This window comes from Equus quagga, chromosome 7 (genome assembly GCF_021613505.1).
Source record: "Equus quagga isolate Etosha38 chromosome 7, UCLA_HA_Equagga_1.0, whole genome shotgun sequence".
Lineage (NCBI taxonomy): Eukaryota > Metazoa > Chordata > Mammalia > Perissodactyla > Equidae > Equus > Equus quagga.
Genome location: NC_060273.1, coordinates 119,030,722 through 119,174,900, shown reverse-complemented (window position 1 = coordinate 119,174,900; position 144,179 = coordinate 119,030,722). Strand labels below are relative to the sequence as shown.

General features: G+C 37.1%; 4 protein-coding genes across 5 annotated transcripts; 1 reads left to right on the top strand and 3 right to left on the bottom strand.

Annotated features, from left to right (window-relative positions):
* Nucleotides 1-10,364: 10,364 nt before the first annotated feature.
* On the bottom strand, nt 10,365-27,328 carry CETN3 (centrin 3). The gene is made up of 5 exons (XM_046668323.1): nt 27,200-27,328; nt 25,271-25,406; nt 23,559-23,673; nt 19,367-19,558; nt 10,365-12,845 (listed from the first exon to the last, which is right to left on the bottom strand). The coding sequence occupies exons 1-5, from the start codon at nt 27,214-27,216 to the stop codon at nt 12,802-12,804; spliced, it is 504 nt and encodes a 167-aa protein (XP_046524279.1). The 5' UTR covers nt 27,217-27,328; the 3' UTR covers nt 10,365-12,801.
* Nucleotides 27,329-64,459: 37,131 nt separating this feature from the next.
* MBLAC2 (metallo-beta-lactamase domain containing 2) lies at nt 64,460-78,860 on the bottom strand. The gene is made up of 2 exons (XM_046667897.1): nt 78,400-78,860; nt 64,460-67,835 (listed from the first exon to the last, which is right to left on the bottom strand). The coding sequence occupies exons 1-2, from the start codon at nt 78,851-78,853 to the stop codon at nt 67,450-67,452; spliced, it is 840 nt and encodes a 279-aa protein (XP_046523853.1). The 5' UTR covers nt 78,854-78,860; the 3' UTR covers nt 64,460-67,449.
* A 526-nt stretch (nt 78,861-79,386) lies between these two features.
* POLR3G (RNA polymerase III subunit G) lies at nt 79,387-120,477 on the top strand. Of its 2 annotated transcripts, none has more exons than XM_046667900.1 (8): nt 79,387-79,522; nt 88,432-88,582; nt 90,860-90,989; nt 98,217-98,273; nt 100,064-100,114; nt 108,110-108,189; nt 112,363-112,509; nt 118,067-120,477. In XM_046667900.1, exons 2-8 carry the CDS (start codon nt 88,466-88,468, stop codon nt 118,151-118,153), a joined length of 669 nt encoding a protein of 222 aa, XP_046523856.1. In that variant the 5' UTR covers nt 79,387-79,522; nt 88,432-88,465; the 3' UTR covers nt 118,154-120,477. The 2 variants fall into 2 exon arrangements, with proteins under 2 accessions (XP_046523856.1, XP_046523854.1); XM_046667898.1 differs by having other exon boundaries at nt 108,107-108,189.
* A 1,875-nt stretch (nt 120,478-122,352) lies between these two features.
* On the bottom strand, nt 122,353-134,700 carry LYSMD3 (LysM domain containing 3). The gene is made up of 3 exons (XM_046668175.1): nt 134,547-134,700; nt 131,010-131,275; nt 122,353-126,306 (listed from the first exon to the last, which is right to left on the bottom strand). The coding sequence occupies exons 2-3, from the start codon at nt 131,262-131,264 to the stop codon at nt 125,641-125,643; spliced, it is 921 nt and encodes a 306-aa protein (XP_046524131.1). The 5' UTR covers nt 131,265-131,275; nt 134,547-134,700; the 3' UTR covers nt 122,353-125,640.
* Nucleotides 134,701-144,179: the final 9,479 nt, after the last annotated feature.

Genomic DNA, 144,179 nt, shown 5'->3' with positions numbered 1-144,179 from the left:
TTACAGGCAAAGTTAAAAATCATTCCTCCTTTGCCTTTCAACAAATTTCAGTTCTCTCCTCTAACTGCGTGCATGTAAATTCTATTAATGCTAATGGAGGCAATGCACGTGCATACGGAGTGGAATATAGCTCTAAATCACACTTTAATCTTTAGCTACATAATTCTGGCGCCTGTTCAAATGATACATGTGCCTCAAATACAGACTGTATGTCTGTTGTTTCCTGTCTGGATATTAAAATTTATTCATGTATTTTTAGTAGCTATTACAACATTTTGGCCAACAAATTTTCTTATTATTGTTATACATGTGTTGAGTTTTAACTGGGTGCTAGATGTGACCGTAAACATTCCTGATTTATTATAATGCAATTAGAATGTAAATTCAATTCCTGACCAGGTTATATTTGTTTTAAAAAAATGGAAATTTTCTGTTGTTTTCCACCTGGTTAAACATATGTAGTAAAGAGAACACATAATGCAAACAAAATAAATATAAGTAACCTGATTGTTGTTTCTATAGTGAATCACGGTTATCTTCACATAATGAAAAACATTTTAATGCAGGCATTTTTAAAAAACCGAGTGAAATGACATCATGTTTGGTTTGGTGTTATCTGTGAGAAGGGCATGCTGTGTCCTTACATGGTCTTTTCTCTGCGCATCCCTTGTGTATCTCTCTGCATATCCTAATCTCCTCTTTTTATAAGGACACCATTCAGCTTAGATTGGGGCCCACCCAAATGGCCTCATTTTAACTTTATCACCTCTTTAAAGGCCTTATCTCCAAATACAGTCACATTCTAAGGTACGGCAGTTAGTGTTTCAACCTATGAATGGTGGGGGCTTGGTGGGACATAATTCAGTCCACAACATATAACATATATAGAAAACATTTACATAGCAGTTACTATACAGCAGTATGGTGGTGTTCTAAGTTCACATTTATATTATCTTCACAATAACCCTGTGTGATGTGTATTATCATCATCCCCATTTTACAGATGAGTACTGATGCACAGAGAAGTCAAGTAAATTGCCCAAGGTCCTACTGCTGGAAAGTAGCAGAGTTGTGATTCAAACCTAGGTGGTCTGGACGCAAAGTTCATGCTGTTAATACTAAAGTATACTCCATTCTTGAGTTGCTATTTCTTTCCGTAGAAGAGGACCATTTAGTTCTCTTTCTAACCCCAGCAAATACAACACATGCATGCATGCACACACACACTCTTCCCTCATCTCCCACTGTTATTATTTTATAAATTTTGGTTAGATCAATATTGAATATTTACCTTTTATGACTATGTATGTGTTTTTTACAATCAAGCAATAAAGAACATTATTATTACTTTTTCTTTCTTGCATAAATTTTCATTTCTCTCGAGTTAATAAGTCTTGTTCTTCCTTTTGCTTAGTTTTCTGTGTAGTTATTACCGATTTAACCCCAAACTCTTTGAAAATTGTTAAATCTCTTCTCAATTTTTTATTCACGTTAATGATTTCATCTTCTTCAATAATTTCTGTTGGAGCTGCCTGACCGGCTCCAATCTGGATTGGTCACCCACTAGGCCTAGAGCACAACCAACATCTTAGTATTGCCCTTTATCCACATCATAGAGATTTTGTTTTGCTTTTGTGTTAGATTCCTCTTTCATGGACACCATATCTTTAAGTTTCTTATACCCCCTCCTTTTAGGGGAGTATATCTTCCAGGAGCTTCCAGAGAAGACAAGCGAAGAGGCAAATTTTTTGAGAACTTGCAGGTCTGCAAATGTCTTTATTCTACCTCACACTTAATTAATAGTTAAGCTGGGTGTAGAGAATTAGGTTGAAAGTCATTTTTTTCACTATTTTGAATGTATTTTTCTACAGTCTTCAAACTTTCAGTGTGTTGTTAAGAAGTCATTCTGATTACCAATACTTTGTATGTGACCTATCTATTTTTTCTAGAAGCTTACAGAATCTTCGTTTTGCCTTTGGTATTCTGAAATTTTGCTATGACGTGCTCTATACTCATAATTGAGCCAAGCACTCAATCTGGAAACTCATATCCTTAAGTTCTGAGAAACGTTATTGAATTAATTTGCTGTTGATTCCTTTCCCTTTATCCTCCTCCATGACACCCATTTTCTCTGTTCTCTTTCTGAAACTTCTTATATTCAGATGCCAGATATTTAGACTGACCTTCAAAACACCTTTTCTTCCCTCTTTCTTTTTGCTCTACTGTCTGAGATTACCTCAACTTTATCTTCCAACTTATCCATTGAGGTTTTTCATTTCTGCCATCATATTTGTTAACCCCTAGAAGCTCTTTTATGTTCTTTCAATGTTTCTTCTATGACATTTGTATCACAGATGTAGTATCTTCTCTTGTTTATCTGAGATTACTAATCTCTGTCTTCCGACTTTTCTCTATTTATTTGTTTTGGATCTGTCATAGGTAGGGTTTCCTGAGACTAAGATTTAGGGGCATGTGGTTAATTGGGTAGTGCCTTCCGGGAACAATACCTTTGAGTGAGTGAGGGAGGCAGAATTGCGCCCACTGAGATGCTGAACTGTGATGCTGTTGCAATAGCCAGTCTCACAGGGAGCTCCAGAACTGCAACAGCTCTTTAGAGTTGTTCCCAATTCAGGCAAGAGAACCACATCTTTCTGCCCCCAGCTCACACCCTACATCTCAACCAGACTACAGGTGGGCTACTCTGGGGAGAGGATGTAAACCTGGCAAAGTGACACCTTTCAGCCACTCAGCTGTAAGCCCTCAGCAGTCAACATTACCAGCAACTGGAGGAGAGAATGCCTAAGTCCTTGAAGGGCAGATCTGAGCAGTGCAACACAGCATCCACTACAGTGTTTCCTTTTCATGTTAAAAGCTTTCCTCAGTTACATAGTGATCTTTGGTTTTTCATATCTAAGAGTGAGGTACTAAAAAGTTGTTTGAAAGCTCTGAGTTCATGCTAGCACTTGTCAACTGTGAGCTTCACTGTAGGGTGTTCTGTAGGGTGTTCCCCAGGTACCTTTTCTTTGGACTGGTCAGATTTCATAAAGAAGCATCTTCAGCCTAGAGTGGATTGTCAACACTCTGGGCACCAAGTGGGCAAAGAGAGATGAGGGAGAAGGTCTTGGTATTCAGTATGCAAATGCTCAATCACTTTGTTTTCAGCCACTTACTGCCCCCTCCCCAACCTCTTCCTGGTACATCTCAATCCAGAGATTTTTGTGGGGTTTTGGGTTTTTCGGGTTTTTTTTTTTTTTTTTACCCATTCCAGAGTCTAAACCTGAAGACTGGAGAAGGGGATTTGCCTGGCCATGCAGTTGGGGATTTAACTGCTTCTTAAGGAGGCTTTCAAACAATCCTATTTTTAGCCTCACCTTCAATCTTATTTCCAGAGGTACCTGGAGAAGCCAATTCCTGAATTTTTGGCTATTCTGCAATGAGAAAGCTTCTCAGCTTTTCCCACTGTCAGCAAAGAATTTGGATTTCTAGGTCTGCTGAGAGAGTACCATTCATTCATCTGCTTTCCAGCTTCCAAAAATTTGCTATTTCTTCCTCTTCCATTCTCTGTCCTTGTGGGTGTATGCCTTTTAAAAAATATCCCTTGACTGTCATTTTAGGGAGCAAAAGTATATGTGTCTACCTAATCTCTGACTTACATATTCTTTTTCTCTCTCTTCCCCTCTCTTTCTCACATACACATTTTTTTAGGTAGAAAATTCTCATGGTTCTAAAGAAAATACGTGTCTCTCAGCTACCCACTTGCCTCTTTTACTTCCAATCCCAAGCAGGTAATCACTTTTATTAGTCCTTTGTGTATCCTTCAAGACTTTCTTCATGTATGTCAAAGGAAATATAAATATATATTCTTATTCTTCCCTTTTTACACAAAAGGTAGCTTAAGATTATTCTGTACTTTGCAGTTTTTCATTTAATATTGCTTAAAGCTCTTTCCATATCAGTATAGAGCTTTCTCATTCTTTTTAACAGCTGTATAGTGTTCCATTTAATCAACCTCCTATCAAAGGACACTTGTTTATAATTTTTGCTATAACAAACCTATGAATAATCTTTAATATAAATTATTTTGCATATGTACAAGTATATCCAAAAGCTAAATACCAAGAAACATGTTGCTGAGCCAACTGGTATCTATTATACACAGTGTTGAGAGATAGTATCAATTGCCCTCCATGGCAGTTGTACCAATTTTTTTTTTATTAAGATTATGATAGTTAACAACCTTGTGAAATTACAGTTGTACATTAGTCATGTTGTAGGTGCACCACTTCACCATTTGTGCCCTCCCCCCACACTCCCTTTCCCCTGGCAACCACCGATCAGTTCTCTTTGTCTATATGTTAACTACCACCTATGAGTGGAGTCATACAGAGTTCGTCTTTCTCTGTCTGGCTTATTTCACTCAACATAATACCCTCAAGGTCCATCCATGTTGTTGTGAATGGGACGACTTTGTCCTTTTTTATGGCTGAGTAGTATTCCATTGTATATATATACCATATCTTCTTTATCCAATCATCAGTTGCTGGGCACTTAGGTTGGTTCCATGTCTTGGCTATTGTGAATAATGCTGCGATGAACATAGGGGTGCATGGGACTTTTGGAATTGCTGATTTCAGGTTCTTAGGATAGATACCCAGTAGTGGGATGGCTGGGTCATAAGGTATTTCTATTTTTAACTTTTTGAGAAATCTCCATACTGTTTTCCATAGTGGCTGCACCAGTTTGCATTCCCACCAACAGTGTATGAGGGTTCCTTTTTCTCCACAGCCTCTCCAACATTTGTCACTCTTGGTTTTGGAAATTTTTGCCATTCTAACAGGTATAAGGTGATATCTTAGTGTAGTTTGGATTTGCATTTCCCTGATGATTAGTGATGATGAGCATCTTTTCATGTGTCTATTGGTCATCCATATATCTTCTCTGGAGAAATGTCTGTTCACATCCCCTGCCCATTTTTTGATCGGGTTGTTTGATTTTTTGTTGTTGAGCTGTGTGAGTTGTATCAATTTTTAATCCAAACAGTGGAAGAATGTCTGGTTTGTTTATTTATTTTCCCCCACCTCCTAGCATTCGACAAAGTGTATTACAAAAATAATTGAATAGGTGAGAGTGGTATTCCAGTGTATTTTAATTCTGTATTTCTCTTAGTATGAGTAAAACTTTTCATATGTCTAAGACACTTTTCATTTCCTTTTGCTCGAATTGCATTCCATTCTTCATAACAGAAAGTTAAAACTTTTCTTTGGGGAGAAAAATGGTGCATGTGTGTGGGTGTGTGTGAGTAAGCAGAAGTTCAAAAGCATCATTACAACATTGTTTAGCCAAATGTACCATTACCATATCTACAAAAAGTATATCTTGCTACATCTAAAATACCAAGTATTGGTATTTATCAAGGACGATGGAAATCATCCAAATAGATTATCTACATCAAGGCATTTCTCATACAGAAGAACATATCTGGTCAGAAGACACACTAACTCAAATTATGAGTTCCTAGTCTAGGTTGAGGAAATATGCTTGGAACAATGGTTAGTCTATACCTGGGATATTTTAAAATCAGCTGTTGTACTTCGGAGAGAATATTGATCCTAGAATCAGAAGGCAGAGTACATTACACTAGTCAAGTAATATAATCACTCTCAGTCTCAATTTCCTGATCTGAAAAATGGGGATAGTACCATCTGCCCCACAGATTTGTAAACCCTGTTCACCACTGACAATTATTAATGCAAATTACTTCTAATCAATAAAATCAGAAGGTAATAATGCAAGTCAGGTAAAAATACCTAGAATATAGAAATAGAATTACTTGAACCACAAAAAATATTAAGGAATACTAAGAGATATAAGAGTATAAACAAATAGGATAGCAGCTGATACTAAGAAAGCATGTATAATCTGAAAGCACAAAACAGAATGTCCTTACAACTAGAAGTGAAGCAAAAAGATTTACCAATTTTGTGATTACAGAACTTACCCATTTCGTGATTATAAATATTACAGCATGAATGAAAATGTTTCATAGAAACTGTAAGCCTGTAAATCCCAGATAAAAGCCAGCAGAGTAGGGAATAAAATATACTGAACTGGTAAAATTTAGAAACATGTTTTGTGAAAAAGACTTTTTTTCTGCTTTATGTAGGTCATCCTATAGATATTTTAAATACAAATTATTATCAAATAAAGACTGAATTTATATTTTCATCTTATAGTCATTCGAAAAAACGTTAAATCAAGGAAACCTCATATCTTATTTCTCTATTTTTATATTTTAATTTTTACATATAATATGAAGTTATAACCTGAGAAATACCATAATGTGGATTATAAAAGCAATTTTTCAAATGTGTGTATGCTTTAAAAAAATTAAAACTAATATGTAACTGTCAGGTGAAATGTATGTGCTTCCTCAGATTCAATGTTTTAGTTGCAGCAATAGGTCCCCCTGGTGGAGGTCGAAAATATATTTTGTCTTACTTTTTTCTCTCTTCAAATTGCTATTCAAATTGGAACAGTCAGATTAAGTACACTGTTCCTTGAAGAAATGCATAGGGAAAGGTTTAAGAGAAGAACTGGCTGATTGAACAAGGTTAGAAGGCCTGTGGATTGACTATCATCCGCTCTACATGTAAATTTGTTCCTAATGCATTCCCAATTACAAGAATCAAAAGCCCTCCCCCTAAAAAAGAACATCCTCAAAACATGAAGATTTAGTTAATAGAGATTAACAAAATTGAATATGCAACTTAAGGAAGCTTTAAAAAATTAGATTCATAGATTACAAGAATCTAGCTAATGATTCCTGTTATTGGTCTATAATCTATTAACGTATACAAGGCAAATAGCTCCTTAAGATAGGAAAGTACAATCATTGTTCACTGAAAACTCACAAGAATATTACCAAATTGAAGTACCAAGAGATACACTTTTCATTGTTAGATTATATGAAATGATACCCTAATGAGTGATATATAATGGAAGAAATGTGTGCCAACTTCTTCTCTGCATGAATGAAACCGGTCTTGAAATGAAACCAGAACCAGGTGTTCCCATTCAATTCCATCAGTGGATGCTCACCCACAATCACCTTAGAACAGTATGGAACTCGGTCAGATTTCATTCTGTCCCCTTTTGAAAACTAAGGTCAACAGAGTCAGTCCCAGGGCAAAAACTGAAATTTAGATGATGTTGTCTTTCTTTAGCTGTTTCTCACACCCTTTAGGTCCTGGAGATCCCAGAACACCCGAGATCAGATTGTAAATCTGTAAATCACTTGAATGCACAAGCCAATAACTATTCACTGGTCCTTTACCATCAGTGTCTCCCTGCCATTCATAATTTCCTTATGACTCCTACCAGCTTCTCCCATACCACCCCTAAATCTCTGGTTTCCTTGAGGCTTCTTGAGCAACTACTGATATGCTTAGCCATCCATCAGGAATAGGCTGGCATCAGTAAGCTGCCAGAATTATGTTCTACAAAAGTACACATTTCTCTAGCTGTGAGGCTTATCAGGACCTTTTGGAAGACCTTGGGGATAGACAGTCTATGGTAATACCATACAGTGAAAATGATCGCTCTTTTCAGAAAACACAGTGGTGTGTTGGACAAATGTTACAAGCATATTAAAATTAGAAATGTCGGACTCTAGGGATTCTATCAAGTATCCCAATTTCTTTTATTATGGAATAAAGAAAACTCATTTAAAAGTATTTTTAATTAAGTACAAAATGGAAGTAGCCCTGCTGATCTTTGATTCTATAAAATGTCAGTAATCTTCCTAAATTATCATACAATGAAAAAATATTTTACATATTCTCAGAATAGCACAAGATATTCAGGTTTCCAGAGTTCTAAAGAAAAAAGATAATTTGGATTTTTGTAGACAATTAGATAATATTATTAATTACACTTAATATTTAGAGTATACGTCACAGAAGTAACTAACAAATATATTACCTCAAATAAAGCAGAGATTTAGTTTCACTAGTTTTAGATTTAACTTGGCAATCTTTCAGAGTCTTAGATGAAGTTTTCAAAGAACGCTTTAACTACAGGACGACAGATGAACGAACTCAGAATGAGGAAATGTAGACAAATTACCTACTTCAACTGAATGGGTGAGCCTAGGCTGTTTAACTGAGATCTCCAAAACCTAGCTAAGGTGTCATCCAGATGACTGCCATATTTCATTCCAAGAATTCCTGCTTGCAACCCAAACCCTGCACAATTCATCATTCTACTATTAAAGCGACCTTAACTGACGCCCTCTCTGACGAATGCATCTCCACTGAGACCTACAGGAGCCTTGATTTAGACTCTCAGGTCCAGGTCCATAAACCCTCCTCCTCTCCAGTTTGATGCCTCAAACACCCTCCCACACATCCTTTTACCAACCACTTCTAAACCCAAGGTTCCTTCCATTTCCTACTAAGGATTTAAGAGTTCTTTCTTCCTTCAAGCAATGCCAAAAATGAGATCTTCTCCACAAAGGTTACCTTAAAAAAAGTTTTTCTAAATTTTACTCTCAAAATAAAAACCTTCCATGAGTCTTAGTCACTACTCAATAATATGTGCTTTCTCAGTATTTGCTTAATATTGTATTTTTAATTAATATACTTCCTTCCCAAACATCTACTTTTTCAACGTGTCGCCTCCATGACTATAAAAATACAGACTAAGATTGTTAGCTTCCACAGGTCTGGCATCAAACACTAACTCACGTGCAATAACACATAATACAATGAATGCCATGCTAGATCAAGCATAAATATTTAATAAATACTTCTGCTGCCAAGCATCTGAATTCTAGATTCTCTCTCTATTAGTTTGGCAGTTTTAAAGGTCTGATCCTTCACACCTTGAGATAGCCTATAAACGTCATTGTAAGGAGACAGTACAATCTGGTGGTTCTGAGTGGGCTCTGGAGTCAGAAAGTTTAGGATCAAATTCCAATTCCTGTCATCTTGAGCAAGCTACTTAAGCCCTCTAAGCTTTTCTTGTGTGTAAAATAAAAGACAATCCAACATTATCTACTCCAGAAAGTTATTATTAAAATATATAATGTATGTAAATACCTGTGTGTGCCTGGAACACAGCAGCACTTAATGCTACTAAAGTTTAAAAAGACATTTCCTTTAAAAAACTTTGCTGCAGAATGCATGCAACATTCAAGAGGAAAAAATGTTCATTTCTATACTTTCATGTAAGTGCAAAGGAAACAGGTTGAAATAATCTTCTCTAAAATAACAATGGTTATTATTCCCAGAGATCAGGTAACCATACCTCCTGGTTTGCCTAGGATAGCTGATTTACACCTGTTATCTCAACACAAATAATAGTCTCCACCAAGCCCCTTCACTCTCAAATAACCTGGTTCAGATATAAAATATATGGTCGACTATGCTGGTTATTAAGCTATTTTTTTTTCCCACAACTCCAAACCACAATTCTATACTCAACTGTGTAATACTGGGGTTGGGACTGTGTAAACTACATTTCTCCTTTCCCAGCTGAATTTTTGTTAGGTTCAACTAATGGGAAGACTAGATGAGTGAAACAGGAAGGCAGGAGGTGGTAAGACTCTTGCTGTTTCCTGTTTATTGTTCCTGTGAGCATCCCCAGGGCAAAAGTTCATTTCAGCAGCTCCAGCGGCTTGGTTCCAGCCTCCAGCTTTTTCTCGGCATTCCCCATCAATACCAGCACCAGGGGCCCACCCCATGGTCAAGTGGTTAAGTTCACGTGCTCCGCTGCAGCAGCCAGGGTTTCACTGGTTCAGATCCTGGGCGTGGACATGGCACCACTTATTAGGTCACGTTGAGGCAGCATCCCACATGCCACAACCAGAAGAACCTACAACTAAGATATACAACTATGTACCAGGGGGGACTTGGGGGGATAAAGCAGAAAAAAATAAAAAAAGATTGGCCACAGTTATTAGCTCAGGTGCCAATCTTTAGGGAAAAAAAAAAGAAAAAAGGAAAAATACCAGCACCACCTACCAGTGCCCTCTCCTCAAACATCTCCGAGTCCCTGCTCTGCAGGACCTCTCCTCCAAGCTTCTAGTTTCTAGTAATCACAACCTCTACCTTCTGTTCCCTCAGCTCTAGAGGTGGTGGCTGCTTCCTGCAATTACCTATCTTAGTGTTCCCTTTCTGATTTTTTGGTTCTCCAGTACCATTTTAACCTGTTCCTGATATTACACTCTGTTAAAATATCCCACTGTGCTCTTCCTCCTTTCTGAAGCCTAACGGACACTGATACTATGCAGAGGAATGGAAATAGGATTGAGGGTGAAAAAAAAAAAAAAAAAGAATTCTTGCCTTTGCTTTATATAATGTCTTTATTTATTACTCACGTAATTTAAATTACATATTTTAAGTGATATTTGAAATCATTTTGCCTTCCTCACATTGCAATGTCTTCAAAACACTGTAAACAATCCTTTTCAAGAACACATCACTAGTAAATCCCTGAGAGAATTCACTTCCAGAGACTAGCATCAGATAGATGGCTTATGGAGCTGAGGCCATTAGTCACTCAACTGGATAGTCTACTCACCTTGCTGTTTGCTGATGTAAGGCCATTAACACCAGCACAGCAACTAAATTAGAAAGTCTTCCATTAGAAGTGCTGCATGAATTTCCGGCAATAAAGGATTAAATAAGTCTAGGACAGTACCTACAACACATTGAGTGCAGAACAAATAGCTTGCTTTCCTCCCCATCCCAACTACCTACCTCCAGACTCTAAATAAGAGCTGCTATTAGGCACATAGCTTCTTCAGAAAGTAGGCTTTGTTGGCTTATAACAAACGTGAAGGAAAAGGTCCTAGCTGACAAATCTCAAACTATCAAAGCTTACCAGGACACCAGAACAGCAATGCACTAGGCAAGTTTAGCAACTAACAGACATTTTCTTACATCATGAAATGCCACTGCATGATAAATATGACTTATCATGATAAATATGACTAATCATGATAAATATGACTAATAACCACCTCCACCTCCCTCTTTTTTAAAGCAAATTCTCTGCTTTCTTCTACTGCCACCTCTACTTGCAAATTTTATCTACTCTACAGTTTCTGATTAACTCTGGAAAGAACTTGAGAATAATTCACATCCGTCTGTAGGAGAAAGCTACCACAAACATAAAGAGCTGAGATGAGCACTCTTCCCTCTCACAGTAAGAACAGAAGAAACAAAACTGCTGATATCTCAAGGAGTAAGTATTCCTATTAAGAATAAAGAAGTTATCTCTATAAGTGACAAAAAGTAGCTTGAGTTATTTGTTCCAACAAAGTGGCAGAAGACTAGTAAGCCTAGATTTATATGTGTTTTATTCTTCACTTTCTTTACTCTTCAATTTCTCAGAAATCAACTTATTTTGTGATCAAGCCATAGAAGGCAATTCATCAGTAAGGGTGATAAAAATTTTTAAATTTCAAAGTCTATTTGTTGCCATGAATATTGTTACAACTGTGAACACTGATTTCATACTCAAAATTAAATTTTAATATGATGAACAATTAACTTTCTACCTAGATAACTGTTTGAAACATTACCACTATTATTCCCTACTGATTTTTTTGTTAAATCTCTAGTGGATAACTCTTTATGTAATACTCCATGAGGCTCACAACATTTAAAATGCCTCAAATTATTACTGTATTTTAAATTTAAACAAGAAATCTAAAAAAGATCACTGAAATAAGTCAACTTTCTTCCTGGAGAACCCCTACCACAGGAACCAGATTATTAGTCAAGGATCAGTATAGGTAACATTTCCCTATGATCTATCTCCCATAACCACTTGTTTCCCCCTAACACACACTTCTACAAGGCAGAAGAGCCCACCTGTAAAGTCTGTCTCTACTGTTTCCTGGTGAATCACACAATGTTCTTTATAGAGGTAAAACATAGCCTTAAGTGATTTCTATGGCTTACAGTTTTCCATTTTCATCACTGTGACGTTTAATTGAGTGATAATTATCTCAACAGATCAAAATTCCAAAATTTAAATCTTTCACTTTGTCAAGAAGTTAGATGATTCAAACTGTATTCAATTAGTTTAAGAAGGAAATACCCAGATTTAACTGTCATAACTTACGTTAAGATACCAAAAGTGTTATAGAACATAATGCACGAGGATAAATGGATTTATGTGCACAATACTTTTTCCCTGCAAACTAAAAGACGCGACTCTCAAAAAAGGAATTATGCCTATATTGAGTCATCAACTTGTACTGAAACATAAAATGTCAAATTTTTAATGGAAAAATGTGCTATTCTATTGCTATTTGTATTTCAATTTTTGTTTCTGAAACCAGTAGTGTAAGAGAAAAGATTTAAGAAAGATACTATTGAGGGTTAACAGATACTTGGAATCAAAATAAAACAGAAAATTTACCAAACTTTAAAATACTAAGAAAATAAACATTTTATTAATGAAAAGTCTGAAAAACATGTGCACCGAAACAAGTGACTACTAAAATGCTGAATAAAAAATCTTCAAAGAAATGTCTATCACGATTCAATTTTTCAAACTTTTTATATATAAAAGCTATATTATAAATACAAAGCTAAACTATTACAGTACTAACAATACTGTTTATACAAAGAAACTTAACAGTAGTAAAATATGAATACATAAGATGCTTATTTTTGGTCCTTTTGGAAAAAAGAACTAAGTTGGGTTTTTTTTTAACATGGCTCCAGGCACAAAAATAGAATTTAAGATGATAACTGCAACATTCTTAGTGTTTATCCTTGTAATTCTTTAAATGTCACCAGTCATAATAGCAATGAACTCCTCTTGATTTACTGTGGTAAGAAAGAAAATGTAAGTCAGAAAGAAATTGTAAAAATACAAGTTTTTTCAGAGAACAATACTTACTATTTTACAATAAATATCTTTAAATTTTATATTATACAAAATTCTTAACAAACCAAGGCATGGCTTTTTGCTTTTAATATTTTGCTAGGAAGTTGAATATATTTATTAAATAGAACTTTATGAATACAAAAATATATAAAATGTAAATAATATAAATTAGTATTCTATAATATTAACTAGGAAAAATACATAAGTTACAAAAAAGTCCATCTTAATCATAACATTTATACACACTTGTCAAAATAGTTCTAAAAGCTTGCCAATTTTCATTTCTTAGATGGTTAAACCCTCTTTATAATTTTTATTCTACTAGTTCATTCAGCAAACTCTTCCTTCACAAATAAGCTTAAATATATCATGCAAGTTAGAATTCTAAAGGACAAAAATATATTAGAAAAAAGGGCAAATTGCTGTTTTTTTAAACTTTTATTTATTTAAAAGCCTATTTTAAAGAAAAACTAATTGAAGCCAGGTCACCATACCTCAAAAGTATCCAGAGAAATAGTAACTTTAAAGGATATGGATTTAATCTTAATTACCAAGGTAATACAGCAACTATAAAATATAGATGTAATTGCAGAAAATAATCACCGATAAAGACTAATTGTTAGTTTACCGAAATTATGAATAAAATTCAGTAAGAACTTCCAGTTTGTAAACATAATGTTTAAGGAAGCAATCTAGAATAGGTGATAACCTTATTAAGTATAATTTTTAAAAACCAATATACACACATACAAATTATTAATAGAAATGTTCAGAAAAGAACGTTTCCTCTTTGTAAAACAGGTGAATTCATGGGCCCCAAGACTTAACAAAAACCTTAACAAGGGAGAAGTTATGAATGATCATTTTGATGATAACAATAACACTACAATGAGAAAAAGCAGACCTAAATTCCTAAATTTAGCAGAGCGAAAGTCATAGTTCTGACACAAACAGTTCTGCATCTCAATTTCTTCAGAAAATACTGAACTATGACAGGATCTTTTACGTTGTTGCTATGTCTTCAATACCCTAGCCAGTAATATACAAAGACTCTCCATTGAATCAAACATTGTTAAGTGCCTAATGAATACCAAACCATACTAGGAGTTCCGTAATATATCAAAACAGACACAAGGTTCCTATTCCAGAATATCCTGAAGTTGAATAAAATATTAGGTAATATTATAAAATTATTGTTAATTTTCTTAGGAGTAACAATGGTATCATAGTTATGAAAGATAATATCTTTATTCTTAGTAGATGCATGCTAAAATACTAGGGGGGTCAAGTTCATGATATATTTTTCAAATGATTCAGAAAAATATACATGTACTATAGATAAAGCAAATATAATAAAATGTTAATTATTGAATCTAGGCAGAAGATATAATGGTGTTCACTGTACTAGTCTAACATTTTTTCCTCTATGTCTCAGAAGATTCATAACGAAAAGTTAGAAAAAAATTAACCAAGCAAAAAATGTTGAGGACATAAAATATGTACCTCAGGAATGAAAAAGGTCTACTGGTTCCAGAAAACCAGTTTCCATAATTATGTTAGTCACATTTTATACCTGAGAACAACTGCTGTATAACACAAAACATGATCTATTATTAAAATAAAAATCATGGGGCCGGCCCTGTGGTGCAGCAGTTAAGTGCGCACATTCCGCTTTGGCAGCCTGGGGGCCACCGGTTGAGATCCCAGGTGGAGACATGGCACCGCTCATGAAGCCATGCTGTGACTTCCCACATACAAAGTAGAGGAAGATGGGCATGGACGTTAGCTCAGGGCCAGTCTTCCTCAGCAAAAAGAAGAGGATTGGCAGATCTTAGCTCAGGGCTGATCTTCCTCAAAAAAAAAAAAAAATAAATAAATAAAAATCACATACCAGTATTAAGAAAAATCCACAACAATGGGAAAAATCATTACTGATGAGAAAAACTTAGGGAAAAATAAATCTTGACCTGGGCTCGAAAATAAAAATATAGGATTTGGTTTGACAGGAGGTAGAAAGAAAGCTAAGGTAGGAGAACACCATCAGAAACATAAGTAAAGAAAATAATGCAAAAATAAGCTATAAGGAGTTAAGAAGATGAGCTGTCCAGAAGCTGATAAAGAACCATGAATCCATGCATCTAATATTAAACATCTACAAGACACTACAACAGACACAGTAGAACAGAATACAAAACCTAAACTACTCAAAATACTTTCAATGATCTTACAAATTGTAGTAGTGATCTTTAAACTTTGTAGTTAAATGAACATGTTTCAACATCTTATGAAAGCTATGATCCCTCTCTCTGCCCAGTTAAAAAAAATTAAAATACAAAAAAATTTTAAATAATTTCATTCTTATGCAATCCAAAAGAGTGGAGAGCTGAAGAGAAGAAAGTGGCTAAGGAAATCTAACTTCTTTATTACCAGTGAGTCTTTCAGACAATTAAGAGGATCTATGATGACCTTTGTACATTTGGCTTTATAACATTCTCTATCAACAATCTTATATCAAGTTTCTATATCTAATAAACCTAGCACAATGTTTACCTTAAAATAGGCATTTGATAAAATATTTATTGAAACAAACAAGTATGAAACTTCATTTTCTTCTACAGTACCTTTGTTAACAAAATTTTCATAAATCACTCATTTCATATGTTAAATCTTATTACATGTCATTAAAATAAAGAATTTTAGAGAAATTAAGTAAATTAAGTACCTTAGAGACCATCTGGCTTCGAAAGGGAAAAAACAAATTTTAGCGTCTGAAGTGCCAGTTGAATATTTTACTAATATATTGCTTCCTATAATAGTATGCAATTTTTAAAACTCCATAAACATAGAAATCTAATTAATATTTTACTGTATAGCACAAGAGGCAATACAGTGTTACGGTTAAAAGCAGGTTCTTTGTCGTTACAGACATCTGAGTTTGAGTTCTGGTTCTGCCATGTATTAGTTCCGTGACAACCTTAGGTTATTAACCTCTCAGAGCTTTAGCGTCCTCATCTATACATGCATCTACCCTATGTGCGAATAAGTACAATATTTTATTTACTTCACAAAAGCTATTAGGAAAATTAAGTGACAATCTACAACATAACGTGAAAGAATCTAACATATAGTAACTACTAAATATATGTTAACACTCATCAAAATTATTTAAAAGATGGTCTACTTTGGCTTTTTTAATGCTGCTTCCATTTTTCCAAAAAGATTTACTGTGTCTTATTTTATATATCTTGAGAGGAATGGTGGAGAAGGGATTCTTTCTATATCATTACCACAGCTTTATTTACATTTTGTATTGTATCTCTTCCTTTAACTCCTCATTCACCATGTTTATTATTCTATATACAGAACAAAAAGATAAAATATTTTCATTGTTCTTAAATACTGAAGTGTGAAAAATTCATAAAGATAGAAGATTTACTAAAGTTCACAAAAAAAGCAGCAAAGTATTATGATCTTTACCAGTTTATCATATACAAAGAAAGCAGGTTATATCTAAACAAACCTCTGCAGCTGAAAGAATCCAAATTAAGTGATTAGACTAACAAGTTAATATAAAATGTAACTTCCTACTTTTTCAAAAATGGGCAGATTTTCACATAGCTGCAGAGACCCATATAAGTTAAGGCAGAATCCCAAAGCCAGACTAAACAGATTAGAGTTGTGGTTCTCATTGTTTCTGAATGTGAAAATGCCTTTAGACAGTAATTTTCTGGACTTGCCACAATAGCAGGTATTCTTAGTTTGTCTTGTTTGAGAAATAGATAATATCAAAAAGCTACTATGAATTCTGCAAAATAAGTATATTTATGAATCACAATAGCATTGACAGATATAAATGAGAAATAGTAGTATATGTATCATGTGCAATACTATTATTCATATATACTACAGACAATATTTGATGCATGCAGTACATGAATTCCCAAACCCTGTGCAGTACCTTAGAAGGTCCCTACCCCTAGAGACCCACATCCCAGATTATAAACTACTAGATTAGACTACTTTAATATGATAAGACCACACTTCTCCAACCAAAAAGGGACAAATCTTAATACGAGACTATGCATCAGCTATATTTTATTTGTAATCAACCACTTGGGAAAAAAAGAAAAAAATATTATTTGCCTGTTAGTTATCTAAATAAATGTCAGTAGAATGCCCAAGCAACAGTTGTACAGTGACTTAAAGTGGAGTAATGCAAGCAGTGAAGACCAAAGAAATGTTTTAAGGATGCACTAAAATAAATCTTCAAGTAATGGAGCACAGGTGTGAACTCTGAGATTCAAAAGTAGCAGACAGAGAAGTCTAACAAGGGATGCAAGATACGGACACGTTTTTTAAGCAAAGTTTCATACCAAGTTTGAATTTAAGAGGCAGCTTTCTGATATTTTCTTCTAATGTGAAATGAAGCTAATAACTAAAATCTAATTTGCATGTGCCAACTACAGAAAAAAAATAGAACTCTGATCTTTAGACAGAGTAGCCGTTATTAAAGATTTATGAAATAGACACACCAAGATTCTCTGTGCCACTGAAGATAGCACCTTTACAGAACAGAGTTCTTTTACAGCTAATTTAGAGTAATAATCAACAGCTAGGGAAGCCACAAAAATCTTAAAAATATTTTTTTAATTTAATTTAAAGAACACAGTAGATTCTAAGTCCAAATATTAGAATGACAGCTTAAGAAATCATTTCATTTTCCTCAAGTTTTAATCATCTCTGTTTTAAAATATAAGTATATCAGTATACTTTCAAAGATCTAGTATTAAAAAACAGAAGTTTTATAATGCTTAAATAATATTCACATAAATATAAGGAGAAAGACAATACTGCACAACTCTAAAGGACAATCTACAAACCTGAACTAATAGCTAGTTGCTACTGTCTTACCTTTTTATTAAAGCATGCCAGTATTTCCGAGGCAATATATATATGAATATATTTATGTATATATGTATAGCTGGTACTGTATCTACTGTATATATCTATTGTAACACACACTCCTGCTCAGGGCTTTAAGTCAACATTAGAGCACTCAACATGTTCAAGAAAATGCAGGGAAATATAAAGATGAGCAAAGACCAAAAAAATAAAGGAAAATAAGCTTATATTTAATGCTAGGCACTTTCAATTATCTTCATTTAATACTCACAACTACCCTGGAAGGTATTATCATTCTCATTTTTATAAATGGGGAAACTGAGACTTGGAAAACATTGAAAACTTGCACAAAATTACATAGCAACTAAGTAAGTGGTAGAGATTCAATTCAAATCCAGGTCTGTATGATTCCAAAGCCTCAGGCCTTTCACACTGTATGATTCCATCCTGCTCTTAAGGGGCTTACAATACAGCTGGAGAGGTACGCATGTATATAACTAACAGAAGGCAGTATATAAAAGTGTCAAATAGTTTGCTGCCCTAAATGCTATGGGCCTTCAATGGAAGTCTCATAATTCATATAAACAGAGATCTTTGTGGGAGGCTCTTGAGAAAAAGATAGCATTTAAAACGTACCTGAGAGAATGACTAATATTTTAAGCAGACAGAAATTCACAATTAGAGCATTCTAGGATTAAGGAAGGGCATAATGAAAGGCACAGTGTAAAAAAGTGTTTTCAGGATAGAGTGTATTTTGTCAAACTGTGTATGCATGGGAGGCGAGGGTTAAAGGAGAAAAGTGGAAGACCACAATGAGAAAGAAAACTGGATACTTAAGGTAGGACAGCTCATAGAAGGCTCTGAATTTTGCAGAAGTTGAAGAATCATTCTAAGTTGCTGAATAGGGAAATGACATCATCAAACCTGTATTTTAGAAAAAGAATGCTATCAATAGACTCAATTAGGAAGAGAGTAGAGGCTGACAGGCATAGAGCACAATTAGGAGGCTATAAGAGACTATAAAGTCAATGAGGGCAGGGACCACATCTGCCTTTTTCATTGTGTAGGACCAGCCAGCACATAGGACACTGCATCCAGCTGGCATCCAAGGAAATAAGGAATGAGGCTATGATAACATTCCTGCAAAGAAATTAGGGCCTGAACTAGGACAGCAGCAGTAAACAAAGATATAAAACAGATTCAGAATGTCTGAACAGTAGGATCAACAGAAGTTAGTAACAGCTTAGAGGTGCACGCAGGTTGAGGAAGAAGGCATTAAAGGCTGAAATTTTAGCGATGTTTCATCCTCAAAGAAAAGTAAAGCACCTTCTTAAATTGTGGAACCTCATATTACAATATTTATAGTTGGTTTTAAAGATCTACTTCATTCTAAATTGAATATGTGAAATATTTATGCAGAATGTCCATTACAGATGACCAACAATTACAGTAAATGAAGACAGTTTGCAAAGGGTCTTGAAAATCATTTGGTTTTAGGAAAATTTACTGTATGTGTACATTAGGAACACTTGGAATATATGTTTTAATCAAAACTTACTTTCTCCATCACCATCTTTATCAAATTCTTCTATCATAGCCCGAAGTTCTTCATCACTCATGTTTTCACCCAATTCTCTGGCAACACGTCGCAAGTTTCTCAAGCTTATTTTACCTGAATCATCATCATCAAATAGTTTAAATGCCTTCAATATTTCTTCATGTGGATCTCTTTCCAATATCCAGTCTGTCACTACAGTTAAAAAAATAAAAGATAAAAAGTAAACCTTTATAATCACAAAAGCATTCACTTGTGAAATCAAGTATTAGATGAGAATTAAAACTGTGAATCTGTCAACATTTAGTTTGACAATAAAATACCAAATCAATGCCCAAAAACCCAAAGAGATAAACCTGAAATTAGAAAAACCAAGTCCATATTTTAAAATTTAACCTAAGGTTTAACAATTCACCCTATTATACAAGTAAGCAAAACTATATTACACAGAGGCAAAATAAAAAGGACTATATTTATACCATATTTATTTAAAGTCTACTATTACCAAGAATTGTACTAGGCTCCACTGACACGTCTAGGAGTTGGTAACCTAGTTATAGAGATAACATACCAACAAAACAATTAAAGCTAACTCAACAAAAGCTGTTTGCGGGCTAAACTTAACAGTAACACTGATTGTTCCTCAAATTTAAACCAACTTAAAAATAAGCAAAAAGACCCCGACAGGGGCTAGCCTGATGGCATAGCGGTTAAGTTTGCACATGCCACTTTGGTGGCCTGGGGTTTGCTGGTTCGGATCCCAGGTGTGGACCTACACACCGCTATCAAGTCACACTGTGGCAGGCATCCCACATATACAGTAGAGGAAGATGGGCATGGATGTTAGCTCAGGGCTAATCTTCCTCAAAAAAAAAAAAAAAAAAAAGACCCTGACAAATTAACAAAATGCATTGCCATCACTAATATAGACACAATCTCAGACAGAAGATGAAAATTCCACTGATATCTTCATGATCAGAAGAAACTCTTGGTTTTCCAAAATATGAAAAGTAGTTATTACAAGAACTGAATCTCATTGTAGTAAGAAAGTAAAAAAGAAGTCTGGAAAGGAGATCTCTCTAAAGTCACGTACATTTTGTTCAGCAAGCTAACTCTCAGACAATTAACCAAAATTAAACGTAATTGTACACTTCAATAGTGATGATATATTGTAATATACTAAATGCAATAACATATAACAATATAGTAAACTTAAATATTTTCAATATTACCACAATCTTTAATCAATAGCCACAATAACAAAAATTGAAATAAAAATCTGTGGTATAAAATTTTTTAAGTTACTAGACAAAATTCTGAAAATATCTAAGTAAACATCTCTAAAATAATTCTACATGCTAGTCTTCCACTACAACAAAAAGTATTTATCACTTTCACTGTCATTAAGAATAACTCAGTCCTGGTGAGGTTTACAGAATCATTAAGAACTTGCAAATGCTTGTAGATGGAAAGTAGTAGAATGCTAAATGCATCAAAAGGAAAAATACAATTCAAGTCCCCCATAAATTATTTTTGTTTTGCCACTGCTTCATCCTATTTGGTTGAACAAGCTTTAGAATAAGCACCTATTTGCGTTAATGTTAAATCATCTACATATATATTCAATAGTTTCCTTTTATCCATTAATTTTATCCAAAAAGTCTTCCAAGTAACTAATTGAAGTATATTACTATAAGTATGCAAATCATCAAAGCTCATAAATATTCAGTCAAAAAGGAGTTGGCATATATACAGCCCTAACACCAAAATAAAATACCACACTTAACTCTATGGCTCTTACTCAACTTATTTTGAATTTAGTCCCAACAAAAAAGCAGGACAAGGAAAAAAAAGTGTTAAGAAATTTTCTTCACCAATTAAATAATTTACATGACAGGTGAACCAAAAAAGCAGCTTGCTGAAAGTATTAATGTACTTAAAGAAGCAACAGGGTGATCTGGGGAACAGATGGGGCTCCAAGATGTATAAATTCTTATCCCACTGGTGCTTTAATTGTGTTAGTTACTTCAGACTTATGTGTCTATATAATCTTTTATCAATCCTTTGCCTTAGAATGCAACTTTTCTTGGAAACTATAAATACCCATCATTCTGGACAGCTAAAACATTATAACAAAAAAAAAAAATTATGACTTTATGGTGACTCTCCTCTCTGCTTTCATGCTCTACTCCTGTTCTACAAAGTAGAATTTAATTATAAGAAATACATCTTTTTTTCAATGAAAATAAGTCAACTGACTTACAGGCAGTGGAGGTGGGTTCAATCTATTTCACAAATTTCTGTCCCTGTAACTCTATTTCAAATAATTTAATTATACTATTAGAAATGTACTTCCTCAAAACAGTTAGACTTTACACCTTATAAAAATCACTTAAGGGGCCAGCCCGGTGGCACAGCGGTTACGTGCGCACGCTCCGCTTCTCGGCAGCCCAGGGTTCGCCAGTTTGGATCCCAGGTACAGACATGGCACCGCATGGCACACCGTGCTGTGGTAGGCATCCCACATATAAAGCAGAGGAAGATGGGCATGGATGTTAGTTCAGGGCCAGCCTTCCTCAGAAAAAAGCGGAGGATTGGCAGTAGTTAGCTCAGGGCTAATCTTCCTCAAAAAAAAAAAAATCACTTGAGAATACAGCAAATTAAAAAATACCACATTAAAATTTTATCAAAAATTATTCAAGGTAACTAGAAATATAGCTTTAACTATATTTCTCATTGCCTTTTCGAAGTTTCTAAACATAAAGTTACTTTAAACTTAACATTTTGGAATCCAAATTTCTCCCACTATCACCAAGATAACTGTCGATGCCCCGCCTCAAAAAAGATAACAGCACCATTAACAGATAGTTTCCCAAATTGTAAAAGTCTGAACATTTTCAATCTCATAAACCTAATCAGTGATTAGATCCTACAGTACCGAGGATACTACCTTTTTTACTCTTAAATGGACCCTTTTCTTTTCATTCTCACCACCCTCAGCATAAGAAGTTTATTATTTTCCACCTGCAGTCTCTCTCCCTCCAGCTCATCTTTAATACTCTCAAGAAAGTTACCTTTCTGAATCATATCATCACCTCTTCCTTAAAAATTGACAATGATCCTCTGGTAACTAAAGTCTAAACTCTACATGTTATGCAAGACCTTACCTATCTGGCCCAATCCTACCTTTCCAGTCATTTCCCTATCCTCTAGAGCAGGGACTACGTGAAGTTTCCCAGACATGCTATACTTCTGGTACCGCTTCTTTTGCGTAATCCAAAAATAACTATATATTATTCTTATATCATGATCCATATAAAGCAGTATCATTGACTTAGAAAATTAATTTAATAAAAACAAATCTGAATATATGTACATTCTATGTATAATACTCTAGGCAATATTATAACTTGTTATAATAGCAAAGTCCTTGCCTTCCAGAAACCTCTACTCTAAAAAAGTCTGATAGATATATACACACACTACAAATAATTCACTAAAATCAACCATACAAAAGTTCAACCATATTAAGCTCATGACACATTATCTTCAGTTGGTTGTTCTAAAATGTTTTCTCCTGCTTCCAGTCTGCCAATGCCTCCCTGACCACAATCCTCTCCCCACCAGCAACTTTAAACAGATGACTTTATTCACTGAGCCAAGGTCATCCAGGGTATGTAGGCCCTGGTAAGATCTGTCAACCTGAAGGCATGCACTTGAACCACAGCCAAAGACACCAACTGCTAAAGGTTTCCTCTTCTCCCACTTTGCCAACAAAAACCATCTATCAGAATGTTTTGGGAAATATTTTCCAAACGAAAGCATACCAATTTTTCTGTTTTACTGTGAGAAAATTTTTGATCACCCTTTTAATTTTATCGCATAATATAAACACATTACTTAGAAAGACATCTTTCCATAAAAAGCTATACAATAGTTTCTTCGTTAGAATCTTCAGGACAAAATAAAAGACAAAATGATAAATCCCACAGGAAAGCTGTAAATCTTGTTTTTTCTTTGAAAATCAGCAAAAAGGTTTTCTTTGAAAATCTCCCCAAAAAAACCAAGTAAGATCCACATTATACAGCAATGTTCAATAACAAAATTCCGTGACCCAAAGAATTTAAAAAAATACTGATATTAACTAGATAATTTCCTAACAACTGCTAATTACAAAGACTATTAAAATACACACCAACTTCATTAAAATCTTCAAAGGTGATTTTCCCTGTGGCTTCTCTGTCATAATCTTTAAGAATCTTCAGTACATCAGCTTTTTTCACATCAAATCCCAAGGCTCTCATTGCCACCTTTTGGATTAAAAGGGAAAAGCAAATTACAAAGCACTCTTTCAAAAGAAGTGATTTCCAATTTTTAAATAAATGTTTACAACTTAAGAGATGACAACACATTAACAAAACATAATTCTTTTGCATGTTTTATGTCTCTAAAATAACAAACTGATAGTTTTTCTTCACTATAGAAATTAAAGGGCAATTTCTTTCCTTTATATATCCCTTTTTTAAATATAACAAACCAATCAATGAGTGTTCATAGAATATACTATACAACGCACTGACTTAGTGCACAGATAATTTTAACAAGTTATTTGTTCTCAAAGGATTATCAACCAAAATGGAAAAAAGGCATAGCGTAAATATTAAAAAGTTATACAAGAGAAGAGATAAAAAAATTAAAGTAAAAATTATCATCAGACCCTACATAATTGGTTATCAAGTAGGTAGTGTAGGGGACAGAATTTAGAGAAAGAAGAGATCTTGTTACCAGTAACAAGAAAGGAGACACATGTTACTACTTAAAGAAGTCTTATTTGGAGAGAGTCAAGATGAGCTTCAATGTATGGATGAAGTAGAGTAGAAGGGCATTTAGAAAAGGATGATTAGTATTGAAACAGACACCAAAACAAGGATCAGGCTTGAGGACAGTGAACAGAGCAGCTTACCTTACCTGAATGGGAAGAGCTCAGGTGGAAGCAAGCGGTTAGCAAATGAGAAAAGTAGGTAGTAGTAAAAACATGGACAGCATACAGTAAAAATCAAAGGAATCTGAATTTCATGCAGTGTACAATGAGAAGCCACTAAAAGTTTATGAGCAATGAACAATACAGTGAAAGAATTTTAGAAAGATGAATCTAATAGAAGTGTACAGGGTGAACTAGAAATGGAGAAACCATTTAGGAAGCTCCAGGTATGAATTAAGATCCCAAACCAAAATAATAATGATGGCAACAAATGGAAGAGACATCAAGGAAGAATTGATCAAAGCTAGGTAACTAAAAAAAAAAAAGAAACAGAGTGAAAAAGCTACTAAAATGCTACCTTTTTCATTGTGCTAAGTGTGAGATCCCCAAACTACCCCAAGCACCAATTTTCCCTTGCATTTTTATAAACAATTCTAGATCTTAAAGTTGACATTTTTCCCTATTAGCATTGTGTCAACATCAGACATCACTTATGTTGTTTGCACCAGAGAAAATGGGTTGAGACTGTTACTAACATGTTCAAATTAAAAGACAACACTCCCCCAACGTGGAAAAAGAATGAGTCACCAGAAAAAAAAAAAAAAAAAAAACAGTGGGAAGAATACAGTAAGAACTGTTTAAATCCTATAGTTTGAAATCTTTTAATTATGTGAATGAAAACTAAGTCCCTCCATAGGAATGTATTTTTACATTTAAAATACTACTTACTTCACCATGCAAAAAGGAGTTTCTAAGAAGACAGAGGAGTACTATTCAATTTTATTATAGCACTTAACTGTGAATATTTAAAATGGGTCCATATTTCCAAAAACCGTTTAGTTAAAATACTTATTTAGAAATGTATTTTTAACCATCAAAAATGCAAATCATTTTAACAGAAAAAAAAATTTTAACTATACTAATACCTTTAATTCATGATAATCTATTGCTTCATCTTTGTCTGTGTCAAATAGTTCAAAAGCATCTTTAATTTCCTGTTTCTGTTCTTCAGAGAGTTCTCTTCTTTTTTTCCTCTTTGTTTTGTCTACTACAAGCTCATTTCTATGAAACGAAAAAAAATTATTTGGTCCACTTTAATCATATTTTCCTATGCTTCCAAATGATTAAAATAAGATTCCAAAAATGCAACAAAAAAATTAGTCAATGAATAATCTTCTAAAGTTCTAAAAAGGAAGTATTTTGGAGAAAGATAAATTTTCCTTATATGAGTCAAAGCCCTGCTCATTCCAGTCTAAACTGCTATAAATCTGCACTGCCCAAAACTGAAAAGTGTTATAGATTATTAAAGGAAATAAAGACCTAACCTTCCTTCCTCCTAGCTTTGTATTTATTCCCACTGTAGAAGAAACAAGAACTGAGAATAAGAAACATTATTTTTACGTCAGATACCTTAACAAAAAGCACCCATACTTATTATTTACATCATTCTACAATATAAAGTGTTAAAAAAAAGTAAAATAAATAATTGACCATCACTATATAGTTGGTTTACTTTTGATAGTGCTTATAATTAAGTTATCAAAATTGCTACAAAAAAACATATACTTTAAAAATTAACTTCCAAAGTATTCTGGCTTTGAAAGTTAAAAAAAGCTTTTAGATCACATGTTTCTAATAGTTTGGGACTTTATAATTTCTTCCGTTGATACTAATAAACCTGCCAAAATACTGACTCCAAAAATATCACGAATATTAAACACCAAAAAAAAGTACATAACATTTGTGCTAATTCTATATAATAATGTGACGAGTCAATGGTCTTGTAAATCTCACTTAACGTGGAAATGCAGATTTCTCATAAATTCTGGAAAAACTTAAAGGAAAAAAAGGAAATTTATTTTAAAAGCCAGAAATCTCTTCCTTAAGAGATGTCGACCTAAGTGTTCCAAATTTTCAAATGGGGCTGCAACATCTGTAACAAGAACAAATTCTGAAAGAAGAATTCTGTAAAACATTAAAATGTAAAACTCAGTTACTTGTATTAGAACAGGTTATCTATTTGCATTTGAAGTTTTGGTCTCTGAAATCTACAAAAAAACCAAAGGCAAGAGACGGCTAGAAATGGGCCAGAAGGGTTATGGTAAAGCTGAGGAAGATCTTTCTTCACATAAGCTTGGACATTCCCGCGGTCAGTCATTCTCTTCCCACAATTCCGGAAGGCCCAGTCCACAACCGACCGACAAATGACCCCATCCAAGGGTACCACGATTATCCCTTAGCAGAACATGGCACCTTTTTAGAGTGGCGTAACTACACAGATATTTTCAAGGTAAAATGTCTAGATGGGGCTGGGAGAGGAGCAGAGGCTGGAAGAGAACGAAAGGTAAAGAAACTCAGAAATTTAGGAAATCTAAGGGATTACCAATTAAAGTCACTAAATTATACCGTAAAGCAGGGGGAAGGGACCCCGGACGAAGAGCAAGGAGGGCTTTTATGTTATTTCCAAAATGTACAGGTAAGTACGTGAGCAGCACCGCAGCTGAGGTGGGGGCTATGGACCAGGAGCGAGGAACTGAAGGAAAGGATGCTCCATGGCCTGATTTCTCGCAGAAACACAGCAAGAAGAAACCTCGCGATATTTCGCTTCCTCCTTGCAACTAAAACAGCTCTTTTCGGCGGTCCAAAGCACAACGCGCTGATAGATATGACTACCTCAGCAGAAACGCACGGACCCCACACCTGCGGGACACCAGGGCCTCCAAGGTGAGGGGTCCGGGCCCGGGAAGGTTGGCCGAGGCTCCTTTCCCTGGTCCCAAACTGCCTCCCTTCCACACACACCCGCCCTGGGGCCCGCTGCGGGGTGTGGAGAGCATTGCCGCCTCCTCATTACCGACCTCAGAGTTAAACTCATTTTCTCTTCGGACAGAGACGTTTCTCTCAAGAACGACTTTAACCCCCTACCCAAGGCAGCACGACTTCCGCACCCGTTCAACAGACACCAACGACCTCGGCGGCCTCAAGGACCTCCCACAAGGTAGTCACTTCTGAGCTGGATTGGTTGAAATCGCTAATGCCCTGCCCATTGAGGCGGAAGCGTCACTATTTTCCTGCTTTCATTGGGCGCTTTTTACGTCAATCAAAGACACCGCTCGGCCGGCGTCTCCGGTTGCCGCTCCCGCCCCTTTGATTGGCCTGTTGCCTCTTCCCCGAATCCTTTGCGGAGCCTGGCTCTGTGGGTCAGAGTCTCTGCGTGGGGGTTCGGTCGGTGGGTGGCTGGCCCTCGCCTCGCGCGAGGAGGCCTGCTGCCTGTGGACGACGGTCCGGAGACAAGACGGGCCACTCCCAGGAAGGGAAGGGAGGGAAAAGAAGAGACACGCCGGGGCCATCTCTCGTAGTAGCAGGGAGTAGCAAATTTCGAGGTCTACGAAATTCGGCTGTACTGCAGTCTAAAACCTTGGATGGCCTAAGGACACGAGGAGTGTGTTTAAAACGCAGACTGAAATGCCTCTTTCTCCCATTCTGATTCTAGTAGGCCTGAATCTGCATTTTTCCCCCTTACAAACTGTTCCAGTGATGCTGAGGCAGGTGCTGTGGGTTACGTCTGGATAATCACAGAGGTGGATTATTAGGCTATTTACGGTGAAGCTGCGCCTAAGCCGCCCTTCGCTCGCTCTTCCTCCTTTGAACGGATTTGTTCGCTTATGTCTTTTATTTTCCAGTGCTATAAACTGCACGAATATAACACGATGTTATATTCACTACCAAAGCAAGTCTCTTGAAGCTCAGTCGGGTGTTTACTATGTTTACTTGTTCATGTCTTCTATAAGAATGAATTTCTTGAAGGCCAGGACTGTTTCATTTAACTCTGTTCCTCGTGCCTAATACAGTGTCTGATGCATAGGAGCTCAGTAGATGTTTGTCGCATTGAATGGAATGTTGCTGTGAAAACTCGCAAAGTACTGAGCTAAACTGCAAATCTCATAAAGGAAGAAAATAGCCTGCGGGTCGGGGTCGAGCAGGGGAAGGAGAAGATACATGAACACTATGGTATGTGTACAAAGAGATAGATATACAGGTTTAGAGAAGGGAGAGAACATAGCAGGGTAGAAGAAAGGCTTCTTGAAGGAGATGACGTGTGTTAGGCCTAAAGGATAAGCTAAATTTCAACTAGTGAAGGCAGGATGATGGAATAAAGCTAAAAATGAATAGCTAAAAGGTAGCCCCCCCCCAAGAAAAAACAAAAGTGGAAAAGGTAGTCTCATAATCTAATAAACTGGTTCTAGATAATACCAATAAAAGTGACAGCTTTTTGGAAGTGTAACAAGAAAAGGAATATTGCCACTAAGAAGGTTGGTATTATAAAAATTATTAAAATACTTTATTTAACTTCATGATGCCAATACATATTAATATCAAAATGAAATAGTCACTTCAAGGAAAACAAAGATAAGGACTTAAAAAAGATAGAAAAGTGAATTAAGTCAATAACTATAGATAGGACTGAAAAAAATGGTGCCAAAGTTCTGTACCACAAAATAAAAAGGCATCCAGCCCACTCAGATTCACGGGTGAGTTTTAAAAATTCTTGAAGAGCGTACTCTTGTGCTTTAAACTCAAAGCATGTTGGGGAGAGCTTTTTAGCTTAATCTTTGAAGCTAGCACAAAATCATTTAGAAAGCATTTAAAGTCACTGAATGTATGCTCCGTGATGAGAGTGTGTGCTTTGTATGTGCGTTGCTCACCATTGTGTGTGCCTGGCTTATATTTTATGTTGATTAGTGAACATAGGTACAATAATCCTAGATGTTGACAAAATCAATTTCGTATTATCTTAAGGGAATATTTCACTATAACCAAATAGAATTTATTTTTAAAGTGCAAAGATAGTTCAAAGTATAAATCTGTATTAATTAATTATGATTCCAGGTTTAAGAGATCATCTCAATGTCCAAAAAGGCACTGAAAATATTCAATACCCATTCCTAATAAAATATATATTAATAAACCAGATATAAAAGGTAATCTTTTTAACTTGAGCAACATACTTAAAATGCCAGTGTTTCTCAAACCTAGTCCCTGAAATGCTAGAATTTTGTGCTTTGTTTACTGTCATTTCACGAAGAATGGATGGGCAAGTATTTGCGGGCAAATAATTTGGGAAAATAGATTTTTAAATGTTAAACTGAAATGTTTTCAACAGGATATCTTGTTAAGGGAATGATAGGGAAGTTACATGCATCACTTCTGCTCATATTTTATTAGTGAGAATTAGTGACATGTCCACTCCTTGCTGCAAGTCAGGCTGGGAAAAGAAATCTCTAACCGGAAAATCATGCGCTCTGCTAAAACTTGGGGTCAGATCCTCTATTACTAAAGATAAGATGGGATTAGCAGTTCTGCTGCAGACACCATTAAAGCAGTTATCAACACTATCTTTAAAATTCTAATCAATGATGTAATAAAACAAGAAAAAAAGTGATATATAAAATTAACATTGTGTCTGTCTGGATGATATGATTACCTGGAGAAATCCAAGAATATCAAAGTATTGGAATCGATAAAAGAATTCAGTAAAGTAGCTGATTATCAGAGAAATTTGCAAAATCAGTAAGCATTTACAAAATAAAATTATAATAGCGATACGAAATTCCTTCGAATAAATTTAACAGGAAACCTATAGGTAGAAAATCGCAGAGTATTACTAAAGGACACGAGATTTGAATAAATTGACAAAGAACCTATACTCCTAGATAGGAAGATTCAGTATTGTAAAAATGTTGATTATATCCTAGATTAATCTGTAAATTTAATATAATCAGAATAAAAATTCTCACATTTTTTTCTTGAATTTAACAAAGTTATTCTAAAGATCATCTCAAGAATAATTGCATAAAAATAACTTAGAAAATTGTGAAAAAGAATAATAACACAAAAATCACACTACAGGATATCAAAATGTATTTGTTACTATGGTAATCAAAATACTAAGTCCAGAGCCAGAACCAAAAGAAGATAAAACTTCTCATTTAAGAAGGTAGTGGGATTAGTAGTTGGTTTAGACTTCCTCCTGAAACCTTAATGAAACAATAGTTGAGAAATTAATTTCTAATACTGATGTGACCTAGACGGCTACCATCAGCAGACAAGATGTTAGAAAAAATATCTGAAAGATCGAAAGAGATAGGTTCACATATCTTTCATCAAAACAGCTTGTTGACCAATGAAACAGATCATCAAAATGGAGTTTCAAAATTTGCAGGAAGTGAGTAAAGCTTCAGAAAGTGTTTATCTACCTGGCAGAGTCCCAAGAGAGACCCTAGATTTAGAGTTGTCTGGTACAAAAGAAGTGGAAATGAGAAGAGGGCTAAATACAAAAGCTCAATTTAAAAGCTCTTCGGGAGACCACTGCACTTCAGTTTCTCCAGATTCCCCTCCCCAGTATTCTCTCTCTTCATGTTTATCTTGAACCCCACTCTTAAAAATGAATGAAGGGGCTGGTCCCATTGCTGAGTGGTTAAGTTCAGCATGCTCCACTTCAGTGGCCCAGGGTTAGTTCTGGACACAGAGCTACACCACTTGTTCAGCAGCTATGATGCGGTGGCAACCCACATACAAAATAGGAGAAGATTGGCACAGATGTTAGCTCAGGGTGAATCTCCCTCAAGCAAAAAAAAAAAAAAAAAGAGAGAAAGATTGGCAACAGAAGTTAGCTCAGGGTGAATCTTCCTCAGCAGAAAAAAAAAAAAAAAGAATGAAGAATCAAAAATCATCAGAGAGGTCCTGGCCTCATGGCCAAATGGTTGGGTTTGTGTGCTCTGCTTCAGTGGCCCAGGGTTCACCGGTTCAGGTTCTGGGCACAGACCTAGCGCCACTCGTCAAGCCATGCTGTGGCAGCATCCCACATAGAACTGGAATGACCTACAACTAGGATATACAACTATGTACTGGGGCTTTGAGGAGGAAAAAGAAAAAAAAATAAAACTGTAAACAAAATATCATCAGAGATATAAAGAAAATCAAAAGCATGAAAAATAAAACAAAGAAAACAACTATCTAGGAAGACTCTGAGTCAACTTAGGAACCAAAAGAAATTCATAATAAATTAAGAATATTAAACTTCCAAAGAGGTCACCAAGAAAATATTAGAGAACAGGATACTCTGAAAAAGAACATTCTGAGAATAAGAAAAGACTGTTGAAAATAAACATATGATGGCAGAAATTAAAAATTTAATAGAATAGTGAGATAATTTAATTGAAGAAATATTGCAGAACATACAACATTCAGACAAAAACATGGAAAAATTGAGAAAACATAGAAGATTAATCCAATAGGTCCATGATATGACCAATAGGAATTCCAGAAGGAGAGAGCAACAAATGAGGGAGAGGCAGAAAAACATCAAAGAACTAAGTGAAGAAAAATTTTAAGGAACTGAAGAGTAACCAGTCTCCAGATTGATAGGACACACCGAGTACTGAACAAAATAAATGGTAAAAGAAATCACACCTAGCTACATCAACAAGACATTTCAGGACCTCAAAAGGAGAAAGGTTAGCTTCCACACGCAAGAATCTGATCTCCTATAAAAGAAATTAATTGAACTAGCATCAGATTTCTCATTTGAAACATTAGATACCAGAAGATAATACCTTCAAAATTGCAAGGAGAGATTATTTTGAACTTAGAATTCTATTCCCTTTCAAGGCAAAAAATCAAGTGTGAGGACATAAAGATTTCAGAAAATTCAATCATCATATACACTTTCTGAGAGGTGTACATGAGAAAAATAAGAATGAAATACAATATTGTATTTATATTAAGTATATAATTATAATCATTTATATTTTTACATAAATGAGTATAACATAAATATAACATCAATATTATTTTTTTACCACAATGAAAAAGAAGAACCCTCACTATGAAAACAAGTATAATAAAACCAATAAAGAACAAAAAATGTCAAGGTTAAAAAAATTAAAAGGCAGATAATGAAGCAGGAAAAATATTTACAAAATACATGAAGGACAAGGGGTTATTTTTCATAATATAACTGAAACCTGTTTACTATGCAGTCTGACCTTGACCTGTTCCAGACCAGAAAAAAGTTTATTTTGTTTTTTTCCAATCACTGCTTTCAAGTGTATTTTATCAAATCTCTCTTTCCTGTTGCTTTATTTCTAGGGCATATCTTGTAGCTTTCTTTTCAATGTTGATTATAAGAATAAGTCCCATTTTTATAATTACGATTCCCTTTGTAGTATTAAAAGATCCGATCTAGTCTATGGCAAAACTGCATCTAGTCCATTGCTTTTCCTATAATAGATAAGTCGTATTGGTACAAATTGGGTGGCCATATGGAAAAAAGATAAAGGTGGGTCCATATCACATACTTGACTCCAGGATAAATCCCAAATAGGTGAATGATTTATTTAAAAAATGAAGTCTGAAAAGTACTAGAGGAGAGTGTGAGGAAGTACTTTTATAATATTAGAGTATGAAGTCCTACATAAATTTAACACAAAAGCCAGATGCTATATAAGTATTATAGACTGAAATGTGTCTCCCCAAAATTCATATGTTGAAGCCCTAACCCCCAATGTGACTGCATTTGGAAATAAAGCCTTTAAAAGGTAATTAAGGTTAAATGACATCGTAAGTGTGAGGCCCTAATCCAACAGGACTGATGTCCTTATAAGAAGAGGTAGAAACACCTAGGGATGTGCTCACACAGAGTAAAGGCCATGTGAAGACACTGCAAGAAGGCCGCCATCTGCAAGCCAAGGAGAGAGGCCTCCAGAGAAACCAACTCTGCTGGCACCTTGATCTTGAACTTCCAGCCTCCAGAAGTGTGAGAACATAAATTCCTGTTGTTTAAGCCACCCAATCTGTGGTATTTTGTGATGGCAGCCCTAGAAGATACAATAAGAAAAGATCAACAGATTCTACCATATAAAAAGGAAACATTTCTGTATGGCAGAGACTACATTAAGCAAAGTAAACAAGCAAACAAATTAAATGCTTGGAATTCAAAGTAATAAAACCGCATTAAAAATGGTAAGATCATTGATTTGTGACGGAGAACTGTATTTTCAAATATTTCTGAAGTAACACCACACAGATGACTTTCTGTCCCAAGAGAGAAAAAGTTATTTTGTCTCAGGGTGTCACCAGTCTAATCTAGTGGCCTAAGTGAGCATTGCCAGTTGGAGTATTATCAGATATTATAAGTCCGCTGATTGAATTCAATATGAAGTACCCAACCTAACCTTTTACCTCTTTTGACCAAGAATGTTTAACTTGAATTTAATTAAACCTTAATACCTAATTTCCCATTTATAGGAAATGTAGGAGATAGAGAAACTACTTTCAAAAAAAAAATGGCACTGTGAGAAAACAATCAGATAGACTCAGAAAGTAACACATTCTATAGAACAATTGGCCATTCTCTTCAACAAGTCAGTGTATGATTAAAGTCCCTAGATTAAAGGGACTTAAAAGACATTACAACCGGATAGCATGCCTTGTCCAGGATTAGATACTGGTTTGGGCAAAGCAAATGTACAAGGCATTATGGAGGCAATAGAGGAAATTTGAATATGGACAGGGAATTAGATGGTATAAAGAAATTGCTACTAATTTTGTCAGGCATTCCAATAACATTTTGTCCATCTTTGAAAATGTTCTCTTTTTCAGACATGCAAATTAAAGTTTTAGACGGGAAATGTTCAGAATGTCTGTAATTTACTTTAAAATGGCATACAAAAAACAGTTTAAAAAAATTAAAAGAGACAGTGATAAATTCTAGAAGAAAATAAGACAGGAATGAGATAGGCACGGACCAGGGATTGAGTACTATAGAATTGAGAAGGTCTGTGAGAAAGTGACCTGTGACCTGAGATGTTAAATGATTGCCAGCTGTGTCACGTTAGGTCCTCTGAAGTCTAGGTGACGAGATAGGATTAGTCATGAAGGAGTTTAGGAAACATTTTTGAAGGATAAAGGTGTGGCAAGCAGAAGGCAAGAGAGTCTTCAAACTACAATACTGTTTTGACATCTGAGAGAGCAGAGCAGGAAGCAAGGACGACTGGGTCAGAAGAGCTTCAGAGTGCAATGCAGTTGTAGAGAAGTCTTAGGCCAGTGACTTGCCTCAGAAGAAAAACTGCCCTATAGAGGAGTCCTGTGTGAGCCATGGACGGCCAGCTCTAGTACCCCTGTTGTACTCGGTCATCGGCCGGGCGCAGCCCAGGGTAAGTGTGGCCTCAGTGTAAGTGGATCTGAGGGTATGGCAGCTGGAAGGTGTTAACTGTGCTCCTCACAGCAGGTTATCTTAAAGAGAGATCTGACCAGTTCGCCTTCATTGCTGTTGCACAAGCCTTGCAAAGGTCTGTAGGGAGAGAATGTCAAAAAGAGGACATGGCAAAGGCCCTAAGATAGGATCAAGGTTGGTATATTTGAGAACAAGAAAGAATTCACTAAGTTTGAAGCATAATGAGAGTCACAGAGTGGTACAAGAAGTCAGACAGATAAGCAGAGTCCTAATCATATAGAGCCTAATAGACCATGAGGAGGGGATGAATTTTATTTCAAGTGTAATGGAAATCCATCAGCAGGTTTTAAACAGTGAATTATTATGATCTGATTTAGATTTTAGAGCCAAACTTCCTGAAGCACTAATCTCTATTTACAGCATCCATTTCCTCATACCTCATTTTCTCCCAACCCACAGCAAATCTGACTAACATCCTTACCTCCCTACTGGAAGTGCTTTTCCTAGGTCACCATAGACTTCTTAATTGCTAAGTTCAATTGCTTCTTTTCAATTCCCATCCTAGTTGTCCCCTGGGTTGCATCTGTGTGTTGACCACTCACTCCTTAAAATTGCTCATGGCTACTTTTTACAACTCCTTCCTGGTTTCCTTTGGCAGCTTTTCTTCATCCACTCCCTAACTCTTACTTTTGGGTTTTGTTTTTTTGTTTTTTTTAGAATTATGTCCTTAATACGTCCATGCTATCCCTGGGCCCTTTTACTTCCTAAATTTCAACAATCACTTAACATGCTGATGACCCCAAAATTTCTCAGATTTTTCCCTCTAGCCCTCTATTCTCAGTGTTCAAGCCTAGATTTCCATTTGTGTATCGTGTATTTCCATCTTAATGGAAAATAATATACCCAAGCAAAAATCATTATTTTCTAAAAGACTTCTTATATATTCTCTATCTTGCATAATGGCATCATCAGTCACTCAGTTCACATAACTGCTTGGAATAATATTTACCTCCTCACTATTGTCAAAGTATAATTTTGAAGATTTAAAGATATGACTGTTATTCAAATCTGGAATGAATATTTTTCCAAAATCTATTTAACTCTTTAATGAGGAAACCACGAGATGATAAAGCTGATTCACAGAAAAATTAGAGAACCTGAGTATATATAGGCAGTCACAAAAGGCATGCTGAAATAAGTTTGCTGAGTTACAATATCCTACAGACTAAAATAAACTATAGCCTTTGGAGTTACATTCTCTACCAGATAAAAATCATTGCATCTCTATAGGGCAAAAATCTGCAAGTTATCATTTTACACAGTCTTAGTCCTAATCATTGGCAAATAACAAATCAAACAAAGGTATGCCTCCTAGAGAATTATGTAATCTTTGGATAGATCTATTAAGCAATATTCCGTAATGACATACAGCCATCCTTTGGCATTATTTCCAAGTTTTGGATATTTTTTCTTACACTTTCCCTTGATCCCACATCACCATCATGTGGTGATGGAGCTATATGTTAAAGACAAAGCTGCCTGACTCCAATGCCTGTGTTTTTCCCCATGAAAAATGTGAGTAGTTGGCAAATTCAAGTCGCACACAGAAGATGAGCAGGAGTAAGGATTGCGAAAAGGCTTCTAGTTTTCAAAATTAGTAAATCACAATAATTAAGAAAGTATGGCATTGGAGAAAGGACAGGAAAATATAACAATAGAGTAGACCTATTAATACAGTCAGTCGATTCACTACAAAGACACTAATACAATTCGACAGGAAAAAGAAGACCTTGCAATAAACGGTGCTGCAATAACTAGATATCACACACAAAATAAATGAACCTGATTCCTGCCTCTCACTATACAAAAAATTAACTTGAGATGGATCTTAGACTTAAATATGAAAGGAAAGTTTATAAAGTTTCTAAAAGAAAACATAGGAAAATATCTCCATGACTGTGGGGCATGTAAGATCTCTTAAACAGGACTTAAAAAGCATTAATCATAAAATTAAAAACTGATAAATTAGATATCATCAAAATTAAAAACTTTTCTCATCAAAGACACCCTTAGAAAAGTGAAAAGGCAAGCCACAGACTTGGAGAAAACAATTACAATGCATATATATCTGACAAAGCATTACAAGTCAATTATAAAAAGACTGAAAACCCAATAAGAACATTGGATAAAAGATATGAATAGGCACTTTGCAACAGTGGATATCTAAATGGCCAATGAGCATAGGAAAAGGTGTTTAACATCATTAGTCATTAGGAAAATACCAGTTAAAACCACAATGAACATGGTCATGCATGTACTAAAATGGCTAAAAGTAAAATTTTTTTTTTTTTTGAGGAATGTTAGCCCTGAGCTAACACTACTGCCAATCCTCCTTTTTTTGGCTGAGGAAGACTGGCCCTGAGCTAACATAATGTGCCCATCTTCCTCTACTTTATATGAGGGTCACCTGCCACAGCATGGCTTGACAAGCAGTGCATAGGTCCGCATCAGGGATCCGAACCTGCGAACCCCAAGCCGCCGATGTAGAACGTGCAAACTTAGCCACTTCGCCACTGGGCTGGCCCCTAAAATAAAGATTTTTGAAAGATTAATAATATGGAATGGTGGCAAGGATGTGGACCAACTCTCAAACATTGCTGATATAAGTGTAAAACAATACAACCACCTTGTAAAATTATCTTTCTCGACTAATGTTAAACATTCAATTACTTTATGACACAGCAGTTTCACTCCTGGGTAAATAGCCCAGAGAAGTAGTACGTCTCCCCAGAAAAACTTTCACAAGAATGTTCATTGCAGCTTTATTCATAATAATCCCAAACTGGAAACAACCCAAATTTTGATTAATAAGCAAAAGGACAAACAAATTGAGTTATATTCATACGCTGGACTAGTCTAAGTGATAAAAGAAAAAAAAAAGAATTATTGGATGAGTCAACAACAAGATGGATACTCATGGATATTGTTTTGAGTGAAATAAGTCAGATACAAAAGAATGCATACAAATGAGTATATAGTTCAGCATTCCATTTATATAAAGTTCAGCAGCAGGCAGAACTAATCAATGTTTATAGAAATCAGAATAGTATTACCTCTGGGCAGGCAGGGATGGAGCAGTAGTAGTGATATGTATGGAAAAGGAGCACAAAGGAACTTTATGGAATGTTGGAAATGTTCTGTATCTTGATCTATGTAGTGGTTACAAGAGTGTATGAACACGTAAAAATCATCTAAGTGCACACCTAAAGTTTGTGTTTTTATGCATTTTATTAGGTATGTTACTCATCAAAAAATAGTAGTTTCTTGGGGGCCAGCCCTGTAGCCTAGTGGTTAAGTTCACACACTCCACTTGGGTGGCCCAGGGTTTCTCCAGTTCAGATCCTGGGCGCAGACCTAGCACCACTTGTCAGGCCATGCTGAGGCAGCATCCAATGTAGCACAACCAGAAGGACCTACAACTAGAATACTCAACTATATACTGGGAGGCTTTGAGGGAAGAAGAGGAAAAAAAAAAAAAGATTGGCAACAGATGTTAGCTCAGATGCCAATCTTTAAAAAAAAAAAAATTAATTTCTCCTGGGGACTTTGGTTGCAATTTTTATAGAGTTAGGGGAAAGAGTCTACATGCTAAAGGGTAAAAAAAATGATGAAGCAGTGAGAATTAACTTCACTTTGAAGAAATTTGACTGTGAAGAGGAGAAAATTAAGAAATTAGTAAAGATATCAAGTCAAAGAAAATTGTTTTTACAATTCCTTTAGAATAGAGAATGCTTTATTAGGAGAGAAGAAGCCAGTGGAGAGGTACCGGTTGAAGATAGGGGTGAGGGAGAAGAAGAGAAAGTTGATAAGACTAGATGTCTTGGAGTAAAAAGTGGAGGATTATCTAAATAAAGAGAAGGAAGATGAGCAAAGAGAGGTAGAGTGAAGGAACTGAGAGACTGTGAGGTAGAAGATAATTTGGGGATTTTGTACCTGTTCTCAACCTTATTAGTAAAACGGAAAGTAAGGACATCTACTAAAAGTCAGCAGGTGGGGGGAAAGAGGACTGGAGGAAGACTAGAGGGTTTGATGAAGCCAGTTAGCTATTTCATTAGCTGCGAAATCCTGGGCAAGTTACTTTACTTTTTGAGTTTCCTCATCCTTATGATGAGTATTACACACCTCATGGATTTGCTGTGAAGGTTAAATAAGCTAACGTATATAAAGTATCCTATAAGACAGTTGGTAAATGCTAGTTCCCCTTGAGAAAGGAACAGAGTTGCTGAAAATTTTCCTCCATAAATAGCGTGAAAAACAAATTGAATAATCTGGAGTCAGGATAAAAGACCCAGTGGAGGACAAGGAACCTGGTCACGGGGCATTTCCTTAACAGATGTGGTTGCTAGTGAAAATGAGACCCTGAATACCTTATGTATAAATATTTAAAAGTCATAAATCAAGCTAGCAAGCTGGTAAATTAAATATGTTCTATCCTCCTACTTTGACAAATATAGATTCATAATGACCTGAAGTCCAGGATCAGAGTTAGAATTCTAATTCTTTGGTGTTCTACACTGAATCCTGGTAATGTGGGAAGAGCCACACTAACTCGCCCTTTTCTTCCTTCCACCTATGTCCCACACTGTGAGGGGCATCCCGTGTACATGTGTGGATCCTTCAGCCTGAAAAGGCAGGCTCCATTCTCACCCTTGGCTAATAGTAGCCATGTGGCCACTCCAATGGCATGGTCCTTGCCATGCAAAAGCCCTAGAGGCAGTCTCAGAGCCATTTGGGCAGGGAATTCTGGGGTCCCAGGTATCTGGAGCTTGGTCCTGTAGGGAATATATGGGTTTTAGATGGGTAGGGGAGGAAAAACAATTTTTCCTCTACCCTTCTGAGTTCTTGCCTGAGATCCCTGTAATAAAAGACAGATTAAACAGAGAAAAACAAGCAGAAGTTTATTAACATGTTTACCTCATGTATACATGAGAGATATCCAGGGAAAAATGAGTAACTTGACGTGGCTTAGAACTCCAGCTTATATAGTGTCTTCGACAGAGAAAAGTAGATTTGTAGAGAAGTAACAGGACAAAGGAAAGCAATTTTAGGCTTCCAAGGGTAGCAAATTGTGGGAAGGTGAATATATGGGAGGAAACTAATGGAATAAGGTAAGTTTGCAGATTCCTCTGGTACCATCTTTGTGCTAATGAGTCTGTCTCCAGTAAAAGGAGAATTTGTATCCTACATTTAGGCAGAAAAGGGGGAGGATAGAGAGAACTTTTCCTGCATTTGCTGCCTCGTAATTGCCTTCAACTCAAAATACCTTTTATGTCAAAGTGGCATATTTTCAGACAGTATATTCTGCTACCCTTCAGGTGGATACATCTTCTTTGGCCCCTGAGAGTTCTCACTTCATGTAGGGTGCAGGTGAAGAAGTGTGGGAGTTGGTTCCATAGCATGGGGCCCTGAGCAGGGGCCTCTTGTGCCCAGAGCTAAGTCACATTCAGCAGTGAATACAAGTAGATTCTAATAGATTCTAATAGTGAATACAAGTAGATTCAAATCTAACAAGTAGATTTGACTAGAAAGAGCAAAAGACAAGACCAAATTATGCTGAAAAATGTAGTGAAAATGAAGTACAACCTATAAATCCTTAAGAAGCTGCTTTTCACTTAAAAAGTAAGCCATCTAGCCTTTTGAGTTGTTTAGACGGATTGAATGCCTCCCTGTGAAGCACTGCATAAACCTGAAAATGATTTATTAATCTCAGATCTACTCTTCAAATCAGAATATTTAGTAGCCAGCAGTGGTCTGGTAACAAGCTTTTGTGAGCTTTGGTTAAAGAAGAAAAAATTTCATAATCTCTTTGTCTGGCTTTAGATTTCTTAAAACCAAACAAGTTGTATTTAGATATTCATGTTTGTAGATTCATAGGATGTCTTTGAAACTAAACGGTCTTCTTATCACAATAGTCAGAAACAAAGGATTTTGCATTTTTTTGTGATGAATTCTCATTAGCAGTGAGACACTAAACGTGCTGCTGAATACAGCATAGAGGAGAAGATTAATAGGATTATTTTTAGCTACCACCTACATACTATAGGCAGACAACATCAAGAGCAGGAGGGAAATAATGGTTCTTCTAGTTTAATAAATCGTAATGTTCGTGAAAAATTCTTCTCATTCCTCCCAAAGTTGGGGCATCTAATTATATAAAGTGATTACTGTGGCAACAGCTTAGATATGAAGAGAAAGAGAGAGAGAGAGAAAGGAAGGAGAGAAGGGTGAAAGAGGGAATGAGGGAAGGAGAATTAGGCTATTAAACAAGCAAAAAAATAGTTAAAAGAAAAAAGTATTTTGACTGAAGAATAAAATGTGGGAATCGTTAACTAGAAGAGAAAAGAAACACTGAAAAAAATTATGTTTAGAGCTTAAACCCATCAATATCTGAATGTTAAAGTAAAGATAAACTTTGTGACTATAGATGAAAGAAGTTGATAATCACAGCCTGCATAGCATAGGGTGGGAAATATATACATATTTCTAAGTTATGTAATAAACCCTGCAAGTAAAATTCAATAGAATATAAAATACTATGTGAAATAAGGTAAAAGATTACATGTTATATGATGTACATATATTATATATTGTTATATATGACATATAATATGTTTCTATATTATAATAGAACCTAAAATATGTGAGAAGACAGCTCACATGAAAAGATCTACAAATAACTTTTAAACATATGATTTGCTCAGCTTCTCTAAAAATAAGGTAAATTTTCAAATAAACTACAATGAGATACAAATCTTCACCTACTGGATTTGCGAAGATCTATGTTTAGAATTACAAACCTACCATGGAGAATTAGCAGGAAAAGTCTTCCTTAAGCATTGTTGGGGCCGGCCCATGGCTGAGTGGTTGAATTTGCGCGCTCCGCTTCAGCAGCCCAGGGTTTCGCCGGTTCAGATCCTGGGGGCAGACATAGCACCGCTCATCACACCACGCTGAGGCGGCGTCCCACATGCCACAACTAGAAGGACCCACAACTGGAAATACACAACTATGTACCGGGGGGCTTTGGGGAGAAAAAGGAAAAGTAAAAAATCTTTAAAAAAAAAACAAAACATTGTTGATTAGGTAATTTGGGGCAATCTCTTTGGAAAGTCTTGGAGTTCATATTTATAAAAATTTTAAATGTTCATACCCTTTGAACCAGCATTTATACTTCCCAGAAAGTATTCTGTAGATATACATGTACTTTTGTGTAAAGTATGTGCAAAGCTATTCATTACAGCTTATAAAAGAAAAAAATTGGAAAATTACTAAATGTCCACAAACAGAAGGCAAGTTAAACGTATTCATTTACTTCCATAGCATGGAGATTTTACATACCTGTTAAAAGGAATAAGGCAGATCTGTATGTACTAATATGTAACAAGTTTGAAATATATCAAGTGAAATAAAAGAAAGTACAGATCAGTGTATAAAACATACTATCATTTGAGTTGGAAAAAATAATAAAAATAAAGAGAGATTGACTTCACAAAGTCAATACTCTTTAGCCAAAGACTACCAGAAATACCTGTAGTTGAACAAGTTGAGATTATTATTATTATTTTATTTATTTGTTTTGCCGAGGAAGATTCACCCTGACCTAATATCTGTTGTCAATAGTCCTCTATTTTGTATGTGAGCTGCTGTCCCAGCATGGCCACTGATAGACGAGTGGTGTGGGTCCATGCCCGGGAACCAAACCCAGGCCACCAAAGCAGAGCAGGCCAAACTTAACCAAACTTAACTTACTCCACTGATACTAGAATTCTATCTGTTCCTGCATTATGCCCAGCTTGTCCCTACTTCAAGACTTTTGCATTTACTCTTCTGTTCTTCTTCAGTTCTTCACAGGACTGGCTTCTGATCCCTGCTCAAGTGTCAAACGAATACTTTTTCCTAAAGTACTAGAAGAAGGTTTGTAATTCTAAACTTGGCGAAATTGGTGACTTCAACCAGACCACATTTAATGAAACACTGGTGTTGGAAGCCAGATTGGATTAATTAAAAATAGTCATAGTAGGGGGCCAGCCCCGTGGCCAAGTGGCTAAGTTCGCATGCTCTGCTTCAGTGGCCCTAGCGTTGCACCGGTTTGGATCCTGGGTATGGACGTGGCGCCACTCATTAGGCCATGTTGAGGTGGCGTCCCACATGCCACAACTGGAAGGACCCACAACTAAAATATACAACTACGTACTGGGGGGATTGGGGGAGAAAAAGCGGAAAAAAAATAGTCATAGCATTTGTATTGGCAATCAAGATTTATGCAAAATGTATTTGGAAATTTTCTTCTAATTATGAGAACTATAAGGTGGAAAACGATTTAAACTCACAGATTTACCTGGTAATTGGAGAAAGAATTTCTTCCTGTAACCTGACTCTATTATAAGTCCATCCCTTCCTGCTTGCCCCTCTCCCCATTTATTATTTATAGCAAAGTTTGCAAACTTCTGGCCTCATGACCGGATTTTGCTTGTAGATGTATTTCATTCAGTTGCATAGTGTTGGCTCACACAGAATTTCTCAAATTTTAAAACTTGAAAAGGAAAGAACCCCTATCTTTTAGGGATACATATTACTAGTCTGTCTCCTCCCACCACATCATCACTAAGAATCTTTCCACAAGACCATTCTGTTTCTCACACGTTCTTTGAAAGCTGTATAAACACTGAAGTCTTTACAAATGAGGTGATGTGATGTCTTCAGTTGGCTTCAAAACTATACAGTGTGTGTGTATGGGGGGTGGGGGATGGTAGGGATTTGGTCAGGGTGTGGATGAAACACAATTGGCCAAATGTTGAAAGTTGCTGAGGATGAATGAGTACTCAGGGGTTGATTATACTATCTTCATACATCTGTATATGGTTGAAATTTTCCAGAATAAAAAGACTTTTTTAAATGTGATGGAAAACTAGGATAGTTTTTACCATCAAGAAACATACCCAACCTGAGAAGGCACCCTAGTCAAGGAGTTAAAACTCAGAAGGTGAGGGGAGAAAAGTGTGCTTTGGCAGAGGGAAAGATGGCACGTGGATGTTTAAAGCTATACCATGTTAATGGAGGAAGCCAGATTGCAGTGTGGTTGGAGCATAGTAGGAACAAACATCTGTGGAGTGCTTTGTGCTCATTTCTATGTGCTGTGTCTTTTAGGTGTTTTCTCATTTACTGCTCATACATCCTGTGAGGTCAATATCATAGACAAAAAAGCTGATGCTGGGACAAGTTAAGTTACTTGTCTTGGGTCACAAAGCTGGAACTGGTACGTTATGGGAGAGTAATATCACTGCAAAAGCCAGATTGCAATGGGCTGAGGAAGAGATGACTAGAGACCAGGACCACCCACCAGCTAAATAAGACCTATGGAAGGTATGTTTAAAATGGTTCCTTTGTTGTTAGCATTTAAAAACCAGGGACAAAGAACAAAGACTTTTGATTTCCAGCTTCTCTTAAAGAATGGAAGATTTAGCATCCTCTCTGCCAAGGCACTGCTGCCCCCTTTCTGTGGCACTTGAGCTCTCTTTTTTGCTGGAGTCCCTTTCACTCATTATTTTACTGTAAATGTACTGCTTCACTTTGTGAATTATGGCCTATATAAGCATATGAGCTCATTTATATACTAATTATATTCAACCTGGAGTGTTATGGCACACTGGTGTGGGTCTGATCAGTGAGAGAGAAAGAGATAGAGTCACAGAAATTCAATGTGATTTGTCCACCACATGTTGAGAACTACAGTCTAACCACTTCTCTAGTAATTAATCTCATACTCTATGCCTATTGTAATGTCTCTTGCAGAGTTTTCCTGTACTATAAATGCTAAGAGCCATATGAATGAGTGGTGTGATAATAAATACTTGGGGATTCAGAGGAGAGCATGATTATTTCTGTAATCATTAAGATAAAGAATTTTAAAAGTTGGGTTGAAATTTTATAAGAGAAAAGAAAGTGTTCCAGATGGAAGGGAAATTTTGTACTTTCATCTTAGGAAAGCAAAAAATACGTGCTGGGAGTGGAAAATGGACTAGTATATTTGAAGCTGAGGCTCCTTCATCCAAGTAACCCTAAGTCAGGATTGGATAGCATCACAGCAGTGTTAAAACTAAAAAGGAATTTGCAGATCATCTGTACCTGAAACCGTTCTTTTCACAGACGGCAACCAAGATTTTAAGAAGTTAGGTGATTTGCTTAATGTCACACAGCTAATTGGTGAAGGAATTGAGATTAGATCTGATTTCTAATGTTCTTCGTCCATACTTCCCTTCAATGTGGGTTATGTGCAATATAGGCAAGGAGAGAAAGATATGAGCTACTGCTAAGTTTTAATGACCTCCAGTAGCAGTTGCCCTTTTCCTTTCATCACTCGCTTCAAATTCTTAACCAGGAACTAACCCATGAAAGTGCAAGGGGAAATCTGACAAGTAGAGCAGAGGGTTTAGAGTAGTTGATGTATCATACCACTTCCTGCCACCACATCATTACATTTGACCTCATTTAAAAGTGGTCTGCTCACTTCTAAATGTTAGATGACTACCATACTATGTAAGGGGAAGAAACTGCATGATGAATTTTCAGCCCTCTCAAGTAGACATGAAGAGAGGAAGCGTGCTGGCAGGCAAGTCTCAGACTAAGACTTCATAATAATAAGGATCAGAATCTGAAAAGTAGTCAGTCTCAATGTTACCTAAAAGAGACTGACAGACTGCCTCTGGCTTTCACTCCACAGTTGGTGATGCGTAGTTTGGATCTTGGAATTTGGGACTGGCGGTATAGCATAGTGTTGAGACCACAGGCTTGGATTTGAATCCAGGCTCTAGCCTTTACCAGCTAAGTGATATGAACGATTTGTTTAATCTCCAAGTGTCAGTTTGCATATATATTAAATGGTGACAGGACTAGTTCCTACCATCCTCACTGCGTTGTTGTGAGAATTGAGTACCTTAGTTTGGGTTTCCCCCAGAGTAAACTCTAAGGTGAAGATTTGGATTCAAGTAGTTTATTTGGAGATCATCCCAGGAAACATGGTGAGGGTGTGATAAAGTGAGACAGGAGGGAATCCTACTGGGGATCCCTTATCAAAGGCTGGGAAGCTAGGAAGGGTAGTTATCCCCAACCTCCACTCCTCATGGATTGAGGGTTGCTCCTGGGGCATTGACTCGCAGACACTTCTGGCTTACCCTGAGCACAGGTCAGACACACTCCAGGGTCAGAGAAAGCCCTCACATGGAAAAGTTCAGGGCTTGAAGTAAAAAACTGCGTTTTTACAAGAACTGTCCATCAGGGCTACAGGTGACCTCTGGAAGGGGTGAGGGATGTGGGCAGGGCACTGACAGCGTCTTCTATAGGGAGACGATGTTTTGGTGGTAGTAGCATCTGGAACATAGTAAGTATTCAACAAATGATATAGCTACCTAAAGTACAAAATACTAAGCAGTGAGAAGGCAAGGGGAAAGTCCTCCCAGTTACAAAGCAGGAACACTATCACCAAGGAGATGTGATGAATGGAATCAAACCAGAAACCCGGAATTCATCCTTCACACTACCTTCTTCCTTTCATCCCTACCTTTTTCTCCACATCCCATCAACTTAATCACTTTAACATCTCTCCCTTCTCTCTTCTCCATCCCAGCAACTCTGCCTTAAAGCAGACATTACACGTTTCCTGCTTGAATTATTGTATCAACCTCCTACCTGGCCTTCCTGCCATGCTCCTTTACTTGCCTCACTCTGACCCCAACTCAACCCATTCATTCAGTACTATCAGAATGCCTTTCCCAAAACCTGCTGTGATGCAATTACCGTCTACTTCACTACTTCAAGTACTTTAATGATTCACCACTTATTTCTGGGTGAAATTAAAACTCTTTAGGATACAAGACTCTTCATGATCTAGTCCTGCTTACTTCTCCAGTGTCATTTCCCTTGTGCCTCACTTTCAACTCCTAAATTCCAGATAAAAAACCTTTCTTGGTGACTCATAGATGCCACACTTTCTCATCATTCAATGCCATTGTCCATGCTTTTCCTCATCTTTCTTCATCTAGAAAACTACTGGTTTTTATTCAAGAATCCAAGTTGGTATCACCTTCTATGAAAAACTATCCCTAATATTTACCTGTTGGCGAAGTTGGAGAATTCTCCCCTTTTCCTTAAGGTTCTTATGGCTGATCAAATAATTAAAAAGGCAGGTTAGCAGGAGAAAATCAAACGAAGCTTAATAGCGTGTACACATGGGAGAAACTCAGGAGAAACTGAGTAACTCAGCCATCTGGCCGAGGCTGCCTGTTTAAATATCTTCAGCTACAGACAAGGAGGACATTTTGGGGTAGTGATTGGGGCTTCAAAGAGGAAGAAGGCAACTCACATGGAAATAGAAAAGCAAATGTTTGGTAAATAGAACTTTGATAAGAGTGAGCTTAGCAAGGATCTTCCCAGTCTACCAGATACCCAGAGTTATCTATGGTGAAAGCTTGTCCTGGGGACAAGCCTTTATTTAAATTTCTTTTAGGCAGTTGGAGGCAGGGGCAGGGAAGTTGGTCGAATGTTCTTCCTGAGTCTTCTGAGCCTTTATTATCTTCAGCTTGAAATAATCCGCATACCAGAGTTGGCGCATCTTGAGGTGGCCTGCCCTGAACTCCATCATACCCTTCCCTCTTGGTCTGGATCCGTGATCAAATAACATGTCTGTGTATCTCTTAAAACTTACCACTTGTATTCTAAATGTCTGTTTACTTTCTCTCTTAGTAATCAGATCAGTATTCTTTATAATCAGATACTGAGAATCTGCAATCTTAACAAGTACTTGAGGTGGTTTTTATTCCCACTGAAGTCTAAGAATCATTTTATTATATGAAGAGCTTCCTAAGGGGAAAAACCTTTTTCTCTATGATTCTAATGCCTAACATTGCACCTAACCTATAGTTGAAACTCAATAAGTAACTCTTGAATTAGTAAATACAATTGCCTAAGTTTTGAGTATTTCCACTCTTTCACAGAGATTTTATCAGGTTGCCACCTATGGTAATAAGACTCATTAAAAATTATTCCCCGTACAGATGGTATTGTAAGTTGGGAATCTCATTGGTGATCTGCCAGTCCTTCAGCTAAGTGACTATTAAATTTGACCTGTTGTTCCACTCTTTCACCCTTGATTGCCTTAAAACCTATTTCATGAAAAGTACTTAGTCTTGTTGGTTTTGTTAATGAAGTCTAAAAGAATGGTTCTCAAATTCAGATATATCAGAATGACTTGGAGAGCTTGTTAAAAATAGGGATGGCAGAGTCCCACCCCCATAGATTATAATTCAGTATTTGAGAAAGGAGGGGCAAGGCTATGTATTTTTAATAAGATCATGAAGAAGAAATTATCCCATATAATAAATAGATCTACATATTGTATAAATAAAGAGAAGGTTGACATCTCTACAAATTGATAGACATATTTTATTTCCTCTTGACAAATACTGTGACCTGTTTCAAAAGAGGTTATCAACACACTTTACAAATAGCTCTTGAAGTTTAGCAGTGCTATAATATTTTACCTTGATTTGCTTGCCTAGTAACATAATATACCTTAAGAAAATCCACTAATTTTTTTTCTTTTGCTCTTGGTATATATCAAGGTTAATTGCATACTTACCAAAGTTAGCCAAGGAATTGGGAGTGTGGTCATCCAACTTTGGCTCCTGTGTACCCATATGACTTCCTTCCTGCGTGCAGCCTTCTTGCTAGATGACAAAATCAAATCTTACTTCAAACTCTGAGTCTATTTTTATTTTCCGTAACAACCACAGTGCAATCTTTAGTTACCTGAGCCCTGCCAACAATTGAGGAGGCTGCAGGGTGCGTTCAAGTACACAGTAATACCCCTTCCTTCTCCTTGGCTCTCATATATTACCCAGGGGTGGCATGGCAATCTCTGCCCCGAACCATTTTCATAGTTGAAGCTTTCATCATTTTATACAGGGATCATAACTGAGTCTATCTGTCCCTCTGTCTAGGTTCTGTGTCTCCCCTCTAAACTTTATCTACCCTAAAAGATGCCATGAAAAATTGTCTTTTGTCTTGTTTGTCCCAGGCTGGATGGATTCTGTCATGGCGCTCTCCTGACCAAGGATGAGAAGGGAGCTCTACTTTGCTAAATTCAGTGTAAGTCATTATGGTCCCCAAAGTGTAAAATTTGCTTTAAAAGTGAAATAGGAGTACTCAGAAATTGAAAAAATAAGTTTCCTTTTGATGATACCCAAGTATGTGATGATTGGAAAATCCAAGGGGAAGCTGGGAAAATCCCTATCATGGCCAGATGGAGTCAGAATATCTGTGCAAGCTATTGTCTCTCATGTTGTTATTAGAATGAAATAGTTCTATAGAACAATAGAGTGATTCTGTTTTACATAGGGCTATAAACATTTATACCAGTGCAGAAAATAAATGGTAATATCTCTGAATTTTATGTTTATCTGTAAATAAAATTTTTCTAGATTCATAAATATAATTTTTATAAAATTAAACCTCAGTTTTTTAAAGAATTTCATAAAATGTATTTCTTCTTTTATACTCAAAGTCAATGATAAAATAATATTTTATTTAATGGAGTATTCTTTTATAGCCAATTTTGCTGTAATGGAGCTACTTAATAAAAGCAAAGTTCCTGGTTTAAGATCCTGGCTTTAGAGCATATTTTAGAGAACATTGTTATTACAACTGTACATACTATATACCTATTTATTTTATATAGTTCCTTTTTAAAATTTGATATGAACTATTAATTTGATCATTAATTTTATTTCATTATTTGGTTTAGGCTATATAACATCTGACAATTTCTACGGTTGAAACATTGTCTTTTATTAATATATTGTTCAGTCATGAACAGATCTTTGCCTGTTCTAATTCATATCCTACTGAGCTTAATGGATAAGGAATATAACCTGAAAAGAAAAAGAGTGACCAAGTCTGAAACCTTAATTTGAAAAAGTATATTAATAGTTGCTTTCTAAAAACAAATTTTTTTTGTATAGGGCCACATAAAGAAAATACTAATGTGAAACTTCATGAGAAAAACTGTTTCACTGAATTTCTTCAATTAAACCACTAGATGGCAATATCCTTGTTTCTTTGTGAATCAACGAGACAAATGGCTCTTGAAGAAAACACTCAATTATATTTTTTAAAGCTCTGACCTCAGTTACCAAATTGTTATTCCTCCCTTCTAAAGAAAGAAAACGACAGAGAAGAAAACTCGAGTCCAGTGAGAGAGTACTTTATTGTGGTTGGGTTGTTGTGAATGAATGTTCTCCTTTAATAAGCAGGGAAGTCACTGGGGCATGGAGGTGGAAGAGGAGTGTCTTCACTCTGGAGCACACAGAATTCCAAGGTGTTAGGCCCGTAAGGAGACTCCACACAGAAAGACTCGGCTGAAGCAGTGCTCTTGACTCTGTCTTCATTTCTTTCCACTAACTTTTTTCCTTTCTCATCTAATTTCACCATCTCTAAAATTTCTTTTTCCTCTTTGTGGATTAAAAAACACTGCCAAGGGTGGAAGGAAGGATCTGAGGGCAGACAAACCTTGTGGAGGAGATTCCTTTACCACAGAAAATTTTATGTACTGCATTCAAAAACTATAGCCACTATACCCCAAATGTTCTTTTTACCTCAAGATCACTACTACTAATTTTTGTATAATTTAGGTTTACATATTTAGTAACCTGTCTCAGTTTCTTTTTTAATTGGAGCTATTGAAATATGATAATCAAAGCATCAGGTGTAATGTTCAAAAAGAAAAAAAAATTTTTTACTCTCATGTGAATATAAAATGAACACATTTGAAAGATTTTATTCAGCTTATTAATAATGGAATCAATTTAAAGGAAAATTTCAAAAAATACATACATACACACAATCAGGAATGCTGAAAAGAATTTGCTAATAGATGCAAAACTGGCTAATATTCTATAGGGTAATAAAATTTAATGTTTGTGATAATCTTTTCTACAAGGCAGAAATCTATTTTATATCTACAGGACAAAATTAATTAATTTGCATTGATATGTACAAGAATTATTTGCATTACTATTAGTTTTGTACAAGTTCATTTCTAATGTATTGAAATGCAATATAGCCTCCTCAACAGAAAGTTTATCAAAGACACACAACCTTATATAATCAGATAATCTCCAGAAGGTCTACTGAACTTGATAATCTCTTTTGTCCATTTCCAAGTAGTGGACAATTTTTCCAGACGTTACCATTTAAAAAAATAATCATGTTGGTGGGATGAGCAATATAATTGCAGAAAGAGCCTTATTCCATGTGCTGCAATATTAGGGCAAACCACAAGGAGGCATTTTTGGCACTAGATTTCCTGCACATATGGTGACCAGGACCAATGATTAAGTCAGGGACACTGTCACTAAGTTTTGGAATAAACTAGTCGGACAGTGGGTTTCCTTAGTTCTAGAAGTAGATGTCAGAGGAGGTAAGCAAAAATGGTCCATAAATTAAAAGAGAATAGAAATTATTTATCTCTGACATGGCTCACTATTTTGAGTGTGATGTGGTGCCACAAAATATTCTCAAATCTGGTGATGTTTCTCAATTTCTCCAGAGATTAGATTTGGAAAAAATAAGAGGACACAGTACGTCTCACGAACTAAGAAAGATCAAGGTGTGCAAACACGAGTACCTACAAGGGCAAGGCAGATAAGTCAAATGAGTAAAGCAGGCTGGTGCAGCACACAGAACAGGAGCTATGACAAATTGGGATTCTCATTCTCCAGCTAAAGAGAGAGACTACTCTTTGTGTCCAGCTATAAGGAAATACAGATCCCAAAATGCCAGATTTTCAGATTTCTCAAGAGAAACAAGAGAATCAAATTGTTATATGGTTTCTCCTGATTGTTTTTAGTTGCTGCCCACTTAACAACAACAAAAAAAATGAACATGATGTGTCTTCCCTTCCTTCCCCAAAAAATTTGCCTGAGAGAATTTCCTAGAATCCCTCTCCCATTTGAAGCCTGTTGAAGGGGCAAGTTTTGAGAAGAAAGAGTGTGATTGGAGAAGTAGTGGTAAGAATTGAGCAGCAGTGATGAGCAAGGAAACAATAAGAATAAGGTAGATTACACACCTATGAGCCAACTGAGAATCACCAGAAATGGAAGGTCCATTAAGGGTTTGGACTTCTCGTAACTTAGAAAAAGCTTGACCATCAAAGATCAATCTTGTCACTTACTGTCTTTCTCATTCTCTACCCCGATGCTGTCCAATGCTGAGCTCAGTGAAGGGAATCAATAAATATTTACTGATTAAGTTGTCTTTCAGGCAACCGGTCTAGTGGAAGTGTCAAAATAACAACCTTAATTAATTAATTATTTTGCTGAGGCAGATTAGCCCTGAGCTAAAACCTGTGCCAGTCTTCCGCTACTTTGTATGTGGGTCACCGCCACAGCATGGCTGATGAGTAGTGTAGGTTTGTGCCTGGGATCTGAACCCAGGCTGCTGAAGTAGAGTGCGCCGACCTTAACAACTATGCCATGGGGCCGGCCCCCACAACCTTAATTTTTTGTCAACTGTTTTATAGCTAAGATAATTTGTTTGTGTGTGTGTGTGTTGTCTTAATTTCTTAAAATCAGTACGATAGGAAAGGTGTGAACAAGTTGCTAACAGTAAGATTCCAGAATGGAACTGGGGATGTATTATCACCACAGCCCGCTTTACTCCTTTACCCCACAATGATTTCACAAAACTGTAGATGCTGTGTATGTTAACTGGCCACCACCCTTGTAAGGACATAGACTAAGGCCTCCACCACCACAGCCTATTAGGTCCACCTGGCCTAAACTGAGCCAAACAGATTCTTTTTCTTGGGATATAGATACTAGCCAATGAGTCAGAAGATGCTAAATACTTGAACCAAAAGGACAAAAAAGAGACCTATGAGGGACAGCAAATCAGAGCCAAGTACAAGATAATTTGTGGGGGAGTGGAGATGCCGCAGGTAAACGCAGAATCACAGAGAGAAGCAGAAGCCAAACCTCTCTGAGGGAAATGAAGGGAAGTGTCGGGTTTCCAACATACTTTTTCCATTTTCCAGTTAGCCTAACTATATTTTATTTCTTCAAATGTTCTTGAAATGATCAGTTTGATCCTTTTGATAAGCCCCTCTTTATTAATGCTAATTTGAGTGTGTATTTGTTACTTGCACATACAGTTGATAATCCCTGTCCGCTGTTTGCGGCGACCTCACTAATGTGACCTGAGAATGTGGTGTGGTCTCCAAGGTGATTCTTACAGCTGTTTCTCAAGTGCTTTTTATCATTATGACTCTGAAGGTTAAATTACAGTGGTGCTAAAAAGAAATGAAATAAAACCTCAGGGTTAAGTTGAGTCTTCCTTGGCATTTCTTATGTAATGCTCTCAATGTACATATGTTTCTATTAAAAATATTGAACTCTTGGTAATGCAAGGCTCACATTTAAATGTTGTAATTTTTGCAGTTTTAGCCGTAAGAAACATCATTTTAATATTTAAAAATTAGTCCATTTTATTGTCTACTTAATGGTCAGATATTTTTAAAAGCTTGAAATACCTAACTGTCTCAATGGAAACAAATCACCTCAGTATAAATGTATTTCTCCTTTATTCCTTGATCAACAATTCAATTGAACCTGAACAGCAATTCAATTATTGTTTCCTGCCCCTCCCCTCCCTTTTCTTTTTTTGGTAAGGAAGGCTGGCCCTGAGCTAACATCTGTTGCCAATCTTCCTCTTTTTTTGCTTGAGGAAGAGTGGCCCTAAGCTAACAATTGTGCCAGTCTTCCTGTATTTTGTATGTGGGATGCTACTGCAAGCAGTGTGTAGGTCTATGGCCAGGATCTGAACCCATGAACCCTGGGCCACTAAAGTGGAGCACACAAACTTAACCACTACGCCACTGGGCCAGCCCCTCCTTTTTCCATTCTATCTCATTTTTTCCCAATAGCTTACCAGAATCTCTATCTGACTTGGTAATATAGAACACATTCTTGATATTTTTATTTGTTTATTCTCACAATATTTAGCTCAGTGCCATTTATCTTGTAGTAAATAAATAAGAACTGAAATGGATTACAGAGAATGCATAAAACATAGTTATTTAAAAATACTTTTCTTCAGTTCTTTTACTGGCAAATAGCTTTATAATTATATCTAATTATACCAACTATATGGACAATTATGTTATAGATAATTGTTTCATTACTATTCATTTGCTATGAACTTGCAGTATAGCAATAAGAAAAAATAGACTCCTCAGCTTCTCTACCTCTAGTAACAAGCTTCATTGCACATTGGTTTTTCCATCAGTAAATAAATGTATAAATATTAAATAATATTTAGCTGGAAAACACTATTAAAACCAGTGTTTTAGTGGCCGGCCCCACGGCTGAGTGGTTAAGTTCGTGCACTCTGCTTTGGCGGCCCAGGGTTTTACCAGTTCTGATCCTGGGCGGGGACATGGCACCGCTAGTTAGGCCATGCTGAGGCGGTGTCCCACATGCCACAACTAGAAGGACCCACAATATGCAACTATGTACTGGGAGGATTGGGGGAGAAAAAGCAGAAAAAAAAAAGAGAAAAAGATTAGCAACAATTGTTAGCTCAGGTGCCAATCTTTAAAAAAAACAAACAAACAGTGTTTTAGGGAAATTATTCTAACGGTAGCGCTCAGGATTAGGAGAGAGATGATAGGAAGCACACTAGGAGGTTCCTGCAGTAATCCATGTGTGAGATAATAGAACTCTGAAATAGACAGAAGCTAGGAGGGATGAAAAGTAAGAGACAAGTTTGAGAGATGTCATGAAAATGATGGCATTTTTATTAGGAAAGAGTTAGGATAATTGAGTGGTTGCTTCTGGGTACCTGTGAGAGAAGTGGGAAAATCAAGAGGGGTTGGTTTTGTGGCAAGATTGTCTGTTAGGTTGGAGTGATGATACAACAACTCTTCCTTTCCTTATCGATGATCCCTTTTATTGTTAATTTTCTACCCTGTTGGCACCATAAAGAATTATGGTATCAGTTGTACACATAGGAATCCACTCACTTGAAGTAATCAGGCTCATCACATTGAATAATTCCAGCCTAGAGCAAATATTGGCTTGAAATAGCCTTCTGTTGGCTTTCTCAGTTATTCATTCCATAAATATATTACTGAGCACCTACCATATTCAAAGCACAACAAAGGGGAAAAATGGGACAGAATTTGAGTCAGCTGGAGAAGAGTGATGGAAGAGATCAGAGAGGTAAGGGGGTAGATTGGTAGCATCTTATAAAATTATAAAGGCCATCAATAGGACTTAACTTTTATTTGGAATGAAGAAAAATTGTTGAAGGTTTCGGGCAGAGGAATGATATGATCCACCTTAAGAATTTTAAAAGGTCACTCTGGATACTTATTGAGAATACACTGTGGCAAGTCAAGGCAGGAGAAGGGAGACCATTTAAAATTTGGTTATTGCCATAGTTCAAGTGAGATTTGATGGGAGCTGGGACAATGGTAACAGAGGCGGAGATAGTGAGAAGTACTCAAACTCTGAATTTAAATTAGATTTTGAAGGACTTATTATAAGTGGGATGTATCAGTTAGGAATTGCATTCAGCAATTAGGAACAGAAGTCTACCTAGAGGGTGTATTTTTTAATGTAAAATAATTCCAGAAGTAGGCCTTTCAATGATGGTATGGGGGCTTTCTGTGCTTTCTACCCAGCTAAGTTGGATGTTTCAAGCAAACTTTCCAGAAGTCCTCCACAACATTTTAACTTATAACTCCTTAGCTAGAATTTAGTCACAAAGCCACACTTAACTACAAACAATATCTGGGAAAGGAAGTCTTTCATGTAAGAACATTATTGCTCCTCCCCAAAAAACCCTGGGGTTCTGAGACTAGGAAAAATAGGAAGAATGGATACTGGTGGTAACTAGCACCCTCTGCCATGTGGGTATGAGATAAACTGAGAGGTCAAGGATTAGCAGAAGGAAAGGGTTTTACCCTGTCTGTGTTATCGACCCTTTTAGCCCTCTGGTGAAGCTCTTGAACTGCCCTCTCAGGACAATATTTTAAGTGTGTGAAATGAAATACATAAGATTAGAAAGGAAACCAATTATATTGAAATATCATGATCAAAATATTAGAAAATATGTGATAAACGTATGTGCTTCTTCATAATTGCTCCTATAATTCAAAGTAATAAGTATTAAAGATATTTGAAATCTCTGCAACAACTGTAATGTGATATAAAAATGTGATTTTTTTTATTGGTGATAAAGTCACAGATACTACTAACATTATTGTGATTGATTGCTTGTAATCATAAATTGAAGGAAATATTAAATTTCAGTTACAGGTTCATGGTATCATAGGTGTAGTTTTTTTCCCATCCAAGTTTATGGATTCCTTGACCCCTTGAAGCATCATGAATCCAAAATTGAGGACCACTTTTCCAAAAGATTTCAGCCTGTGCAACTGGACGGACATAGATACCATTAATGTAAAATAGGTTTGAGAGAAAAAAATCCAAAGTCCATTTTGGGAGATGTTAAATTTGAGATGTCTACTTTATTAGCTAGGATTAGATTCAGTGAAAGTAGTAGAAAACTCCAAAATACATTTAGCTTAAGTAACATAAACACATGAAAGCCTAAGCCATGCACTCCAGCGTTGGCATGATGGCCCCATGGTGTCAGTACACCAGGGTCTTACATCTTGTTGCTCCACTGTGTATCTTTTCATTCCCAAATTCCCTCTGTGGTCCAAGATGGCTTTTGGACCTGCAGTCATCATATCCATTCTAAATGCCCAGAACAGAATTCTGGCAAACAAGAAATATTTGTTGAATGAATACAGTAGAGATACAAACGTTGTAATCATCTTCCTAGAAGTAACAGCTCAAGTTTTAAGAGGAGGTAAGATTTTTTTTTTTTTTAAGCAGGAGAAAATCAAAGTTTAATAGCATGTATACATGGGAGAAACTCAGGAGAAACTAACTCCAAGAGATAAGATTTTTAAAGAGAATAGTTATTTGTGTGTGTGTATATACATATATTTATCTATAAAAGTGCATATATTTGAAATTTGTCCTTGAAAGCCTAATTTTACATATAAGAGTTTGTGTGTATATGTTGACATGCACACACGTGTGCGCAGATCGGCCCACAGTTAGAAGGGCTCTGCGCTCGGTTTAATGCTCCGCTATTGCTAGCTTGAAATTCCTCATAATTTTTGAACAAGAGGCCCCACATTTTTATTTTGCACTGGGCCCCAGAAATTAGATAGCTGATCCTGAGAACAGGCTTTTCATTTTGGTGATTCAAAACCTTAGAGCAGTCGTGAGATTGTATTTTGTCTGCTGGGGAAAAAGAAGCCATGATAAATCTTGAGCGAATGAATACCCGCTCCTAGAGTAAGGGTGGTGGATTGGGAAAATCACAAGTTTTAGCTCCCACAGTCTTACCTCCCATCAAAGAACGTGTATGCTGAGAAACACATATAGAATCATTTAACATAAATCAAACCGGTACCTGAATAACCACATAACGTGACTTGGTAGAATCTGTATCAGTATTGCTTTACTGTATTCACAATTTGCAATACAAAACAAAGAAATTCAACTCCCTTGCTTGTCAGAAAAGCCTCTTAAGTGGAATTCCAAGTTTTGAGACTTCAATCTTTAATGGATGGCACTGAAAAATAAAGTTAAAGAAGAACTGGGCAGTGAGATGAAGAGGTGTGTGGCAGATACCCAAGAGTCTCTTCTTTGAAGTGTAAATAATTTGAAGAACTGGCACATTCCTTTTCTACTGTGCTCTGAAATGATTCTTCTTTGTTAAAGACACAGACACTGGCCTGTAGGGCCTTCAGGTAAGCGTCAGAATAAAACAAAACTGGGGCCAGCCCAGCAGCTCAGTGGTTAAGTTCGCACATTCCGCTTCGGCAGCCCAGGGTTTGCTGGTTCAGATCCCAGGTGTGGACCTACACACCACTCGGCACGCCATGCTGTGGCAGGCGTCCCACAGAGGAAGATGGGCACGGATGTTAGCTCAAGGCCAGTCTTCCTCAGCAAAAAAGAGGAGGATTGGCAGCAGATGTTAGCTCAGGGCTAATCTTCCAAAAAAAAGAATACTATCTGTAGATGAGAGAGACTTAAAATAGCTATGGTTAATTTATTACCGATAATTTTCAAATTTGAAAGGTCTAATGAGAGCTTGTAATAAGATTAATGTAACTGACAAAGAAATTTGGTGGTTTCTGTAGCGTGCAAAACCTAAAGCCGTTCCCAAAAAATTAGACAAAATGTTTTAAGGACTATGATTAAGCCTATTTTCAAAGAAGTTAGTGAATGTTACATCTGATCCATTAAAAAAATAGATGATCATAATTTTATAAAGGAAAAAAATCTTGAGATATAACATGTAATAATCCTGAGAAATAACAGTATACCAATTCTCAAAAATTGAAAAGTAGAGCTACTATATGACCCAGCAATTTCACTGCCAGGAATAAACCTAAAAGAATTGAAAACATAGGTACCACACAAAAACTCGTATATGAATGTTCATAGCAGCATTATTCATAATAGTCAAAAAGTAGAAACCATGCAAATGTCCATTAACTGATGAGTGAATAATCAAAATGTGGTATATTATATGACAAAATATTATTTGGCAATAAAAAGAAATGAAATACTGATACATGCTACAGTATGAATGAATCTTGAAAACATTATGATAGGTGAAAGAAGCCAGACTCAAAAGACACGTATTATACAATTCTATTTATCTGAAATTTCCAGAGTAGGCAATCCCTAGAGATGGAAAGTAGATTAGTGGTTAACAGGAGCCGGGGGTAGAGAGAATGGAGAGCGATTGCTAATAGGTCCAAAGTTTATTTTTGGGGTGATAAAAATGTTCTGGAATTAGATAGTGGTGTTGGTTGCACACTTCTGTGAATATACTTAAAACTACTGAATTGTACACTTTAACAGGGTGAATTTTATAGTGTGTAAATTATATTCGATAATAAACATTTTTTTAAAAGGTAGTGTGGAACAAAGACAGTCAGTGCCTCTGTTTGCCAGATGTGCAGAAACGTGAGAGACCCATGGAGAATTGTCTCCCAATATTTCTATCCAAGTACATAGTGTTTCTTAAGCATGGTTTTCCTTACATGTGTTTGAACATATATGTGTTCAAATATATATATGTGTGTGTGTTATATTCCTTATATATGTTTATATGTTTCCTTTTTTTATGTTTTTGCCTGGGTACTTAAAATTATTTAAGTACACATGTATCATATAAATTATACCTTTGAACTCATTTTTGTTTGTATAAATTAAGACTATAGATTTTTTTAAGACTTTTTTTAGAGAAGTTTTATGTTCACAGCAAAATTGAGCAAAAGGTATAGAGATTTCCCATAGACCCTCTGCTCCTATATATGTACAGCCTCCCCATTATCAACATCCCCCATCAGAGCAGTACATTTGTTACAGTTGATGAGTCTACGGTGACATCATAATCATCCAAAGTACGTAGTTTACCTTAGGGTTCAGCTTGGTGTTATATGTTCTATGGGTTTGGACAAATGTGTATTGACTTGTATCCATCATTATAGTATTATAGTATGATAGAGAGTATAGAGAGTATAGTATTATAGTATTACAGAGAGTATTTTCACTTCTCTAAAAATCCTCTGTGCTCCACCTATTCATCCCTGTGCCCAACCCCAACCCCTGGCACCACAGATCAACTGTCTCTATAGTTGCCTTTGCCATATAATTAAGGAGCATACATTATGTAGCCTTTTCAGATTGACTTCTTCCACTTAGTAATATGCATTTATGTTTCCTCCATATCCTTTCATGACTTGATAGCTCATTTCTCTTTAGCCACTGAATAATATTCCACTGTCTAGGTGTACCCAGTTTATCCATTCACCAAATGAAGGACATCTTGGTTGCTTTCAAAATGTGGCAATTCTGAATAAAGCTCCTATAAACATCCATGTGACGATTTTTGTGTGAACGTAAGTGTTTAATTCATTTGGGTAAATGCCAAGAAGCACAGCTGGATCATATGGTAAGAGTATGTTTAGTTTTATAAGAACCTGCCAACTTCTTCCAAAATAGCTCTACCATTTTGCATTCCCATCAGCAACGAATGAGAGTTCTTGTGGCTCCACATCTTCGGCATTTGGTGTTGTCAATGTCCTGGATTTTGGCCTTTCTAATAGGTATGTAGTAGTATCTCATTGTTTCAATTTGCATTTCCCTGATGACATGATGTGGAGCATCTTTCCATATGCTTCTTTGCCATCTATAGTTCTTCTTTGGTGAAGACTATAGATTTTTAAGGTTAATTTTATATCTTCTTACTTTGTTAAATTCTCTCATTGCCTTAAGTGTTTTTCCCATTTATTTACATTTATTCTTCTTGTTTTTCCATAAAATGCTGGCTTTTGGTATATATATTTAGACTTAAGAGAAGACTTCAGCGTTGTATGTCTGAGTGGCGAGGAAGGGAGGCTCAGCAGTTGTGGGCTGTATTGAAGAGTGATTTCACTGAGCCCTTTCTTTTGATACCGCAGATTCAACATTATTAGATCTTTCGGGTGTTAGAATTCGTTGGGTTTTTTTCCTTTAAAAATTGGCACCTGAGCTAACAACTGTTGCCAATCTTTTGTTTGTTTGTTTGCTTTTTCTCCCCAAATCCCCCCAGTACATAGTTGTATATTTTAGTTATGGATCCTCCTAGTTGTGACATGTGGGACGCCACCTCAGCATGGCCTGATGAGCGGTGCCATGTCCGCTTCCAGGATCCGAACCAGCAAAACCCTGGGCCGCTGAAGTGGAGTGTGAGAACTTAACCACTCAGCCATGGGGCTAGCCCTGGGTGTTACATTTCTAAGAAAAGGATCTTTCAATCTCCTGCCTGGAGAGTATAATCCTAGCTGCCAGCGTTCTTTGAGGTAGGTTGCAGGAGGCTGGGCGTGTGAACTTTTAGTATACAAACTTTCACTGTACATAAACCTGTGTTAAATCGCTCTCGTTTCAGTGTAGGACCTCAGCTTAACAAGGTCTGGTTTCCTTCAAATAGAGTTTCCTGGTTTATCTTCCCCACATGACAATCCTCTAGTCAGCAGCAGATCCCAGTTTTGTGGGATCTGAAACTTATGCAATTTGGGAACTTTGAGAGAAAGAATAAAAAATAACTTAGTTTTGCAAATTAGAACAAACAAAATGACTATTTGAACACATTTCTTGGGCCCTTCCCAGGGCCTTGGAAGCGGCCCATGCAAGTGCTAGGCCCCGAGCTAAAAATGACTTAACTTCACGTTAAATCTCAGGTAACCTCTAATCTTCCCTGAAGTAGACAAAATTGCTTAGCCGTGTAGAGGTAGGGAGGGCTTGGGTGGTCTAAGTGGCAAACAGAATGTGAATCAGAAAGACTGTCACTCCAACTCCTAGAGGTACCTGACACTGCCAGTTTCTAAGCCTTGTAGGGGGGTTTGTGTCGTAATAAGATTGCTTCTTGGCTTTCATCATTCCTGTTTCAGCTTTCTTGGGTTTACCAAATCAGTTTTCATTCATCTATCAGCTTTTCAGTGTCCAAAATGTTGATGCTGTTATCTCCTTTACCATCCTTGCTGTTCTTGTGAGTTTAAGCCATTTGAAAAAAATGCCTTTCCTGTCCTTATACTGAGTTTCTGAAAGGAGCAGAGGGGGCCCGCCTGGTGGCGCAGTAGTTAAGTTTGTACGTTCCGCTTCTCGGCGGCCCCGGGTTCGCTGGTTCGGATCCCAGGTGCGGCCATGGCACCACTTGCCAAGACCATGCTGTTGGAGGTGTCCCACATATAAAGTAGAGGAAGATGAGCATGGATCTTAGCTCAGGGCCAGTCTTCTTCAGCAAAAAGAGGAGGATTGGCAGCAGTTAGCTCAGGGCTAATCTTCCTCAAAAAAAAAAAAAAAGGAGCAGAGGTTAAGGTGTGTGCTCAACCTGCCACTTTTTTTTTCTGTTTTATTTTTTATTGAGGTTATGATACTTTACAACCTTGTAAAATTTCAGTTGTATATTATTATTTGTCAGTCATATTATAGGTGCACCACTTCACCCTTTGTGCCCACCCTCCACTCCCCTTTACCCTGGTAACTACTAATCTGTTCTCTTTGTCCACATGTTTGTTTATCTTCTGCATATGAGTGGAGTCATACAGAGATTGTCTTTCTTTATTTGTCTTATTTCCCTTAACATAATACCCTCAAGGTCCATCCATGTTGTTGTGGATGGGACAATTTTTATCCTTTTTAATGGCGTAGTATTCCATTGTATATATATACCATATCTTCTTTATCCAATCATCAGTTGATGGGCACTTAGGTTGCTTCCACATCTTGGCTATTGTGAATAATGCTGCAATGAACATAGGAGTGCATGGGTCTCTTTGGATTGCTGATTTCAAGTTCTTTGGATAGATACCCAGCAGTGGGATAGCTGGGTCATATGGTATTTCTATTTTTAATTTTTTGAGGAATCTCCATACTGTTTTCTATAGTGGCTGCACCAGTTTGCATTCCCACCAACAGTGTATGAGGGTTCCTTTTTCTCCACAACCTCTCCAATATTTTCAACCTGCCACTCTTAACCCCAAATCAGAATGTGCTAAATCACACTCCAAAGTTGCACCCCAAAATGGCCGGAGCATTTTACACTCCTAGCAGCACAGCATGGAGATATCCACTTACCCTTGCCAACACTCCATATTCTCAAAATTTCCCAATCTGGTTAAACTGTCTCATTATTTAAACTTGCATTTCCCTGATTACTGATGAGTTTCAGCAGTCTTTTTTTTTTCTTTTGAGGAAGATTAGCCCTGAGCTAACATCTGCTGCCAATCCTCTTCTTTTTGCTGAGGAAGATTGGGCCTGAGCTAACATTTGTGCCCATCTTCCTCTATGTTATATGTGGGATGCCTGCCACAGCATGGCTTGATAAGCAGTGCACGGGTCCGCACCTGGAATCCGAACCAGCAAATGCCGGGCCACGGAAGCAGAATGTGTGAACTTAACCACTGTGCCACCGGGCTGGCCCCCAACATAGTCTTATCTGCTTATTGGCCCATTGTGTTTCCTCTTCTATGAATAACCTGTTCATGTAATGTACTCATTTTTCTAATAGGTAGTGAAGGGCATCAGAACATGCCACCCCAAAATATGCCACTTTGGCCTGTTGATTGAGTGGAAGATAATTGAGAAAAAGCAAATATAGGAAGGACTCTGTGACCTCCCCCTTTCTATCTAAAGTAGGGCATAAAATTTCCCATGAGAAAGGTGCCCTCCCTGTACCAGGAAGAGGAGAATATTCTTATTACTGGAGATGGGGAGTCAACACCAAGATTAATAGTAGGTATAAACAAACCTACTAAAATAAGCCTTGTCTTTCATTAGTTTCCCCCATATATTTCCTAGTCACTTTCTCCTAATTTACCAACCCTAACCCAAACTCCTTTTTCCTGTCTAGTCAGTCTCCACAATTTATCATTCTTTGGGGTTTTTTTGTTTTGTTTTTTGAGGAGGATTAGCCCTGAGCTCACATCTGCTGCCAATCCTCCTCTTTTTGCTGAGGAAGACTGGCCCTGAGCTAAGATCCATGCTCATCTTCCTCTACTTTATATGTGGGACACCTACCACAGCATGGCTTGCCAAGTGGTGCCATGTCTGCACCCGGGATCTGAACCTGTGGACCCTGGGCCGCCAAAGTGGAACATGCGAACTTAACTACTGCACCACCAGGCTGGCACCTCATTCTTTGTTAAAATGGTATATAAGCACTCAAGCTTAACTACTTCTTTGGGTTTTCATTTCTTATATATGAAGGCCTCCATGTATACATAAAAATATTAACGTCAAATAAAATTTGTATGCTTTGCTCCTGTCAATCTGTCTTTTGTAAATTTAATTCTCAGCCCCAGCCACTGAACTTCAGAGGGTATAGGAAAAGGTCTTTCCTCCCCTATAATAATTTCCCTTTTTCTTATTGATTTGTAGGCATTTTCTATATTTGTTTCAAAAATTTTTCTGTTACACAAGGTGTGAATGTTTTCTTCTGATTTCTCTCTCTTTTTAACTTTCTTTATGGCTTCTGAATTCTAAGACATTTTAAATTTTAGTGTGCAGTCATGCACCACATAATGATGTTTCAGTCAATGACAGACTGCATATATGATGGTGGTCCCATAAAATTAGTTACATATAGACTAGGTAGGTAGTAGGCTATACCATCTAGGTTTGTGTAAGTACACTCTATGATGTTCATACAGTGACAAAATTGCCTAATGAAGCCTTCCTCAGAACATGTGCCTGTCATTAAGTGATGCATGACTGTAATTTTGCTTTTTGTTTCTATATAAAGATCTTCCCTATCCTAATGTCTTAAACACGATTTACATTTTCTTTTAACACACATGTGGTTCCGTTTTTCACATTTAGGTCTTTAATCCATTTGTAATTTATTTTATGATGGCAGGGGCCTTTTATCCCACATCAACAATTGGAATATATATTGTATAGTCCATCTTTTATCCATTGACTTGAAATGCCATATTTATTAACTACTAAAGGCTTATATGGGTATTTTTTGGTTTCTGGATTCTCTATTCTTGCCCACAGATTTGATGTCTTATTTATTATAAGCTTTTCAAAATTGCACTTCATATAGGAAATATCCTTGAAAGAAATGAAGTGGGATTTTGCCAACATTATAAAAAAATACCAAATATAGATTGAAATAAAATGTCTACTTTAATATTGATCACACAAAAGTTTACTAACACTTATCTGAAAATCATAAGACGACAATTTGTGCATGTCACATTCATATTACTATCCATATAAGAACAACTACGCATAATCATTTATTCAACCATATCAGGATAACACACAAGGTTTTTGTTTGTTTTAGACTTCTCAGTTAAAAGGAAACACAAAATAAGGAAAATGAATTTCCAAAGATTAAGTTATTAACTATATAAATAAAAATTATTTCTAAATGTCTTACATTTTGACAACTTTGAATTATACTTATGTACTATTATTTCCAAAATCCACAAATTACAACAAGGGTCACTGTCAGGGTGAAAATATATATTTTTAAAGCTTTTTTTAAAATATGCTATTATTATGCTTTAACATCACTTGATTTATTCTTGGCACACGTGGCATCTTGAAAAGTAAAAATACACTTTGCCAATTTTATGTTATTGTGCAGGTATAAGAGAAAGCACAGTTTGGGAGGCAGACAGACCTGTGTTCAATTACCAGCTTTGTCCAAACCTGTGTTGTGTGAGGCTGGTCAATTACTTCCTGGCACTGGGGCCAGGATTAAATTAAATAACTCACATTTAAAAATGCATAGCAAGGGCACCAAACGAATGACAGATCCTTTCTCCAATTTATTCACATTGAAGAAAGAGCAAAATATCACAGTCTTATGTTTTGGTACAATTTGAAAAACTAAAAAAAAAAAAAATTGGGGAAATTTAAAACTAAAATCAATGTGTTTTGAAAAATCACACTTTTAAGAAATAAGGAAAGCCTTCATCAGGTTTAAATATTTCTCAATAAAACTTAGTGCCTACTATACCCTGATTTAAAAAAAAAAAAGTCCTAAAGTATGATAAAATGGTCAATGGTTAAGGACTTTTGGTTTTCTCTTGTGCTGCTGATATAAAAATAATGGCTATATTTAAGGCTTATTCAGTGATTGTTTGTAGTTGCCCTGAACCAAATCTATACTCTTGATGTTGCACTACCAATTGAAACAGACCTACGGCCTTGAATACTATCACAAAGACACTCCTGTGATATTCTACATCTGAACAATCACAGCCTCCTTACTGATTCTAAGTAAAGGTTCATTTGGTGGCATATGGCAGTACAACTTGTTTGTCATTAAGGATGATTCTTGTATACACAGTCACAAACTCATCTTTCTCATGCTAAATATGTGGTGTTTGGAAAATCTAAGATTCCTGAAAATTAAATTTAAATTGTCACAAGGAATAGCCTACTCTAGTCAGTAATGCCTCCGACCCCATTCTTGGGTCTTTTTGTCTCGTACCCTGACCACCTAACAAATCATCCTTCCAAATATGACTCAAGAACCCCTCCCCCAGGAATCTTTCCCTAACCAAACTTCACACTCCTCCATTTATGTCCCTGACACTCGTGTGTAATTTGTATTCACTTCAACCTGCATATATTATTATTCATGTCTTGTTTGCCTTCTACTTCCAGCTAGGATGTAATCTCTTTGACTTTTTAAGCTTCCACAGTGTTTAGCACAATACTGTGCATGTATATGACTGTGTGTATGTATGGTGTATGTATGTGTATGTGTTTGTGTGTGTTGTGTGTTGAATGAATAAAAGACTAAAGAACCTGGTGAGTGTAGCGTAGGAAAAGTTTCATAATTTTTCAGAAATCAAAATTGTTACACATTCCTAATACTAAAAATCTGATTCCTAAAGCCATCTCAGTTTGGTTTTAGACATGTCAATAATAAAAAGGCAGTGAAAAAACTGCTTAAAAAACCTTTATGAAATATTCCAAAAGGCTTTTTAATAAATTATTAAGAGCACCAAACCAAAACACTTTACTAAACAGTGGGATAACTTTTCCTATAACTTTATTAATGTAGACTTCTTTTCATTCAAGACAAAGAACACCAAACAGGAATAGGTGTTGTGAATCAGGATAAAAAAGGCAGTTCACTCTAAGTCAATATCTAATGCACATTTTGCAATTAATTTGAAAAGCCTTCTGTGGTATATCTATGCTAAGTAAAAGAATGGTTTATGTCAGGATGTTGTAGACTTCTATAGTTTGGATACTATAAAATATGATACATATACTGAAGCTACTATTTAACAAAAATTTTGTTTATAATAACTGTTAATATTAAAATAGGATATAATAAAAAATTATTCTCAATGTGTATATTTTCAAATTTGCCTGACAGTGTCCTTTTGAGAAATCTGACAATTTGTAGTTAGATTACAGACATGTGAATTTCACTTTTATGATTGAAATATTACACATACATAATAACAAACAACAATATACAGTAGCTTTTGACTGAACCACTCTGCAATTTATATTTAAAGCTTGGCAATAAAACAAAATTCATTGTACCTTTTGTAAGTAAAATTTCACAACATATAATGTACACTATAATTACATTAGGAATAAATAAAATGAAGCATAAAAATTCTGTACCATAACAATGAATTGTTTTAGCTGTCATTCTAAATGTTAGCTTACATGTTTCCATTGAGTTCTAATGTATTTTAAACCCAAGAACTTTTATCTTTAAATAATATACTAAAAATATCAAGTTTGGAGTATAAACAGAAAACTCTTTATGCTTTGTTTTCTAGTCATCTATGAAATAAAATAAGACAAATGGGATGCAAAGACAGTTCTTTTTCTTACTGTAAAATGCATCCTTGCTTCCACATATACTTCTATATCATTTCTAGAGCAAATATTACCAGATGACAGCTTTGGTAAGATATAAACTTATTTAAGTGGTTTCTTATTTGGAAGAAAGAAAAAAAAGTTAAACTAAGCACATCTTTTTTGGCTTATTCATTCTCAACCTTTTTTCCTCTAATATACAATAGTAGTATAAAAGCACTTCTTGAAATGCTCACTATTCATCATTTTAAACAGCACAAAATGAATTGGATTAACTTAGAGAATTAATCAAAATAGATTAATAGTATAGATACTAAGGTGAGGTCCTAGAATTTGTTACACGTAAGGCTAAACTTGCAAGAGATCTCATGGCAAAAGTAGAAACTTTGTGACATATCCCGGCTTTTGAAATATAGTTAGAAGCCAATCGAAAAAGCCTTTCAGCGCCAAAGGTATTGAAGTGCCCAGGAAGCACCTTCTCTACCAGACCTCTGTCGACTAATTCTATCAGACGTTCACAGGTTCCAACATAGTCACTTATCCTGCTGTACGGGAGCCAGTCAATCAGTGATCCATCATACACGACGTCTCCACTGAAGAGAATCTTTCGGTCTTTGTCATGTAAGCAAATACTGCCCCTGGAGTGACCAGGCATGTGCATAACAGTGAGCTGTCTGTCACCAAGATTGATCACATCCCCTACAAATGAAAACAGAGTTTACAAATAAACGTGTTGTGTAAGTATACACAATCAACTAAATACTTCAAGAATAGAAGAAAAGAACATTAATAGGTTTCGAAAAGGTTGGGAAGGATGACACTTCTTTTACTTTATTTCAAAAATATCATACTTCTTAATGATGATTTAAAAATAAGTTGCCTATATATTTTATTTCTATTGTTTGCTATAGCAGTATTTGCCAAAGTGAGTAATGTAGAACGCTATTTCTGCAGGTTGTCATGATACGTAAAAGAAAAGAAGATTCTATGGTCAAATAATTTTGAAAACTCTTCCTTCAAAGAAAATTAAGCAGCTTTCTTTTCTGTGAGGCTTCTTAAAGCTTTTAATATGCTAATATACATTGTAAATATACATGAGGGAGATATGGAGGTACAGTTTTTCAAACTTATTTGACTAGGAAACTTTTATTTTTAAGCACCCATAGTACCAGTGTCCTGGTGACGCAATTTATGAATGCTGCCCTAGTGAACAGTATTCTATTTTTCGCACCTTGTTTTGTCACCCTGTGGGAATTAAGGCTTGAGCAATTGGTACAAATGATGACCCTCTGGCTACCGCTATTGCTGTGAGTTATAAATTGTCCTTCATCTCTGACCCAGGAACCTCATGTCTTCTCTCAGAATCCATTCAACTGTGGCAGGCTAACTTGCTACCTTACAAGTAGAGTAAAATCTCATATTCCTCCCAGTTATTTGAAAGTGGGAGGAAACTGAGCTACATGTGTGCAAAATTGATGTTTTATTGGATTTAAATCAGTACTAACATAAGTAAATCATCATAAATTAAAAGTTTCATATTGTTATCTCTAGTGTAAACATACATATACAGAAAAAAACAAAGAAATATAGTTAAAAACTTAATAGAGGGATTAAAGTGGCGTCATAATCAGGATTTGTTAGACATAAAAGACAATAAAGGAGGAACAGAGGGAAAACAGAAAATGACACACAGAAAACGAAGGACAAAATGGCAGACCTCAATAAAACTGTATCAATAATTACATTAAATATGAATAAGATAAATACTCTAATCAAAGGCAGAGATTGTCAGACTAGCTAAAAAAGCAAGATTTATGTGCAGTCTATAAGAGAGAAACTATAAGGTCAAAGACAAAAATAGTTTGAAAAATTTATACCATATAAATATTCATGATAAGAGAACTCGAGTGGCTGGATTAATATCAGACAAAATAAGGAATATTACTAGAGGAAAGAGGTACATTTTATGAGGATACACATTAGGTCAATACATTAAAAAAAATTATAAATATATATGTACCTAAAACAGAGGATAAAAATTCATTAAGTAAAAACTAACAGAATTGAAATATGAATAAACAGTCCAACAATTATGCAAAGAGATTTAATAGTCCTCTCTGAATAATTCATAATGCAAGTAGGTAGAAAGTCAGTAAGGATACAGAAGACCTGAACAACACTATTAACCACACCTTGACCTGACACATAGAAAACACTTTACCTCAAAACAGCAAAGGACACATTCTTTTCAACTGCACATGGAATATTCACCAGGCTATACAGCTAGGCCATAAAGCAAGTCTCAATAAATATAAAAGGAATAACATCATACAAGGTATGTTCTCTGACCACAACGCAATTAAATTAGAAATTTATAACATGAATAAATATGGGAAATATCCAAATATATGCAAAGTAAACACTGCAGTTCTAGATACCTCATGGATCAAAAAAGAAGTCACAGAGGAAATTAGAAAATCTCTTGAACTGAATAAAAATAAAAAGATATCAAAATATACGGAATGTAGCTAAAGCAGTGCTTAGAAGAAAATTTATTGCTGTAAGTGCTAATTTTAAAGGATTAACTGTTTAAAATCAATAACTAAAGTTTCTAAAGAAGTTAGGAAAGGGAGAGCAAATCAAACACAAAATAAGTTTTAAGGAAGAAATAATAAAGGCCAGAGCCAAAATAAATGAAATAGGAAACAAATATCAATAGAGAAAATCAAGGAAACTAATAGTTGGTTCTTTGGAAAGACCAACAAAATTGATAGAACATTAACCAGACAAATACAAAGTTAGAGAAAACACAAATTACAAAAATCAGGAATGAAAGAGGAGATATCACTATAGAACCTAAGGAAATGAAAAGGAGTATAAGGGAGTATTATGAACAACTTTAAGCCATCAAATTTGACAACTTTGTTGAAATAGACAAATTACCAAAAGTGATTGAAGATGAAATAGAAAATCGACATAGACTTATATTAAGCAAAGAAATTGATCAGTAATTTAAATCTCCCTACAAAGAAAAGTCCAGGCTCAAAAATGGCTTATCAGTTCTGTCAATCATTTAAGACAGGGAAAATATCAATCCTATAATAAAGACTTTCAGAATATAGATGAGGAAGAAAAACTTTCTAATTCAGTTTTACTCTGAGAAAAGCCAGACAAAGATAACGTAAAAAAAATGACAAACCAATATTCCTAATGAATGTAGTCTCAAAATCCTTATCAAAATATTGGCAATTTATAAATAGGATAATGACCAAATGGGGTTTATCCAAGAAATGTAAGTTTGGATTGACTTTTGAAAATCAATTAATGTAATATACTATATTGATAAAATACAGGAGAAAAGTCATATGATCGTCTCAATAGATGTAGAAAAAGCATATGACAAAATCCTTGTGATAAAAACTTTCAGCAAACTAGGAATAGAAGGGAAAGTCCTTTGACTTGATAAAAGGCACCTATGAAAAACCTACAGCTAACCTCTTGCTGAATAGAATCACTAAATGCTTTCCTCCTAAGACAGGAAAGAGGCAAGGAAGTCTGCTCTTACCACCTCTATTCAACACTGCACTGAAGATCCTAGCAAGAGCATAAACCAAGAAAAAGAGAGTAAAAGTCACACAGATTGGAAAAGAAGCAAATCCGTCTTTATTCACAGACAACAGGATCTTACATGTAGAAAATCCTAAGAAATGTAGGAAAAAGCTAGAGAATTAGGAAAGCAAGTTTAGCAATGTCACAGGGTATAAGATCAACAGACAAACATCAATTGTATTTTTATATACTAGCAATGAACTATCAAAAGATGAATTTAAAAAAAAACATTCTAGGGGCTGGCCTAGTGGCACATCAGTTAAGTTCACACATTCTGCTTTGGCAGCCCAGGGTTTGCTGGTTCAGATCCCGGATGTGGACCTAGCACTGCTTGTCAAGCCATGCTGTGGCAGGCGTCCCACGTAGAGTGTAGACGAAGATGGGCATGGATGTTACCTCAGGGCCTGTCTTCCTCAGCAAAAAAGAAAAGAAGAGGATTGGTAGCAGATGTTAGCTCAGGGCTAGTCTTCCTCAAAAGAAAAAAGAAATTTCTATTCACAGTAGCATCAAAAGGAATAAAATACTTAGGAAAACATTTTTAAAAAGATGTTTTGTTATATCTGTATACTGAAAACTATAAAAACATAACAGGAGAAATTTTAAAAGACCTAAATAAAAGGAGAGACAGGACGTGTCCATTGACTGGAAGACTCAAAATTGTTAATACAGTAATTAAATCCAATGTTTCCAATAGCTGCAATGTCTACTAGAACTTTCTGAGATTACTGAAATATTCTGTATCAACACTGTCCAGTATGGTAGCCGCTAGCTACATGTGTATAACGGCACTTGAAATAAGGCTAGCGCAACTAAGGAACTAAAATTTTAATTTTAATCAATCTAATTAATTTAAATTTGTATTTAGATAGTCACATGTGGCTAGTGGCTACTGTAATAATCATTATATATCTATACATTCAACACAATCTCAATCAAAATCGACATGCTTTTTTGTAGAATTTGAAAATCTGACTCTAAAATTTATACAGAAATGCAAACGAGCTAGAATAGACAAAACAATTTTGAAAAACAGGTACAAAGTTGGAAGACTTACACTAACTAATTTCAAGAATTATAATAACGTTACAATAATCAAGACTGTGTGGTGCTGGCTAAGTGACAGAAATAATCAATGGAGGAGAAGAGAGTTCAAAAGGAGACATTCACATATATGCTCAATGGATTTTTGACAAAGGTGTCAACAAAGATAATTCAATGGGTGAAAGGATAGTATTTTCAACAAATTGAACTAGAACACTTTGGATATCCATGGCAAACAAACAAAAAAGAACCTCTCAACCCTTACTTCATAATATTAACAAAAATTCAAAATGGATTATAAACGTGACTGTGAGAGGTTCTAGGAAAAAAATAGGAGAAAATCTTTGTGATGTTGGGCTAGACACAGAACTATTAGATATGACACAAAAACATAAGGAAAATGACTAACGACTTCATCCCAGTTATAAACTTTCTTGCTTAAAAAGACACCCTTAAAATGAAAAGGCAAGCCACATAGTGAAAGGAAATATTTGCAAAATGTGTATCTGCTAAAGGACTCGAATTCAGAATATATAAGGAACATTTACAACTCAATAATAAGGAAGCAAAACTTCAATTTTTAAAAAGGAGAAAAGACTTTAATAGACCCTTAACAAAGAAGATATTTGAATAGCAAATAAGTACCTGAAAGGATGCTCAACATCGTTAGCCATTAGGGAAATGCACGTTAAACCACAATGAAATATCACTGCATACTCAGTAGAATGGCTAAAATCAGACTGACAAATCTGACCAAATCAAGTATTGACAAAGATGTGGAGAAACTGGAACACTTATATGCTGCAGTTGGGAATGTAAAATTCATTACTTTGGAAAACAGTTTGGCACTTGCTTCAAAAATTAACATATACTTACGATAAAACCTAGGAATTCCATCCTAGGTATTTACCAAGGGAAATGAAAACATGCATCCCCACACAGACTTACAGCAAATGTTCATGGCAGCATTATTCACAGCAGCCCCAAACTAAAACAATTCAGATTTCTTTCAATAGGTGAACAGATAAAATATGTTACATCCATAAATGGATTACTTCTCAGCAACAGAAAGGAGTGAATTATTAATAGATACGTCATAGATGAGTCTCCAAAACATCATGTCAAATGAAAGACAAACACAAAAGACTATGTATTATATGATTGCATTTGTAGAAAATTTTCAGAAAAACAATACTATAGTGACACAAAATAGATCAGTGGGGCCAGGGGTGGGAGCAGGGGTCTTCCTGGTCTTGTCTTGAATCCCAGTAATTACATTAAGATGCAATCAGACATTCCCAAATTTCCCTGCAGTCCAGTCATAAGGGGCCAGGTTCCCTTACAGGATAATAGTTCCAGATTTAAGGTGCCTCTGGGGATCACAATCCACTGCTATTTACTGCATGATTGGCAGGTAAAGTAAAGAAATTATAGCTAAGTTGATTTAATAATAGAGCTGCTGGAGATCAGTTGTTAAATAGGTGTACAGAACGAAAGGGAGTGAGGGAAGTTTGATCCTAAAAAAGAAACTGTAGAGAATTACCAAGGCAGGGATAGAGTCTTATTGATCTTTGGTTATATCTAGGTGATATTCAAAATATTTAGCAACAGATAAGATATAAGAACCCACGTATCAAAATCGATAGCACTGCAAGCAATTAAGGTCATAGTGGCTGAATATCATTAGATCTGCCATTTCCCTGAGGCTTTATAAATGCCTCCCATATGCTTATAATGTTCACATATACAATTTCATCAAGACCTCTTAAAGAACCAGAACTGCCTATGAAATGTATCCATATAAATATCATATATATATATCATACACACACACACACATATAAATATCATACACACACACACACACACATATATATATATACACACACACACACACTCTATCTTTGCAAGCCCTCACCCTGACCCAGCTGTCACCAGATTCCAGCCATACTAGATTTCCCTTGGCTTCCCAAATACACTTTCCCATCTTCGCATTCCCCATCTTTTATTTTTATTTCATTTTTAATCAAAAAATATATATACATATTTCAAATAAAATATCCTAGAAGTTCTTAAAATGTAAGAAAAAGTTCTTCGTCCTATTCTGATTCTATCTCCAATCCTGCTCCTAACAGGCAACCACTTTTAACAATTGTAGCTATTTCTTCTGGTAGAGGTAGTGATCTCTAAGTAATGTTCATACTCCATCTCTTGATTTACCAATCAGATACACTGAACTGATTTCATTCACGTATTACCATTTCTTGGTTTTTAAATTTTAGATGTTGTCTGTTGACTTCCACTGTGAAACATAAGCATTTTTAGTTCTCTTTTCTCCTCACTTGCCACCTACTATAACCACACATGTACTATATATTTTTCATCTTCTCACCCTCCAAAAGACTAATGATTCATCTGCTCCACTCTGGAGCCCTCTATGCCTGGGGTACTATCATTGTCAGAGTCAGCCTTTGCCATCATCCTGGTGCTTCCTTTCAACTTTCTCTTGCATTAGATCTCCTGTTTCCTGTATTCCATGCTTCCTCTTGGTTTACTCCCTTGGTTTGAAGGGAGTGAATAGGATAAAGGTAGATCTTATTAGCTTCCTAAGTAATAGCATATGGAAAACAATTTTTTGAGAACTTGATTGTTAGTGGAATGGATGTACAATTCTAAATTGGAAATCAATTTTATTCAAATAAGGCATAGCTCTTCTTTTCTAGCTCCAAAGCCATTATGATCTGTAGAGATGACCTTTTTTGTTTAAGTTTTTGGAAGCTTGACCCCAGTATTCTGAAATTTTACAATAATGTGCCTTAGGTTGGCTGTGTTTTCATCCATTGTGCTGGGAACTGTGTGGGCCCTTTCAATCTAGAAATTTACATCCCTTAATTTGGGGATATTTTCTTGGATTATCTTTACTATGGTTTCTTTTCCTCCACTCTCTCTATTCTCTCTCTGTGCTCCTATTATTTCAATGTTGGATTTCCCAAACTGGTCCTTTACCGGTTCTCTCCTAGTTTTCATTTTGCCTATCTGGACTTTTTGTAAGTTTTTCAACATTATCTTCTGGATCTTCCACTAAGTAATTTCTGATGTTTTAAATTCCAAGAGCTCTTTTGTGCATGTGTGTGTGTGTGGATATTGTTCTGCCTGTGTCTTATTTTTAAAGCATCCTATTATTTCTTGGATATCTTGAATGCAATAGTTTCTGTTATCCCCTCATGATCTTAATGATAGTCCTCCCCTCTCAAGTTGCTTTATGCTGTCTCTCTCAGTATTTGATCTCATGTTAGAGGATTTTCTCAGATTTTTCATAATGCTTCATTGCCTGTTTAAGAGTAGGGGATGAAAAGGCTGCTTGAAGCACATGCAGGGGACCTGGTGACCTAGGCCTAACTGTAGAGAGATCAAGCCAAGGATTCCTTAGGGATCAGCAACTCAGTCTTTCCTCTAGGGCTGGGCAGATTTTCCAGATAAGATTCTCCCAATTTTCTACCTGGAGGGTAAAGGCCTGGCTTCATCCTTCTGGGAAACTAGTAGGCAATATATATGTATATACACACACACACACTTATTCCTCTTATCTTCCATACTGAACCCCTCAGTTCAGTAGTAATTAGCATTCCCCAATCAAGAAACCATTCTGTTTTACTCTCCCCAGAGAACAAACTAACTGGATGGGCATTCACTTAGGAAGAAGCGTTCTAGTTTTAACAGCTTCTTAAATGGCTTTCAACCAATTTTACTTATTTTTGTATTCTTCCCTTTGCCTCCATGAAGGTACCAGCTACTGCTAATTTCTAAGGCTGCAGGAAGGCTCCTGCAATGCAAACTGGATTGGCTCTTGATTTCCCTTTGCTGGCATTGCAGGAAACTGCTAACTCAGTCATCACAGTTACTCTCCAGCGTCTGAAATAGTGTTCCTCAGTCAGTGTGGATTTAAACTTAAAACAGACAAACCACGGTCCCTTTACAGTAGTCTTAGTGGGGTGTTGGGTAGGAGTCAAATTAGATGGGTTTGTTCAATCTGCTACCTTTCTGGAATCTACTTTTTGTTTTTAACCTCCCCAAACTATTCAAGTCCACTTGAAAAAAACTGCTCTAATATCTTTGTGACTCCGGGCAAATTGTATAATAGGGGCCAAAATGCCTGCACTTTATATAACTTGAATATTATGAAAAATAGACAAAGTAATGTGTGCCCGTTCAAGAAGAACGTAGTGTACCACTCTAAGGGTTACTGCTATCTTCTTATGAGAAGATGCTATTTCAGCATTAGTAAGGAGAGTCGTTTTTCCATTGAAGATGATGCACTGGATAATGATCTCTCCTTGTCCTCTTTGTCCCTCATTTACAAATCAGCTTTTGGGTTAGTGATACAGGGCACAGATTTATGTTTCTCCTTGAGAGGTGATCATCAATTCACTAAATGAAATGCAATATAAACTAATGACTTCAGCCTCCTTATGTTCTAACCAAAGCAATGAAGACTTTATATTGTTTGGGTATGTGCTGTTCATGTGTGTGTGTAACTGTGTATGAATTCTTAATATAAATATTTTATCTCTCTTTCCAGGCATCTGGATTATGAGAATATCCAGTTAGCAGGCCATACTATTCAGAAGAGACAGGAAATTAATATTCCTGAGAAAAGAGGAAATTAGATACAACTTGACAGGATGAGGCATCCAGCTCCTAATGAAAAACAATTTTGGATTTAACACAGTATTATCACCTTCCAAGTGTTCGGTAAATATTAAGCTTCCTTTTCACACCTTCAAAGGCTTAAAGCACCACACAGGTAGCTGGCAGGGCCCTTGTACCTCTAAAATGCTATAATTCTACCATCAACCAGGATTTAGGAAACCTGGATTCTAGTCCCAGCTCTTTCCCAAAAACTGGCTATGTGACCTCAGGTCTGATATTCAGGCCTGACTGGACTCTTCATCTATAAAACAATAATTCCTACTATTCTTTCATCATTGATTTCCTACTGCTGGGACAGGAGCAAAAGTAAATAAATCAAAAGTAATGTATTTGTTTAGGCAATTTAAATGTATTTTAAGAACTAATGTAAACATTCTTTGGTCTGGGTGCCAGAATTTAGTCTGAATACCCTTCAAGTGCATGGAAATCATACCTCTAAAATCAACTTCATCAAGAAATACAGTAATTAAAAGTACATTTAATGTAAGTGTACTTTTCTTTTATCTCAAATTGTCAGATAATGTAAGACTCCCATCTAAACCATTCTTTTTTTAATCTTTAGATTTAAAATTTTAATGAAAAGACTTTTTAGTTGGGCTGTGAGGTACAGAATCTCGCTTTCTCTTTCTGTATTTCAAGTGATCAAGATCTCACCTGTAAGATAAACTGATTTTTGGAGAATATTTCATTATTTGTCATATTGGTTGGTCATAAAGTGAGCCTTATTGTACTGCAGCAACTGGATTTTTCTACCTCTTACAGGAACAGTCTAATAGATTAAAGTGGCAATCAAAATGGTTTCAACACAGAAAGGAAAGAAGGGGGTTTCACATCCTACTCAGAATTACCATAATATATTTATGGAGTAGGATTTATGTATGCTCTGCATGCTTTGATCTATTGTGCCTTGGTTCAAATCCTAGCTTTTGTCACTATCTTCAGCCGTCTCAATTCAAATGTGTTGTAAGGATAAAATGAAATCAACAAAAGTATTCTAAAAATAAAAAAAGGAAATTAATACACAAATAATCCTGCTGTGGCTAATTAGCTCAATTATTTAAGGCCTGTTTGAGGTTAGGAGGATTGGGGCCTTACTCTATTTTATTTTATTCTGATAATTTCTCTCTGATCACCATCCTGTCTTTCATAGAGCCAGAGGCCCACAGCTACCTATGCATTAGTCCACATAATTCACCATCACTGGAAATAACCTCCCTTATTAGTCTTTCTCAGGCCTTGCTTTCAACCAGACCAGATATCTCATCATATAAGACTCAGCCATATTCTACTTTTTATGTTCACTATCAAGCTCTCTCTCTCGTGAGGCAACATCAAGAACAGAAACCTATTTAGCAGATAAGGATGCATGAGCAGATTGGAACCACTGCTCTCTAAAAGCTTTCTAAACCTACAGGTGGGAATTGCTCCTACCCAGCGGTTACCGCTGACCGAGCTGATGAAGTCAGCAGTTCTCAAAAGCAGAGAGCATGACATGCACTCTCAGCGAGGAGTCATTCCTTAAAAGTCGGTTCGCTAGAAAAGCGCCTGGAAATGTCAGGCAGGTTTTCGGGAAAAGAACGGGAAATACCTAGTCACAAGTCTCCGTAGTGTTACTACTGTACCTTACCCAAGAAACTGACTAGGGGGTGGGGCCAGCTTTCACTCGAGTACGCGGCATTGCTACACTGTGCCAGAGCTAGTCTCGGGTAGGGAAGGCTGCATAGCCTTGGCTCCAGTCGAGTGGGCTTTGACTCGGGGAAGGGAGAAACAGAAGTGCTGTTTCTGCAAGGTAAGAAAACAAGCCCCTTGCAGCCACGGACGTCTACAACATGCATCCCTCGGACAGGTTTCTCCCCAATCACCTCCCTTAATGAGAGAGCGCGCGCCCGTGAGGGCCCATTACCATCCTGCAGGATGAGGGTGGGCTGCACCGCCTGCACTCGGAACTGCCTGGCCCTCCAGCCAGGGCTGGGCGCCCGCACCACCTCACTATCCGACAGCCAGGTCACGGTCTCAAAGTTGTCCCCGCGAGCCAGCGCCTCGGCCTCGGCGTGGTGCACCGCCACCCGGTCGAACTGGTACAGGCCGCCGGAGTGGTCGAAGTGCACGTGGGTGGCCACGGCCAGCAGCGGCCGGCACGCCGAGTCCTCTTTGGCCCCGCGGTCCTGCAAGAGGCCGGAGGAGTACAGGTACTCTGGGAGGCTGCGCAGCCCCAGGCCCGTGTCGATCACCACGTCCTGCTCGGAGCCGCGCACCAGCCAGATGTTGGCGCGGTTGCCCGACTCATAGAAGCGTTCCTGAATCCAGAAGATGCCGTCGCCCAGGGACTTGTGGGCGTACCACTCGAGCGCCGACATGCTGGGCAGCGGTGGCGGAGTGGATGTGGGCGTGTGTGCCTCTCGCAGGCCGTCCACACGCGATGCGCTGCGGCGGTGTGGAGCGGTCTGCCCGCAGCCAGGGAGGAGGCGCGGCGCGAGGGGGCGGGGGCTGCGGGAGTGCGGGGGGAGAACGAGGAGGAGGAAGGACGCGCACCCACCCGCCTGGTCCGCAGAAAACAGAGGCTGCTCGGCCTGCACCCGGGCGCTGGAGCAATCGCAAGAGGGAGCATTAACTCAGGGGCCACTGCAGGAGTCTGAAGACAGAGAAAGCGACACTCTCTCTGCCTCGGGGGGGTCTGACTGCAGAGGCCGGGAGTCAGGCGTGGGAGGCGCCAGATCCGCCCACCGACCGCGCACCGCGATGTACACTGTCAGCCGGCGCAGAAAGAGTAGGGCCGAGCCCGTGGGACGACTACGGCGTCTGCCGAGGGCTAAAAAGCTCTCTGCCCAGAGGGCGGGGCCTAGCTAGGGGGCGGGGCTCACTAGCTGGGATTCTAGCGCGGCTCGGAGGCCGCGTGGAGGGCGGAGCGCGTGTCTTCAGAGGTGGAACCAGCGCTCGGGAGCCGGCGCCTTCGGTCCGCACCCCTTCCGTGCCGGCCGGCTCTTCGGCTGCACACTTTTGCCCAAGCCTGGAGACTTAGTGAACAGGTAACAGAGCAAGCAATGGATGGCCTGCGCGGAGATGGAGAGCGTAGAGGGTAGTTAAAGGGGCACATGGAGAAGGTGGGGGAAGTCAGGGATGGAGATTCATTAAAACGCTCTGGATTGAGGGGTGTTGGGACAGAGCTTTACCTCCCTTTTCCTGGTCCCTTCAAAATCTTTTAAAATCGTCGGTTCCACATCTTACCTAGTCTCCTCTTCCTGGGACCGTTTGCAGTGAGTTAGAAGGGAATTTATGCTCTTCCTCGTGGTAGATTTTCAAATCTGGTGACTATGTGATTGGTTCAGGCACGAGTCACTGCCGCAGACTGGCAGCTAAGGGCAGGCTGTTCAGCATGTTTTCTTAACTGCTGGAGCTTTCCCCCTGTATCGTGGGAAGAGGGGTTGTTAATAAGGATTTTCTTCTCTTCTAAATAATTAACTTCTGTATTCCTTCCCCCATTGTCCATTTTTTCGGTTACTTTGTCCGCTCTTGGAAGAGAGCAGAGAAAGTTGGTAGAAAGGCTCAACTAAGGAAAGGTGGAGGCAGCCGCACTTTGTGAGGACAGGAAAATTGGATAACGACTGGGTGTGGCCCCACCAGCCACAGAAATCACCTCCGCTATGAACGCCAGGTCCTAGTCCCCACCCCACCCTTCCCAGCTATTGAAACATCTATTAAGGCTTCAGAAATTCCCTTGAGAACTTGACTAACCTCCCTACTCAGCCAGGAAAAATTATAAAAGACCCATGAGACTGCATTATAAAAGATAATTATGAAAACCCTTATTGTGGCAGCCTTCCTAGAAGGAGAGTTGTACTCTGCTCCTCTGTACTCCTAAAGCCTTTGGTGGGGAGCTAGCCTTTCTGAATATTTTCCTAATCTAGTTTGAATTTATCCAGTCACTCTGTTGAGGGCTGTTCTTATGTGGAAGTCCCTGAGCTAGATGATCTGTGAAGAACAGAATTGTGCAAAAGCAAAGTCGTGATCTGGGTTCTCAAGAATTTGAAGGAAGATGATATCTCTACACGGATATTTGCAATATAAAGCAATACGGAGTATGTCCCACAGAGGAAGTAAAACCTAGGTGCTGTAAGAATACAGAGGGAAGGGATTGTTGAGGAGTGGCATTTGAGCTGCCCTTAAAAGACCACTGTTTGTTAGGTTGTTCTCAGCAGGGGAGTACAGAGCTCTTTGGAGTTTGGGTGTCTTTCATGTAGGCAAAGGGGACCCACTAGAGGTGAAACAGAGTGATATCGTCACTAGGCCATGAGCTTAGCAATAATTCATCCAATATTTACTGGACTTTTGCCAAGGTCTGCTTAGCGATGGGGCAGGAAAAGGTGAATAAGTCTTCAAGGAGGCCTTCACACTTACATATCCTTTTGCTGCCCTAGATATCTTTTCCTGGTTCTTGGCATGACTTCTTCCTTCACTTTTGTCAGGTTTGTGCTCAAATATTACAGAATACAGGAGGAGTTCTTCAACCGCCTTTTGCATAATGGCACGCATGTTTCCTGCTTTTTCATATCACTGATCTCTACCTGACACTTTCTATAAAATATATTTATATTTTCCATTTCCCCTACTAGACTGTGAGCTCCACGAGAACAGAGACTTGTTTCCTTCGCTGCTGTATTCCCAGTACATGGGAGATGGTCAGACAGGCAGGGTACTTAATAAGTACTTGATGAATGGATAATTGAGGAGCTTACTGGGGAGACAGACAAGAACTGACAATTACAACGTGATTTTAAAAAGGGTAATAAAAGCAGTGTATACTTGGGAAACCCCAAGAAGGGAGAGGCCTAGTTCCATGTAAGGTGGAAGAAATGGTCACAGACAAGTGTCATTTACATAGCATCTTAAATGATGCTGGGGCTTGCTCAGGTGGATCTGGGAGGAAGGCCCTCCAGGCAAAAGGAACGCTATAGGAAAGAGCTGATGTCGCAGAGTTAGGAGTGGCTGGAGTGTGGGATGCATGGAGCAAGGGGGAGAAAGTTAAACTCAACTTGAAAGCTCTGCTAGTTAAGGAGAGTGGTGCGGCAAGGTTTGTGTTCTAGAAGATGACTAGAGAGTAGATTGAAAGGGGGAGTGTGGCCATGGGAAGTTTATTTGCTCTGTATTAGAGGTCCGGGTGGGAGATGGTGAAGGCCTGAGCTAGAGGTGAAGGAAGGTGAACCTGTGAGAGAGGACCCAGAGCTGTACTCTTCTCCTGTTAGATGAGGGGATGGAGGGAGGCGGAGAGGAGGCCAGCATGACTGTCAGGTTCTGATTGGGGCAACTTAGGTGTCATTCGTCAGGAAAGATACTGTGACCTGGCTTTCAGTGCGTCCCCTAGCTTCCATGCCTCCTTACATCAGTTCATACATTTATTCACCTAGCGAATGTGCGCAAGAGACTGTGTGAGACATGGAGAACAATACATTTAAGCACAATCATAACTTATAAAATGTTAGTGCTAGGGAGAATTTCAGAGATTAGCTCAGCTTTCCCACGAGGTTGTTTTTCTGGTTGATTAGAATGGGCTTTTGCGTTTCACGTCTTGGACGGTTGAACTACACCCATCAGACCATCTCAGAACAATTCTGAATAGGAATTTTTGGGAGGCATCCCAAAATGAAAAGTGATGCTTCTAATTTTACATTTTTAAATCCAGTCAATTTTGCCGTTACTAATTCACTTCATTGTGAAGATTAAAGACGTCCATGGGATTAAAAAGCTATTCAACTTGGGGCTGGCCCCTTGGCTGAGTGGTTAAGTTCGTGCGCTCCGCTGCAGGCGGCCCAGTGTTTCGTTGGTTCGAATCCTGGGCGCGAACATGACACTGCTCATCAAACCACGCTGAGGCAGCGTCCCACATGCCACAACTAGAAGGACCCACAACGAAGAATATACAACTGTGTGCCGGGGGGCTTTGGGGAGAAAAAGGAAAAAGTAAAATCTTTAAAAAAAAAAAAAATTAAAAAAAAAAAAGCTATTCAACTAGTCTAGAAATGTGTTTCAGGCAGCGGTAATGTGGAAAGGACAATGGAAAGATATCCTGAGGCTTTAACGTGGCCCTGTCCTTGTTAGGAATTAACGGTGTGTCTTCAGGTGGTCAGGTTAGCTGGGTCTGGGCCTCACTTTCCTCTTTGCTAAAATGGGAAGTTTAATCTGGAGCAGTGGTTCTTAATTTAGGCTACACATTGTAATCCCCTCGGGTGCTTTCAGAAGTCCTACAGTCCAAATCCTACCTCCAAAGATTCTGATTTTATTGTTCTGGGGTGAAGCCTGAGTTGTTGTTGTTGTTTTAACTCTCCTGTTGATTCCAATACATAGCCAGGTTCCAAACTTTATAGTTCTGGAAATTTAAAAAAAAAAAAACAAAAAACAACTTAATAGTAGGCTGACGAAATTGTACTTCTGTGGGTAAATTTGCTCATGCAATCGCCTTCAGTAAATAAATAAATAAGGAAAGCTTGATGTTAATTGAGGAGCTGTTGCTGTATAGAGAGCACCATGCCTAGACAGGAGGGGATGTAAAATCTCTAGTGTTAATACCATTGAAGAAACAAACAAACAAACAAAAAACGTAAGTGAAACTCCTTCCCTTTTTTGGAAAAGCTCGTTTCCCAAATGGGGCATTGTCTATATTTCTTTCAGAATTGAAGACTGTAGCAATGTGTATCACCGCAATTTTTGAAAATCCATTTATTTATTTATTTATTTGTGAGGAAGCTTGGCCCTGAGCTAACATCTGTTGCCAATCTTCCTCTTTTTGCTTGAGGAAGATTGTCACTGAGCTAACATCTGCCAGTCTCCCTCTATTTTTTTATGTGAGACCACACCACAGCATGGCTTGACAAGTGGTGCTGGATCCGCACTCAGGATCCAGCCAAAGTGGAGCGTGCAGAACTTAACCACTATGCCACTGGACCAGCCTCAAAAATCCATTAATTAATTAATTAATTTATAGCACCTGAGCTAACAACTGTTGCCAATCTTTTTTTTTTCTGCTTTTTCTCCCGAAATCCCCCCAGTACATAGTTGTGTATATTAGTTGTGGGTCCTTCTGGTTGTGGCATGTGGGATGCCGCCTCAACATAGCCTGATGAGTGGTGCTATGTCTGCACCCAGGATCCAAACCTGCAAAACACTGGGCTGCCAAAGTGGAGTGCACGAACTTAACCACTCAGCCATGGGGCCAGCCCCCAAAAATCCATTTATTTTAACAGGAGGATCTTTCTAAGAGTAAGGTGGGATGAAGTGATTGTTGTGGATATTGAGGGACTTAAAGGGGATCTTAAAATGAAAAGGGATGAAACGAGGCAGGGAGGAACAGGGAGTAGGTTGCAGTGGAGAGAATGATAGTCAAGACATGGCTACAGAAGAATGAGTCAGGAGGATAGGTGCAGCCATCTCGAAAGGGCTCTGAATACTTGGATAGGGAGTTTGGATTTCAATTCTCTAGCCTAGAGGGAAGATGAGAAGAGTAGCATAATCAGAGCCGTGCTTTAGAATGAGTAATGCAGAAGAAAAAGAAAATAAACAGGAAGAACAAGGGGTACCACAAAATTTGCAGTCAATCAAAAGTGAGTTGGGGGGCTAGCCCAATGGCATACCAGTTACGTTCATGTGTTCCACTTCAATGGCCTGGGGTTTGCCAGTTTGGATCCTGGGTGCAGACCTACACAACACTTGTCAAGCCATGCTGTGGCAGCATCCCACATATAAAGTAGAGGAAGATGGGCACGGATGATAGCTCAGGGCCAGTCTTCCTCAGCAAAAAGAGGAGGATTAGTGGAGGATGTTAGCTCAGGGCTAATCTTCCTCAAAAAAAAAAAAAGAGTTGGAAAAGGGGTGAGCTGGATTATGGTGGAGGAAATGGAAAGGAAAGGGCATTTTGAAGGAAAAATTAGATGATTGATTTGACAGGAGATGTGGAACAGAATGAAGAATCAATACTGACTCACTCCACATCTTCAAATGTTGATGACTGGGAAAATAACATACTGTGGATAAAAATAGGGATGTTATACATGAAAGACAAGCTAGTTAGTGTAGAGGGAAGATGATCTCAGTATTGTCAGTTTAAGGTGCTGTCCACATATTCTTATGGTGGTAAGAACATGGGCTGAAACTCAGGACAAAGGTCACTGCTAGAGGTAATGGTGCCGGAGAGGTCATCAGACCCAGAGAATGGGTGCATTTTCTGAAGATAAAAAAAGAGCAGAAGACCAAAGATTGAACCTTAAGGAAATCCATATTTAGGGGTTTAAGAAGAGAAGTAGACACAAAAATGGTCAGTGGGATAGAAGAAGCTAGAGTTTTCTTAAAGCCTAGGGAAGAGAGAATTTCAAAAGGGCGGAGGCAATAATGAGCAGTGTGCTTTGGAAGTCCAAGAGGAGAAACAACGACAAAAGGCCACTGGATTTTGCCACTGGAGACCATTAGGGACCTTTGCATTTCGGTATGTTCATGAGTGTAGTTCCCATCACAAGTAAGATAAAAGCCAAATCCTTTCCTACAGCTCACACAGGGCTGCGCGAGATCTGGCCTCCACCAGCCTCTCCTTGCTCCTTACCAACTACATGAGCTTCTTGCTCCGCACACACTCCCAACTTGTGGCTTCCTCCTCGGCACTTGCTCTTCCTTCTTTTCTGTAGCCATCTCCATCCCATCCCTCCACCTTATGGCTCACGGGCCCTCTCCAGCATGGTGCTCAGATTTATCCTCCACAGAAAGACCCTCCCTGTGTGAAAAAGCCACTACCATACCCGTTTGTTATTCTCTGTCCCGTTACTGTGATTTCCTTTTCTTCAGAGCTGTATTGATTTCCTAGGGCTGCCATAACATATTACCACAAATTGGGAGGCTTAAAACAACAGAAATTTATTCTCTCCCGTTTCTGGAGGCCAGAGTCTAATAAAGGTGTCAGCAGGATTTCTTCCTTCTGGAGGCTCCCAGGCAGACTCTCTTCCCTGCCTCCCTCCTGGCTTCTGGTGGTTGCTGGCACTCCTTGGTGTTGCTGGCACTCCTTGGTGTTCCTGGCATGCAGCTGTTTCCCTCCAACTTCTGCCTCCATCTTCACATGGTGTTTTCCCTGTGTTCCTCTCTCTGTCCACATTTCCGTCTTATAAGGAGACCAGTCATTGGAAGTGGGCTCACTAATCCAGTACAGCCTTATCTTAATTCGATTACATCTGCAAAGACTTTATTTCCAAATAAGGAAGGTCACATTCGCAGGTACCAGGAGTTAGGACTTCGATGTATTTTTGAGGGGTGACACAATTCAACCCCAACAAGAGCACATAATATTATGTTAGACACTTACTTGTTTACTTGTTTGTGTTCCTTCATCCACTGATAAATAAGCCCTGTTCAATGCTCTCTGGGTCCTACCACAGTGCCTGGAATGCTCAATATATGTTGAATGAATGACTTAATGAAATTGGCCCATAGGAAATAGAGGAAGATTTGGGTAATGAGGAAATGGGGAAAGCTAGCTTAAAAAATCCTTCATTCAAGAAGTTTGACGAGGTGCAAAAGGAACAGGCAGTGGTTGAATCAACTTAAAGGATTTCAAAGAATGATGCTCAGGCCTTGCTTGTGAGTCATTTTTTCCATGAGACAGTTGCCAGAGTCCAGGGCGTACCTGTCCGCCTTTGCAAGAGAAGAAAATAAATGTAGCAGCTTCTCCAGGTACAGGAGAACTGACTCATGACAATCAAACTAGAAAGAGAGGGATTTGTGGGCCAGAATGCCATGCAATTATTCAGGGTGTCTCAGGAGCTAGGAATGATTTTTCTGCCAAGGGCAGTACATTCACTTCCAGTATCAATTTATAAACCCAAGGGTTACTTGATAAATATGGAAGTTTAGAGTCAGCAGAGTTTGATATTTCTCATGGGATATTCTATCAAGCAATGGTAGCTGATATACTCTCTTTTCAGGATGAATTTTCTAAACTTCTTCCCAGGGCCCACCTCCACAGATTCTGCTGTGCTGTGTTTGAGGACTTGGGGATCGCTTAGGACTCCCTATGTTTAACAAATCCTTCGGGGAATTCTCGTGATCAGGCAGGTTTTGGAAACATTGCCTAGAATTGTTCTAATCTTTGATTAGTGGCAAGTCCCAGATTGGAATTCAGCCCAGTGGTCTCGCCCGTGCCTACTGGGCTCCCCGCAGTTAGTTTCTTAGAGTGTAGGTGTGAGCCCTTCTGCTGCACAATTTTCATACTTGGGAGACCTGCTTTCTGTAGGCTCAACATATGCTCTAGTGACTCAGCAATTGAAACAAGGCCTTTTGGGTATTTTCCGCCTCTTTTATTGTGGACAGAGGGACTGAGCTTGGTTATTAAAATAAGTACCTTTCCTATGTGAATTGCGTTTCATAGTAATTGAATAGTTGGATGAGGAGAATTGATTCCTCGTAGAATTCCAGTTAATAAATACAGAAAAAATGATACAATTTGTATATCATCATGTTACAATCCATAATGGAATAATGGATGTAGTCTGCAGTCATCAATGGCTGCTAAAACCATTAGGTGAAAGCTGATGAGGAACTGTATACTGGATGAAACAGACTGACAGCACCTGAACCCACTGACCGAGAGAGACTGCATGTGCATCCTGATGTGACGCAGTAGGAAAAACAGAGCATCTTTTAAGTATTCTTGCAAAAAAATCAAGCCCAAATTTGAGTAAGCCTCTAGTCCACCTGATTATAGAAAATACAGGGAATAGAGGAATATGTTAACCACATCTCATGTATGCAATCACTCCAATCCAGATTATAGGAAATTGTACAGCCTTGCTACTCTCCAAGTGTGCTCTGCAAACCAAAAGCATTAATATCTCCAGAGAGCTTGTTAGAAATGCAGATTCTCAGGCCCCACCCTCTGCCAACTGAATCAGAATCTGCATTTTGATAAGATTCCTAGGTAATTCACATATGCCTTAAAGTTGGCGAAGCATCGTATAGGACAGTGACCTCGTTTTTCCAACAAGTAAATGGTAAGAAAAAAAAGGGAGGGAACTGTTATAGTGGTATAGGAGGGCATATTATTGCTTTCTTGAGCTTACAGGGCTGATGATACTCAATATTAACAGTGGGAAGAGAGATTTAAAGAATGTGTGTTATAGTCTTCACTGCAGTCGGATGCAGAGTTGTGGTGAAAGAGCTCTAGTGTGGGAATCCCTGTTAGTAGACTGCCGCCTCAGTTCTCACATCACAGTGAAATCGTTTCAGATGATCCAGAAGTTCAGTATGGGACTTGAGTATATGATGTCATTATTGTCCCCAAAGTTGGAGAGAGTACAGGTTTATCTTACCTTTAACTATTTCAGATGCTTTTCTCTGAACTTTAAAAAAATTTTTTTGGCTAGGACAGACCTCTTCAGAGTCTTACTGAGCCCATTCCCATTTCAAAAAGGAGGACATTGGACTAGATCTCAAGGATCCTTTCCAACACTCAAATTCTAGGATAAATAAGTCACTAAAATTTAAAGTATATATGACTGCTGATAGTCTTCAAGTTGAATGAAAAAGCGAGGTATCTTCTCTTCATCAGCCAACCTTCCCTTGTTCATATTTTTTATGTATTTCTGAGATCTTGTTGCCAAACCACCAAGGGGTAGAGAGAATTGCATCACCTGGCTGAGAGTGTTTGGAGCAGCATCTCAAAGGAGACCCAGGGCAGCCATCCACCCAGGACCTGGGTGAGGTGGTTGAGGCCATCATCATCACCTCACCTGCCAAACGGGACTAGACGTGAGGGGTTCAGGAATCAGTGTCAATGTGTATTTCTTTACAAGTGTTGCTTTCCAGAAGTGTTTTAAATTGGCCATGGTACTTAGGGGGTGGAGTGTATTTTGCCTTAAAATACTGATTGTGTTTTTCAGATGATTCAATAAATCTTTATCATTAATAGTGTCTTTCAGAATTTGCCTGTGTAACTAGTTCCAATGGCTGGGAATAAAGGAAGAGGACGTGCTGCTTATACCTTTAATATTGAGGCAGTTGGATTTAGCAGAGGTGAGAAGTTACCGGATGTAGTATTGAAACCGCCCCCACTATTTCCTGTAAGTACATTAACAGTGGAATTCTCAGTGTGTTTTTCATGTTTCAGAGAAAATTAAAATTTTATGTAGGACTTGAATATATGCTATCATTATGATATCCTAAAGTGTAAGAAAGTAAAAAAGTAAGAGAGTAAAAGAGAGTGTGTTTCACTTACCTTTAATTTAAATATTTCCACTGTTCTTCCCTGAACCTTTTCTAATTTTTAGACAGCTTTCTTAAAATACAGAAAACAAAATTGTGTACACCTTTTCATGAATATATTCAGTAATGTGTGAACTAAGAAGAATTGTTTTCAATTCTTACATCTTATTGCTGTCATTGATATATTCCAATATTAAAATAATAGTTTTAAAAGTAAAGTTAGATTTTGCGGTGGTCCTCAGTTCCCACTCTACTGGACTTCACTTAATGATTTTTCTTTTCAGCTTGTGTCTGTAGAATTTAATTTTGCTTCCTAGTATACTGCCTGACCTTTTTCCCTGCTGATTTTTGGTTTTTTTTGCTTAGCTCCCTATTTTATCAAAATCAATTTGAATTTTGTTACTGTTACTCAAAATGTAAGCAACTCCACTGCATTTAGTGTTGTTTTTACATTTAATGAGTATGCTGCAAGCTTAATTTGCATAATGTTTAATCTAATGCTTTCTCTTTATATTTAGTTTAAAATGTAAACTTACATTTCCAGATATGTATATGCTGTGGTAGAAAAAGTGAAAAAATCATAAATAACCAAGTATCCCTCCCTCCAGGAATCTCCCCTATTTCAAAAGGAAAAGTCCTTTGTTGAAAGATTTATGTAAGTAGAGGACCCTGGACAAATGTATCTGGGCATGTAGATGTCTCTCATAGGCAGTCTCTGCTTGTTGCTCTTGATATTTTTTTGCCTTTTTGATATTCAGTATAGTCTAACAACAAAGTGAATATCTCACGTACAGGTGTAATGTCAGTTTACGTTGATTTCTTTTAAAACGAGCTCTTCTCCATGTGAGATTACTTCTAAACACTGGGAATATTAGAACATACTCTTGTTTTATACTTGGAATAAAATACAAATTCCTTACCGATGGCTAACAGGCTGTCTCGTCTGGCCTTTCCGATGTCTCTCTGACCCTTTTCCGACCACTCCCTCCTCTCTCCCTAGCCATCCTGGCCTCCTTGTTCCCTCAGGTGTTTTCCTCTGCTGGTTTCCCCGGCTAGAACCATCTGTTCCCCAAGTCTTTGCATGAATGGCTTCCTAATTCTGTCCATGTCTCTGCTCAAATGTGACTTCCCTGAGTGGTCATGTGTGCCTACCCTGTCTAGACCGGCCACCGCCCGCCTCGATGCACTGTCAGTCACTCTTCCCTCTACTTGGCTTCATTTTTTTTATGTCACTTGTCAATACCTGAAATTATATATTACCTCATTTGTTTACTTATTTGTTGTGTTTTTCTCCCTTTGAAAGTAAGTTCTATACGGACAGGAACTTTGACTAGTTCATCCTAGTATTTCCTGTTGTCTAACCATGTCTGGCTTGGAGTAGGTACTCAATAAATACTTGTAGAATGAATAAATACATTCAGAGTGAAAGTTTGAAAATGTACCCTATACTTAGCTTCTGAAATGTCTTTACTAGGTATCCTGAGGATTTACTTTTTTATGAATATATGTATTTTATGAATATATATTCACACATAAATACAGATGAGTGTGTGTGTGTAATTTTTTAAAATTGAAAATGTAGCTTCAGACTCTTGCTTTGCCATTTATGAGTTGTGTGGGCTTATAGATTGTTCACTTCTCAGTTTCTTCACTGTAAAAAGGGAAATATTGATGATTCCTTAAATGAGATCATGGATGTTGACTACTGACTGTATCCTGGTCATGGTAACCACTTGCTAAATGATAGCTGCTACTCATATTTCTTTTGTTATTACTGCTCCCACTAATACCACCACCACTGACTGAGATTAATAGGAGACTAAAGCAGTTACTCTCATTGGTGCCTTGATTTTAAAACTGTGGAATCACAGTCAACAGACTAGATAGCAGAATGATGATTGATGTGGTCAGAAGGAAAATTAAGCATCTTTCCTACCTCTAAAATAAGAGCAAAGTAGGAAATGAGCTAAAAGGTTAAATAGATTACAAAGTTCAACATCTTTAAGTTGATTGTAAAACTTAGTACCTGTAAAATGTAATTTTCAATAAAACTGACACTTTCCAGAATATAGACATAAGAGATATTAAAATATTTAATTTATTTAAAAAAAAACATTGTCTCTTAACTTAAACAGGATACAGATTATAAACCAGTGCCTCTGAGAACAGGAGAGGGTGAGGATTATATGCTGGCCTTGAAACAGGAGTTGAGAGAAACTATGAAAAGAATGCCTTATTTCATGGAAACACCTGAAGAAAAACAAGGTGCGTGTTGGACTCTTTGATTATGTGTTTCAGCGTATACAGAGGAAACAGTATTTTGGCACAAGATATATGGCTATTTAATGCTGATTGATTCAATTCAGTCAGAAATTATCAGCTACCATGAGAAAGCATATTTATATTGATTTCACAGAAAATATATTTTAAACTTTTTGATATTTTATTTTTCAAATTACCTTTCACAATAGAAGTTTTATATGTCATAAAAATGTTTAAAAAATAAAAATTACCTATAGTACTTATGTCTAGAGAACTACTATTAATATTTTCTTGTATCTTCTGGATTTTTTCTTTTTATGTGTGTATTCTTTTTATAAAATTAGATTCATATTGCTTTGTATCTTCTTTTTTCAGTCAATAGTGTATTATTAGCATTTTCCTTAGTATTCTTAGAAAATACGATTTTTAATGACTCTGTAGTATTCCATTGTGTAGATATAACATTATTATTTGTAACTAGTTCCCTGCTGTTAGGTTTAAGGTTTTATCTAGTTTTTTTGCACATATATATATATAATACTGTGATTACTATCCTTATGCATAAACCTTTATGCAGGTTAAAATTTTTAAAAGCTTTGATTATATTTTGGCTTACCATTTATATATCAGATACAATAGAATATAGAAAACATGTATTCATTGGTTATACCAAGGACAGAGAGGAGAAATTATAGTTGAAGGCTTGACAATCTCAGACTGGAAGTGGGAAGTGGTTTTAGAGGAACAGAGCTTGTTCCTAAGTAGTTATTTAGCACAGTAGAACCATATTGATTTTCAGTTTCTGCCCTTGAATGTTGAAATTAGAAAGATCGATATCATCCTTCAGTTCTCAAAACAACATTATTAAAACATGAGAAATTCACATGGTATCATCTCATTCCATTAGTATTAAAAATGCAGTCCATTTTCCCTCTCTCTAAAAGGCTTAGAATTGGCTAAGAGTCAAGAAATGTCTTATATAGAATATAACATGTGTTTGTAATTATAAGAAGCATTTTAGACAAATTCACTTAATTTTTCAAAACATAGCTGCTTGAAGTTATATAGTGGTTTGATAAGAGATATTTTTCCCTCAAAAATGCTGAATTTTTTTATTTTCATATGTTGCGTACTTTTATCTATTTGAATTCAAAAATGAAATTAAAGCTCATTTTAAAAAGTAAGACTAACAACTAGTAAATATTCATTCTTACTTGAAAAAATAATAGTGTAGGGTTTATTTTAGTCTTTAAAATTAGTCTTTTCTCTAGATTTTGGGACAGATTTACTTAACTCAATGTGGTTATTATTAAAGCATATGTCTAATTTACAGTATATCATTAAAGCGTTTATGTGAGTCTTTTGGACAGAGATGTTAAGAACGTAATTTCGTTGCTAGTTTCTGGGAGTGGCTGGCTTATGCCTGGATCAAGAGACTCTTTGTCTTTGATAACTGCGCAATAAAATATTTAAAAACATAAGGAATCTTTTGCTTCTGTTTCTTTCAGGAGAAAACTCTTGTATAGAATTTTCCAAATTGATACAATACAGTCTCCTTGAAGTCTTCATGTTTACCTCTGTTTCTTGATCTAATGTGTTTTATAAAACTATGGTTCAAAATAAAGTGTTTTTAAAAATATAATATATACATTCATATGTGTGTGTCTAGATTAATATAATCTCCACTATATATATGTATGTTAGATACACACACATGAATGAAAAAGAATTGGCCCGACTAAACAGAAGTATGCAACTGTCAGAGGGAGCCTATTCCAGATAGTGTTCCGTCACTCACCAGCCTTCTCCCATCGCTCGCCACCTGTGTTAGCAGAGAGAGAATTAAGGACTAATGTGAAGAAGTGAATCACTAGAGACTGGGGCCAACAAATAGGTTCGGAGATCTCGAGACTTCCTGATAATCAAGTGGCTGGTGGCTCAGGGCGTTGAGATTTGTCAAAGAGAATTGAGGGCACAGAATAAATGTATTTCAGGTTGTAATGTCTTCAACATCTGTTTATAAAGTTTTCAGGTAAAATTATAGAAATGGTTGGTATTTCTTTTACAGTGAAATTTATTATTTTTATAATAAAGGAAAAGCACCAATGGATATTATTATTTTAATGAACTTTAGCTACAAGGGTATGTAGACAACATCTGGTCCCATGGTTCCCAGCTCAGATTCCTAAACCACTGGGGTCCTCTGAGGTAGAAACAGGAGCGGGGCCGGCCTGGTGGCATAGCGGTTAAGTTTGCATGTTCTGCTTCTCTGCAGCCGGGGGTTCGCTGGTTCAGATCCCAGGTGCAGACATGGCACTGCTTGGCAAAAGCCATGCTGTGGTAGGCGTCCCACATATAAAGTAGAGGAAGATGGGCACGGATGTGAGCTCAGGGCCAGTCTTCCTTAGCATAAAGAGGAGGATTGGCAGTAGTTAGCTCAGGGCGAATCTTCCTCAAAAAAAAACCAAAAGAAACAAGAGTGACAGTGGTGATGGTTCTGTAAGCCATTTTCAGAACATCAAAAGCTTAGTGGAAATAATACGTTTACCTGCAGTATGACCACAAGATCTGTTACTGAATAAATGGAGTTTGTTTGGTTTATTAACTCTCAATATACCGTCAGAGTCCATGAGACCCTAATTTAATTTTTTTTTTTTGAGGAAGATTAGCCCTGAGCTAACATCTGCCGCCAATCCTCCTCTTTTTGCTGAGGAAGACTGGCCCTGAGCTAACATCTGTGCCCATCTCCCTCTACTTTATATGTGGGACACCTGCCATAGCATGGCTTGAAAATGGTGCATAGGTCCACACCCAGGATCGGAACCGGCAAATCCCGGGCTGTTGAAGCAGAACACGTGAACTTAACTGCTGTGCCACTGGGCTGGACCCCCTAATTTAATTTTTGAGATTCTTTTTGAGCAGTTCTTAACTGTATAATAATTGATATTCATAACTTTTGGTTTTTTGTAGAGATCTTCCAAAGAAAAAAGAGAATTTACTTTAAGAAAGAAAACCCATATTATCTTAGTATTACCATATCACCCATTGGACCCTTTTATAAATCTAAAATACATTTTGGAATCTTAGTGATCTTATTTTTCCTGCATCTTGAAACATTTTGCTGTTTCATCATGAGAGATATTATTTCATAAGTATTCATCAATTATTCCCCACTGCTGAACAAAAAGACTAAAGTATTAAAAAAAATGGAAGAATGATGAAATTCCATACAAAGATGGTGCAGTAGTTAAAGAAATCATCACTATTACTTCATCCTTTAGTTTTTCTGTTGTGTTGCCCATAGTAGTACATTTTTTTTTTCGTGAGGAAAACTATCCCTGAAATAACATCTGTTGCCAATCTTCCTCTATTTTGTATGTGAGATGCCACCACAGCATGGCTTGATGAGTGATGTGTACATCTGCAACCAGGATCTGAACCCACAAACCCTGGGCCACCAATGCAGAGCACAGGAACTTAATCACCACACCACCGGGCTGGCCCCACATTAATTTTCAAGAAGATACAAAAGAAGTCTGGAGAGACTCTCGACTTCATAGTTGTTTTGTTTCTGTTTTAGCTTTCATAGAATACAATTGAGAATTCAGAATTTTTCATTTTCTACCCATAATGGCAAAGAGAAGGAAATTGACAGAGGAGGATGTTTCACAATTACTGGACAAATCAGAAGATGAATGGCAAAGAGACAGCAGCTCTCTGGATGCTACTGATGATGGTGAAATTGATTGTATAAGCAAAATCTCAGACTGAGCCTTCAGAGGATGGTATCCTAGATGACTTTTCTCAAACTTAAGAATCACTGAGTAAACACTGTATCTCTAAGGATGAAAAGGAAATATGGTATTCTCATACAGCTAATCTTTGCAAAGCACCTCATCACATAATATTTCTGGGAACATCCTGTTTGCTAAAATGATGTGTGACTTTTTTCTTTTTTCATGATATTTATGTACCAAAATTTATTTGACATAGTTGTAACTGGACAAATGCTGAAGGGAAAGGCAAGGATGATTGAAAGGAAATAGACTGTGTAGAAATGAAACAATTTATTGGATTGATCATGTTAATTGGTAATTATAAGTTTAATAATGAAAATGTTTTACAATTATAGACCAAAGAAGATGACTGGGCCATTCTCTCTTCAACCAATATGTGAGCCATCAAAGTCTTTAAAAGTATTACATTTTGATGATGCAAATACGAGAAGAAGAATTGGAAGTAATGATAAGCTAGAACCAATTAGAGATGTATTTGTAATCTAGAGTCATGTGGATGGTGCAAGAAGCAGAACAAGAAGTAATAAGTCAGAATTTATTAAAGATGTATTTGAAATCTGGAATCAGGATATGTGAAATGCATATATTCAGGATTTGTGCATGACAAACCTAGAATGCACATTTGATGCAGTTAGCTGCATTCAAGGGACATTGCCTGTTTTGGGTAAATGTACCTTCAAAACCAGAAAAATAATGGACTATAAATTAGAGTTTACTATATTTAATTTCTTATTAAAACTTCCAATAGTTTTCTTTCTTTTTAAATAACAGCTTTATTGAGATAAAATTCACTTTTTAAAGTATACAATTCAGTGGCTTTTACTGTAGTCACTGAATTGTGCAACCAGCACTACTATCTAAATTTTGGAACCTTTTCATCATCCTAAAAAGAAACCTTATATCCATTAGGATCACCCCATTCTCCCCTCTCCTCAGCTTATGGCAACCACTGATCTGCTCTCTCTCTAGAGATTTGTCTGTTCTGGACATTTCATATAAATGGAATGATAGGTGTTCTTTTATAACTTTTTTTTTTTTTAAAGATTTTATTTTTTTTCCCCTTTTTCTCCCCAAAGCCCCCCGGTACATAGTTGTATATTCTTCGTTGTGGGTCCTTCTAGTTGTGGCACGTGGGACGCCGCCTCAGCGTGGCTTGGATGAGCAGTGTCATGTCCGCGCCCAGGATTCGAACCAACGAAACACTGGGCCGCCTGCAGCGGAGTGCGGGAACCTAACCGCTCGGCCACGGGGCCAGCCCCATGACTTTTTTTTTTTTTTAAAGATTGGCACCTGGACTAACAACCGTTGCCAATCTTTTTTTTTTTTTTTTTTTTTTTTTTCTGCTTTATCTCCCCAAACCCCCCCTGTATGCAGTTGTATATCTTAGTTGCACGTCCTTCTAGGTGTGGGATGTGGGACACCGCCTCAACGTGGCCTGACGAGCTGTGCCATGTTCACGCCCAGGATCCGAACCCTGGGCTGCCGCAGCGGAGCACACTAACTTAACCACTCGGCCACGGAGCCGGCCCTGATGACTTTTATGTTCTTTCACTTAGCATAATGTCTTCACGGTCCATCCATGGTATAGCATATATCAGTACTTCATTTCTTTTTAGTGCTGAATAATATTTCATTGTATATTTATATTACATTTTGTTTATTCATTCATCAATTAATGGATATTTGGTTCAGTTCCACTTTGGGGCTATCATGAGTAATGCTGCTGTGAACATTTACATGCACATTTTTCTGTGGACATGTGTCATTTCTATTTGGTATATATCTTGGGTCATATGGTAACTCTGTTTAACACTTTGAGGAACTGGCAAACTGTTTTCCAAAATGGTTGCACCATTTTATGTTACCAACAGTCTATCAGGGTTCCAGTTTCTCCGCATCCTTGTCAACACTTGTTATTGTCTTTTTGGTTGTAGCTGTCCTACTGGGTATAAAATGATATCTCATTGTGCTTTTGAATTGAATTTCCCTAATGACTAATGATGTTGAGCATCTTATCATGTGCTTTTTGTCCATGGGTATCTTTGTTGGACAAATGTCTATTCAAATCGTTTCCCTCTTTTTTTTTTCCCCAGTAATTTTATTGAGATCATAATGATTTATAATATTGTGCAATTTCAGGTGTACATTATTACTTGCCTCTTTTTAGTTGGCTTCTAGTAGTTGGTTCTCAATACCTCTTATTCTGTAAATTATTTGAAAGTAACCTAAAAATATAAAAAATGGTTTGTTGGACTGAGATAATAAGTGGTAATAGCTGTTTTTCTTGATATACTGAGGGTTAAATATTTTTAAAATATGGAATCTGTTTTAGAGAAAATTTTTAAATGCAAATGCTGGGAATCTCTCATTTATGCTGACTTCTCTTAACAGATGAAAAACTTAAGAGCAAGGTTGAAGTTAAACAGTTAAATACCTAGAAAAGCCTGGTTTCTTGGTCTCTGATCTACTGTTTATTTTGGTTATTTTTATCTAACACCATGGTCTCAGTATTATTTGGAAGCATTTCCTTAACGTGGAAGAAAAATCAGTATATATTTGGGCCTTGATTTTTATATTTTCATCTTTTGTATCACCTTCCCTTTTTCATGGCTATACTCCCAAATCACTTTTTATTTTGAACCATGGTTTTAAGCTGTTGCATGATGGTGTTGCTTGCCAACTTGTGTGGTCGGGAAAGGGTTTGGGCCCTCATTGAGGGAGTTTCTTGTGGCAAAGTGGGCAAAGCAGAAGCAAGAGCCACAGTGTTACCTCTCCCATTTTTGGCAAGCTCAGAAGGTCCGTCCCTGCCGAGTTCTCAGTAGTTGCATGGAAAGCTTGCAGCTTCCTGATCACACCCCATCAAGTCCAACCTTGCCTACTCCTGGCCTTTTCCCCATTCCCCTCCCCAGTGGACTGTGAAAAGTAGCTCATTGAGAAGCATAGCTGAATGTGTGTGTTAAGCACCAGCAGTGAGCAAACAGCCCTCCATCCCCGCTTAGGTACTTAACACATCCCAGTTACACAGGTTTAAAGATTGGGAGCTGGAGGCCATTGTCACAAGAAGAAATAAAAGATGCTGAGAAGACTTCCCTGTCCTTTTATGTAAATGGCTTCCTGCCCTGGCTCTGGGCTTTTGTGAATATTCTCAGAGGTGAGTCAGGTTGACTAATTCTAAGAACCATCATCAGAGTTTAGGTCTCCGCTCACCCCGCCGTTCATACCCAGCTGTGGCTTCCACTTCCTCGAACATGTAATGCTCACTGCTCACTGAACTTTTCCATGTGTGTTCAGGAACACACTATGTACGAATGTAGGAGACTCGCTATATGTGAAGTCAAAGGTGTTTGGGGTTTTCAATTATTGTAAAAGAATGGCTTAAATTCAGGTTTCATTCTTGATTTTTTCTAATGAACACTTTTTTCTTTTTTTCTAGATATTGAAAGATATAGTAAAAGATATATGAAGGTGTACAAAGAAGAGTGGGTACCAGGTAATTAGAAAACAGAAAATGTTAAAATAATTTTTAAAGCCTACCTCCGTATCGCATATTTTTTTAGGACAAATTTTCTATATTCACCATAGGAAAATAGAGTCTGGCTCTTTTCCCGTAATTGATTAGTAACACATATCTCTTGAAAACTAAGATGAAAAGATTTTTATACTGTTAGAAGGAGGAGTTGAAGTGTTTTTGTGGAAGTTCTTAAAATAGATTTTTTATAAAAGAGGATCTGCCAAACCTATTTGGATTTTCCATTTTCATTTTCGACAATCTCAATTTTAATCTGTACTACCAGTACACACTTCTGTGCTCCTATGTGATTAGATAGCTTTTGAGGAGAAAACAATTTTTTAAGCCAAGCTAATGGGTCTTCTTTTCTTTCAAGCAGACATAGACGGTTTTTAGTTGTTAAGATGCCTTCTCAACAGAACCACACCTAAGAGAGGCTTTTTTTCACCGTTCACAAATTTGCCTTTGACATAGCCAAGGTGGAAGGGGCTGGAGAGATCTCATCCAGCTCATTCATTTTGCAGATAAAAAACAGTTGCCCTAGAAATGAAGTGACCTGTTGGGGCGACTTGGACGGCACTACTAGAACCCAGGTCTCCTCGTTTTAGCTCACTTGCCTTTGACATCCTGTCCTTTTATAGAAACTGCCTTTATGTAAAAACAAAAACAGCATTTACAGGATTATTGCTTTCACGGGTTATAGTGCTCTGTTCAGTGTCGATGGTTGATGAGGTTCTGTCCCCTCTCTCCTGGATCTCTCATTTCTTCCGCTTCTTAAATATTCATTCCTAAAAAATTTTCTTTATATACTTTCTTATGATCATCTGAGTCACTTAGAAAAACAAATATATTCAAAGCAAAATTTATTAGTTCAGGTAAAATAGCTTAAGATATAAATGTTTTTTACAGAATGCACTGACATTTTTTTTATCAGCAGGCAGTATTTTTTAATTCATTTTTATGTTGCTTCATTTTTCTGATTAACTCTATGCTTAAAAATTAGAAAAACGTGACAAATTAGAGGAATTGTTTAACAAAATCATTTATTGGAGGGAATTTACTTTTCCATAGGTATTTGTATTTTTAATTTTAAAGTTTTCAGATAATTATTAAAATTGTTTATTTAATTTTGCATCTATTGGGATTGTAGTCACATTAACTTTTGGGGAAAAAATCCTTTATTACATAAGAAATACATATCAACTACAGAAAACTTTAAAAATATAGAGTAGTTAAATAGTAGATAAGTAATACTTAAGAAAAACAGCTGTAATCCCAACACCCACAAAGAATTACTGTAATATTTTCTTCCCAATCTAGAGCTTTCTCTGAACAAATGCTATATATAAAAAGATTTGTATGTTAGGTTTATTCTTTTAAATGGGATTCTATATATATATTGTTTTAGAAACTTTTTATTTAATAATGTCATGAATAAATTCATGTCCATAAATATTTTTCTATATCATTATTCTTGTTAAAAAATTTCTGTATTTAAAATTTATTACATAAATTAAATTATATAGCTATTAAAAGAATGTTGTAGAAATTTTATGGCACTATTTCAAAGCTATTTTAATGAATTTTTTTCCTCATAGGAGAAAACGTATCACTGTTATGTTTTGATTCCTAAGCTAAATCTGTGTAGTCAGATACTAAGAAATTTTACTTTTTCTGCATGAGCAACTGTCGTGTGCTTTAAATAGTTATGTCCAGTGCCACTGATTCTAGAGGAAAGTGAAATTTTTGTATTTCTTCTTTTGCACACCCAGATTGGAGAAGACTCCCAAGAGAGATGATGCCAACAAAAAAATGCAAAAAAGGTATGCTGAGTAATATAATAATAATCCAGGTGGGAAAAGGTTATTGCTTAAATTCTATCTAATATGGAATTGTCAACGTGAAGTTACACTCAATGTTCTGAATACTTTTTCTTGAAATGTGTTTGGCATTTTGGTTATTTTGGTAAAGCATTTTGTTATTGACTTTCTGGTTTGTTTTGTTTGTTTTTGTTTGTTTAGTTGTTTTTTGTTTTTTGTTTTTTGTTTTTTGTTTTTGAGGAAGATTAGCCCTGAGCTAACTACTGCCAATCCTCCTCTTTTTGCTGAGGAAGCCTGGCCCTGAGCTGACATCCTTGCCCATCTTCCTCTACTTTATATGTGGGATGCCTACCAGAGCATGGTGTGCCAAGCGGTGCCATGTCCACACCCGGGATCCAAACTGGTGAACCCCGGGCCGCTGAGAAGCGGAACGTGTGAACTTAACCGCTGTGCCACTGGGCCGGCCCCTGTTTTTCTTTATTTATGGAATTTTGATGTGCTGGGAAAGACTTTTGAATTACACAGACATTTTCATTTGTATATTTGACATTTTTTGGATGGTTATACTGGCTGTATTTTAAGTTTTTAACTAAAACATTTGGAACTGGTGAAATTTGGGAACTGGTAGAATAGAACTTTATACTGTACATAAAATACCAAAGTGAAAGTTTCCATGGTGGTGTTCTTTCATAATTCCACTGAGTAAATAGTTGCTAAGTCTCCACTGTTGCCAGACACTGTGCTCAGAGGAATAAAACAGTGAGCAAAGTGGGAATAATCCTTGACCTCATGGAGTTTACAGTCAAGTGGAGCAAGAACATTAAACAAAAACACACTGTCCTCATTGGGAGGTCAGGGACGGGTTATTTAAGGAAAATGGAACTGGAGTCCAGATTGAAGGAAGAGTAGGAGTTTACTAAGATGAGATTGGAGGAGGGACATTGGAGAAAGACCAGGTTTATGAAGGAAAAATCATGAGTTCAGTTCAAAGATAGTACTTAAGGTTCCTTTGAGATTTATAAGTAGAAATGTTGAATATGCTGTTGGATACAGAGGGATGGAGCTCAAAATAGAGATGGTAGTCATCAACATAGATATTATAATTGAGACTGTGAGAAAAGATGAGCTTGTCCAGGGTGAAATTAGAGAAGTAGAAGAATGAGGGCCTAACCCTGAGCTTGGAGGAATGCCCAAATTTAATGGGCCGGTGGAGGAAATTGAATCAGCAAAGAAAAGAGATGGAAAGAGAGAGGAGGAGGAGAACCAGAACAGAGTGGAGTCACAGAAGCGAGAGTGTACAGAAGTGAAGAGTATTTCAGAAGGTGGTCAACAATGTGAAAGGAGGTTAAACAATGCTGCTGAGAGGTCAAGCAAGACAAAGATTGGAAAATGTAATGTAAACTAATTTTTGACGTGTCGATCATTGTTGACCTCAGTGGGAGCGTTTTAAAAGATTTGTAGAGGTGGAATCCAGAGTGGAATGGGTTACACAGTAAATGGGAGTTTAGGAAATGGAGACAGCTAGCACAGATGAGTCTTTGGAGAATCTTGCTACAAAGAATGAAGGGAGAAAAAGGAAGATAGCCAAAGAGATTAAGAACAATGGGGTTAGCAACTAAGAGAAGAGAAGAAATCCCCCCCACCTCCCTCTTATTTTGTTCAGGCCTTGTTTTGTTTGTTTTTTTTAATAGACTTTATTTTTTTAGAGCAATTTTACATTCACAGCAAAATTGAGCAGAAAGTACAGAGATTTCTCATACATTCCCTGCCCTCCCCTACATGCATAGCCTCCCTCTTTGTTAGCATCCCCCACCAGAGTGGTACCTTGGTTACAATCATTGAACGTACATTGATGCATCCTTATTATGCAGAGTCCAAACCTCAGGGCTCACTCTTTCTGTGGTACCTTCTGTGGGTTTTGACAAATGTATAATGACATGTATCCACCATTACAGTGTAGTACAGAGTAGTTTCACTGCCCTAAAAATCCTCTGTGTTCTGCCTACTTATCCCTTCCTCCTCCTAACCCCTGGCAACCACTAATCTTTTTTCTGACTCCATAGTTTTGCCTTTTCCAGAATGTCTTAGAGTTGGAATCATACAGTATGTAGGCTTTTCGGATTAGCTTCTTTCACTTAGTAATATGCATTTAAGTTTCCTTCACAACTTTACATGGCTTGATAGCTCATTTCGTTTTAGCATTGAATTATATTCCATTGTCTAGATGTACCACAATTCATCTGTTCACTTACTGAAGGACATCTTGGTTGCTTCCAAGTTTTGGCAATTATGAATAAAGCTGCTATAAACATCTGTTTTTGTGTAGACATAAGTTTCCAACTCCTGTAAGTAAATACCAAGAAGCATAAATGCTGGATTGTATGGTAAGAGTATGTTTAGTTTTGTAAGAAACCACCAAACTGTCTTCCAAAGTGACTACCATTTTGCATTGCCAGCAGCAATGAATGAGAGGTCCTGTTGCTCCACATCCTTGTCAACGTTTGGTGTTGTGAGTGTTCTAGATTTGAACCATGGAATAGGTGTATAGTGGTATCTTGTTTTAATTTGCATTTCCCTGATGACAAATGATGTGGAGCATCTCTTTATATGCTCACTTGCCAGTAGTATATCTTGTTTGACAAGATGTCTGTTAAGATCTTTGGCTCATTTTTTAATTAGATTTTTTGTGTTCTTATTGTTGAGTTTTAAGAGTTCTTTGTATATTTTGGATAACAGTCTATAGGGAAATCACACTCCTGCTATGTGTTTCTCCTTTGCTTTCATACTACTGCCACATTCACAACAGTTCTGACGCCAGATGTGTGGAGTATTTTTTTCCCGCATCAAGCAATTCTCTCCACCACCAGCTGGGTGTCTTACAATTCAATTCAGTTCTGACATTAACCAGAATTGGCACAGGTCCCACAGGTTAAAGACTTAGTCCCATGAGACTGGTCCCCACTTCAGATGCCAATCATAAGTAGTAGGTCTCCAACAAGCTTCTATCTTCCTCAGCAAAAAGAGGAGGATTGGCAGCAGTTAGCTCAGGGCTAATCTCCCTAAAAAGAAAAAAACTTCTGTCTGACTTGGCTGCAAATTGGAAGTTCCTGTGACCCCACCCACCCTGCCAGGATTTGATTTGCGAGAACAGTTTGCTAGAACTCAAGGAAACACTTACTTAGGTTTACCAATTTATTATGTAATAAACCATATGATAAAGGATACAAATAAACAGTCATATAAGGTGATACATAGGGCAAAGTCCAAATGAGTCCCCAGCACAGGAACTTATGTCTCCGTGGTGTTGGGATGCGCCCCCTTCCCAGTATATGGATGTTCACCAACCTGGAAACTCACTGAACCCCGTACTTTTAGAATTTTTATGGAGGCTTCATCACATAGGCATGATCAATCATTAATCAATTTCCAGCCCCTCTCCCATTTTCCAGGGGATGGGAGATGGGGCTGAAAGTTCCAGACTTCTAATCATGGCTTGATCTACCTGGTGACCAGCCCTTATCCTGAAGCTATGCAGGATCCCACCAAGAGTTTCCTCCTTAGAACAAAAGATACTTCTGTCACCCAGTAAATTCCAAGGGGTTTAGGAACTCTGTCAAAGGGTCAAAGACAAAATATTAGCACAAAAGATGCTCCTAGTGCCTTTATCATTTAGGAAATCAGAAAAGTTTGAAGAATTCTGTGCCAGCACCCAGGAGCGGAGGCCAGTATATATTTTTTTCTATTATTGCACACAGTCCTTGATCACATATGTCTTTTGAAAATATTTTCTCCCGGTCTCTGGCTTGTTTTCTCGTTCTCTTGACACTGTCTTTCACAGAACAGATATTTTTAATTTTAATGAAGTCAATTCTTTCTTATCAATTCTTTCTATCATGGATTGTGCCTTTGGTGTTGCATCTAAAAAGTCATCACCAAACGCAAGGTCATCTAGATTTTCTCCTGTTGTCTTTTAGGAGTTTTATAGTTTTGTGTTTTACGTTTAGGTCTGTGATCTATTGAGTTATTTTTTGTGAGGGGTGTAATGTCTGTCTGAATCCATTTTTCTGTATGTGAAAGTCCCATTATTTCAGCACCACTTGTTGAAAAGACTCTTTTCTTCATTGTATTTCCTTTGCTCCCTTTTTTATATTTTTGTGGGTCTTTTCTGGGCTCTCTATTCTTTTACCTATACCACACTGTCTTGATTACTGTGGCTGTATAGTATGTTTTAAAGTCGAGTGATGTCAATCCTCCAACTTTGTTCTTTCTTTCAATATTGTGTGGGCTATTCTAGGTCTTTTGCCTCTGCCTATTAACGTTAGAATCAGTTTTTCAGTATCTGCAAAGTAACATACTAGGATTTTGATTGAGATGGCATGGAATCTATAGATCAAGTTAGGAAGAACTGATGTCTTGACAATATTGAGTCTTCCTATACGTGAACTTGGAATATCTTTCCATTTATTTGGTTCTTTGATTTCATTCATCAGTTTTATAGTTTTCCTCATATAGATTGTGTACATATTTTATTAGATTTATCTCTAAGTATTTCATTTGGGAGGTGCTCATGTAAATGGTATTATGTTTTTAATTCAAATTCCACTTGTTCATCGTTGGTATATAGGAAAGCGCTTGACTTTTGTGTGTTAACCTTGTATCCTGTAATCTTTCTATAATTGCTTATTGGTTCCAGGGGTTTTTTGAGAGATTCTTTCAGATTTTCTGTACAGATGATCATGTCACCTACAAACAAAGACAGTTTTGTTTCTTCCCTTAGAATCTGTGTACCTTTTATATCCTTTTTTTTATATTACTGCATTAGCTAGGGCTTCCTATACGATGTTGAAAAGCAGTTGCAAGGGGTAACTTTCTTGCCTTGTTCCTGATCTTAGTGGGAAAGTGTCGAATTTTTCACCATTAGGTATGATGTAACTATAGGGTTTTTTTGGTAGATATTCTTTATCAAGTCGAAGAAGTTCCCCTCTATTCTTAGTTTACTAAGAGTTTCTATCATGAGTGGCTGTTTGATTTCGTCAGATGTTTTTTCTGCATCTATTGATAAGATCATGTGATTTTTCTTCTCTCGCCTGTTAATGTGATGGATTACGTTAGTTGATTTTGGAATGTTGAACCAGCCTTACATACCTGGGATAAATCCCAGTTGGTCGTGGTGTATAATTCTTTCTGTGCGTTGTTGGATTGAACTTGAGAACATTTTGTTGAGGATTTTTTGCATCTGTATTCACGAACGACATCAGTCTTTAGTTTTCTTTTGTGGAATATTTGTCTGGTTTTGGTATTATGGTACTGCTGTCCTCATAGAATGAGTTACGAAGTCATTCTGTCTTCTGAAAGATATTCTCCCCTTTTTAACAGCTTATTGTGGTAGAATTGACAGAATAAAATGCACATATTTTAAATATACAATTTGGTAAGTTTTGACGTATGTATTTAAAGTGGAAGTATTTTTGTTTTATTTCAAACCTACAATATATAAGAATATTCAGCTCGATTGTGTACAGAGTATTATAAGATATAATACTATATCTGCTGTCCCCTTTATACTCTTGACTTTTATTGGGCAAATATATTATTTTCACAATAAAATAACGTGTATGAATGATACTGGTCATGTTTTAATGGGTCGCAAATTAGTAGTCAGCTTTAGGAGAGCTGAAAAGAATGATTTGGAAGAATTAGTTTTTCAAATACATCCCTGCTGATGACACATGCCTGGAGTCTCAGATACACATTGATCATCAGTAAAGGCTTCCAGTGCACCAGGACTTCCATTTGTTAAAAAACCAAACAACAACAATAAATCTTTTTCCATTCTCCTCTAATATTTTTTATTGCTTATTGTGTAATTTTTGTGCTTTATTCTTGGTAAGCTTATATTCTATTTTATTAAAATGGCCTCCACTGATTTACGCGAAAGTAAACAATATCAAAAGAGCCAAAGGCTGAAAAAGTTTGTTTCTTGAAGAACCAGCTACTGGCAGGTATTGAAAGAAACAAAAAAAGTCAAATATATGCATATATTTGGCCAAGATGGAAAAAAAAATCACGTTAATGTTTTGGGGTTAAAACAATCTTTTAAGAAATTTTGGTAGTTTGACAGTTCTCTCCCAGTTAAACATATAAAGATTAGGCATTATATAAAACCAGAATGATACATAGTGAAAAATACTGAGTGGACTTGAATATGCAACTGACTTTTTTGGTTAAGAGAGTAGTAATTTTTAATAAGTTTATTTACCTGACCGTGTTCGATAATATCCATTTAACAGACTTATGTGATATGAAATTTAAATAATTTGATAAAAGCTCCTTAGAGGAAAACATTCATGATGTGAGTAAATTACATTCTTAGCTAATGTTTTCTGGCATCAATGTTATAATATATATTGAGATCTTGTTCATATATGATACTGTATTTTATGTCCTACAGTTCAAATTAAACAGTCTTTGCCCTCAAGGGGGCCAGAGAAAGTTACCCATCATTAAATCTAACTATTACTTTTGTTTGAGCAAAACCTCACTAATGGATGTGTTTGGGAATTCTGAGCTCAGTGACTCCCTGAGGGGCAATTTGGTATAACACAGTAAATTCTAATTCCATCAGTTATGGGTCATCCACCACAATCTAAAAATTTTCTTCTTCTGTAGGTTAAATGTTAATCTTTAACAAAATTACATCGTTCTGAGCCATATTTTCCTCTATTACCAAGTAATTTCTAGGTATTTAGTTTGATTTGGGGAAAGAACTATAGTAATTTTTTATCACAATGGGACAATTTTATAGTATATTATAATGTTTGGGTAACTGACAGGATCTATATGTGAAATAATTCTCTATTCTCTGCAGTTTCAGAATAGTGTCAAAATGCAATTTTTTTTTTTTTTTTAAGATTTTATTTTTTCCTTTTTCTCCCCAAAGCTCCCCTGGTACATAGTTGTATATTCTTCGTTGTGGGTCCTTCTAGCTGTGGCATGTGGGACGCCGCCTCAGCGTGGCTTGATGAGCAGTGTCATGTCCGCGCCCAGGATCCGAACCAACGAAACACTGGGCCGCCTGCAGCGGAGCGCGCAAACTTAACCACTCGGCCACGGGGCCAGCCCCTCAAAATGCAATATTTTTGATATGGCTTAAAAAATTATGTATCCCAAAGCCATTAAAATGTTTTATTTATATTGCTTTGAGTTTTCAGATTCATATGATGAGTATGTTCAGTTTAACCATTTTCATCTTCGTTCCAAAGATAATGCTATATTGCACTGAATATAACCTCTTTCTCATCTCTGTAACCATTGGCAAATGCGTATTTATTCTGCACTTGTTTTTTTTTTTTTTTAAAGCTTTTATTTTTTCCTTTTTCTCCCCAAAGCCCCCCAGTACATAGTTGTATATTCTTCGTTGTGGGTCCTTCTAGTTGTGGCATGTGGGACACTGCCTCAGCATGGTTTGATGAGCAGTGCCATGTCCGCACCCAGGATTCGAACCAACGAAACACTGGGCCGCCTGCAGCGGAGCGTGCGAACTTAACCACTCAGCCACGGGGCCAGCCCCTGGACTTGTTTTTTATTTTCCAAACCTGGTAAAATTGCCCTAGTTAAAATTCCTGATCAGTGATCAGGAAGCCAGTGCAGATGATGCATTCCTGAGAGCCTTTCCGCTGGTCCTCTACTGCTGCTACCTGAGGTAACATTTCTACAATTTTGGCCCTGATGACATTAATTCATCTGGCTGCAGTCTTAGAAAATATCCTATTAAGTGATTATCATTTACTCCTCACCAGGGAAAATTGGTGAGGTGTTCGAATTGGTGAGGTGTTTTGATTGATTTTGTTTATTCTTTAAGAAAATTAATTGTCTGCAAATGATGTGCCTGCCTCGTATGCTGTACCACTGTGCCTGACAGCATATTAAAAGGCAAAGAAACTTAATACACAGTTGCTGTTATAGAACAATATATTCACAGTAGTTTTCCTTCAGCAGGCCACAAATCCAAAAAGGCAAAAGTTACAGGCCAAGGCACTTCGCTCACTAATCCTGCAGACGTATTGAAAAAGATCGAGGTAAGGTTTTCTTCTTACTATGAGATCAAACTGAAAAACTGTCATACCTTCTTTTGCCTTCTTCAACCTTTCCAGCTTCTCTCACTTTTTAATAATGTGGATTTGGCAGAACTGAGCCCAGCACGCAGGGTAACTGGAAAGATGTGAATGTTCTTGGCTGGCAGTATGGCGGCTCCATCCTCTCTTTCTCTACTACTCACCTGTCAACTTGCCTCACCTTCTATAGCCTGCTTCCTTTTCTACTGTATCCCTCTTTTCCCCTTGCATTTGAATTATGCATGGAAAAGAAACATGTAAGAATTACATACCTAAAATGTATTTCTTTGAAAAACCTCTCATTTTTTTTTTCCTCCTACTGTTGTATGTGTACTTTTTAATGTTTTTTTTCTGTCTTATGTTAAGTATGGAAGATTCTATTGAGGGGAAACCATATCTTATGGAACTTATTTTTATATCTTTTTTTTGTTTTTAAAGATTGGCACCTGAGCTAACATCTGTTGCCAATCTCCTTTTCTTCTTCTTCTTCTTCTTCTCCCCAAAGCCCCCCAGTACCTAGTTGTAGATTCTAGTTGTGAGTGCCTCTGGCTGCGCTGTGTGGGACGCCGCCTCAGCATGGCCTGATGAGCAGTGCCATGCCTGTGCCCAGGATCCAAACTGGCGAAACCCCGGGCCACTGAAGCGAAGTGCTCAAACTTAACCACTTGGCCACGAGGCGGGCCCCATCTTCCTTTTTTTTAATATTTCAAGAATAAAAAGATAAAATTCAAAAGGTTAATAAACTCAAAATTTGCCTTCCCATCCCTCTTCCTAGCCATCCGCTTCTCCTCCTATAGACAACCAGTGTTACCAGTTTATTATATATCCTTCCAGAAATATTTTATGCATAGCAAATACAGATTTTTTTCTTTTTCTTTTTAATGACAAAAGATAGCATATTATACTGTTTTGCATTTTCATTTTATCACTTAAAATATCTTGGAGACGGTCCATGTCAGTCTGTATAGCGTTGCCTCATTCTTTTTTTTTGGCTCTACTGTAAGAATGAACCCGTAATTTATTTAATCAGTATCCTATTGATGGACATTATGTTTCATCTAGTGTTTCGCTGTTATAAGCAATGCTGTAGTGAGTTCATGTTAAGTATGTCATTACACATATGTAGAGTAAATTGCTAGAAGTAGATTTGTTGGGTCAGTTGTTATGTGTATTGTATAATATGGATAAATATTGACAGATCACTCTGCATGGAGGTTATACCAATTTATTTCCACTATCAATGCATGTATCACCTGGCATTGATGGTGATGATGTTGTTGATGATGATGATGATGATGATGATGATGATGATAGCAGCTAGCACCTATTGAGAACTTATTATGTACCAGGCTCTTTGATGAGTTATTTATATACATTATGTTCTTAAGACTTCATAACAACAAAGAGAGATAGGTATTATTATTCCTTACTTACAGATGAGGAAGTCAACGCTTTAAAACTTTACTTGCCTGGCCAAGTTGGCACAGCTACATAGTAACAGAAACTCATATTTTTGTCATGTAATTTTTTGATCAGTACTTGAGCTGGAGATAACAGGTCTGAAAATAAAGCCAGAAGGATCATTGAAGGAATAGCAATAACTGTCAGGTTTAACTTGGTGGAATGATGGATGAGGCTGTAGAACTAGCCAGCTTGTATTGATTGAACACAGATTCTGACTGTTCTTAAAGCTTCCTGGAAAGAAGTTGCTAAGATGACATGTGCTATAAGGAAGATTGATCTAGACCTATGGATGTAGTTTCTCATCAGAACAAATTGTGTTTCCTTATTCACTACATTTAAACCCCTTTTTCAGTATACACGTTGTTAGAACTGGAAATTTTAAATCTAGAAATCCCAATGAGTGAACGGTTTTAATAGAGCAAGATTAACTTCCAGATGACCCTGTTATTCATTTCTTCTGCATAAGCAGTTGCAAGTTTTATTATAATAAAACTTCTGTGGATGGAGAGGGAGTGACATATGGTCAAATCTCGTGATTAATGTGTGAATAGTCAGAGAGCAGTTAACCAGTATTTGAGCTTTTTATTTCTGCATGACATATAAGAGGCTCTTTCTATAGGTGGCCATATAGTATTTAAGCTAGACCTGTTCCCTGCCCATAAATTACCTGTTTTCAAAGTTTTCACATTGTATTATTCACATTATTCTTAAAACAAATCTGTAAAGTAATAGGGGTAGTTAAGTCTCACAGAAGAGAAAATGGAGACTACTAAGTGGATGAACCAAACTGGTAGCTTACTGCAAAGGATGAAGTAATGAGACAATGCGTGTGGCTCTGAGACCATTTTTTTTTAATTGCATAAATCTGCTATTTGTTAACCTATTGAGGAATTTTATGGGTTTGATTTAGATCTATGTGGTAGAAATAAAGTCGAAGTTATTTATTTAAAGATGTTTGAGGTGGCAATAATGGAAATGAAGATTTCCTAGTCCCTGCATGGCACTGAATGAATTCTGTATTTTAAAAATATTTTTAGAAACTGATTTAAATAATTCTGTTGCTAATTATGAAATAATAGCTAATAATTAGAATGATTTTTCAGATATAGTGTATACCTTGTAAAGGTTAAATAAATATAGCATTACAATTCCTTTTTAACTACACAAACTTATGGGTTGTAGTCCTTTTTACTAGGGTTTGATTAAAATAGAAAAGAAAACATTCCATATGTTAATTAACGTTAACATAACATTGTGTGTATTTGTGTGTATTTACAGACACTTTCAAAGATCTATAAACACTATTTTGTTTACTTGCAGTTTTCCAAAGGGATTTCCAGTTGGAAAAATTGCACATATTATATTATAGTAATAACTCATTTAAGGCAACATGGGTCAGGATGAAGATAAATGATCTTATGTTTATTGCCTTGGTCTTACTTGTTCTGCCCGAGTGGGGTGAGGTGACGGGAAAGGTGATTAGAAATTGAGTCTATCTGATGTAGTCTTTCTATTGCCTTTGATTTCCTTAAATTCAAATTTGAATGTAATTTAAGGGATTTTAAAAAATAAATATTTAAAAACCAATAAAGGAATAGCTAAGTTGTAGTCACTTCAAATATAAAATATGTTTGCTCTCTGTATGTAATCTACAAAGCAAATATCTTATAATAGGATGGAGTATTTGCAGATTTATGAAGTAGTGTTCTGACTACTGTTTAAGAATAATCAATCACATCTTAGCTAAAATGATATTATGCCTTAATTATGAGTATTAATATGTGAAATTAATGCTATGCTCACATCCTAGAAAACTTGTGAAATTCCCTCACTTGTACAAATTTAGCATAGAACATTTTAGTGAACAGATAGCAACAGTAATGAAAACAGGCCACTTTTTATCAAGTGGGAAAAATTGGTAGTCATAATGGAAATATAAAAATGTAATTTTAAAGTTAAATTTGTGTGTTATGAGAAGGTAGCATGGTAATTTTAAGGGTGGATAAGCAGACCCACAGGCAACCAGACTAACTCTGCATCTCTCCTGTGCCTTCACTCTTAGAGTTGCTAATAAGTGCTACTGTTGACTGTGATTTGAGTTTTAATCTTTTCCTCAATCTACCAGATACATTAAGAAGCAAAAATCCCTGGAAATAGGAAGTAAATAATGAAGAAGAACAGAGATAAAAACATGGATAATCTGCAAATAGGATAATTCACCTCAAGATGACTTGATATTGTTTTAAATGATTTTACTTATAAACTAAAACATAGGCATTTTGAAATGTTACCATTATATTCTCTTTTCTCCTTTCATGTTAGAAGGAAAACAAAATAACATACTGAAAGTTCTCTATAAACTGAATCATCTCAATATTTTAGAAGGAGGTAGGATAGAAATCATAAAAATAAAGCTTTGTGTCTTAGAGCTGATACCCAGCATTACCAGGGACCCGACTATGAAGTGATAAAATCAAAGAAAATACTAGTGTACTGATGGCAGGACAGTGAGTTCCTCCTTTTGCATTAGCTCAGTTCCCTAGTTGGTGGCCTGGAGGTGTTGGTAAGGGAGCATTAGAAAGAGGTGATAGGTAACTGTGTTCTCTTCAGGCTGGGCAGGGAGGTCAAAGTCTAGTGGTTTCCATTTAAATTAATAAAGTTCATTTATACCAGGAACTGGAAAAGAGAGGTGATGGTGAAAAATCAGATGAAGAAAATGAAGAAAAAGAAGGAAGCAAAGAGAAAAGTAAAGAAGGCGATGATGATGAGGAAGATGATGCTGCAGAACAAGAGGAATATGATGAAGAAGAGCAGGAAGAGGTAATGGCTGTTTGGGGAGGGTAGCAAAGTTACTGAGCTTAAGCATTGTCTAATAAGGAATCGAATATATGGTATATGATTAAAATGAACAAACAAACAAAAACTAAGTTGATGGGAACCAGGGCATCACTGTTATCACTGGCATCAATTCCTTGGTATCAAGAGAATTATTTGTAGCATTGAAATTATAATGATGCTAGATTGAACAGAGGAGGTAAAAGTAACTTGATGGCAACTTTGGAAGTGGAAGTCCAGAAGTTAAGGAAATTGATCAGATTAGTTAAAATTTGCCTACATAAATTTTTATGTCAGCAATTAAGGTAATTAAGGGCCTAGTCATATAGGTCTGAAGGGGAAATCCGTGCAGTATCATCTTGTTTCAAATCCCAAAGTGCTTGGGGACACTATCAGAGAACATTTATAATCCAGCCTCAAGTATCTGAGTCAGGACTCAGTGTTTTGGATTTGGGATTTCCAACTTTTAGAAACATGGTAAATTTCAAAGTAAGCTGGAGTCAGTCAAGTTTTTTTGGGGGGTGGGGGGGTGCCAGCCTGGTGGTGCAGCAGTTATTTCACATGTTCTGCTTCTCAGCGGCCTGGTATTCACCACTTTGGATCCTGGGTACAGACATGGCACTGCTTGGCAAACCATGCTGTGGTAGTCATCCCACATATAAAGTAGAGGAAGATGGGGATGGATGTCAGCTCAGGGCCAGTCTTCCTCAGCAAAAAGAGGAGGATTGGCAGTAGTTAGCTCAGGGTGAATCTTCCTCAAAAAAAAAAAATCTTTTTTGCTAAGGAAGATTTGCCCTGAGCTAACATCTGTTGCCAGTCTTCCTCTATTTTGTATGTGAGCCACCACCACAGCATGGCAATTGATAGACGAGTGGTGTAGGTCCACACCTGGGAACTGAACCTGGGCCGCTGAAGCGGAGTGCGCCAAACTTAACCACTAGGCCACCAGGGCTGGTCCATTCAAGCTATTTTTGAGCAGGGCACTTTGTTGGTCGTGGCCTCTTTGGGACTTTGTAGACACCTCATGCAGTAACTCTAGGCTGAGAGTTTCTTCTCCATTCTAATGACCCTTCTCTTCACTCCATTTCAGCTTCTCACACCACACTCTAAATCTTTTCACCTCCTGAAACTGTTCCAACTATGAAATCTTTATTATATGCTTTAATTATTTTGCATTGAATTATGGATTCCTTTGAAATTATATTGATGTGAAGGGAGAAGTGTGGATCCATTTTTATCTGTTTCCAAATGGCTAGCCAGCTGCTAATCTCATTTATTAAATAATTTGCTTTCTTCGGTCATTTGAAATTCTCCTTTATCAGCTATTAGATTCCCACATCTACTTAGATGTATTTCTGGACCCTATTCCATTGATCTATTTCTGAGCCATCACTCTGCTGTTCCAATTAATAGAAGCTTCTGGTTATTCGTTAATATTTTTAGGGCACGTTAGCTTCTTTTTCAGAATTTTCTCAAGTATTCTTTGCTTATTCTTCCAGATAAATTTTAACTCTAAACATTTTAAAATTAAACATATCACATTTGTCTCCAACTTTCTTTCCAGATCATTCACTTTTTTATTCCTGCATGCTAACATGATTGAGGCTGCCAGACTCTGATCCTCTATTTCTACTTTATTGGTTCCTTGTCTCAATTTCCTTCCCTAAGGAGCCCAGACCCTTGCTCACCCTTCAGCTTCTTTCTTGCCATTACTCTTGTCTCTTGTCCTCCCAGCACACACTCTAGACCAAAGTAACCTTTGATCAATTCAACTCTCTCTCCCTTTTCTCCTCCAGACCTGTTTATTGAGCTTTTCTGAGGAATCACAGAAACTCATGCCACTAAAGTAACACTAGCTCCGTTTTGCTGGCTGACACATTTTCTGTGTTTCTCTTGTCGTGTCTCTACAGTAATTAATTTGCATCATCTTCTTTCTTCTTAATCTCTTTCCTTGACTACTTTTTCTTTCACTCTTAGCAGATAGTAGCACCTTCTTACAGAAAATGAAGCCATCAAGAGGAAACTCCCTTAATTTCATGTCTTCTGCCTTCAAACTAAATATCCTACCTCCTCCTCTTTTTTATCAATGGGAGAAATGTCCTTCATTCTATTTGGGGCTAATTGTCATGCCCTTTTTAGGGACCATAATCCTCATGTCATTTCCTTTCAACATTTTCAACTTCTTTTCCTACTCCTCTCTTCCATTCATGCATTAAAACATGTTCGTCTCTCATTGTAGAATATGTTCAACACATTCCCTCTCCAACTCTTGTTCTATCTCTTGGAAAGCTCTTTAGCTGTTATCACTTGCTCCTACCCTCCCCCCATTTATCTCTTTTTAATCTGATTTCCACTTACATGCTATTGAAATTATTGCCATCAAGTTCACTAATAGATAAATTTTAGTCCATGTTTCACTTGGCTTTTCTGCAACATTTTATACTGCTGACAGCTCATTATTAAAATATTATTTCCTTGGGGCCGGCTCTGTGGCTGAGTGGTTAAGTTCGCGCGCTCCGCTGCAGTGGCCCAGGATTCGGATTCTGGGCGTGGACATGGCACCGCTCGTCAGGCCACGTTGAGGCGGCGTCCCACATCCCACAGCTAGAAGGACCTGCAACTAAGATATACAACTATGTACAGGGGGGGTTTAGGGACATAAAGCAGGAAAAAAAAAAAAGATTGGCAACAGTCATTAGACCAGGGGCCAATCTTTAAAAAAAAAATAAAATAAAATATTATTTCCTTTATTTAAATTCAACAATTTAAGGCAATTTCAGGCATCTGCTACATGCCAGGCATTGTGCTGGACAAACACGGTTGCTTCCCTTGGTTTTTGTGACACAGTACTTGTTTTTTTCCTACTTCTGGTACCTTTTCATGGTCTCTGAGTTCTCTTCTTTCTAGTCTTTAAATGTCAGTATTCTTCAGAGTTCTTCCCTTGGACTTCTTTTTCTCTCTACAGTCTCCATGACTGACTGTATCCTGATCCAAAGTTTCAGTTACCCTATATATACTTATGTCCCCTCGATTCATTTTCATCCAGCCTATAGTAATTGCACATGGCTTGTATGCTTGGAGTTATACTAGGCAAGGGGAATGTCAAGATAAGATGCAGTTCTCCCCTCAAGGTTATTGGTCTAGTGGGGAAGCACACAAGAAAGGAGACAGTTATAATACACTTATGACATCTGAAGAGTTAATCAGATCAGATCTGGATGAGAAATGGGGTGGAGGAGACTTGCAGATAAAGGAAAGACTATGGAGAAGGCTTGCAGATGATGAGAGTGTGGCGTAATAGTATAATTGGCCAGGTAAGTCAATGTGGCTGGTCCAGAGAGTGTAAGTGGGGGTAGGTGGAGAGATGAAGCTGAAGAGATGAATGAGGGGTCTTGAATGCCAGGCTGAGAAATATGCCTTTATCCTGAGTGCTGTGGAGCCACTGGAGGGTTTTCAGCAGTGGAGTAGTAATCCTATTTGTATTTTAGAAAGCTCAGTTGCTGGGATTGGAAGGAGCCAAGGTTGGATCATGTTTGAAAGCTTGTTGCTACAGACCAGTGGTTCTCAACTGGTGGTGATTTTGCCCTCCCAGGGATATTTGGTAATGTCTGGAGACATTTTTGGCTGTCACAACTGGCCTTGAGGGGGTGGCATGCTACTAGCTTCAAGTGGGTAGTGGTGAGTTTTCTAGACAAGACTGCCTTTTGGAATGCTCTGTTTATAAAGTCTGTTTGACTTGAGCTGTGTTGAAATTAAAATCTCCTCTAACAAGAACAGCAAACATCAGGATTCTAGTAGTTTCAGAATTCTGTGTTGGGCCTTAGCAGGGTACTAAACACCACCAGTGGGTTTGTGTAACTGCATTTCATTAAGAAAAAAGAAAAATCTTTCCATTTTAATAGAGAAATGATATATGCTCTGAGTGTGAGGCTGGGTGAGGGAAGGAAAGGAAAGTTCGCTAAAGCCTTTCTAGATTTAGAGTTAGCCTCTTTGCTCTTTTTAGCAATTAATTAATTAATAAAAATTAGTGTTAATTAACTTACCTGATGTATTAAGGATTTGACAAGCATTTTATTTTGAGAAGCAAAATGGAGCAAATTATCTATGTAACACTTATATGTAAAATTGAGGAAATACAGACTTTTTTCTTCGTTCAGTATTTTGAATATTGTAATTGTTGACCTTAAACAGACAGCCAGTTATTTCTCCAGCAAGATGGGTTTATTTGGGATCAGCAAAGAATTGTAATTCACGGTCTGCAACCATGGCCAGCCACACACCAGTCCCCAGCAGCCAACCCAGGAGAAACTCTTCTATAGCAGGAAGAGGAAGTTGGCAGGGCTCTTGTGAACAAAGAGTCCATTGGAGGAATCCAGAGTTCCATGTGCAGTGGCTTTTCACTGGCTGAGTTGTGACCATCTCTGATTGGCTGAGCTTCCTGCCAGTCAAGAAGAGGAAGTCTTTCTTCTTCATGTTGGGTTCTGCTATAGACTAGGGTGTGAGAACTCCCCTTTTGGCCTCCTGACTTCAATTTAATGAGATTTCTGTGTATTAATTTGACATAATTTAAGAAAAAACAAGTGCTCAGATGAAAGCCAAGAACCATTTAAACCCTCAGTTTCAACAAGTTCTCACTTGGTATCTGTATCAAGATTGCTAACATCACAAAATTACCTACTGTGAATCACTGAACATATTTGGAGGTGCTCCTGTCTAGAACACAAGTGGCGTGTGCTCGTTTGGAATAGTAGAGCATCCTTTCCTTATTCATTTCCACTTTTATGTGCAAATTGGCTTGCTTATATTTCCACACCAGTGTCCTTGCCAAGATCTCATTTGCAGGGTGGCCTCAGTTGAACTCTCAGCTGTGCCACCCCTCCACAGTACACTGGCCCCAGCCTTCAGCCAACTTGCCAGACGTTCGATTTCTTGGCACCAGAGAAAGCAGGCCAACTTCCTGGAGATGGTAAGGGTCTTAGCTGGATGCAGCAACTTGTAGTGTTTAGGGAAGACAAAGTAATGAAATATATATTTGAATAATACAAGTTACCTTTCTTGCATTATTTATATAAATTTATATATAGAATCCCACCATGCGGATACTAAAAAACCTGATACCCAGGAGACTTTCTTTTGAGAATAGTCTCTATTTCTTCTCTATTATAATTTTTGCTGTAGACAGTAGAGATGGGGAGATTAATTTTTTTACGTCAGATTTCAATGATTAGTGATTCAGCTAACTAAACCATGTATCATCCCACTAAGGTGTCATGGGCCTCTCTTCATGTTGTCATAGCTAGTTGGTGCCTGAGAAGAGCAGGAGGTGGTGGTCGTGAGGGAGAAAGCGGCACAGGTGGATGTGAGTGAGAGCTAATGTGTTCTTGAAGCAGATGAAATAGCAGAGACTTCTTTTGAGCCTGGTATATTTTCTTATTACCTAAATTTGATATTTATAAACTTAAAGAGACAGCCTACAGAATGTTCTTTAATAGTATTACTAATTTGTTTTAATGTTCACTGAGAAATGTATCATTTTACTTAGGAAAATGACTACATTAATTCATACTTTGAAGATGGAGATGATTTTGGCGCAGACAGTGATGACAACATGGATGAAGCAACCTATTAGCCTTGAAATTTCTCAAAAAGTATTTTTATGGTACAGCTTCTAACCATTTGGACATTTTTTCTATTTTATTTCTGATAAAGAATGAGTAAGTATTTTATTTTTGTTCCTGTTTTGTTGTACAAATATTTGTTACCAAAATATTCAGAACCACTTTGAGTTCACATACTAGTTACCTTACCAATGAGTGTCTGATACTCTGACATTCCTTCTCAACACCTCTGTCATCCCTCTTCTGTGTTTGAGTGGATTTTTTTTGTATTATTTGGATTAGAATGTGCCTAAAGAGTTTTTGCATCTTTTAACCTATGTATTCATACTTGAACAAATTATTCTTGTTTAACTGCTGATCTTTTGTAAAACTGTTACTAGTCATCATAATGGATTTCTGTAATCTGAAAGTTGATTTAATACTGCACATGGAGCACTTTAAAAACAAAAAACTTGAAAATAATTTTCTTTTTTACTTTTACATGGTATGTTCTGTGCTGCTATGTTATGACTACATAAACCTACCTGAGCTCTTACAAGTGCATATTTTATGAGATTAGAAGTTTTGTGATCAAAAATGTACACATAGGGAAAAAGGCCAATCTAAGCTATATGAATTTCATAGCTCACATCTCAGCCACTACAAAGACTTGGGATGAATATTAAAAATACTTGAATTTTGGGCTAACTTCATGCCATAAAGTATATGAATTAATTATCCCACTGCAATAAATTTGCTATCTTTGAGTAGTTGGGCTTATGAAAAATTAGACTGAGACATCTTATTTAATTTTGTACTTTACAAAAATGTGGGGTAAGTTCTAGTTGTATAAATCTCACTGCAGAGTGCGTGTGTTTGAAATCTGTCAGGTGTAGTGGCCTCTGTTACATTTTACAGGACTCATAGCTATCCAGTTGCAGAAAAGTGCAGAATAAAACTCAGGTCATTTTAAAATTAACATTAATCTTTTTTGTTTAAATTAAAAACTAGCTCCCCTGCCTTTTTATATTGGGAGGAGGTCCCTAAACACCTCAGCCTCCAAAAATGCCAAAGATTTTCAAGGAAATTCATATTATATATTTCAAAAATGACTTATTAATATTACCCCCTAAAAGAAATAAATGTATTTTTCTCTTTTGGGAAGATATCACCCATTACCCTTGGAGAATCAGAGCCCTACATTCTATTTTTACCTTTACTATTAAACTCAACCTTGAAATTGAGCTTGGTTAAGTTCTCTGTGCCTTAGTTTCTCCACTTATAAACAATTCCCTAGAAAAATTGCTTAAACATCCACCCAAATTCACATACATATTCATTCTCTTACCTTATAGAAATGATCACTTCTTAATTTAAATTTGGCTGTCACTCTGAAAGATTCTGGCTTGGAAAGAGATAGATTGAAAACACATTTTTGAGAAACAAACATGGTTTCTTCACAAAATATATTTAATCTGATTTTCCCATCTTGTATCCTATTGGGGAAAATTGGAGAAAATTTATATTGTCTTGTGCCATTTTGTAACATGGCTTTCTCAGGAAAAAGATCACTTTCAATTGTAATTCTTGCTTAGATAATTCAAGATGGCTGTGAGGACCATTTTTAGTTCAGTGCTGTGTTGGTCATAGGTGAATTGTTTCTTGTTTAAAGGAGCTTATCAAAAAACTTAAAGATTCTAAATGGGAAATATGAATAAAGCAAGTCTACTTTAAAGCAGCAACCTGCTGTACTTAGGGTAGAAACCTCACGTGAAGTTTTCAGCTGTGATGAGCAAATAGTCATTTAGGATTGGTAATTAACATAGGTGTTTTATTCTCTCCCCTCCTTAGTACTGTAGCCAAATACCATTTAATTTATAGAAACTTTCTCTCTCTGGTTCTGTTTGCTTGCTTTATTATAAATCTGCAGATAACCGCTTGAATCGGGCAAATACACCTAAGATAACAGGTATTGCTTTTCCTGGCTTTCAGTTTGTCTTCGCAGTTTCAGTCCTGCAGGACTGGCTCTGGGAGGCCCCAGCCATCTCCCTTCAGCACACTGTCTTCCCCTTTGGAGGATCTTTTTACAAGTTTAAAGGAGATAATTGTGAGAACAGGCAGGAAGTATTTGCAGGTTGCTTTACCAGCATGAATGTTATTTTTCTGGCTTATAACCTCAAGAGACTGAAGTTATTCCATAGGAAGGTAAACTTTAATGCAGAGATAATCTCTTATATATAAAAAAGTACTTGTTGGTGAAGTGTCTTTAAAATTGCTATATAACAGGTGAAAAATTGTTTTGTTGCTATAAATGCTTATTTTTCTGTATTTTACACATTAAATTCTTACAAAATTGTGTCCTTTTGTTTTATATTAAGATGTTTTATTTTGAACCTACTTAAATATATTTGACAGAGAAAACAAATTTGTTAATACTGATTTTACCTAGTAAAATAACTATATATTCAAGCAGTATAGGGGAGCAGAATTTGCCACCTCAAGATGCGTCTCTTTGGCATTAGGACTATTTGGGGCTGGTTACTTTTGAGAAACTGCAGACAGGGGAGAAGCTCTGAAACCTAGTAGAAGTTAGCCTTGGTAAGAGACATTTACATTTGTAAGGGAAATCTCCACCTGCAAATGTGTCTCCCTCTCTGTACCAGGAAGAGGGGAATGACCTTATCTCTACAAACTCTTATCAATGGGGAAGGCAAGGACTTAAATCTGCACAATAACCTTACTCTTGTTTACTGTGCTTTTTCGGGTAATCTTCCATAACTGACGCCCCCATCCCCAACATCCTCCTTTGTCTTTAGCTGAAGATGGCATTTAAGATGGCAACCTCAGCCATTCTGGTGAGTTACTCAGCTTTCCTCGGTTTCTCCCATGTATACTTACTAAACTTTGTTGGATTTTCTCCTGTTAGTCTGTTGATAAACAAATGGCAAGCAATATGATATGCTGGAGTATATGAGGAAGCCATTTAGTGTAAACCTAATTCGGCCTGACCTTGTTTTTCCAAAAGGGCCTGACTGGCCATTGAGCATGCATTATATATCTGCTTTAAGCATTTCCCATGTCCCAAAGACAAGAACAAATGGTCTTACGATTAGGATGCAACTTCCCCAACGCTGGCATTTCCTTAAGGATAAGCATCTCTCCCTAGGCTAGGAATTGATTGCTGCCCTCACCCTGTGACCACCCAGCTCCAGACAACTGATGGACTACCTGCGTCCACCAAGACAGCAGACCTACTACCTGCTGTGACCATCAATTGCTGTGCTGACAGAGCAATCGTGTGACTATTATAAAAGGGACATTTCAATCATATGTGATAACATGTTCTTTGATGCTATATAACCACTCTGTACACCCCTACTTCTTTGGTGCCTTTCCTCCCTTGGGGAAGGAAGGCCCAGGTCTAAGCTAGTCCTCAGATCTGGCTCATAATAAACTCACCCCAATTTTCATTTATAGATTGGTTATGGATTATTTTCATCAACACTGTCTCATGCCAATTTCATTCTTAGGACAGCCAGAAGGACTCATAGTGTAGAGGAATTGTCTTCCTCCCCTACAGCAGGGATGCCAGTATCAGATATTCTTGAACAGACCACCACCACCACCACAAGAAAACTCTGGGTGATTAAAGGCATGATGATAAACTAAGAGAGCTGGATCCAAGAGAACGCTAAGAAACTCAGAGGATCTTGTTAACCTTTCCTTTCCCGTTCCCTTCAAACGTACAGTCTCAGTGGCTTGCCTTAATAGGGGTAAAGGCTCTGGAGTTAGTGAAACTTCCTTTTTATTAAAAAAAAAATACAATTTTAAGATCAAGATGCTTTTAAAAATGGGGAGAAAAAACAAGGATTACACCACAACTTCCTCCACTTAATAAATAAAAGCTCCAAAGAACTTTCTCAATTCCTTTTGCTACTGATAACTTCTAAAAATAAATATTCTTGTAGTGGAAAGGTTTTCCGTTTCATAGTAAGACTGACACACAGCTGTGGACCGTGCCTCAGGAATTCTTCTTCCCTGAGATCAAAGATTCTCCCAAAGAACATTCAACTGAAATTTTTTTCATTTCACTTACATCTTATAAAAATTCCAGTAGACTTTGAGTATAAAAAGGGGGAAATCTGAATTGGTATCTCTATATCAAATAGTTTGAAAGAAAAGGAGAAAAGTTTTGCTTTATTCAATTAAATTCACCAGCTTCCATTTTAGGTTGAATAATAAAATAGAAACTTTATTACATTTTACAGATCTTTTAAGATAAGAAATATAAGGGGCAAAAAGTTTTAAAAACCAGTTTTACAGATGTACATGCTAACATAATGTTCTACAATTCCATTTTGTATTTGTATAAAATACATTATACAAAAGATTTATAGTATTTGCATACATAAAAATTAAATAAAGCATTCAGATATTTCTATGATCTAACAGTGCAATATGCACATACTTGGAAGAAAAATACTGATTTCCTGAGCAACATTCTTGTAATTCAAAGTAAGAATGATTCCCATCATAATGCACCATTTTAAATACAAGCTTCTAAAAACTCCCCCTTTACCCTGTTACACTCTGACTTGAGTCTTGCTTCATGATATTTCTAAAACTCTAACTGTATCCTTCATATTCCCAAGTGGGTAATTTTAGAAGTAGATACCTTTAAAAAGAACTAATTACTAAGTAGTGGTTCATTTAAAGAACTCTTCAGGCCATCAAACAAGCAAGTACAGTCCAGAAAAAGAAAAGCTTTCAAAAACAGTAAGTCCTCTGGAGAAGTTAATTTAATATTACAGTCTTCTTTCAAATTCTTAATGTGGCCAGCAGACTCTATAATCCATCTTAATATATGTTTTGAGGACATGAATCCCATAATTTTCTACAAGTAGGACGGCAAAAACATATTTAATGGCATCCATTAGTTCAAAACAACCTTAACCATTTGTACCCAGATTTTTTTTAAAAAAAGAATCTGCCCTAAAAATAACAGATTTTTCTTCATTTGCAACTCCAGGTTTTTAAGTGAACCAAATGCAATGATTCACAGTTCTGTTACTTTTACATTTGCGCATATATATATATATATGTATACATAATATATATGTATCTTCTAATGTAAAGCCTCACAGTAAGTTCAAATAAGGGTTTCAAAACAAAATCCACAAATATAACTTTTCTTATTTTGTTAAATTTTACAAAGTAATCTGCATTTGCTGCAAATTTTGATGTGTATTAGTACTTTTTAATAGCTAAAGTTATTCCATAACTATTAAATGCTTAGGAAATTTTGTCTTTTACAGATGACATAGTGATTAGAATCTATAATTCGACATAGAGAATTATACGTAATTTAAATTATATTCAATTAAAAATATGTAATTCAAATATATAGAAAAAGGAAACTGTATCATAATGACATGTTATCTTTCATTCAAGGAACAGGACGCCGTACAAGACAGAAATGGCTTTTAATCAAGTCACAGTATGCCTCACTACTTTTAAAAATAAGTTACTTATTTTGGAAATCAGACATCTATATCACAATTTCAAAGTACCACTAGCAAAAAGGCATCACTGACTCTCCGTAATTTCATCAATTTGATGTAAACAAAGTTCTTCAAAAGACATTTAGAGCCCATCCTACAATCATCTATTTTCTTCTCTAAAACTTGATTTTTCAGCAGGCTTAATAAATACAATGTAAACTGACCAAGTTAACACTGAGCATAAATTAGAAACATCATACTCCTCTTTTCAAGATGCCCAAGGCACATTAAAACAATGTTTTAAACTTTAAAAGAGTTACTAAAAAAATCAACTTGCTGTAACTTCCATATTAACACTTTTTGGTAACTAAGGTCCTCTAATATATGCAAGGGCTTTAATGTGTCACTTCTTTGTCCTGTTTTTTTATGATACTTAGCTCCTGAAAATACATAAAACCTCATTTACCACATATATTTATTCACCCCACTTTGTATCAAGATTGGAGTTTGAAATAGAAAATGACTGGTCAAAAAGCTGAAATATTAAAAATTAGGAAATAATGCCCAGAAAATGAGGTGGTATTATATATCTTAAACTACATACTTTATTAAACACAAAACAGGCAATCCAGACTCCACCAAATCTTGCTTCTAATCAGTTTAGTTACATTTTAAAAACACATTTAAAAATTAAATGATGAAATCAGTATGCAAATGCTTTGTATTTAGCCAGACTGTGATCCATAGATCTTAAAAAGGTGGACAATCAAGCCTTTTCAGCCAATCCACAAACCTTTGGCCTCTGTTCCCCAATTTGAGCTTACGGTTCAGGGAAAAAAATGTCTAAGTTAGACATTCTCTCTGAAAAATAGATGTTAAGGGATCAATAAATAAGGCCATCTGTTATTGCTAATGCAAAAGGTCTTTTTTACGCTTGCTTTTGCTTAATGAACGATTTTCTGCAAACAGAACTCAGGCAGCCAATGAAAATTTGTTTTGACCCCATTAAGTTGTGCTTGATAGTGAAGATGGGGACGAATTTATACAGCCTATGTTATGAATCCCACTGGACCATCTGAAATAATGCTTAATTTTAACTCTAAAAATTATACTAGCTTACATAAAGTAATATTATAAGGCATTGTCATTAAGGCATGTTACTATATGTAACATAGCAACAACTTATCACAGTATGTAAGGAATTATTTCCTAAATAATGCTAATCTTTACATGTAAAACACTTTTCATCAAAGATTTGCAAACGTGCTTTCAAATAACACAGGCAAATATAATCATGTAAAAAACAGAAACAGAGGCAGCAATTCTTTAACAAAGATGACTTTTAGTCTTGACCTAATCCAGTGTTCTAGTGACCATATGGCAACTTCCCAACCATAACACATTATTTTGGGGGCTTAACAATAATACCTATTTCTTAGCCTCTATTATAGACACTGTACATTACTTTCCCATTTCTGTTTCTACTTATGTTTCCATAGCGTATGTGCTACACATATTTTTTTAAAAGTTTCAAAATGGAGTTTTAAGTATGTGATATCATAAATAATTTCAGAACCAAACAACTTTTTTGCAACTAAATATTCTGATGGTTCAGAAGTAGTAAATTTTCTTCAGTTGAGATATCTGACGCTATCATTATTCTGCTTAATAAATTATCATTAATAACCTTGAGCCAAAAAATACTTAAAATTTAAATATAACCAATCTTGAATAAGAAAAATGATGCATTTTTGAAGAACTTCCTAGACACACATTTAAATTCATTTCTGCTTTAAGCACTGATATAACATACACATGGATTTACTGCTCTCAATATCAACAGCTAGCAACTGCAGACTTTACACTCAATCCATTTTTAAGTGGCTCAAAAAAAAAAGTGAAAAACAAAAGCATCTTCAACCTCCCTAAATTCTGCCTTTGAAGTGGTTATTGAATAACTGATTCACCACATTCCAGATTCACATGTGATCACTAACACTGTAATTATGAGCTAATTACTACGTTTTGTGATGAACAGCAGGTGGCTGAGGATCTTGACTATGTAGTTTATAATCACCTTGCTGGCCAAAGGGTAGTCCTTTAGTTGGAGCAATTCCGTTTTCCATTTCTCTCTGCTGTGATGGGGGTGTGACTTCCGAATGCAAATGTGAAGAATCCACTGTTGAATGGTGACTAACATCCACTTTAGCTAAAATTTCATAATATAGTAAATAAAATACTGGTGTTATTATACCTACTATCAACATTATCACTACAGCTGTCCACCACCCTATTCCCCAGTCTGCTCCATAATAAGGATCCTTACGTTGAATGTTTTTGTTATCAGGTTCAAAACGTATTTGTTGTGCTGTTAAGGCAGACACTACTTCATTAAGGTTCTCTCTTTTGGTGTCTGTACATTTTACTATTTGTTCTATGTCTCGGTCTACTTCTTTTAAAAAGCTACCAGCTAACTCACTGGAAGAAAGAGAATCGTGAGCTGACAAAATTTCCTGTTGTTCTGGAAGGTACTGAACAGATGAAGGTCGTGAAGCCTGTCTTCCTTTTGGAGGATAAAGTGTTTCTGTCAACGAACTAAACTTTTTTACTGGAATTTTGATAGACCTAAGGGCAAAAAAGTCTTGATCGCTGATGAGATTGTTTACCCTCTTGATATCTGCTACCTGTGGGGGAAAAAAAAGCAATATTCAACTGAATTCTAAGTCAAAATAGAGGTAGCAATATTCATTCATCCCAGTTACTTTTGAAAGGAAAAAAATGTGAGCTTAATTATTAGTAGTATTATCACACCCAGAGAGATGTTATTTGTAGATAACAGCCCTGCATGATTTTTTTTTTTTTTTTTTCCTGAGGAAGATTCACTCTGAGCTAACATCTGTGGCAAATCTTCCTCTGTTTTGTATATGGGCCACCACCACAGCATGGCCACTGACCAGCAGTGTAGGTCTGTGCCCCAGACCCGAACCCAGGCCACACACTGAACTTAACCACTAGGGCACTGGGGCTGGCCCCACACTACTTTTGATCTACCAGTCTTAGGAAATCACCAATTACTTTTTACTATCACCAATATATTATTAACACTAATCCTAGCTAGCTATTTAAGTGAATTCTAGGATCCTTCAATATTTCTTTGTACATCATGCACAGATATCACACTTCTGCTGCTTGTAAACAATTTGTGAAGGAGGGATTACACAGAGATACTTATGTTCTTTCTTCCAATTTAGCAATTAGAGTATAGGCAAATGTTAATTTACCCCACTAAAACCACCATATTTTATCAAAACTAAGATGCTATCAACTCTAAGATATGCCATTATTTTATGTATCACTAAGGAAAAAAACACAAATCTTGAAGATGCCACTATTTCAACTTCAAAGAAAATGAATTATTCAACTACCCCCAAGATCAGTCATTTTTATAAGCTGTCCCGATATATGATACAGTCCTCAACCTGTCTGTATATCCTATCCACCTGCCAGTGTGAGGAGGAGCAGGGGACTGTTTCTTAGATTACCAATTACTATACCAGGTTCTCCCACCTTTAAGTTATTAGTTCCATTCATCCTTTCCAACAATGTCTTAACCTAAGCCCTGATCATTAGCACCTGATTGATGTCACAGAGGTAAACTCAATCTAGGAAAAAACTTAGATTTCTGGCTTGCTCAACTCAATGGATAATGATGCCATTTACTGAGATATGGAACACTGTGGAGAGAGAAAACAGAATGAATGCAGATTTCATACATGTTGACCTTGAAGTGCTTGAAATATGCAAGTGGAAGATGTCCAACAGGCAGTTATAGATGTATATCTGAAATTCAGAAGTGATCTTGGCCAGAGATAGAGACTTGTGGATTACCAGCAGAAATGGTAACTGAAGTCACCAGACAGATTCACTAGAAAAGGCCTGGGAGAAAAAGGTGACACAGGAAAGATCCCTGAGGAATGCCAACATTTGAGAGGTATGCTGAGTAAGAGAAATCCACAAAGGAGATAAGAAAGAGTGGCCAGGAAAGCAATATATCATGGTGGTTAAAAGCATGGACTGAGTCTGAAGTACGGCTCTGACACCTTCTAGCTGTATGATTTGGGGCAAGTTGTTTAACCTCTCTGCAATTCGGTTTCCACATATGTCAAATGACAGTAATACTACTACCTGCCATACCAGCCTGTTTTGAAGATTAATGAATTACAATGTATGAAGAACATTTAGAACAGTGACATACAGTATGTTATGCAAATGTTAGCTGTTACTAAATAGCAGGAAAATCAGAAACCTGAAGAATGGAGGTCAAGTAAAGAGGGTTTTTAGGAAGGAGTGGCGAACTGAATCGACTGCAGATTCCTGATCAAGACCTACGAAGAATGAGAGTTCTTGTTGGGAAAATCAACTCCCTTGAAGTGTATGTGTCGGAGGAGGAGGGAGGGAGGATTAAAGAGTAACTGGGAGATGACACAGTAAAGATAAAGAGTGCTTTGTCATTTTACTATCTGGAGACTGTTTTTTCTTAAGGCAAACAATTCCCTGACAAATCCAAAAGCCTGACCGACCCTATTCTCTTTAAATGCTCTTTTGCTTGGTAGCTTATATTCTGACTAATAATTACTCAATACCCTTTCTAAACTAGGCTACCAAAGTTTAGTATCTGCCTCGGTCATCTCTCTGAACCTCCCTATAAAATTTTCTGTTACACTAACTTCCTTGGTTGCATTTAGGATTGCAACCTTGGCCTTTTTGTTCCTCTTATCACTGTTTTATAACAGGCATATTTTTAGTAATTCCTAAAGCTGACTATTTCTAAGTGGAATACAGTACTAAGTACTGTATTTTTAAAATGATAAATCCTTTGTAAGGTTAATCTTTTTTTTGCTAGTTGAGTTCCTAGCAAAAGGAACCGTTGCTTATCAATTTTCCCACTTCTGTGGCCAATGCCATCATTTCTGCTAACGTTAAGCTAGTTGCCTTTCATCGTTCTTCATTTTAAAAAAGGAATCAGCTGATAATCCTGTGATTTCCGCCAAATACATTTTCCATCAACTTCCTCTCTCTCCTTACTACATCTATTTTAGTCTAGGCCCTGGTCATCTTCATTTTGAACTATTCCAAGAACCTCTTTATTGGATCCCCTCAAACTCACCAGCGGGCTCCCCCACCATTTTGCAGCACTCTTGTTAAACCCTTACCTTGGTGTTCTCTCACTATATGGATCAAACTTCCTCAGTTATTGCAAAGGGCTTTATACCAATCAGTCTGTGCCACTCATTTCTGAAACACCTATTAAACTTCCTCTGTGGTTCACCTTATTTCCTCCTTGAAATCGTCTCCACATCACTGTTATATGCCTGAAATACTTTCTCCTTTTCACCTCACTGGAAATATGACCTATTTTTAATCATTTAGATGGCATTTCAAATTTCTCTTCTGAGAAAATTTTCCGGGTTCACTAAAGGAAAACCAGTCTTTCTCTAAAGAAGCTGCTGGACCGCACTCTTCACTTGGATCTCCACCATGACATTTTTAGCCTTGTCCCTAATTTTAAAGTCTTGATTACTTCCCATCATTGACCTTCTAAAGCACATTCTGTAATCTATTTCTCAGTGGTCTTATGTTTCTACAAAACACATATTCACATTTATTTGCAGTAAAAAATGGAATCAGAAAGTTTCTGATTTAATAATAAACAGTGTTGCCATACATGAACAAGTTGCAAAAGACCCAGGTCTTACCTCATTAAGAAATGCATTTCAATAAAATATTTTGTTTATTAAATTTTTAAATCAAAATTTGTGATATACGTTTTGATGAATTGTGAATAATTGCAATAATTACTCTATTTGGGAAAAAATAATACATAGAACCTCACAGTCATAGGAAATTTTTTTAATTCAATTTAAATATATATAAATTTATAAATATGTGTCTGTTTCTATTGCAGAGAACGATGACAGATAATCAAGAAAAGGGTTTGAAGTATGAAAATATTTTACACTATGAAAAATTTTGAGAAAAAGAATGATAAAAAATTTCATGCTACTAAAAAAAGAGCTCACATATATATTTTAAATGAATGATTTCCTGTAGCAAATCCTGATGGTATTCAGAATTTCATGCATGCATTTAAAGAGTATTCTAACAGTCTTATTTTTAAATATGAATATCAACAACATTCTGGAAATTACACCCTTTGTAACTATTTTAAGTCATTAGGAAATATTTAATAAGTTCACTTTAAAATGTGCAAGGAGGTACATAGTACATACATTTCAAAATTCTATTGGGAGTATCAGAACAAAAAGTTTGAAAACCAATGTTCTAAACAGTTTCCACGAAAATAGATTTCATGCTAAGAATGTAAGATGGACGTGACACAGATATAAGATGGGTTTAGACAGAGTTTAATATCTATTAAAATTAAAAATATATCTTCCTTTTACTATCAATCCCACTTTTGGGAATCTATCCCACAAAAATAAAGGTACCACCATTTAAAGATACAGTCATGCACCACATAACAACATTGCAGTCAACGACCAACCACATACATTACCCTGGTGCCATAAGATTAGAACGATATAGCCTAGGTGTGTAGTAGGCTAAGCCATCTAGGTTTGTGTAAGTACACTCCGTGATGTTCACACGAACATCACCTAATGATGTATTTCTCAGAATGTATCCCCATCGTTAAGCGATGCGTGATTGTATAGTTGTGATGATATTCACCACACAATGCAAAACGCGGAGAAAATCCTTACTATCCATAAGCAGGAGAAAGGCTTAATAATTACGGTACATTCATACTATGGAACATTTTGTAGCTATATACAATAACGAGTTAGATCTAAGGCTATGAGTGACATCCATGACATACTAAGAAATGAAAAACACAAAGGCAACTCGCAGAGTAATAGGCATAGTATAAATCAATTTAAATACAAAAAAACCAATGCCCTCCCAAGTATTTTATTTTTATGTATATATACACCAAACATATGTATATTTGGGGGGGGGGACTACAAAAAAAAAGGTATGGAAAGAAACACACCAAAGTGTGTTATCTAAGGAAACTGGGGCAGAGAAAAACTTTTCCTTATATATTTCTACATTCTGTTACAAATGGAATTAGGAGAAAAAGATAGCACATTGCTGATATTCAATACTGAAAACAGAATCACAGATTTAGAAATAAATTATTCACTTAAAAATTTAAAAAGTTAACATGATACAGATTTCTATTGAAAGAAGAAAAAAGAGAAGGAAGAAAAAGACAAGACAGAAGGGCACAGAATTTATTTCAATTTGTGCTATGAACAGATAATTTATTTTGGACAACATTATGCAAAATCAAATTAAAACTTACCGTACAACAGTACTGAAGGGCTATTGCATTTAAAGTATCTCCTTCCTGTATATCTTTTGTTAATACTATAATGTCATCAAGTCTATCTCTTGATGTACTTCTTCGGATTTTCTCTTTTCCCCTGGATCGAAGCTCATACACTTCAGCATCCTCCTCCAACACATCGCTGTCTGTACAATTTCCAAATGTATGGACTTGACCACTTGAATGAGCTCCTGGAAGAGGAAAACTACGATTCGGATGCCTTCCTGCCATAATGTCAAGATCTGGGGGGAAAAGAAGGCAGAGAAAAGTTTGGAATGTAGCTGATCCATTTGACTGATTTACATGAATCTTACATTCAAGACACTTCTTTTGTTTTTTTTAAAGAATGGTTTTATTTATTTAAAAATTTAGGTTCAAGTTACAGCTGTTGAAGTACAATGAACATATTTGGCAGTGGAGACAATGGGATGGGAGGAAAAGGTAATCCATTCTTACTGACCATATATCACAAAACATGTGGGGGTGATTACATTTTAACAAGGGCAAATTTAGGTCAAAAAATTAAGATCCCCTTATTCTGAGTATGTGAAGAAAACTAGGGAAATAATTTTGAATTGTCTTAACAGGTCATGATCATATATACAATTTATAGTTCTGCTGGAATCAAAGTATATCTTTTATATGTACACACAATACTTTTATGAACCCAAAACTTTCTGGCTTATTCTGCATTTAAGTTCACATGGGATTGAAATATCTTTTGGACTACCTACCTACCTCCCTGGATCACAATGAATTCAGTATTTATATTTAGCACAGTCTGTGCCTTCTATCTAGGTCATGATTTTGCTCTCAACCAGGGACTTCTTCCCAGGAAGGTTTTCACCAAACTTTAACTTATCAAAGTCCTCATCAAACTTAACTTATGGTCCATAAAAACTGAACATATTTTAGATCACTGTATGCATTTCTACTTTCAGAAAAGACAGTGTAAGACTGACTGAGAGCTGACCTAAGTTAAAAACATACATCAATGAATACTTTTTGTTTACTTACATACTCACTCTCAACTCACCTTCGTCCAATTGATCTATTCTCGTTAAAAATGAACAAGAGCATAAAAAACAAATTCCACACACAGTTGTAGCTTCAGATTAATTGTTCATATGAGAAAAGATGATAGATTGCTTTCAGTTATTGTTGTGAAAGATGGAGAGAAGTGGACAGGAAGTAAGAGGCATTCTGGAGATAAAATATTTAGGACTTAATGTGGCTCAGATACGAAGAGAGCAAAGAAAGATCACACCACGATTTTTGATTTGCATTACTGAGTAAATGGTGTCATTCTCTAAGATACAGTACACTAGAAGAAGAGCTGGGGGGGCGCTATACAGTCAAATTCAGGAACATCTGGGTTAGAGATAATTTCGTGACTCATCTGCACATAGGTACTAACTGAAGCTGTAGGTGTAAATGAAATTACTTAGAGAGAGTACAGAATAAAAAAACAGGGTCCAAGACTGAGCCTTGAAGAATGTAGTAGTTCTGGGGGAAGGAAAATCAGCCTAAAAGAAGATGGAAACAGAATGTTCAGAGGAAGAGGAAACCATGAAAATGTGTCAGTGAAGCCAAGGCAAAATGATGTCTCAAAGGAGGACTTAGATCAACTGTGAATACTATGGACAAGTATCAAGTGAAAAAGAGAAAAAAATTTAAAAAAAGAAAAGACCAACTCCAAAAGTCAGAATTTGTAAGATGGATGACAATAGATTATACTCTCCACGGAGGCACATACTTGTAAAATTTTGAGAACTATTTCATACAACTGAAACCAATCCTTCAAAAGCAGTTTCTGACCATGCTCTATGGCAACATTGTAATGCTTTAAAAACTCAAGGGTTTCTATTCAGATAACATAGATAACTAATAGCTATATACTAAGTCGATTATTTCATCTCTTCCCCTAGGTGCTACATTATTTATTACCATTAACTGGGATTCCTAACTTGACAGCCACTAAAGCAAGCTACCCACATTTTACATCTCAAAAGCAGTTCTGAAGTCATGATCACACCTATTCCTTCCAGGAATTCCCAAAAGTGACAACTCTAAGCAGCTTACAGATTAAATTTGTTTTAATACCATCATAAATTCAAGATGCTTTATTTTTATTTAATTCTCAAAAAAGTTGAAAGAGTACCTCACCTTCACCTAAAATAGATAATACTTCTATTTCTACTTATTTAACCAAGTCTTTTCTGTCCTGTTTTTTAATGCAGGGAACGTCAGTGAGTCCTAGGCAAAATTTTATACATATGTACATTTTTCTGGGAGAATGTTTATTGTTTTCATATTCTCAAAAAGGATCCATGATTTAAAAAAGTTAAGAACCACTTATACAGCAATTTACACGTGGCTATAATGACCCATTTATGCTGCCCTTTAGACTTCTCCCGATCATTTCTCAGAATCCTAAACTGCCTTAGCACAGCTGAAATTCACTGAGCAACGCCCAAAAGCCATTTTAGATATTTCTGTCAACCTTTCTCCATAATATATTGCTAAATAATATTTAAAGACTAGAATTCATCTGTCTCACTATCACTTCACTCCCTTTCATAATAAAATGCAGGCAGCAGAATACCATAAACTGGGTATTCTGTTTCCGAATAAGCAAGAATTGGTTGTGCCTAATCGAAGTGAAAAGCCAGATTCTGTCCCAGGCAGATAATTATCTGAGCTAATTATAGAGAGACCAGAAAGCACACAGTATTCAAAGTCATCTTGCTCAATTCTCTTCACCGGTCTTAATTCTCTTTGGGCAGGAAAAAAGCACGAATCTCCTCTTCAGAAAATTTAAACAAGCCTGCATGCTGCATAGATTACAAGCGGTCAGAAATATAATTCCCAATGGATACGACGGTAAAGCGTTCATCAGCTCAGCCTGTAACTGAAAATGGTTTCCCAAATACCTTCGTCCTGTATAATAGCTGCTGTTAGGTGTTTCGCTTTGACACTCCTCAGCCAGGGAGCAATAAAGGGGCCCGAGGACACGAGCTAGTTCAGCAGTGGGACAGTATCACAGGGACCGTATCCGCCAGGGCCAATTCAGTTTTTAGAAACTTAACTTCCCTCCCTGTCCATTCCACACATCTAGTTTTTTCTTTCCCTGCTATCCTCTGCGAGGATTCAATCTCAGACCTTTAGGTCACACTATCACACTTGGAAGATGTGGACGAGATAAGATCAGCGAATATTCAACACAAACACGCAGCTGTGGGAGAAATGTAGTGTGTTTGGGTGGGAAAAACGTTGCTCCGGGAATCGGGCAGGCAGGAGCCCCTCCTCTGAGCCTCAGTTTCCCCGACAGTGTAACGAGAGGCTTAAGCGGGGCTGGTCTCGAAGGTCTCCCCTGCCAAGAGGTCTCCTCCCCAACCGGCCACCCCCAACACACCTGCGGCCGAGGGCTCCGCGCCGCCTCCAGGGAGGGTGCCGCGGGCCCCACCCCGTCGGCCAGGACAGGGGCACCCCCTTTCTCGCCGCCATCTTTACCTGTCCCGTTAGCAGCCGGGACGCATCGAGGAGACCCCTGCCAAGTCCGCCGCCGCCGTGCCGGTCCAGTTCATGGCCAAGCCTCCCCTTTCGGCTGCCCCCGTGCGCCGCGGCCGCTGCCGCCGCCAACGTCTCCGCCTCCTGGGCCCTGCGCCGCCGCCACGTCCGCAAACCTGCCGTGCGTCATCACGTCAAGTGGGCGGAGGTGGGAAGGGGCGGGGGAGGAAGCGAAGGGCGGGGGCGCGAGGGCGAGCCAAGGACCCAGGGCTCCCCAACCACAGGCCCAGCCGGGCGCGCAGGCGCAGGGACGCTGCTGGGGTTTGGGGGCGGGGCCCGCGCTCCAGTCCCGCCCCTGACTCCTCCCCTTTGGGCCCCGCCCCTTCATCTCCAGTAAGATAGTTCCGCGGGCCAAGTCCACGGGCTCACCCTGCGACCTAGGGCGACTTGATGGCTGCGCCTTTGTCCTTCGTACACACGGCGCTGACAAAGACTGTCTAGAAAACACTGAGGGGGGAGGTGCTGAGGGTCTGTCGAGGGCTGTTGTGTATTTCTTCTTGCTCGGCGTCTAGAGATTTCTGTAGGGTGAGGAAGGACTCCCAGAAGCACGGGGTTGACATCCATGTTTTAGAAAGCTGCACTATGCTTATTACTCTTCCTGCTGAATCCTCTAGGCTTCTGCAGAAGAGGCGAAATACTGGAGAGAAACCCTGGGGCGGCGGGGGACTGTGGTTTCAGTCTTTGTACTTATAGGTGAGGAAAGTGAGCCACCTAGAGTCAGGCCCCGGGAAATGTTTGCCCCAGTCCCGGTTCTCAGGCTTCCTATTCTCAATGAGACAAAGCTGTGCACAAATTGTAACTTAACTGATTTTGTTTTGAAAATAAACTGAAAGTCGTTGGTAGTCACTGTTGGGATCTATGAGATATTTGTTTGTTAATAACAAACTCATGACTTCACTTATGGTTTTTCTCACAAACTTACTAGATGAGTGTGATAATGGGTTTGAGTTTATGTAAATAAGTATAAAGCGTTTTAACCACGGGCCTAACGTTTCCTGTCGTTGAGGTTACAGACTTTCCACTTTGACAACCATGCTGTCTGATGACAGTATACATTTTAGACACAAACAGGCGGGGTGCAGGGTGCAGACCACTTCTTTTCAGAATGTCTGAATATTTACGCATCATGAAGCCTGTGAAGCTTTGTTTTAGATTATTTTCAAAGAGTATGTTTTTTGTTTTCTGGATGTGCCTCAGTAAAGGTTAGGAATTCTGCACTGCAATATTTTTCTTTTATTTGAGGCGATAGGCGCTGCGCTCCACAATGCTACAAAAAGAACTGCAGGAGAAGAAGACTAAAAAAAAATTGTTTAAAGTTTGTCGGAGCTGTTCTGTGTGCTCTTGCCCTTGTGACACCCCTGTCTGTAACCATTTATCACTGAGACATTTTCTCATCAATAGACAAAGGATATATTCCCTACTTGATGTGTAGGGCTTCAGCTGCTCAGCCTTCATGAATGTTAATGTGAATACAACCTTCTTTCTGCACATAGGTTACTCTTCTTATTTTAATGTCAATAGGCAGTGGAATCCATGTGAGAGCCCAAATGATAGAATTTCAAGCACTTCTCCAGGATTGCTACCTGTTTCCTTTGTATAAATACTTTCTTGATGATATCTGCATGCTCTTGAATCATTATTTATATTTAACACAGGTGCAGTTATTGCACTTTTTACAAAAACACAACAATAGAATATTTTATTATTGGAATATACAAAGGAAGCAGTTAGCCATGAATTTTGGCCAAGTTCCAAAAAGCTGGCCAGTAGGAACAAGTACTTTGTCTTTGAGAAAAAGGATGTCCCCAGTGCTCAGCAAAGCCAAAAGGATTTTCAGTTTTTTGAGATCACATCTGACACAGTTTTCATTACAAGGCTGTAGATGAAAGAACATGTAGTTTCTAGGAATGGGTGTTTCTGTCACTAACAGGTTTTGTGATTTGCTACAGAATAAAAATTGTGTTGTAATGAGAGTGCAAACTGGTGCAACTGATTAGGAGTGTTACTTAGCAGTGTCTATCAAAGTTAAAACTGCGATTGACTGAACTATTACATTACTAAGTAATTACCTTGTATTCACTTGCAGATACATATGTATAAGATTTAACAGATATGTTCAGGAATGTTTACTAAAGTAATAGCTAAAAATCTGAAAATATTCTGAATGTTTATCAGTAGCAGACTGGATACTTTTGGTACATTTAAATAGTGTAATATTATGCTTTTGCTCAAAACAATGAAGTTAATCTGCATTTTCTGATTTATTCATGCATTTACCTAACAAATTTTTGTTGGAGGAAAAGTATATGTGAGCCCTTTGTTCTATGCATTGGGGAATACAGTGCTTAAAAAGACATTTTTCCTTACTCATGGAGTTTCTGAGACTAAGCACATGGAAAGATCTCCAAATTGTATTTTAAAGAGGAAAAGTATGTTGCCACATAGGAGAGGTATAATGTTATTCCTTTCAACAACATTTTAAATATACATCCCCCATCTTCCCACCCCCTGACACACATTCGTATATCTATGCAGGGAGATGCGTTTAATTTTTCTTTCTGGAAAATTCATAAAGGAATTTCTAACAGTGGTTGAAAAGGTTTAGATGTGGCAGGGGAATAAGTAGGAGACTTTGCCTTTTCGTCTTAGACCTCTCTATGTAGATTGAAGTTTTATTACCATGTGTTTTTATTATTTTTTTCTTAAAGGCACCTGAGCTAACATCTGTTTAATTTTTTCCTCTTCTCAAAGTCCCCCAGTACATAGTTGTACATTCTAGTTGTAGGTCCTTCTGGTTGTGCTATGTGGGATGCCACCTCAACATGGCTTACATGAGCGGTGCCATGTCCATGCCCAGGTTCCGAACTGGCAAAACCCTGGGCTGCTGAAGCAGAGTGTACAAACTTAACCACTCGGCCACGGGGCCAGCCCTGTGCTTTTATTATTATTAAAAGTATATTGGGCCAGCCCCAGTGGCCTAGTGGTTAAGTTTGGTGTGCTCTGCTTCAATGGCCCAGGTTTGGTTCCCAGGTGCAGACCTACACCACTTGTCAGTGGCCATGAATGGCAGCGACCCACATAGAAAATAGAGGAAGATTGACATGGATGTTGGCTCAGGGTGAATCTTCCTCAGGAAAAAAAAAAAAATTAAGACACAATTTATTATTGAATAACTGGGCTTGTTTTATCCACGGTAAACCTGTAGTCAACCTCTGTCTCTAAATCATTCCTGAATCTGTTTGTACTTTGTGTTCACATAGTGAGTGCTTGGAGAAAAGAACCAGATCAAGTCCCTTGGAAATCAAAAAAAATGAAAGAGTACAGAACATTGAATTCTTTTTACATTTCTTCTTGATAGCCCTCTGCCAGATTTCTTTCAACCCTGCTCTTTTACTCTCTTCTCCTTTCTGTATCCTTTTATCAGCTTTTCTTTCTAATTCTACTTTCTAGAAGCAAAACTTGAAAAGACTATTGTATACTAAGGAAATACTTGAAGTAAACTCAAATGAATTTAAAGCTGGATTATGAGGTGAAACCTAAATAACTCTCCTCATCTCTGATCTTCAAGCAATCTGTATAGAGAAAATTATTGTGTCTCTTCCTTAGAAGTCGTGAGAAAAAAAACCACAACAGACTGTTTGATTTAGATATGTTCTAGAGATGATCCAGATGACCTCCCTGTCTTTAACCCTGTGATTTTAGAACATAGTGATTATCATAATCACAGCTCTGCTGTAATGTGGATAAAAAGGGTTAAAAGGGATCAAGCATACTTTAGGAATCCAGAGTTGCTTATAAATACTAGTAAGTAATTCAGGGATATTAAATATGACTTGAAAATGGCCATCCCAATACCTCCATACCTACAGACATTACTAGATGAAAATATTATTCTTAAATTCTTTGGCTAGGTAGTTGGTACATATAGAAAGGAAAAGTTATATGTTTAAAATTAAGTCGACCATAACTTGAAATACTTTGTTTCCTGTGATCTTTACAATCACTACGGCCATATAAGTAAATCGGTGCAGGTGAATGTTCTCGAACTTATAACTCACTTGCTGTTGTGCCTACTCCCCAAAGACCTAAGATGGTCAAAGAAAATTCAATTAAGTCCACTTCACCAAAGGAAAACATGAGGGATGACCCAGCCAGTGGAATTGGGTGAGGGCAGAAGGTGATCATCCGGAAGTAGAGAGCAAGTCAAAATAGAGTCCAGAGAGCAGACATGCAGTCAGATTTCTTAAGTATTCAGTAGTGTGCTCATGGAGTCAGGAAGATTAGGGGGTGGGGAAGCATAAAGGGAGAATGGAAGAGTTAACAGTATCTTCTCATTCTAGTCTAGGTCTTTCCAGATAGTTAGAGACCTCTTCTGGGACAATCCTCAACTTAACTAACAGTATCCGAAAAACCAAGCTAGAAGTTCAAGAACGAAGCTTCCATGCCCATAAAAGGATCATAGAGCAGTGAGGTATATATGCCTAAAGTGAAGGTGGTGCTTATCGGACAAGATATAGATGGAAATTACATCTATTCATTTGGGAAATATTAATTAAGCACCTACTGTGTTTCAGGCTCTGTCTTAAGCACTGAGGATGTATAGTGAACAACCAGGCCCAAATTCTTGCTCTCATAGAGCTTGTAGTCTTCCAGTGAAAGAGAGATAAAAACGAAATAAAGGAGGGCCAGCCTGGTGGCGCAGCGGTTAAGTGCACACGTTCCGCTTCTCGGCGGCCCGGGGTTCGTCAATTTGGATCCCGAGTGTGGACATGGCACCGCTTGGCAAAGGCCACGCTGTGGTAGGCATCCCATGTATAAAGTAGAGGAAGATGGGCATGGATGTTAGCTCAGGGCCAGTCTTGCTCAGCAAAAAGAGGAGGATTGGCAGTAGTTAGCACGGGGCTAATCTTCCTTAAGAAAAAATAAATAAATAAATAAAGGAAATATTAGTATGTTAGATGGTGATAAATTAATGGAGGAAAATTAAATAGTGAAGGAGGTTGGAGTGGTCTGGGGGAGGGAGTTTGTATTTGCAATAGGATAGGTAAGGAAAAGCCTAATGGAAAAGGTGATAGACTGACACAGGCCTGAAGGGAGCAAGTGTGTGAGCCATGTTCATTCTTGGGAGGAGAACTTCCCAGGCAGAGGAACAACCAAGTCCTAGGCCTGGAGGAATTGTGCCTAGTGTATTGCACAGCAAGAAGGCTGGCATGGGTGGAGGGGATGGCACAAGGTGGGAGAGCAGTAGGGATGAGGTTAGAGGGGGCCGAATCCTCTGGGACTTTGCAGCCCATAGCCAGGACTTGGACTTTTACTCCAAGCAAGATGGGAAACCATGGGAGGATTTTGAGCAGAGCACGACATTATCTAACTTTTAAAGGGCTCATTTAGGAGGGCTAGATTTTAGCAACTGGTTGAGCTAGAGTTTGGAGGTAAGTGTGATGGGAATATACAAAAAGGTTTATAGTACGTTCTTTTTTCCTCCTGCCTCGTCCTACCTACCATAAGCCATATTTACCTTTCTCTAAATATCTACCCTTGACCCATTAAAATTCTAGTTTCATGAGAACTGGAAGTGGGGGCTGCTGTTGCCAGTTGGGTGTGTGTAATGAGAGCACCCGAACGCATTGCTAAGGGAGATCAGTTAGGAGGCTGATGCAGTAAGTCAGGCAAGAAGGAGATTGGCCTGAATCAGAGAGAACATCAAGTATCAGATTGATTTGGATTAAAAATACTTGGTTTAAAAATATTTTCTCAAAGCACTCAAATTTGTCAGGTTGCTCAATTTTGGTTTTAGCAATATTTTTTACTGGTTCCTTCTTGCATACTTTGATTAGTGAGTCTGTTCTTAGGATCTCTTTTCCCCCATTCATTCCAAATAAGCCAGATTTACCACTGTAGCGATTGTTGGCTCTAAGTAAAGTTTTCCTTCTCCCTTCTCACCATGTTTTCTTTTATTTAAAGTTAAGGTTGAGCTCATTTTTTCCCCTTTTTTTCCAAGCTTTAATCCTATCTGGCTTCTAAATCCCTTCAGAATTATTTGAAGCAAAGAATGCCTGCTGACTTCAAAGAGTGTTTCATGCTTGCATTTACTCCGTAGGGTATATAGCAAGAGTAGTGGAACCTTCCTTCCTTTCCAGGCAGAATGGTGTGTTTGGTAATGACATATGCTGATCAGTGAGCAGTCTGTTAAGAAGAAACACAATGAAACTCATTTTTTTATTTGCTGTTTTGAAAAGGACTTATTTTCCTTTGGAGGACTTTTCAATTTCAAATCTAATCTGTTTTTTGTGGGAGAATCAATTTATATTGATAGAAACTTGATTAACTTCCCTTTCATAACTTTCTCCTTAAGGTCATCCTACAGACTTAGTTGTCTATAATGTAACATAATATAAATGAATGCTTGGTTTGTGCAGATTTCTAAATCTCATTGTTTCAGTCATTTCATTGAAAGACAAATATTTTACTACACCAGTCCTCAAAAGAAAACTCGTAGTGTCTAATTCTTGTCTTTGTGGAAGACAGTTTATATAGGCTTTATAATTAATGCTGATGCAAAAGAAGGCATTAGCTTGAGAAAGAATGATTCTTTGTATAAAAATATTATGGTTACTCATAAGGCAAAAGCCGTAAAACACTGCATAGGCTGATCTACTAAAATAGACAGGTTAGCTCTTCCACTTTATTTACTTTTAGCATCCAGATGAGAGAGAGTTTGGAGGTGAATCTGATGTGAATATATAAAAGGGTTTATAGCAAATTCTTTTTTCTCTCTGCCTTGTCCTACCTTCCATGAGCCATAGTCACCTTTCTCTAAATATCTGCCCTTTACCCATTACAATTCTAGTTTCCTAAGAACCGGAAGTAGGGACTGCTATTGCTGGCTGTGTTTGTGTAATGAGAGCACCCAAATGCATTAGTAAGGGACTGGAAAAGTTCAACAAGGAGATTATGATAAGAATGGTGACATCTACTTCTTTCAACATTTATGAAGTGAAGGCAGTCTGTGCAAAACTGATATTTCAATAGTTATACCAGCTATTGTCAAAGTGTAGTCTGCCACATTTTTTGTCAAAGTGTGGCCTTGTCGATCCCTGAGACTCCTTCATAGAGTCCTCAAGATGAAAAGTGTTTTTGCAGTAATTCTCAGAAGTTATTTGCCTTGCTCCCTGTGTTATTATTTGCACTCATAGTGAATCCTTAATGTGAATCAAGGCAGTAACACCAAACTATATTAGTAGTCATTGTACTGCCCGCTACTACATGCTTATTTTAAAAAAAGGTTACTTAAGAATGTTTCTTGATTATTAAATCTCAACCCTTGACTACATTTTTTTTATTATTCTTTTTGATGAAATGGGAAATATGCATAAGGCTCTTCTACTCATATCAAAGTACAATGGTTGTCTGGAGGAAGAGCTCGTGTGCCCTTGTTTCATTTGGGAGCTGAACAAGCCATTTTTTATCATAGGACACAATTTTTTTTTTAGAAAGATTAGCCCTGAGCTAACATCTGCTGCCAATCCTCCTCTTTTTGCTGAGGAAGACTGGCCCTGAGCTAACATCCGTGCCCATCTTCCTCTACTTTATATGTGGGACGCTTACCACAGCATGGCTTGTCAATTGGTGCCACGTCTGCACCTGGGATCTGAACCAGCGAAACCTGGGCCGCCAAAGTGGAACGTGCACACCCAACCACTGTACCACCAGGCCGGCCCGATAGGGCACAATTTTTAACAGGAAGAATGACTGACAGAAAAACTACGGTCAATGAAACTGGGATATTGGTGGACATTTTCTTGAAAATAAACAGAGTCAGCCAGTTACTTCAAAGCAAACAAGACAGTATTTGCTACCATTAATAAAACTCAAGTTTTATTTCAAGCAAAAATCAGGTTTTAGAAAACTTTTATTGCCTCTATAAGTTTGGCAGCTTCCCAAAACTGAAAGAATTTTGTGATGAAACTGGTGGTGATATTAATAATGTGGTTTTTCAAATATCATATAATTACAAGTGTCAACAGTTGGAAAATCTGCATAACTCAGTGAACCCATATTTTTCAAATGTGCAATGTTACAAAATCAGACACAGATAAAGATCCATTCAAAATGTAAGGCCATAGGATTTTAACGTGATTTAGTAAAAAATGCGTATTGATATGATTTCACATAGATGCCACATTTGCAACTATGCTTTAAGAAAATATCACTTATTGAGTCTTAACATAATATCAAACACAAATATCCATCTTTATCTGAACCTATTAAAATCCTTCTCCCTATCTTAACTAAATATCTATGAGAAGCTGGATTTTTTTCATAGACTTCAGCCAAAACCATATAGCAATAGATTGAATGCAGAGCAAACATAAGAATCCAGCTGCCATTAGAGCTAATAAATGCCTTTAGCAAAGTTGCATGATACAAGATCAACACATAAAAATTACTGGTATTTCTATATACTAGCAATGAACAATCTGAAAAGAAAATTTAGAAAATAATTACACTTACAATAGCATCAAAAAGAATAAATACTTAGGAATATATTTAACAAAGAAGGTGCAAGACTTGTACACAGAAAATTACAAAACAATGCTGAAAGAAATGAAAGACTATCAGTAAATAGAAAGCCATGTGTGTTTATGGATTAGAAGACTTAATCTTGTTAATATAGCAATATTCCCCAAAGCAATCTATAGTTTTTTGTTTTCTTTTTTCTTTTTTTAAAAGATTGGCACCTCAGGTAGAGAAGGATAATCTCTGTATGACACCACTCATATGAGGAATTTAAAAATGTGGACAAAGAGAACAGATTAGCAGCTACCAGGGGAAAGGTGGGGTGGGGGGTGAGCACAAAGGGTGAAGGGGTGCACCTACAACACAAATGACAAACATTAATGTACAACTGAAATTTCACAAGATTGTAACCTATCATTAACTCAATAAAAAAAAAAAAAAGATTGGCACCTGAGCTAACACCTGTTGCCAATCTTTTCTCGTTCTTCTCTCCAAAGCCCCCCAGTGCATGGTTGTATATACTAGTTGTAGGTCCTTTTAGTTGTGCTATATGGGATGCTGCCTCAGCATGGCTTGATGAGTGATGCTAGGTCCACGCCCAGAATCCAAACTGGTGAAACCCTGGGCTGCTGAAGATTGAGCGGGCGAACTTAACCACTCGGCCACAGAGCCAGCCCCCAATCTATAGTTTTGATACAATTTCTGTCAAAATCCTAACAGACATTTTTGTAGAAATAGAGAAGCCAATCCTAAAGTTCATAACAAATGGCAAGGGATTCTGAATAGTCAAAACAATCTTGAAAAAGAAAAGGAAAGTCGGAGAACTCACACTTTCCAATTTCAAAACTTAACTACAAAGCTATGCTAATCAAAACAGTGTGGTACTGGCATAAAGATAGACATACACATCTATGGAATAGAATTGAGAGTTCATAAATAAACCTATATATCCATGGTCAACTGATTTTTGACAAAGATGTCAAGACTATTCTACAAAGAAAAAATATCTTCAACAAATGGTGAGGGGAAAACTGGATATCCATATATAAAACAACG

Coding starts and splice junctions, on each gene's coding strand:
- CETN3 (XM_046668323.1), bottom strand. Junction 23,674..25,270: donor TAGATTATCATGAATTAAAG/GTATTAGTATAG, acceptor TTAATCCAAAAG/GTGGCAATGAGAGCCTTGGG. Junction 12,846..19,366: donor TAAAGATGGTGATGGAGAAA/GTAAGTTTTGAT, acceptor TTCTTACCACAG/TAAATCAAGAGGAGTTCATT.
- MBLAC2 (XM_046667897.1), bottom strand. CDS start 78,853: ATGTCGGCGCTCGAGTGGTACGCCCACAAGTCCCTGGGCGACGGCATC. Junction 67,836..78,399: donor CACCCTCATCCTGCAGGATG/GTAATGGGCCCT, acceptor TTTCATTTGTAG/GGGATGTGATCAATCTTGGT.
- POLR3G (XM_046667898.1), top strand. CDS start 88,466: ATGGCTGGGAATAAAGGAAGAGGACGTGCTGCTTATACCTTTAATATT. Junction 90,990..98,216: donor AACACCTGAAGAAAAACAAG/GTGCGTGTTGGA, acceptor CTTTTTTTCTAG/ATATTGAAAGATATAGTAAA. Junction 100,115..108,106: donor AACAAAAAAATGCAAAAAAG/GTATGCTGAGTA, acceptor GTTTTCCTTCAG/CAGGCCACAAATCCAAAAAG.
- LYSMD3 (XM_046668175.1), bottom strand. CDS start 131,264: ATGGCAGGAAGGCATCCGAATCGTAGTTTTCCTCTTCCAGGAGCTCAT. Junction 126,307..131,009: donor CCCTTCAGTACTGTTGTACG/GTAAGTTTTAAT, acceptor TTTCCCCCACAG/GTAGCAGATATCAAGAGGGT.